General features: G+C 43.9%; 2 protein-coding genes across 4 annotated transcripts; both read right to left on the reverse strand.

Moving 5' to 3' along the window:
- Positions 1-22,028: 22,028 nt before the first annotated feature.
- LOC106561607 (C-Jun-amino-terminal kinase-interacting protein 1) lies at positions 22,029-41,631 on the reverse strand. Its single transcript, XM_014125726.3, has 10 exons — positions 41,239-41,631; positions 32,031-32,124; positions 30,312-31,352; positions 29,914-29,989; positions 26,604-26,770; positions 25,138-25,241; positions 24,856-24,966; positions 23,011-23,081; positions 22,687-22,785; positions 22,029-22,530 (listed from the first exon to the last, which is right to left on the reverse strand). The coding sequence occupies exons 1-10, from the start codon at positions 41,569-41,571 to the stop codon at positions 22,458-22,460; spliced, it is 2,169 nt and encodes a 722-aa protein (XP_013981201.1). The 5' UTR covers positions 41,572-41,631; the 3' UTR covers positions 22,029-22,457.
- Positions 41,632-45,858: 4,227 nt separating this feature from the next.
- cry2 (cryptochrome circadian regulator 2) lies at positions 45,859-83,099 on the reverse strand. Of its 3 annotated transcripts, XM_014125727.3 has the most exons (12): positions 82,787-83,099; positions 76,164-76,272; positions 64,792-64,934; positions 62,817-62,864; positions 62,362-62,546; positions 57,917-58,146; positions 57,380-57,691; positions 55,997-56,148; positions 51,543-51,745; positions 50,321-50,404; positions 49,700-50,013; positions 45,859-48,153 (listed from the first exon to the last, which is right to left on the reverse strand). In XM_014125727.3, exons 1-11 carry the CDS (start codon positions 82,942-82,944, stop codon positions 49,706-49,708), a joined length of 1,932 nt encoding a protein of 643 aa, XP_013981202.3. In that variant the 5' UTR covers positions 82,945-83,099; the 3' UTR covers positions 45,859-48,153; positions 49,700-49,705. The 3 variants fall into 3 exon arrangements, with proteins under 3 accessions (XP_013981202.3, XP_013981203.3, XP_082813531.1); XM_014125728.3 differs by lacking the exon at positions 62,817-62,864; XM_082957405.1 differs by lacking the exons at positions 64,792-64,934; positions 82,787-83,099.
- Positions 83,100-144,179: the final 61,080 nt, after the last annotated feature.

The following is a 144,179-nucleotide window of genomic DNA, read 5'->3' on the forward strand; positions in this document are numbered from 1 at the left end:
ACATAGAAATAGAAAAACTAGAACTTAAACATAGAAATACAAATCATAGAATCGATATCATAAGGTGAATGCACCAATTTGTAAGTCACTCTGGATAAGAGCGTCTGCTAAATGACGTAAATGTAAATGTAAATGTAAATAGAAAAACACAAAACACCCCCTGTCACGCCCTAACCTACTTTACCATAGAAAATAACCTCTTACTATGGTCAGGACGTGACAGTTTGAATGCAGAATGAGTGAATCATCTCTGTTCCCGAGTTCTCCGACATGCTGAACCCTGACATAACCTATTGAGGAAATTACTTTGAGGACACATTTTCGGAAATGTAAATAGAATCAATAACGTAAAAACCAAACAAAAAACATTTTCTAAACACTGGGTAACACTTCTTTTGAAGGGGGGATACATCAGGCATCAATAACACCTGATGAAACCAGAGGGGTTGGGTTAAATGTAGAAGAGACATTTCGGTAGAATGCATTCAGTTGTGCAACTGACTATGTACCCCCTTTCCCCCTTCCCCTTCATAACACTTTCATAACACATTTACAGGTAACTACAAGTTTCTAGAACTCTATTGGAGGGATGCAACACAATTCTTCCACAAAAAATTCCATAATTTGGTGTTTTGTTGATGGTGGTGGAAAACACTTTCTCATGACCCGCTCCAGAATCTCCCATAAGTGCTCAATTTGGTTGAGATCTGGTGACTGAGACTCATACAAACACCCTTTAAACCCACTATTGTCACGACTTCCACCGAAGGTGGCTCCTCTCCCTGTTCGGGCAGCGCTCGGCTGTGGTCGTCGGCGGTTTACTAGCTGCCACCGATCCCTTTTCCTTTTCGTTTGGTTTTGTCTGTCTTGTGTTTCACCTGTGTCGAGTTTAGGTTCATTAGTGGGGTATTTAATCTCGCCCTACCAGTGTGGTTTCGTGCGGGATTGTTTGTGTACCTGTCGTTGGTTTGCGGTTTATTTTGTTTGTTTAGACAGGTGTATTTTTCTGGACTCATTTAGTGGGCTGTTGTATTTGGTCCTGTGCCTGTTCTTATAATGGACTCTTGAATAAACGCCTTCTCTACATTATTTACTCTCCTGCGCCTGACTTCACACCCACCTCTCCTAGGGAGCTTTGACAACTATACTCCCTTGAGACCCTTCTTTCAAAGTCACTGAGATATCTTCTTCTAGCTATGGAAGCCAAAATAATGGGAAACTGGGCATTTTTATACATGACCCTAAGCATGATGGGATGTTAATTACTGAATGAACTTAGGTACCACACCTGTGTGGAAGCACCTGGTTTCAACATACTTTGTATCCCTCATTTACTGAAGTGTTTCCTTCATTTTGGCAGTTAACTGTGGGTATTCATAAGGAGTTTTCAAAATAAAAGACCCCTCAAATAGATATGTATTTATGTCCATTATGCAACAAAAATGTGTATTTTTACTGCCACAGTACCCAAACCTCTGATATACTCACAGGTGGGAGAATCAGGGTTAGAGATTCGTGACTGTGTGTATTGAGAGTTGTTTTTCTTCGCTTGTGATCTGTCAATGCCTCAGGACGTCACTGGGTAAACATTCCTTGGAATTATTATATTATTGAATTATAATGATCTAAATGATCTAATTGAAATATGAACTTTTCTGTGGAGAAGGCGTGTATAAAATAGACAGAGTACCTTATCTAAAGAGAGTCATGCCTGGCATAATTATCAGGCTTAGTTTTACTCATTGATAAATTTCATAATTTTATCAATAAACCATATCTAATTTACAAATGGACTATTACGGGTCATCTTTTACACAAACAGACATAATTCAGAATAAGGATACTCCTTTACAGTGTTAAAATGTTGAATTTCAACTTTATTTGCCAAAACACTTTCTTACAGCAAGGGGAAGAATGTTGTTTACAATCAGACACGTGCACATATAGGGGTCAAGGGGTGCCTGAGAATCTGCCATTTTGCCATCGACCAGTAATCGGCTCTGGTATTTCTAACACACTGTCCCATCTTTTCATTGAGGCCCCCGGCCCATTATTGCCTTGCCAACTGATGGCCAAATTCACCAGATCAACCTTTTCCTGTTAGTTTGAATGAAGAATGACTGAATCATCTCAAACAGGCTTCTGGAATTTACCTATTTTATTTTCATGTATTCCAAGGAGCCTGCTCAATACAAGGAGAAATCCAGACCCAAGCCATACTGCCTTACCGCCCCCACTGTGACAATAAAGAACACTTTCTCAACTCAAGTGAAGAGTTCAAGGAGCTGAACACACGATAGATCGTCAAGTGGATAAAGGATGGAAAAAGGTGTTGGAAGTGCGGACAATCCCACAAAGCTGATGCTTGCACCCTCAGACGACCTTGCAAGACATGTAAAGAGCAGCACCTAACGATCCTTCATGACGCCATACTGGAAATCCAGAAAAGCCTGCTCATGGTGAGTGTCCCTACGACCAAGGTGTACCTGGACAGACCCAACCGATCAGTGAATGTAATGTTGAAAGTTGTGAAGGTCTTACTTCACAATGGAGACTGAGCCCTGGAGACATACGCAATGCTCAACGATGGCTCGGAGCGTAGCATCGTCCTGCCACACGCTGTTCAACAACTAAACCTCAGTTCTGAGCCGGAGACCCTCACCCTCAGGACTGTTCGACAAGATGATTTGCAACTGCAAGGTGCCTCAGTTACCTTTGACGTGTCCCCTCTTGCTTAAACAGTTCAAGAAGTGTCAGACACGTCAGGCATTCACTGCAGACTACCTAGGCTTTTCTGAACACTCCTCCCAGTAGCAGCTCTCCAAAAGCGATATGACCACCTCTGCAAGCTGCCTTTGCCACCTGTGGACCAAGCTCAACCTCTGCTGCTGATTGGTTCAGACATGCTTCACCTTCTGATACCCATACAGCTACACTGGCTGTCCACACCAAACTCTGCTGGTACTAGCAAGGCGCTACTAGCTTTGTGCACACAGCACCAGCTGAACAACAGTGCCTGCTCACCACTACTGTTTCGCCTTCCACCGAGCTCTTCAAAAACGTGGAGTGACTTTGGCAGATTGATACCCTTCCCTATGTGAGTGAGAAGCTGGCGACTCGCTCGAAACAAGACCAGCAAGCCATGACGCTTCTCTAGAAGTCATCTTCTAGGATAGAAGTTGATGTCGTTCAGCGCTACACTACACCCATGTTTCGTTGAGTCAACGATGCAACTCTCCGAGCTCCAAAGGAAGATGTACTGCCAAGCCTCCGTAGCACGGAGCGAAGACTCGCAAACGAGCCAAAATGCACAGAGGTGTACCGTCAGGAGATCAAGAAGCGCACACGGCAGGTTACGTGTCACTTTTGCCACCCGAGGTAACTGAACAATCTACTGAGTCCTGGTTTATACTCCACCATATTGTGCATCACAATGGAAAGGATAGGATTGTGTTTAACTGTTCGTTCAAGCATAAAGGACAGTCGCTCAATGACCTTCTCTTCCCTGGACCAACGTTGGGACCATCCCTGCTCAGTGTCCTCTTCAGATTCCGTCAACATGCCGTACTTGTAAGTGGTGACATCAAAGGCATGTTTAATCAGATCTGCCTCTTACCAGCTGACAAACTGATGCTACGCTTCGTCTGGTGGAACATGCATAGAACTGAAGAACCAAGGATCTATGAGTGGCAGGTCTTACCATTCGGAAAGATTTGTAGTCCCTGTTGTGCCATCTACGCTCTGCAGTGACACGTTCAGGACAATGTAGGAGTCAGCCTTGAGCTTGTGAAATCAGTCGAGGAGTCATTCTACGTGGACAACTGCCTTCGAAGCATCCCCTCTGCCGATGAAGCAAGAAACCTCATTAATGGACTGCGGCAGTTGCTCCATACCAGAGGTGTTTAGATACGCCAGTGGGCTAGCAATGTATCAGCTGTCATTGAGCACCTAACATCTGAGGCCAGATCGGAAAGCAGCGAACTGTGGCTTTCCCAAAGTAGCACAGATCTCCAGGAACCAACCCTGGGGCTACGTTGGAACTGCCTCAGAGACTCTTTGGTGTGCAAGCACCACACTGTGGAGCACTCCAAACCTACAATGAGGAATATCTACAGCATGCTCGCCCGTCAATATGACCCACTAGGCTACATCGAGCCTTTCACAACCCGGGGCAAGGTACTCGTCCAGGACCTGTGAAAAGAAGGGATAGGTTGGGTCAACATTCATCATCAGAGCCTGCTGGACAGATGGCTTGTCTGGGAACTAGAGATTCCTGACTTTGTCTAGATGGATTTCCCCAGAACTTACGCACCACCATATGCTGACAATCCAAAGTCAACCAGAGACCTTCACATATTCTGTGATGCATCAGAGAGAGAATATGGCTCTGTTGCCTACATGCGGACTGTGTATGACCAGAAGCAGGTACACATTTCCTTCGTTCTGACCAGGTCTCACATTGCGCCAAAGAAGCAGCTGTCGATGCCACGCTTGGAGCTGAGTGCTGCACTCATTGGGGCTCAGCTGGCCAGTGTCCTCCAAGCAGAACTCACCCTGCCCATCGGACAAGTCATCCTCTGGTCCGATTCCACCACAGTCCTTCATTGGCTCAAGACAGAATCATGTAGGTACAAGGTCTTCTTAGGAACTTGTGTTGCAGAGATTCAGAACCTTATGGATGTAGCCAACTGGAGGTATATGGATTTATGGATATTGCGAACATATTGCGAACAACCCGGCTGATGACATCACTCGGGCCAAGAGCTGGCCAACCACATGGATGGCACCAATGCCCCGAGTTCCTCCAACACTCAGAAGATCAGTGGCCTTCAATGCCTGTTGCTGACCCGGAGCCTGATGACAGCGAACTGAAGAAATCAGCCTTCTGCGGACATGTCTCTCAGTTCCAGTCCTCAGCTCCCAGGTATCAGCAAGTTTGATACATGGAAAGACCTCACGAAAGGAAGAACTAGATCCCTATACGGGGTGGCCGATCCACTCTCCAGTTCACCCAGCGAAGCAGCAGACTACATAGCTGCAGAGAACCTTCTCCTGAAGCAAGCTCAGATGGAATCGTTTCCTGAAGAGGTCAAGGCCGTCATGTCAAACCGGTCTATACCTTCTAACAGTCATCTGGGTCCCTCATCTCCTGAGTATGATAAGGATGCAGGACTCCTTAGAGTTGGCGGTAGACTGCAAAGAGCAGAGCACCTGGAGATAGATGCAACGCACCCCATCGTATCAGATCCACAAAGTCCACTGACCAAGCTAATTTTTCAAGATTGCAACGAGACTCTCCTCCATCGCAGCCCAGAGAAGGTTCTGGCAGAACTGCGTTGCAGATACTGGATTCTGCGAGGAAGAGTAGCCATCCGGAAGTTTCAGCACACCTGTTTGAAATGCCAAAGATGGCGTGCCAAACCTGAAGTTCCAAAGATGGCAGACCTACCTCAAATCTAATCAATTCAAATGTTATTGGTCACATACACATGGTTAGCAGATGTTAATGCGAGTGTAGCGAAATGCTTACGCTTCTAGTTCTGACTGTGCAGTAATATCTAACAAGTAATCTAACAATTTCACAACAACTACCTTATACACACAAGTGTAAAGGAATGAATAAGAATATGTACATATAAATATATGGATGAGCGATGGCCAAACGGCATAGGCAAGATGCAGTAGATGGTATAGAGTACAGTATATACATATGAGATGAGTAATGTAGGGTATGTAAACATTATATAAAGCGGCATTGTTTAAAGTAACTAGTGATACATTTATTACATCCAATTTTTTATTTTTAAAGTGGCTAGAGATTTGAGTCAGTATGTTGGCCCTTTTTTCAGAATTTCCGCCTGACTGACGTGCCCAAAGTAAACTGCCTGTTAATCAGGCCCAGAAGCCAGGACATGCATATAATATATAGAAAACACTTTGAAGTTTGTAGAAATTTTAAAATAATGTATGAGACTATAACACAATTGATTTGGTAGCCAAAAATCAAAAGAAAAAACAACTGGAATTCTTTTTGTTTTAGATCCCATGCTCTTTCGATGGAAAGCTATGGGTCCTATGCAATTCCTATGGCTTCCACTAGATGTCAACAGTCTTTGTTCAAGGTTACAGGCTTGTTTCTGCCAAAACGAGGAAGAATTTTGAGTTTTGGTACCCGGGAGTCACAGTTGGAAATCAGTCTTTGGGCGTGCGACGAAGAGGACGCGCACTTGCTAATTTTATTTTTCTATTGAACATACTTATTTGAACTATTCTTGCCAACATTTACACCAATTCCTTTCAGCCAATTTGTATCTTTAATATATGGAAAGCAAATAAGTTCCTTACCTTCTCCCTTTTGCACTTGCCTCCTACATTTTTGTGGTAATGTTTCAATCAGTTTGTTGTAAATTTGGAATGAGCAGATATTCCCATATATTTTCCATAGCTGCATATGTGACATAATTCCTCCATTTCTATTCATAATGTCATTAATAAATATAATACAAATTCCATAAAGAATGTTTTTTTATTATTCACTATATTTGAATTTAACCGTAACATTTGTTGTAAAATTTGTTCTATCGTTTCTGGAGGATAAAACTGAAATTGTAACCAGCTATGTATTGCTTGTTAAAGAAAGGACGATACTTTTAAAATGTAATTTTCAATTAGTTGGTAAGTTCATTTATATTTTTTGAGATGTGAATACCAAGTATGTCTACTTCACCATCCACACATTTTATTGGTATACTACAAGGTAGTGTAAACACTGTGTTTTTTAACGATCCAATACATAATATGGTACACTTGTCATAGTCTTCCCCGTGGCTCAGTTGGTAGAGCATGGTGTTTGCAACGCCAGCATGGTGTGTGCAACGCCAGGGTTGTGAGTTTGATTCCCATGGGGGGCCAGTACAAAAAAAAAAAATGCATGAAATGTATGCATTCACTACTGTAAGTCGCTCTGGATAAGAGCGTAAATGTAATAATTAGGTTTTAGTCCAGAGAGGCTAGAAAAGTGATCAAGATCTTTAATGAGACTGTGCAGGGATCCAGATAGTGGACTTAAGAAAAAACTTGAGTCATCGGCATACATTGACACTTTTGTTTTTATCCCCTGGATTTCTAATCCCTTGATGTTCTTGTTGGATCTCATTTTAATAGCTAGCATTTCGATGGCCATAATATATAGATATGGAGACAATGGACAGCCCTGTCTTAAGTCCTCCTGAAAGCGCAATACTTTCTGAGAAGTAACCATTATTTACTATCTTACATCTGGGGTTGCTGTACATAAATTTAACCAATTGTATAAGCGATTCACCGAAATTAAAATAATCCAGTCATTTTTATATAAATTCTAGTCGTACTTTATCAAACTCCTTTTTAAAATCTGCTATGAAGACCTGGCATGGTATCTTTGATGTTTCATATAGTTTCATTGTTTCAAGTAATTGTCGTATATTATCTCCAGTATATCGTCCATGTAAAAAACCTGTCTGATCAGGATGAACAATATCTGGTAAAACCTTTTTTATTCTGTGTGCCCTGCATTTCACTAGGATGTTCGCATCACAACATTGAAGTGTAAGAGGCCTCCAGTTTTTTAAACGGGCTGGATCTTTAATCAAAACTGTGAATCTTTTGGGGCGGTAAGCAAATTGAAGTGTATCTAGGGTGACAGGTAAGGTAGAGGTGATATGATACTTGTCTAGTCTCTCAAAGAATTTCATGATGATAGAAGTGAATGCTACGCTGCGATAGTCATTTAATTCAGTTACCTTTGCTTTCTTGGGTACAGGAACTTACCACATGGGTCCTGTTTTAGTAGTAATGAAATCAGACCTTCTTGTTGAGTCCATGAAGTCTACAATTTTTATAGGAGTAATTAAAATATGCTAATAATGGATATTTGAGTACATCAACATTTTTTAAATAAATACCTCTACTGGTATACCATCAAGCCCTGGTGTTTTTCCAGACTGAAAAGATTTTATTGCCTCAAAAAGTTCCTCTTCTGTAAGTTGGCATTCACACAGGTCTTTCTGCAAATGTAGCCATTTTACATTATTATTAATATTACTAGGAAAGAAATCCTTACAGTTAACATCATTCAGTGGAGATGGCGGAGACTGAAAAGAAAACATACGCTTAAAATATTTTGTTTCCTCTTTCAAATATAATTTGGTGAATCTTGGATGACTCCATCCGTTGTAACGAGTTTCTGTAAATAATTTTTGGTGGCATTTCTATGTTGAAGATTCAAGAAAATGTTTGTTGCATTTTTCACAATTTTCCATCCAATTCGCTTTATTTTTATAATACATGACACTTGATCGTTTTTGAATAACTACCTCCATTTTTTTTCCCCTCTAACATATTTTGTGCCTCAATAATACAGTTTCCATTAGCATCTACCTGCACTGTTACTTCCTCTATTTCCTTTATTAGTCTCTTTGGACCTAAACTGCTTGTTTTAATGATGAGTATTGTATTGAATGGCCTCTAAAATTAAATTTAAAAGTGTCCCATACAATAAAGGGATCTGCTGTACCTATGTTGTGTAGAAAAAAGTCAATTTTGAATTATTTTGTCTTAGTTAAGAACAAATTGTCATCCAATAGGCTTTGATTAAATGTCTAATATCCCCGTCCACGTGGAAATTCTGTAAGAGTTTCATGGAGGCCAATTAGACGGTTGTCCGATCGCATTCGGTCTCCTATTAATACTTGTTTTACTTTTGATGCCAGCAAGAATGAGACTAGGAAGTAATCAAGACGGCTAGCTTTATTATGCCTCCTCCATGTATATCTCACTAGGGCAGGATTTTTCAACCTCCATATATCCACTAGTTCTAATGTATCCATGATCTTCGTGATCTCCTCAGGTGCTTGAGGGTGATAGTTTGTAGTGTGATTTCTTTAAGATCCATTGAGGTAGTTAAAACCTTATTTTAATCTCCCACCATAACAAGAGATTCATTCGTTGCTTGTGAGCTCAATATATAATTATATATATTTTCGAAGAAGTGTGGATCATCATTATTTGGCCAATATAGATTAATTAGCCAGATCTGTTTTTGGTCCAATAGCATATTTAAAAGAATTCATCTTCCCTGAGGATCTGTTTGCACAATCGGATAAAAATGTATATTAATTAGTATAGTCACCGCTTTAGAGTTACTTTGCCCATTATAGAAGTATATTTCTCCTTCCAAGTCCTTTTTCACCCAACCTCATCTATATTTGTAGAATGAGTTTCCTGTACACAATAGACATTATATTCTTTCTCTGTTAGCCAGGTAAAAATGTATCTTCTTTTGTTATGATCTGCTAAGCCATTACAGTTGTAACTGGCTATACTTAATTCCCCACTTACCATAATGATACCCAAGTTTCAATTATACTTACCACAACCAATGTTTGTAAACATACCATTAATAAGCACCACCATTTCTTAAACAAGCCATACATAGCTGGTTACAAATATCTATGAGGGTGATTTTTAAGAGAACTAACCAAATAACATGGAAAACAGTCCCAAAAAATGAATAGTAACAATAATAGATAGTATTAATAGAAATAATAACAGCACAATCTTATAAACTCATGCTCATATTTAGAAAGTCCTAGCAACTTCATTGGATTCAATTGTTAGAAAATAAAAATGAAGAGAAAACTACCTATATATACTGCTCAAAAAAATAAAGGGAACACTTAAACACATCCTAGATCTGAATGAAAGAAATAATCTTACTAAATACTTTTTTCTTTACATAGTTGAATGTGCTGACAACAAAATCACACAAAAATAATCAAAGGAAATCCAATTTATCAACCCATGGAGGTCTGGATTTGGAGTCACACTCAAAATTAAAGTGGAAAAACCACACTACAGGCTGATCCAACTTTGATGTAATGTCGTTAAAACAAGTCAAAATGAGGCTCAGTAGTGTGTGTGGCCTCCACGTGCCTGTATGACCTCCCTACAACGCCTGGGCATGCTCCTGATGAGGTGGCGGATGGTCTCCTGAGGGATCTCCTCCCAGACCTGGACTAAAGCATCCGCCAACTCCTGGACAGTCTGTGGTGCAACGTGGCGTTGCTGGATGGAGCGAGACATGATGTCCCAGATGTGCTCAATTGGATTCAGGTCTGGGGAACGGGCGGGCCAGTCCATAGCATCAATGCCTTCCTCTTGCAGGAACTGCTGACACACTCCAGCCATATGAGGTCTAGCATTGTCTTGCATTAGGAGGAACCCAGGGCCAACCGCACCAGCATATGGTCTCACAAGGGGTCTGAGGATCTCATCTCGGTACCTAATGGCAGTCAGGCTACCTCTGGCGAGCACATGGAGGGCTGTGCGGCCCCCCAAAGAAATGCCACCCCACACCATGACTGACCCACCGCCAAACCGGTCATGCTGGAGGATGTTACAGGCAGCAGAACGTTCTCCACGGCGTCTCCAGACTCTGTCACGTCTGTCACGTGCTCAGTGTGAACCTGCTTTCATCTGTGAAGAGCACAGGGTACCAGTGGCGAATTTGCCAATCTTGGTGTTCTCTGGCAAATGCCAAACGTCCTGCACGGTGTTGGGCTGTAAGCACAACCCCCACCTGTGGACGTCGTGCCCTCATACCACCTTCATGGAGTCTGTTTCTGACCGTTTGAGCAGACACATGCACATTTGCGGCCTGCTGGAGGTCATTTTGCAGGGCTCTGGCAGTGCTCCTCCTGCTCCTCCTTGCACAAAGGCGGAGGTAGCGGTCCTGCTGCTGGGTTGTTGCCCTCCTACGGCCTCCTCCACGTCTCCTGATGTACTGGCCTGTCTCCTGGTAGCGCCTCCATGCTCTGGACACTACGCTGACAGACACAGCAAACCTTCTTGCCACTGCTCGCATTGATGTGCCATCCTGGATGAACTGCACTACCTGAGCCACTTGTGTGGGTTGTAGACTCCGTCTAATGCTACCTCTAGAGTGAAAGCACCGCCAGCATTCAAAAGTGACCAAAACATCAGCCAGGAAGCATAGGAACTGAGAAGTGGTCTGTGGTCCCCACCTGCAGAACCACTCCTTTATTGGGGGTGTCTTGCTAATTGCCTATAATTTCCACCTGTTGTCTATTCCATTTGCACAACAGCATGTGAAATGTATTGTCAATCAGTGTTGCTTCCTAAGTGGACAGTTTGATTTCACAGAAGTGTGATTGACTTGGAGTTACATTGTGTTGTTTAAGTGTTCCCTTTATTTTTTTGAGCAGTGTATATCGCAAGACCAGTTCTTTATGTCCATTACATGCAAGACATATTTCATGCAGTCCTCATTATATCCTGTTTTATTCCCACAAAAAGGGAAGAAGGAAAAAGAAACAGAGATTCTAATGTCCGCTAGTGACTGCCAGTAAAAATGTGGCTTAGGCATCACACTACCCATAAAGAAATACCCAAGTTGAACTTACAATCAACTCTGACAGCCATGGCACGACAGCCAAGAATACATGTAGTACTGACAATCCTGAGCAAGTAAACCTGTAAATCCAATCGTCTCTACACCCACACACTTTTTTATTCCATGGTTGTTGCTCTATCACCTCGGCGGTTTTACACCTGGGCCTATATCATTAGGATCAAGAATATAATAAGTAGTGTAAATAGCTTATATAGAAATGTATAATATACCTCTCACTTAGAGAAGTGCTTCCATAAGCTAGTTATTGTGTTGGTTCTACCGTTAACTTTAATCAGGAGAGAATTGTTTGTCAAGCTAATTATATTATAACTTATCTTTAATCACAGAGCAGAATCCTAGTCAGTTTAAGTGATCTATGAATATGTTAATTAAAGTTTGAGCATGTTTGCTAACTGTTCTGAAGTCTTTATAAAGACTTACATAAGAGCATGTGACATTAAAGTGCTGAGCAAAAAGTATTTTTGGTGAGCTGAATAATTTAGCTCCATTCTCGTAAAAGAGCTGCTAATTTGGCTCCCACATGGCTCTTTGTTCAAAATGCTTAAAAACTGACAGAGAATCACGAAAAAAATAAAAATTTCTGATGTAAAGTCTAAAAAAGTAGCCAACTGTTATTTCATGAATGTTTGAATGTCGTGAAATGTTTTTTACGCACCGCAAAAATGAGTGTGGCCCAGAATGAAGCACTCTCCCCAATATTTATTGTTTCTGTGGTGAGAATTCAACATCTTCAGAGAATGATTCTGAAGTGAACTGCAGAGAATCGTTGCTTGCGCCTCAAAAAGCAGTAGTAGAAGCCTGCAAATCAGGGAGCCAAATGAACAGCTCTTTCATCCATTCAATTCAGTTCCTGACGTTCACCAAAATATATATTCAAAAAGAGCTGTTCATTTGCAAACAACCCATCACTAGTACCGGGCTCTTGGGTAAATGATTAAGGTGCTGGTTTGACAAACCTGCAAGGGTACAAGTATTCACCTATAACTAATGGTACAATAGACCTTATAGGGTACAGCTACAGCAGGGGTTCCCAAACTTTTTTGGCCCACGACCCCATTTTGATAAACAAAAATGTGCGACCCCACCATGTAAAAAAAGCGATGTAATCAACGGCCAATATTAACTGGGGCTATGATATGACAGTCTATTACAAATCAGTCTGACAGTACTTTTGACTGTAATTCAGTCTGAAGGAAGTTTGGTTTGAAGTGACTGAAATGCATCAGAAAGGTATTGGGCAGTTCAGAAGATCATCAGGCAATGATTTTGTATGATTTTCAGTGTAGAAAATAACATTCTCCCTCCAGCTGGATTTAGTGCCTTGTCTTGTCCATTCTGTTCTAAGGAGGCTTGTGGGCATTCTAGAGGCGAACAGAAAACACATATGTGTTCCTGAGAGTCTCATCTTTCAGTGATGGGGTGATAATATTTACACTTAAACCGTTCAAAAGATAAGACCACATTTGTAGGAAGAAAACAGAAACAGCTCGATTTATTACAAACACATCTAGGGCCTACCGTTTACTGACGTAACCCAGGTTCTATGAACCAAGACCCCTAGTTTGGGAAATGCTGCACAACAGTGACAAGGGTTTGTACCCCTTTAAGTACAATTCAGAACCTTTTTTTCTGCAAGTACATGTTAAACCCTGGCGTAGTGACTGTGTGCATTGAGAGTTGTTTGTATTCTGTCAATGCCTCAGGATGCCATTGTGTAAACATTCCTTGGAATTATAATTAAGTGAATTATCTTATTGAATAAATAACTTTTCTGTGATGATATCTGGGAGAAGGCATGTCTGAAGTAAACAGAGTACTTGACCTAAAGCAAGTCCTGCCTGGCATGATTATCATGCTTGCAAGCAGTCAGTTTTACTTGTGCAACTGTTATGCCTTCATAACAGATTTACAGGTAACTACCAAAATCAATGAAACAACAGCATTAAGCATCTTAATAGGGCGTTGGGCCACCATGAGCTGCCAAAACTGCTTCAATACGCCTTGGTGTAGATTCTACAAGTTTCTAGAACTCTATTGGAGGGATGCAACACAATTCTTCCACAAAAAAATCTTTCCCCTCTTTCAAAGTCACTGAGATCTCTTCTTCTATCTATGGTAGTCAAAATAATGACCAACTGGGCATTTTTATACATGACCCTAAGCATGATGGGATGTTAATTACTGAATGAACTTAGGAACCACACCTGTGTGGAAGCACCTGGTTTCAATATACTTTGTATACCTCATTTACTGAAGTGTTTCCTTCATTTTGGCAGTTAACTGCAGGTATTCATAAAGATTTAAATAGTAAATAAAATACCCCTCAAATAGATTTGTATTTATGTCCATTATACAACATAAATGTGTATTTTTACTGCCACAGTACCGAACCCTCTGATATACTCACAGGTGGGAGAATCAGGGTTAGGGATTAGTGACTGTGTGTATTGAGAATTGTTTTTCTTCTCTTGTGATCTGTCAAATCCTCAGGATGCCACTTGGGAAAACGTTCCTTGTGTTAGCAGTTAATGTTACTCTTCAATAACACAGACCCCAAAGCTTGATGTTACTCTTCCATAACACAGAACCAAAAGCAAATCAGGGGGAGGAAAATAGGTTTATTCAAAGAGGATAAATCATAGATGTTATGCTGAGAGGTAGATGTTCATTCTCCCCTGTCCTCAGTGATTCTCTCCTCAGAACAAAGGGACAGGATGTAGTTTTATAACCCAACCCCAGCCTGTGGTTGACCAATTAGAATTCCTTGCAATAAAACTGTGACAATGGCCAAATAACAAATATCCTATTTCAGGCTCAATGCCTAGACAAATTCCTCCCATGTCTGTGAACCATTGATCAATAATTCCCTCTTGACCTTAGTACTCTATTGACTTTTAGTCCTCTTGACCTCTTGCCCTCTGTGTTGTGTATTTATCTTAAAATATTCTTACACTTGGAATTATTATATTACTGAATTATAATGATCTAAATGATCTAATTGAAATATGAACTTTTCTGTGGAGAAGGCGTGTATAAAATAGACAGAGTACCTTATCTAGAGAGAGTCATGTCTGGCATAATTATCAGGCTTGCAAGCAGTCAGTTTTACTCATTGTGTATTTGATACATTTCACAATTTGAAAAATAAACCGTAACTAAGTTGCAAAAATGGACTATTAAGGGCCCTCTTTCACACAAACAGACAAAATTCAGAATAAAGATACTCCTTTACAGTGTTAAAATGTTGAATTTCAAACTCATATGGCAAAATACTTTCTTACAGAGAGGGGAAGAATGTTGTTTAAAAGCAGACACGTGCACATATAGGGATCTAAGGGTGGCTGAGCACCTACCATTTTGCCATCGACCAGAAATCAGCCCCGGCACTTCTAACACACTGTCCCATTTTTTCTTTGAGGCCCCCGTCCCATTATTGCCTGGCCAACTGATTGCCACTTTTCCTGTTAGTTTGAATGTAGAACGAGTGAATCATGTCGAACAGGCTTCTTGAATTTGACTATTTTATTGCCATGTCTAATTAATCCAAGGTGTGATTTAGGTCACCTGCTAAAATAATACTTCCTGTCTGGATTTGATCTAATACAGCTTAAATTCTATGTAAAATCACCAGATTTTACAAAACATTACGAACACATTCCGAATATTGAGTTGCACACCCTGGATGTCCTTTGGGTGGTGGACCATTCTTGTTACACACGGGAAACTGTTGAGCTTAAAAAATCCAGCAGCATTGCAGTTCTTGACACAAACAGGTTCACCTGGCACCTACTACTAACAAGTGACATCAATAAGGGATCATAGCTTTCACCTGATTTCACGTGGTCAGTCTATGTCATGGAAAGAGCAGTATAATGTTTTGTATACTCATGGACAACATTCCACAGGCCACAATCAACATCCTGATCAACTCTACGCAAAGCAGATATGTCGCGCTGCATGAGACAAATGGTGGTCACACCAGATACTGACTGGTTTTCTGATCCACGCCCCTACCTTTTTTTTAAGGTATCTGTGACAAACAGATGCATATATGTATTCCCAGTCATGTGAAATCCATAGATAAGGGCCTAATACATGTATTTAAATTTACTGATTTCCTTATATGATTTGTACCTCAGTCAAATCTTTGAAATTGTTGCATGTTGTGTTCATATTTTTGTTTAGTGTACATTGGAGAAAGACTACCACTTAAGTACTGTTGTCAGTTTGTAATACTTTGTGATATAAAGTATAGTCGCTGGAGAGCTCTACTTGGGGAGAGTAGGTCCACCAAGATACCAAAGGGAGATGAGTGGAGGCATCACACATACTTCAAAGAAGTGTCTGATGCCCTCCCAACCACCCTGTCCCAATCTCTCGGATAGAACCCATTTCCACTCTCACCAATAACCACCATTGAATCTTAGCTATAATTGCAAACAAGGAATAATAATGACTCAACTTGTCCCTCTCAGGGCCGTTTCTGAGAGGGACAAAAAACTACTTAAGTAGTACTTGAAAGTATTTTTACTTAAGTACTTTACGCCACTGCTAGTAAACTGTATTGAGAAGTATAAAGAGATGTATAGAAGTCACCAAATGTATTATTGATAAGCAAGGTAGTGGAGCCATCTGCCATCTTTATAGACTCAATAGATCTTTCACTCCGTTCATTTCTAAGTTGGTGTGCAAGTAGATGGCTCGGTTGGTTGCCAGACTCATAATATTTTTGTTTGGTAAAAAAACAAGTGCTCTGTGTGGTCTAAATTGAGTTTGGCCTTAGTACAAGTTAGGGAGTTCCAGTTTACCTGAGTTGGCTGTTGTTTGTGTAAAAGTTCTTTACCTTAGCTTCAAATTTTTCCCTCTTTTCTAATCTAAGTTCCTTGATCAGAGATGATCGGGAGATAATACATACCCTTATGGTTGCTTTAGCAGGATCCCAGATGGTTGCAGCTGAGACAGGAGAGAATTGTTTGTCAAGCTAGTAATGTCATAACGTATCTTTAATCACAGAGCAGAATCATTCATTGTTAAGGAGAGATGCGTTCATTGTTGACCGGCGTTCTGACGACAGTTGTAAATTATGGTATGAAATAACCCAAAACGTGTTTCTCACTATTGGACAGTGGTGTAAAAAGTACTTGATTGTCATACATCAAATTCCTTATTTTAAGCAACAAAGACAGCACGGTTTTCTTTTTTTTTCCATTTATGGACAAACAGGGCAACACTCCAACACTCAAGACATAATTTACAAATGCAGTTTTTGTGTTTATTGAGTCCGCCAGATCAGAGGCAGTAGGGATGACAACGCGTTATATTGATAGGTGCATAGATGGACAAAAGGTGTGACGAGAGAAAGGCAGGTTGAGGTTGCCAGGATCAGAGTAGTACAGAAGGTGTTATATGCTGAGCCAGTGAAGAGAGTAGTGGAGGAAGATGGGTACAGGTCGAGGGATCCTGAGAGGATCTCTGTGAGTAGGCCGAGGCCAATAGAGAGTGATATGAATATTATGTGCTTCAGTAAGGTGGGTTTATTAGCGGTTATACCCATGGTTGTCAAATGTACTGCAGAAATGGAACGTACAGTGCCTTCAGAAAAGGAACGTCCGGGTTGGCGCACCCCTCGGGTTCGTGCCGTGGGGAAGATCTTCGTGGGCTATCGTCGGCCTTGTCTCAGGGTAGTATGTTGGTGGTTGGAGACATCCCTCTAGTGGCGTGGGGGCTGTGCTTTGGCAAAGTGGGTGGGGTTATATCCTGCCTGTTTGGCCCTGTCCGGGGGTATCGTCAGACAGGGCCACAGTGTCTCCCCACCGCTCCTGTATTTATGCTGCAATAGTTTCTGTGTTGGGGGGCTAGGGTCAGTCTGTTATATCTGGGGAATTTCTCCTGTCTTATCTGGTGTCCTGTGTGAATTTAAGTATGCTCCCTCTAATTCTTTCTCTCCCTCTCTCCTTCTCTCTCTCCTTTCCCTTGGAGGACCTGGGACCATGCCTCAGGACTATCTGGCCTGATGACTCCTTGCTGTCCCCTGTTCACGCTGCTGCTCCAGTTTCAACTGTTCTGCCTGCGGCTATGGAACCCTGACCTGTTCACTGGATGTGCTACCTTGTCCCGGACCTGCTGTTTTGGACTCTCTCTCTACCACACCTGCGGTCTCTAACTCTGAATGATCGGCTATGAAAAGCCAACTGACATTTACTCCTGAGGTGCTGATCTGCTGCACCCTGTACAGACACTGTGATTATTACTATCTGACCCTGCTGGTCATCTATGAACGTTTGAACATCTTGGCCATGTTCTGTTATAATCTCCACCCGGCACAGCCAGAAGAGGACTGGCCACCCATCAGAGCCTGGTTCCTCTCTAGGTTTCTTCCTAGGGAGTTTTTCCTAGCCACCATGCTTCTACATCTGCATTGCTTGAGGTTTGGGGTTTTAGGCTGGGTTTCTGTACAGCACTTTGTGACATCGGCTGATGTAAAAAGTGCTTTATAAATACATTTGATTGATTGATTGATGCCGGATGTATTCACACCTTGACTTTTTCCACATGTTATTGTGTTACAGCCTGAATTTTAAATTGATTAAATTGAGATTTGTGTCACTGGTCTACACACAATACCCAATAATGTCAAAGTGGAATAATGTTTTTTGCTTTTTTAAAAAACAAATTAATCAAAACTGAAAAGCTAAAATGTCTTGAGTCAATAAATATTAAACACCTTTGTTATGGCAAGCCTAAATAAGTTGAAAAATGTCTTAACAAGTCAGACAATACATTGCATGGACTGTGTGTAATAACAGTGTTTAGGATTATTATTTTTGGATGACTACGTCACCTCTGTACCCCACATATACAATTATTTGTAAGGTCCCTCAGTCGAGCAGTGAATTTCAAACACAGCTTTAACCACAAAGACTAGCGAGGTTTTCCAATGCCTTGCAAAGAAGGGCACCTATTTGTAAATGGGGGAAAAAAGAAAAAGAAAACGACATTGAATAACCCTTTGAGCATGGTGAAGTTATCAATTACACTTTGAATGGTGTATCAATACACCCAGTCACTACAAAAGATACAGCTGTCCTTCCTAACTCAGTTGCCAGAGACAAATAAAACCGCTCAGAGATTTCACCATGAGGCCAATGGTGACTTTACTACAGTTACAATGGCTGTGATAGGAGAAAACTGAAGATGGATCAACAAGACAGTTGTAGTTACTCCGCAATACTACCCTAATTAGAGTTAAAAGAAGGAAACCTGTACAGAATACAAATATTCCAAAACATGCATCTTGTTTGCAAAGCAACTTTTTGTCCTTTTATATTAAAGTGTTATTTCTGGAGAAAATACAATACAACACATTACTGAGTACCACTTTCCATTTTTCAAGGATAGTGGTGGCTGCATCATGTCATGGGTATGCTTGTAATCATTAAGGACTGGGGAATTTTTCAGGATAAAAAAATAAAAGAAATGGAGCTCAGCCCTGGCCTGGTTCAGTCTGCTTTCCACCAGACACTGGGAGATGAATTCACCTTTCAGCAGGCCAATAACCTAAAACACAAAGCTATATCTACACTGGAGTTGCTTACCAAGAAGACAGTGAAAGTTCCTAAATGTCTGAGTTATAGTTTTTACTTAAATCTGCTTGAAAATCTATGGCAATACATGAAAATGGTTGTCTAGCAATGATCAACAACCAATTTGGCAGAGCTTAAATAATGTAAAAAATAATAATGGGCAAATGTTGCACAATCCAGGTGTGGAAAGCTCTTAAGAGACTTACCCAGAAAGACTGACCGCTGTAATCACTGCCAAAGGTGATTCTTACATGTATTGACTCACTCATGTTGTATTTGATTTCCTTTGTGATTGGTTGACAGCTTCAGCAGTGTGAAGAATGGCAACCATGTCCTGTTCAGAGAGTTTAGCTACATCAAGGCCAGAGCTCCATATACTCTGGAGGCGCTTCAGACATATTGGAAAGAACTTAGGTAGGCTTAATGCGTCTGTGTGATGTGGTAACACTGTATGGTGACCATATGAAATATGTGAATATAATTTAGTTAAAAAGTTATGGAATTCTACTGTATTATAACAAGGACCTCTGGTGTGTGCCGTTGAGTTATATAGAGTAGATACAATGAATATCCCTGGTGTTTGCCAGTGTTATAGGTTATGTGCTCATTGTGTCCTCCTCCCAGAGTGCTAAGAACCTTGGCGTGACCCTGGACAACACCCTGTCGTTCTCCACTAACATCAAGGCGGTGACCCGATCCTGTAGGTTCATGCTCTACAACATTCGCAGAGTACGACCCTGCCTCACACAGGAAGCGGCGCAGGTCCTAATCCAGGCACTTGTCATCTCCCGTCTGGATTACTGCAACTCGCTGTTGGCTGGGCTCCCTGCCTGTGTCATTAAACCCCTACAACTCATCCAGAACGCCGCAGCCCGTCTGGTGTTCAACCTTCCCAAGTTCTCTCACGTCACCCCGCTCTCTCCACTGGCTTCCAGTTGAAGCTCGCATCCGCTACAAGACCATGGTGCTTGCCTACGGAGCTGTGAGGGGTACGGCACCTCCGTACCTTCAGGCTCTGATCAGGCCCTACACCCAAACAAGGGCACTGCGTTCATCCACCTCTGGCCTGCTCGCCTCCCTACCTCTGAGGAAGCACAGTTCCCGCTCAGCCCAGTCAAAACTGTTCGCTGCTCTGGCACCCCAATGGTGGAACAAGCTCCCTCACAACGCCAGGACAGCGGAGTCAATCACCACCTTCCGGAGACACCTGAAACCCCACCTCTTCAAGGAATACCTAGGATAGGATAAAGTAATCCTTCTAACCCCCCCCCCTTAAAAGATTTAGATGCACTATTGTAAAGTGGTTGTTCCACTGGATATCATAAGGTGAATGCACCAATTTGTAAGTCGCTCTGGATAAGAGCGTCTGCTAAATGACTTAAATGTAAATGCTTGCTACAGACTTCCTGGCCATGTTGGAGTACAGCTCTCTTCTGCAGCTCCTCGGTCCAGCCCGTTTAGTGGAGTTGGTACAACATGCAGCGAGGTCTGTGATTTGGCATTATTCATTGATACTGTACAGTATTACAATACACAAAAGTTTGAGCTATATTCCTGCATTCCTACCTATTTTTCCATGGGGCGTAGAGAACATTTAGCAGTTTTAAATCAAGTTTGCTGTAAATATACACTTTTTGCCCTGGGGCGGAGAGAAGATTTTGCAATTTCATGCAATTCTACTCATTTTTCCATGGGGCGGAGAGAAATGTTTGCAGTTTTTAATATGATATCCGAGTGACAGTGACTAAGAAAATCAATGGGGCACCCCGGTCGGTAATTCGACCATGATTACTACAAGTTTAGATAGCTGGTCGCTAGATTATTATTTACCAATCCAAAAAAATGTTAGCTTTTGGGCTAATTGATTGACTTGCCACTGACTGAAATAACAAGAGGAAAACTGCTGATGAACAACCACATGTAAAAACGGCACCTTGTGTATTCTACTATTCTACCTCTCAACAGTAAGTTGAGACCCCAACTGAGTTTCAGAGAAGTTCAAAGAGGATGTAAACACCTTCAGATTTAATGACAAGAATTGACCTCCTGTGTCTTTCTCTACATTGTTATGTTTGACATTGATATCATGCAATACACACTGGGTTTGATCAAACCTACTGTTGGACATTTCATTTACAAACAGCATATTTCTATTGTACAGGTAATACATCTGTCCCACAGTGCCAGGAGAACCATCTCAAATAAAAAGGAAATACATACTGTAAACAGTAATCACAATAATTAGAAAATAGGCACTACTTGTGGTTTTGATTTTAGAACACGTACCTTCTGGATGACTTTTAAAGTGGACCACAGTGATGCCAAGATCACACCTATTGAAATATTTTCCTTATACAGTAATAACACCTTACAATTTTGGCCAAACATATTGTTTCCAAGTTACAGTAGGAGTAAGTATTAATACGTAGGGCTTTTTTGTCTGTAGATTGTCATTTTCGAGGGTCACCAGGATAGAATTCCAAACATAGAATGTGATAGAGCGTGATTGAATTAGGTAGGAAACAATGTTATTAGGCTACCATCCTTAACTTATACCTGCTTACCCACCAATAAACATTGATTCTTCAATAAGAGACTACTATTTTATATTTCTTAATTGAAATTACATTCCTTTCAATACAGTAAAAAAATAAGAGTTAATTCACCTTTTTGGTATTGGCAGATAGATGACAAGCCCTAGTCAGAGTTCATTTTCACATAATTAATTGGTGAGAATGCACTGACGGACTGCATTTCATTTAAAGCCTGTTATGATGTGATGGACCATTAATCCATAAATAAACTTTCCAACATACATACTAACTGAATCTGAAATCAAAACAGTGTGACACTAAAAACAGTCCAGGGACACGTAGACAGATTGAAATCACTGCCACTGTCTTCCTCCGTACAGAGACGAGGTTTCCAAGTGACTTGATAGTGATCTCATATCATTTGGAATAGCTCATAAAGCCACATAAACATATTCTATCTTGATATTGAGTGTGATCTGTAACTACTTGTTGTTTCTCTGTACTGTACTGTACTGTAGTACCCGTCCTCACATTTGGCTGCACACTTTACAGTTAACAGTACTGTACTTTTGGCCAATAACCTTTGTGAGGAAGATACATGTAGGCTCTTTTGGATGGGACTGGTAATGCTTTAGTTTGGGTATTTCTGTAGACATGTTTGTGCTGTAGAAACATGGCAGTGAGTAGAAAGCTGCACCAAGTAGATTGTGTTGCAGATCAGTATTACTAAATGGTTATTTACTGGCATATTGTAAAGATTTATTTTAGGAGGCGGCCAAAGCGTTACCATTCAATGCAGTTTAAAATCCACCATGCAAGTTGTTTCATCATGACACAATATTGGAGAAATATACTATTGAGAGAACGCTATTCAATGAAGATGTCCTCTGTTGGGCAGGAGTAGCCCACAGTTTCCTTGTAGTACAGTTGGAAGGCTTTCCTATATGTACAGGAACAACAAAAGAGGAGTTAGGTACAAATAGTCAGTAGTAATTTGTTAATAGAAAAATGTGTTATATAAACAGTGTGATGTACATGTTCATTAGCATATGTGGATAGTAAGAAGGGGAGGCAGAGAGAAAGGATGAGAGATTACCCAACAGACTCAGCTAGTGGCATCATGGAGTCATTTGACATGAAGACATGACAAGCAAACCGCTGATGATCAGGATGTTTAGTGATGAATCCAAAATACCTGGATGGGAGAGAGCAATGGGAGAGACATGATGCAATATGCTCCAGATACAGTGTCTAGAGTTGAGAAGCAACTCTCAAATGCTAGTCTTTGTATCCTTGAGTTACAGCTTTTTAAACACCCATATTTCTTTATGCAATGATTCTGCTTTTATACAGTATTCGTAAAAGCTTTAAGTTGAATTACTTTCTTAGTTTAGTATGTCATGATAGTTAATTTACTCACTTGTTATGTTTTGGGTGACAGCCACAAAAGGAGATGTTCTTAAGCTGAAAAAAGTGAAAGCACTTATCCCCCTGTGAAAATATACATAGAGATTAGAGACAGTCACGGTGACTTCCTGCACTAGCGAGTGATGTCAGAGACAGTACAGTTCTAGAATTAGAACAAGTACTCATAGAATGTAGCCTACCCATTCTATTTTTATGGGTACAGTGGCTATGGGCCTGAGTGAATGCATCATATTAGCATGGAAGACCATCTGTTTCTGCTCATGTTTGGCATGGCAATTCAATCATCAGAAACAGACTGACACGCAGGCCACACCAGTAAAAACATAACCTAATATTAGGCTGAGACTCTATGGTCTGTGTCTGAGAGCTTGTTCATACAGTAAGCCAGTCCAAAAGGGCACACTGCCGGTGCACCACAAGTGAGGAGGATTAAAAAGTCTTAAAACTGAGTGGTCATTATGCAAGAGTGTGGTTATGTCACTGGCTACCACAGTATCCCAAACATCCTCACGAGGGCAGTGTCCACCCTGCTAATGGACTGCTGCTTCCACTAAAGATTGGCAGTGTCCACCCTGCTAACAGACTGCTGCTTCCACTAAAGACTGTCAGTGTCCACCCTGCTAACAGACTGTTAGTGTCCACCCTGCTAACATACTGCTGCTTCCACTAAAGATTGGCAGTGTCCACCCTGCTAACATACTGCTGCTTCCACTAAAGATTGGCAGTGTCCACCCTGCTAATATACTGCTGCTTCCACTATAGATTGGCAGTGTCCACCCTGCTAACAGACTGCTGCTTCCACTAAAGATTGGCAGTGTCCACCCTGCTAACAGACTGCTGCTTCCACTAAAGACTGGCAGTGTCCACCCTGCTAACAGACTGGCAGTGTCCACCCTGCTAACATACTGCTGCTTGCACTAAAGGCTGGCAGTGTCCACCCTGCTAACAGACTGGAAGTCTCCACCCTGCTAACAGACTGGAAGTCTCCACCATGCAAACAGACTGACAGTGTCCACCCTGCTAACAGACTGCTGCTTCCACTAAAGACTGTTTTGAAAAGGTCTAGTCACACCGAAGCTTGCACAGCTACAGAAACAATCCAGAATTGTATTTTGCAATATGACTAATGTATGTATGACTCGTGGGATTGATTAACTATGGTCTGACTACAAAATTCCATAACACAACATGTAGGGGTGGCAGCTAAGCCTAGTGGTTAGAGCATTGGGCCAGTAACCGAAAGGTTGCAAGATCAAATCCCCGAGCTGACAAGGTAAAAATCTGTCGTTCTGCCCCTGAACAAGGCAGTTAATCCACTGTTCCTAGGCCGGGGGGGGGCACATTTAGGGGGGGGAAACAATTTTGGACCCCCTTGTGGCCCCCCTAAATGTGGAGTATGAAATAATTTTTACATAACTAATTTTTGCTATCGTTCTTTTTTACATCCGTTATTAGACAGTGGCAACGATGATGATTATGAACATGGTCTTTTGCCTGCTAATGCCTGCAATGCAGTGAAGAAAACGATATGACAACAATAACGTCTAATGTAACTGGCCACTCTAACAGTACAACTAGCCCCAGCTTGGCACCACCCGTTGAAATGGCCTAGAACCGCCACTGCGTCAATGTAAATAAGAATTTGTTCTTAACTCACTTGCCTAGTTAAATAAAGGTTAAAAAAAAAATGTAAATAAGAAATTGTATCTATCTAATCCAAATGAAACATGGGTCTTGAACACTGATGCATAAACTAATAACAGTGAAGCATTGTGAACACATATTGGTGTTAGCAGTCTTGGAATAAGGGCATTATAGGGTATAAGAGAAGACATACTCTTTCCGAGGTCCTGCATTCATCTTGCACAATGATCTTCACCCCCTTCAGGTTGATCTCCAGAACACATGTAGAGGGAGGCTGCATGGTCATCCGCCGGTTAGTAGCAATCTGTTGACGGAAACAGGAACAACACAGTCAGATTCAAATACAGTGTTTACTTGGCTGTAAGTACACTTAGCTTCCAGATCACATTCCTTCTGTATTATTCCAAATAAGGATTGTGAAAGGAGGGTCTAGATTAGAAACTCCAGCCCACCACTAGGGGGGCTAATACTCTACCTTTTGCATAGCAGCACAAAGCACATCGTTGCCTTTGTGGTACGGTACGTTAACAGAGCCTAGGAACTTTACACGGAATCTGTCAACCCAGTCATCTTTGTCATCTAATTGATATAAGAGGAGAGAACGGTTTGATTTACAGTTAGGAGCATTACATAGTGGTTTTAATAGCAGTGAAAAGCTGAATTATTTGGGTAAGACAAGGGCAAAGACAAAGTTCAATAACATTCAATGCTGGTCCACACAGACTTCATTTCATCAGCACAGTATACAGTAGAGGTTCATTCAAAGCCAAGTAATGCTATTTAAAGGTCCTATCCTGTTCGTGCTCTCTGGCCAAAACGCCAACTCCTGGCGAACATGTTTGGCATGACAGTGAGTGGCAAGGATTTGGCAAGAGAGCATGAACAGACTGGTACTCAGGCTAATTCATTTCAGGCATTTCTTAGAATGCCCTTATTGATCCTATAACCAAACATTGATGCCGAAAGTGTATCGATGGCATTACCTTTGCTATGTTCAAAGCCCGTATAATGGATTAAATAAACAATAATAAACAGTGTAATGGATTAAATAAACAATAATAAACAATGTAATGGATTAAATAAACAATAAACAGTGTAATGGATTAAATAAACAATAAACTATGTAATGGATTAAATAAACAATAATAAACTATGTAATGGATTAAATAAACAATAAACAGTGTAATGGATTAAATAAACAATAATAAACTATGTAATGGATTAAATAAACAATAATAAACTATGTAATGGATTAAATAAACAAACAGTGTAATGGATTAAATAAACAATAATAAACAGTGTAATGGATTAAATAAACAATAATAAACAGTATAATGGATTAAATAAACAATAATAAACAGTATAATGGATTAAATAAACAATAATAAACAGTGTAGTGGATTAAATAAACAATAATAAACAGTATAATGGATTAAATAAGCAATAATAAACAGTGTAATGGATTAAATAAACAATAATAAACAATGTCATGGATTAAATAAACAATAAACAGTGTAATGGATTAAATAAACAATAAACAGTGTAATGGATTAAATAAACAATAATAAACTATGTAATGGATTAAATAAACAATAATAAACTATGTAATGGATTAAATAAACAATAATAAACAGTGTAATGGATTAAATAAACAATAATAAACAGTGTAATGGATTAAATAAACAATAATAAACAGTATAATGGATTAAATAAACAATAATAAACAGTGTAATGGATTAAATAAACAATAATAAACAGTGTAATGGATTAAATAAACAATAATAAACAATGTAATGATTAAATAAACAATAATAAACAATGTAATGATTAAATAAACAATAATAAACAATGTAATGGATTAAATAAACAATAATAAAGTATGTAATGATTAAATAAACAGTAATAAACAATGTAATGGATTAAATAAACCATATTTGATACCTTTGTTGCGTTCCTGTGTGACCTTGGCAGCGTAGTAGGCAGGGAAGATGCCGCTGGCCCCAGTCCTCATGTTGTAGGCCTTACACCACAGGTCATCAGCCTGAGCCTCCATCAGCAGGGGGTCATCCACCTCGAGCTCCAGCTCATCGTCATGGCGAGGGACGAACCTGTCAATCACACAGACAGCATGGTTAATCAATTAATCAATCAAATGTATTTAGAAAGTCGTTTTTACCAGTTGTCACAAAGTGCTTTACAGTAACCCAGCCTAGACCCAAAGATCAAGCAGGAGCACAGTGGGAAGGAAAACCACTCCACAGTGGATGCAAATGAAACACCGCGAGTATGGAATTATGAGGTGGTGATTACATGAGGACACTAACTAAATGTGAGACCATTATGATGTTGTGTTTGATGTTTATCCATGTAATGAATCTTTAATGCGTTTGTCAGCGCCTGAAGGAGGACCCTGTGTCAGATTGCTTTATGTATTCATATACATGTAGAACCCATGTACAGAGCATTCGGAAAGTATTCAGACCCTTCCTTTTTTTCCACATTTTGTTACGTTACAACCTTATTTTAAAATGGATTAAAGAAAACATGTTCCTCATCAATCTACACACAATACCCCATAATGCCAAAGCAAAAACAGGTTTCTAAAAATAAAATTAAAAATACTTTATTTGCGTAAGTATTCAGACCCTTTGCCTTGAGACTCGATATTGAGCTCAGGTGCATCCTGTTTCCATTGATCATCCTGTTCTACAACTTGGAGTCCACATGTGGTAAATGAAAATGATTGGACATGATTTGGAAAGGCACACACCTGTCTATATAAGGTCCCACAGTTGACAGTGCATGTCAGAGCAAAAACCAAGCCATGAGGTCGAAGGAATTGTCCGTAGAGCTCTGTGACTGGATTGTGTCAAGGCACAAATTTCTGCAGCATTGAAGGTCCCCAAGAACACAGTGGCCTCCATCGTTCTTAAATGGAAGAAGTTTGGAACCCCCAAGACTTTTCCTAGAGCTGGCCGCCCGGCCAAACTGAGCAATCGGGGGAGAAGGGCCTTGGTCATGGAAGTGACCAAGAACCCGATGGTTCCTTTGTGGAGATGGGAGAACCTTCCAGAAGGACAACCATCTCTGGAGCACTCCACCAATCAGGCCTTTATGGTAGAGTGGCCAGATGGAAGTCACTCCTCAGTAAAAGGCAATTGACAGCTCGCTGGGAGTTTGCCAAAAGGCACCTAAAGGTCTCTCAGACCATGAGAAAGAAGATTCTCTGGACTGATGAAACCAAGATTGAACTTATTGGCCTGAATACCAAGCATCACATCGAGAAGAAACCTGGCACCATCCCTACGGTGAAGCACGGTGGTGGCAGCATCATGCTGTGGGGATGTTTTTCAGTGGCAGGGACTGGGAGACTAGTCAGGATCGAGGGAGAGATGAATGGCGCAAAGTACAGAGAGATCCTTGATGAAAACCTGCTCTAGAGCGCTCAGAACCTCAGACTGGGGTGAAGGTTCACCTTCCAACAGGACAACGACCCTAAGCACACAGCCAAGACAACGCAGGAGTGGCTTCGGGACAAGTCTCTGATTGTCCTTGAGTGGCCCAGCCAGAGCCCGGACTTGAACCTGATCAAACATCTTTGGAGAGACCTGAAAATAGCTTGAGAGGATCTGCAGAGAAGAATGGGAGAAACTCCCCAAATACAGTTGTGCCAAGCTTGTAGCACAATACTCAAGGCTGTAATCACTGCCAAAGGTGCTGCAACAAAGTACTGAGTAAAGGGTCTGAATACTTACACTACCGTTCAAAAGTTTGGGGTCACTTAGAAATGTCCTTGTTCTTGAAAGAAAAGCAAAACAATTTGTCCATTAAAATAAAATCAAACTGAAATACAGTGTAGACATTGTTAATGTTGTAAATTACTATTGTAGCTGGAAATGGCTGATATTTTTATGGAATATCTACACACGCATACAGAGGCCATAATCAGCAACCATCCCTCCTGTGTTCCAATGGCACGTTGTGTTAGCTAATCAAAGTTTATCATTTGAAAAGGCTAATTGATCATTATAAAACCCTTTTGCAATTATGTTAGCACAGCTGAAAACTGTTGTCCTGATTAAAGAAGCAATAAAACTGGCCTTCTTTAGACTAGTTGAGTATCTGGAGCATCAGCATTTGTGGGTTTGATTACAGACTCAAAATGGCCAGACACAAAGAACTTTCTTCTGAAACTCATCAGTCTATTCTTGTTCTGAGAAATGAAGGCTATTCCATGCGAGAAATTGCCAAGAAACTGAATATCTCGTACAACGCTGTGTACTACTCCCTTCACAGAACAGAGCAAACTGGCTCTAACCAGAATAGAAAGAGAAGTGGGAGGCCCTGGTTCACAACTGAGCAAGAGGACAAGTACATTAGAGTGTCTAGTTTGAGAAACAGACGCCTCACAAGTCCTCAACTGGCAGCTTCATTAAATAGTACCTGCAAAACACCAGTCTCAACGTCAACAGTGAAGAGGCGACTCCGGGATGTTGGCCTTCTAGGCAGAGTAGCAAAGAAAAAGCCATATCTCAGACTGGCCAATAAAAATAAAAGATTAAGAGGGGCAAAAGAACACAGACACTGGACAGTGGAAGATTGTAAAAAAGTGTTATGGACAGACGAATCTAAGTTTGAGGCGTTTGGATCACAAAGAACATTCGTGAGACGCATGTTGGAGGAGTGCTTGACGCCATCTGTCAGCATGGTGGTGGAGGCAATGTGATGGTCTAGGGGTGCTTTGGTGGTGGTAAAGTGGGAGATTTGTACAGGTTAAAAGGGATCTTGAAGAAGGAAGGCTATCACTCCATTTTGCAACGCCATGCCATACCCTGTGGACAGAGCTTAATTGGAGACAATTTCCTCCTACAACAGGACAATGACTCAAAGCACAGCTTCAGGGAAGAAGCAGTCAGCTGGTATTCTGTCTGTAATGGAGTGACCAGCACAGTCACCGGATCTCAACCCTATTGAGCTGTTGTGGGAGCAGCTTGACCGTATGGTACGTAAGAAGTGCCCATCAAGCCAATCCAACTTGTGGGAGGTGCTTCCGATTACCACAACAAATTGACAACTAGAATGCCAAAGGTCTGGAAGGATGTAATTACTGCACATGGAGGATTCTTTGATGAAAGCAAAGTTTGAACAAAATGTGGAAAAAGTCAAGGGGTCTTAATACTTTCCCGAATGCACTGTATAATGGCTTATTCATGAAGGTTATTATACAGAGTAACCCCAAACAATGTCTCACCTGAACACAGCTCTGTGGCTCTGCTCCTGCTCTACCCCATCTAACACACAGGAGAACAGGCCAAAGGACTCTGCACCTGGAGGACACAAGGCAGGAGAGGAGCTTTAGGGCACTCTCACATATAATAGTGTCCAAAAATCCTGATACAGGAGAGACTTTGGTCTTTGAATCATGTTTAATCTGGTCATTCTTTAACCTTTGTAGTTCCTGTGTAGTAAGTGGTAATCTCCTTCACAAATATGGTTTCAATGACATTGCAATACAACTGAGAAACAGCATATCCTTGAGCCAGGTCTAGCTCGAAAAAACATAATTCATCCCAAGAGACTTCCTGGTTCAATAAAGGTTTAAAAATAAAATGTTAAAAAAGGATGGCAGCAGCCAGTCACAGAACTCACCAGAGGTGTGTAAACGTCCTTCCACAAACACATTGAGGAACTTGCGTGTTCGAGGTCGCCCACCAACCCCTGCCTCAGAGGATGAAGAAGCCCTGGACAGGCGTGATGACTTTCTCCTTTCTCTTTTCAGCTCGCTGCGATCCACCTCATAGTCCTCCTCCTCGTTGGCTGACTCATACACTGTCTCTGTGTCGCTATCCTCACTGTAGCTATGGTAGCACTGCTTCAAGCTCACCAGTTCTAGCTGGGCGTGCTCGTCCACCACTAGGGTGTACTTGACAGAGTCATAAGACAGGCCATCAGCCTCGGAGCTCTGAGTGTGTGCGGTCCGCAGAGCCCCCGACCCCCCCTTACATCTAGACTTAGAGCCCCTGTCCCACATCCCCCTGTCCCGGTCCCCTCCCTCACTGACGGATGGCCTAAGGCACGAGGAGGAGGAGCGTGGAGGAGGTGCAGAGGGGTGCAGGTAGACCTCGTCCTCCTCGCTGATGGAGGGGTTTGTTCGGTCAGGGAGGGTGGTGTTTTGGTATGCTGGGGGTCCCTCTGCATCGGAGCTGATGGACATGCGATTGCCCTCACTACTCTGAGACAGGAAGGGAAGGTCACGGTCAGTGTCACGGTCAGTGTCAGGGTTCTTCTGGTGTACCGGGGTCAGGTAGATCTCCTCGGTGGCCTCTGGCTGGCGCTCCTCTTCCTGGCAGCACCCCCGAACCTGACCTCGCCCCGGTCCTCCTCCTCGCCTCCTGCTACCATTCCTATTCCTGTCTCCCTCTACAGCCGTGTCTCTCATGCTGCCTGCTTTGGGTTTTGCTGCTGTAACCTGGTTGTGTGGAGCAGCCGAGGGCTTCTTATTCCGCTGTTTGGCGTCTCGCTGTCGGCCCCGTGTTTCTGTAACTCCGTGTGAGATGAACGTGGAGTAGTCCTTGCTGTGTGCCTTGACTGCCTGCTCTGTCCCTCTGTTTGGTGGTGGTTTGGCCACAGAGCCGTCAGCGTTGTGCTGCTGGACAGCCTCGTCATTCACCTGCTCATTAGTGGGATCCCCTATGACACAAACGAGGCACACAACAACAACACAAACAAAAGATTATTCATTAGTCACCAAACTTTACAGTGAAGGATTATTAAGGGCTACAATAATAATAAGATCCATAATAATAATAAGCCACCGTGCTTCTACATCTGCATTGCTTGCTGTTTGGGGTTTTAGGCTGGGTTTCTGTACAGCACTTTGAGATGTCAGTTGATGTAAGAAGGGCTGTATAAATACATTTGATTTGATTCTGCATACTGTATAGAGTTTCATAATGAGAGCCATTGGTGGGTTTCGGAACCAACATGTTCTGTCATACAGAAATATGAGAATATTGAGAAGCCGCTGGGCTTACATGTTCTATTTCTTGCGCATTTTAAGGATTATGACTGGGATGAGTGTTCAAGTCGTAGTCTAGGCCCAGTCATTTTATAAAGGAATGAGCGGATTAGAGTGTGATGAAATACTGTCGCATTGGCTACAATATGTGCAATTACTCTGTGCTCATTGACATGAAATAAAACATGTCTAGACAAATGTCATCAAAAAGTATTAATTTCCTTAATACTTTCACTTCTGCAACATCAAAGGTTGTTGCTTTGTTTAAAGTTTATGTTGGTATTATTCTAAAAACAGGTACTGTCTACCGGTACGTTTATGGTTTAAACCAGTGGATATCCCATTCTCACCTGTTATGTGGGGGGAGGAGGAGTTTGAGTTTGATACATTCTCCTTCCACGTGTCCTTCTTTCCAAACGAATTGTTGTTAATAGTGTCCTTGTCCTACAATGATATTACAGACAGAGAGAGAGAGAAGGGGGGAGAGGGAGAGAGAAGGGGGGAGAGAGAGAGAGAAGGGGGGAGAGAGAGAGAGAGAGAGAGAGAGAAGGGGGGAGCGAGCGAGAGAGAGAACGGGGGGAGCGAGAGAGAGAGAGAGAGAGGGAGGGAAAGAGAGAGAGAGAGAGAGAAGGGGGGAGCGAGAGAGAGAGAGAAGGGGGGAGTGAGAGAGAGAGAGAGAGAAGGGGGAGAGAGAGAGAGAGAGAGAGAGAGAGAGAGAAGGGGGGAGTGAGAGAGAGAGAGAAGGGGGAGAGAGAGAGAGAGAGAGAGAGAAAGAAGGGGGGAGCGAGAGAGATACATTTTAATTTGATAAATATTACATCAAATCAAACTTTATTTGCCACATGCGCCGAATATAACAAGTGCAGACTTTACCGTGAAATTCTTACTTACAAGCCCTTAACCAACAGAACAGGGAATACAGGAGGGGACTAAGTACACACCCCTGAGGGGCCCCAGTGTTAAGGATCAGCGTGGTAGACGTGTTGTTGCCTACTGTTACCACCTGGGGGCGGCCCGTCAGGAAGTCCAGGATCCAGTTGCAGAGGGAGGTGTTTAGTCCCAGAGTCCTTAGTTTAGTGATGAGCTTCGTGGGCACTATGGTGTTGAACGCTGAGCTGTAGTCGATGAACAGCATTCTCACAAATGAGAAAGGGTGGTGTGGAGTGCGATTGAGATTGCGTCATCTGTGGATCAGATGGGGCGGTATGCGAATTGGAGTGGGTCTAGGGTGTCCGGGAGGATGCTGTTGATGTGAGTCATGACCAGCCTTTGAAAGCACTTCATGGCTACCGACGCGAGTGCCACGGGGCGGTAATCATTTAGGCAGGTTACCTTCGCTTCGTTGGGCACAGGGACTATGGTGGTCTGCTTGAAACATGTAGGTATTAGACTCGGTCAGGGAGAGGTTGAAAATGTCAGTGAAGGCACTGGACAGATGGTCCGCGCATGCTTTGAGTACACGTCCTGGTAATCCGTCTGGCCCAGCAGCTTCGTGAAAGTTGACCTGTTTAAAGGTTTTGTTCACATCGGCTACCGAGAGCATTATCACACAGTCATCCAGAACAGCTGGCGCTCTCGTTCATGCTTCAGTGTTGCTTGCCTCGAAGTGAGCATAAAAGGCATTTATCTTGTCTGGTAGGCTTGCGTCACTGGGCAGCTCGTCTGGGTTTCCCTTTGTAGTCCGTAATAGTTTTCAAGCCCTGCCACATCCGACGAGCGTCAGAGCCGGTGTAGTAGGATTCAATCTTAATCCTGTATTGATGCTTTGCTTGTTTGATGGTTCGACTGAGGGCATAGCGGGATTTCTTATAAGCATCCGGATTAGTCTCCCGCTCCTTCAAAGCATCAGCTCGATGCGGATGTTGCCTGTAATCCATGGCTTCTGGTTGGGATATGTATGTACAGTCACTGTGGGGACGACGTCATCGATGCACTTATTGATGAAGCCGATGACTGAGGTGGTGTTTTCCTCAATGCCATTGGATGAATCCCGGGACATATTCCAGTCTGTGCTAGCCTGTTAGGGCTAGGGGGCAGTATTGACACGGCTGGATAAAAAACGTACCCGATTTAATCTGGTTACTACTCCTGCCCAGTAACTAGAATATGCATATAATTATTGGCTTTGGATAGAGAACACCCGAAAGTTTCTAAAACTGTTTGAATGGTGTCTGTGAGTATAACAGAACTCATATGGCAGGCCAAAACCTGAGAAGATTCCATGCAGGAAGTGGCCTGTCTGACAATTTCTTGCCCTTCTTGATTATCTCTATCCATTACAGAGGATCTCTGCTGTTACGTGACACTTCCTACGGCTCCCATGGGCTCTCAGAAGGCGGCAAAAAGCTGAATCGTGGCTTTGAAGGCTCTGGCTGAAAAAAGGTAGCGCGTTTGGGTAGTGGCTGGTTACAGTACTGTGAGACTCAGGCGCGTGCCCGCGTCGACCCCATGCCTTGTTTTCTTTCGTCTGTTTACCTAAACGCAGATTCCCGGTCGGAATATTATCGCTTTTTTACGAGAAAAATGGCATAAATATTGATTTTAAACAGCGGTTGACATGCTTCGAAGTACGGTAATGGAATATTTAGAATTTTTTTGTCACGAAATGCGTCGTGTGCGTGACCCTTATTTACACTTCGGATAGTGTCTTGAACACAAACAAAACGCCGCTATTTGGATATAACAATGGATTATTTTGGACCAAACCAACATTTGTTATTGAAGTAGCAGTCCTGGGAGTGCATTCTGACGAAGACCACCAAAGGTAATCAAACTTTTGTAATAGTAAATCGGAGTTTGGTCAGGGCTAAACTTGGTGGGTGTCTAAATAGCTAGCCGTGATGGCTGGGCTATGTACTCAGAATATTGCAAAATGTGCTTTCACCGAAAAGCTATTTTAAAATCGGACACCTCGATTGCACAAAGGAGTTCTGTATCTATAATTCTTTAAATAATTGTTATGTTTTTTGTGAACGTTTATCGTGAGTAATTTAGTAAATTCACCGGAGGTTTGCGGGGGGTATGCTAGTTCTGAACGTCACATGCTAATGTAAAAAGCTGGTTTTTGATATAAATATGAACTTGATTGAACAAAACATGCATGTATTGTATAACATAATGTCCTAGGTGTGTCATCTGATGAAGATCATCAAAGGTTAGTGCTGCATTTAGCTGTCTTCTGGGTTTTTGTGACATTATATGCTAGCTTGAAAAATGGGTGTCTGATTATTTCTGGCTGGGTACTCTGCTGACATAATCTAATGTTTTCCTTTCGTTGTAAAGCCTTTTTGAAATCGGACAGTGTGGTTAGATTAACGAGAGTCTTGTCTTTAAAATGGTGTAAAATAGTCATATGTTTGAGAAATTGAAGTAATAGCATTTCTAAGGTATTTGAAAATCGCGCCACGGGATTACACTGGCTGTTGCGTAGGTGGGACGATTTCGTCCCGCCGGCCATAGAGAAGGCTAGCGAAATAGTTCTGTAGCGTAGCATCTGCGTCATCTGACCACTTCCATAGTGAGCGAGTCACTGGTACTTCCCGCTTAAGATTTTGCTTGTAAGCAGGAATCAGGAGGATAGAATTGTGGTCAGATTTTCCGAATGGAGGGCAGGGGAGAGCTTTGTATGCATCTCTGTGTGTGGAGTAAAGGTGGTCTAGGATTTTTCCCCCCTGGTTGCACATTTGGTAAAAATGTGGTAAAATGCGGTAAAACTGATTTAAGTTTGCCTGCATTAAAGTCCCCGGCCACTTTGCTTATGGCCTTATAGAGTTGGTTGAGAGCGGTCTTAGCGGCGGTGGGAAATACAGTGGGGGGAAAAAGTATTTGATCCCCTGCTGATTTTGTACATTTGCCCACTTACAAAGAAATTATCAGTCTATAATTTTAATGGTAGGTTTATATGAACAGTGAGAGACAGAATAACAACAAAAAAATCCAGAAAAACGCATGTCAAAAATGTTATAAATTGATTTGCATTTTAATGAGGGAAATAAGTATTTGACCCCTTTGCAAAACATGACGTAGTACTTGGTGGCAAAACCCTTGTTGGCAATCACAGAGGTCAGACGTTTCTTGTAGTTGGCCACCAGGTTTGCACACATCTCAGGAAGGATTTTGTCCCACTCCTCTTTGCAGATGTTCTCCACGTCATTAAGGTTTCGAGGCTGACGTTTGGCAACTCGAACCTTCAGCAACCTCCACAGATTTTCTATGGGATTAAGGTCTGGAGACTGGCTAGGCCACTCCAGGACCTTAATGTGCTTCTTCTTGAGCCACTCCTTTGTTGCCTTGGCCGTGTGTTTTGGGTCATTGTCATGCTGGAATACCCATCCACGACCCATTTTCAATGCCCTGGCTGAGGGAAGGAGGTTCTCACCCAAGATTTGACAGTACATGGCCCCGTCAAATGATGCGTTGAAGTTGTCCTGTCCCCTTAGCAGAAAAACACCCCCAAAGCATAATGTTTCCACCTCCATGTTTGACGGTGGAGATGGTGTTCTTGGGGTCATAGGCAGCATTCCTCCTCCTCCAAACACGGCGAGTTGAGTTGATGCCAAAGAGCTCCATTTTGGTCTCATCTGACCACAACACTTTCACCAGTTATCCTCTGAATCATTCAGATGTTCATTGGCAAACTTCTGACGGGCATGTATAAGTTTTCTTGAGCAGGGGGACCTTGCGGGTGCTGCAGGATTTCAGTCCTTCACGGCGTAGTGTCTTACCAATTGTTTTCTTGGTGACTATGGTCCCAGCTGCCTTGAGATCATTGACAAGATCCTCCCGTGTAGTTCTGGGCTGTTCCTCACCGTTCTCATGATCATTGCAACTCCACGAGGTGAGATCTTGCATGGAGCCCCAGGCCAAGGGATATTGACAGTTCTTTTGTGTTTCTTCCATTTGCGAATAATCGCACCAAATGTTGTCACCTTCTCACCAAGCTGCTTGGCGATGGTCTTGTAGCCCATTCCAGCCTTGTGTAGGTCTACAATCTTGTCCCTGACATCCTTGGAGAGCTCCTTGGTCTTGGCCATGGTGGAGAGTTTGGAATCTGATTGATTGATTGCTTCTGTGGACAGGTGTCTTTTATACAGGTAACAAGCTGCGGTTAGGAGCACTCCCTTTAAGAGTGTGCTCCTAATCTCAGCTCATTACCTGTGTAAAAGACACCTGGGAGACAGAAATCTTTCTGATTGAGAGGGGGTCAAATACTTATTTCCCTCATTAAAATGCAAATCAATTTATAACATCTTTGACATGCATTTTTCTCAATATTTTTTTGTTATTCTGTCTCTCACTGTTCAAATAAACCTACCATAAAAATTATAGACTGATAATTTCTTTGTCAGTGGGCAAACATACAAAATCATCAGGGGATCAAATACTTTTCCCCCCCACTGTAGACGGCTACGAATAATACAGATGAGAACTCTCTTGGTAGATAGTGTGGTCTGCAGCTTATCATAAGGTACTCTACCTCAGGCGATCAATACCTTGAGACTTCTTTAATATTAGACATCACACACCAGCTGCTATTGACAAATTGCACGTTAGCAAGGGGAATGTGCGCGCACACACACACACACACACACACACACACACACACACACACACACACACACACACACACACACACACACACACACACACACACACACACACACACAAAGGAGCAGCTGTTAGAAAGCCTGAGTGTTGTTTTGTTTTGTATTATTACCAGAGAGCCAGCCCCCCGTCCCCCCCCCCTGTCCCACCCAGCCCCAGCCAGCCCAGTCCCACCCAGCCCCAGCCAGCCCAGTCCCACCCAGCCCCAGCCAGCCCAGTCCCACCCAGTCCCAGCCAGCCCAGTCCTACCCAGCCCAGTCCCACCCAGCCCCAGCCCCCCCAGTCCCACCCAGCCCCAGCCCCCAGTCCCACCCAGCCCCAGCCAGCCCAGTCCCACCCAGCCCCAGCCAGCCCCTCCCAGCCCCAGCCAGCCCAGTCCCACCCAGCCCCACCCAGCCCCAGCCAGCCCAGTCCCACCCAGCCCCAGCCAGCCCAGCCCCAGCCAGCCCAGTCCCACCCAGCCCAGTCCCACCCAGCCCAGACCACAGCTATTTTAGCCAAGCAGTACTACAATCAATGACTGTCTCCAGTTTCCAATCACATATACCCAGCCCTAGCCTCAGTTCCAGGCTACCTGCAGCCGAATGAAGAACCAGATCCACCTAAATCTAAACCCATCTAAATTTATGGCTCTGCGCAAGACTAACCAAGCCCTAATGACATCACACACGCCACCACAATCAGATCCGTCTGCCAGGAAGAGGAATCAGGAATGAGCCAGTGAAGAGGAGGAAGTCAAGGCTCCTACACTAACACAGCTCACTGTCTGTCATAGAGACCATTCATAGTGATGGTGCTGACTCACTGTGGTAATACAGCTGCTGCTGCCGGGCACTGGCATGGTTACCATGGTTACCCTGCCCCAGAACCGGAGGAAAGAGAGAGTGTGTATGTGTTTCTTTGGTGTGTGTGTGCTGATAGAACAGTTTGATGTTGAAATGTTCATCGTGAAGAAATGGTCCTATTTATGAAATGAAGGAGAGTCATTTTGGAGTTTATGAAATCCACCGGGTATCAAACTCAATACTTACTGTGTTAGCCCTCTGGTAGCTAACAAGTCTTCAGGTCTAAGGTAAGGTTACTCATCGTTTGAGCCTAGCTTTACAAATCACCTCCGGAAGACTTCACCCTCCTTCCTCCTGTCCACAGCAACCCCAGCAGCTGATAACCATATCTACTGTGTAATCTGAGTCATGGCACCGACATAACCAGGTTAGCCCACGCTTCAGCCTAGACATATTTCCTCAGAGATACAGGTCTTTGGACATCTTGAACACATCACCTGGCACAGTTAAGAGTGGAATCTCTATAGTTTCAAGTTTTATTAGTCGTATGTACAGGATCTGCGTGGTATACAATGTCCAACAAAATGCTTATTTGCAGGTTCCTTCTCGACAATGCGAAATCAATAAGAAATAATACGAACATAAAGTAAATGTCTCAGTAGAATAGAATACATATTTTAGCATCAGCATAAAACAGAAAGGCACAATTTATAGTCCAATATTTACACATGTTTTAGGGAAGGGGGGATTGGGGGTGGGGTGGGCAAGTGTTTAAATTGTGCAGTATTTAGCATAATAAGAGTCTGGTAGCAGCAGTCTATACAGTCTTTGTAGGTGCCATGTCGAATATCCATGATCAGATAAGTGGCTTTGGCTTATGGAAAGCACATCTGAAATAAACAACTATGATGGCTGAAATGATAATTGAACTGTCTTGAGCTCCATTGGCTGGACACCCACGCACCCACGCACCCACCCACCCACCCACCCACCCACCCACCCACCCACCCACCCCCACACTCCTCAACCCATCCATCACAACAGCCCGATGTAACCAGGTGGGACACGTAGTGACGGCAACAGCCATGGTGACATATGGCTGGGAGTCTCTCTCTCTAGTCTAAACAAACGCTAAATCCTCCAATGTACTTGAACACATTATAAACCTGACTGGGTCTGGCATATAGACACTTAATCTGGAGGGGGATCTGAAAATATGCAGTGCCAACATTCAGATAACAGATCTGGGATCAGGCTAAGTGCTGCCTTGCTAAGTTTGCTGTAGCAAGACTGGACAGAAACAGATCTGGGACCAGAGCAGGCTGAATCAAGCTTTCACTGTCTATTCCACAGTTCTTGAGATTAACTCCTTATGAACGAAGTGTCTCTGTCTGTACCAGGCTACCACTCTGACAGAGTAGGAGTGAGACATAAAACATGGTAAGCCTAATCCTCTCCAACCCCAACACAGGGTGAGATCACGACTCACCAGCAGCAGCAGGGCTCAGGAGCAGAGTTCAGGCCGTGCCACACACAGAGACGTGACCAAGACCGACAGGGACAGAATTAGGGATTACACTGCCTGAGAAACAGCATCCACACAGGCATCCCTCTATCTTCCTCATAGACCATGTTGCCATGGGCTCAAATACTATTTGAAATCTTTCAAATATGTTTATCATTTGCTTTAGCTTGCCCAGAGTGCCAGAGGAGCGGCGTTTGATGTTTTGGGAATATGCTATTGGTCCATTAAACCAGGCAAGCGTAAACAAGCACAGCTGAAGTATTTTAAGGATTTCAAGTGCTATTTGAACCCAGTTCTGCCACACACACACACAGTGGGCCTCTCTCCATCCTCCCCAGACGTGGAAGTGATGTTAGGCTATCTGATGGGAAGGAACCCTGACAGTGAATACTGGAGCTGTAGCAGGTTATTATCCTACATCTGGTCATACTACCTTATCCTGCTGTTTCCTGCTCTTCTGTGAATTTCAACACATACTCAGAAAGACATTGTGCTCATCATGGATGTTCTTGTGAAATATATTTTCTGGACTTTTTCTTTTTACCATCTTAACAACTGGTGATAACTGATCATAACTGGTTTCAACTGGTTATAACTGATTATTTAGATGGTCATAACTGATTATAGCTGGAAAGGGTGAGTTCATATCATTCTTAGGCTACATACTGGACACACATGACAAGAATTGTACTAATAGCCTAGGTTAAAGATGAAACAGTCAAACTTCAATGTGCACTCTGAGTCAACAAACCCTGTTTAGTCAGGATAAATACTAGCTAGCCTACAGGATAGCACTCTGGCAAGAGGTGTATTCTGAGGATCAAAGATCTTCAACAGATCAACAAGATGCAAGGGATGAAAGCTGATCCTCATTCCTTTACCCATTCTACATAGGACTGCCATTGTAAACGGCCCTATCCTTGGACCTACACTGATGGACTCTGACCTGTCCTTTTCCATCGTTATCACTGGTGAGCACACCCTTACTTCCCTGTCTGTTGCCATTCAGCTGACAGGGAAGCTGACAGACTCACAGAAGGACAGTTCTATTTTCAGACAGCAAAGACCAAGGACAGGAGCGAATGCTACATTCACAGTGGTAAACCCTGGCTCCTCAAATGGAGGGAGAAAAAGCACATTCAGTATCACATGATTGAAGGTTCCCTCTACTGTAATAAGGCCTTGATTGAGAACCACAAGAGATCAAGCATTATGATATCCAAATACACGGTAGGAAAGCATGAGAACTGATCGTCCTTTTCATTTAAGGACATTAAGTTATACTGCAGACATTTACATGACAGGTCTGTATATCGGTGCCTTGGGAACTGCCTTCGATACAGATCCCATTCTACCTGATCTCCCATGAATGATTTAAACCAAACAGATGATATGGAATCACAGAGGAGAAAATTAGCAGAATCTCTACTGTATATTGGTGCTCGGTAAGCTACCAGCTTCTACAACTCCCCAATACAGATCCTATCCTGTCAAATCTCATCGTCCAAACAGACATAATATGATCTGCCCTCTACTGCCTAGATACACATCTTAACCTATTCTGTATCTAATCCAACATTATTTGAACCAAATGGATGATCTGATGATCCGTGTCCTCACAGGGTAGAAATAAACCGCCCCCACCTGAATCCTGGGAGGCTGAGGCTGCACCTGTGGAAACAGTGCAAGGGTGGTTGGTCTCTTGGGCCTGTACGTATCCATAGTGACCCGATGTTCCGCAGATTTGGATTCTATCACATTAGGCTGTTTCTGTCTGACAGGCGTTAGAACAATGGCCCTTCTCTCTTCCTGGTTGAGCCTGTGGTCGTCTTGGGAACCATGGATCAGGCCCCAGTGCTCCTGTTCCTCTTGGATATCCTCCTCAGCATCGATCAGCTCCAAGGGGATCATCTCCGCCTGCAATTCCCTGCACCCCCGCCCGTCTGCCTTCCCCGCCTCGCTACTGGCTGGCCACATCACATGGTCCTGGGAAGATCCAGACAGCAGCAGCGTTGCAGCAGAGAGAGAGAGAATGATTCAGTGAGGAGGAGAGCAGAGGGAGGGGGGGAGAGAGCAGAGACAGAGCCAGCCAATCAGCGCTCGGCAATGACATCAGCAGAGTCTGTGGCTCTTTCTCTCTCATACTCACTGTAATGTTATTCTAATCCAATCATACTGTAGCAGGATAAACCTCCCTGAAAACAAACACAGGCAGGGCCGGGCTATTGTTTTGTTCTGTGAGGAATACAACACCAGTGTGTAACACCCTTACTGTCTTTACACTGATGTCAAATCTAATAATAATGTTAATACTGAATCATTTCATTAACCACACAATATTATGATGTACACAAACCTAATGGAGGCCACATCAATGGCATCCTAAAACTCCTACAACCTTTCCCTAAGCGAATGCCTGGTCTGAAGTCTCCATTTGACTGATATTAAAATGACAATTCTCCCTAGCAGCTAGTGTAGTCGAATCTCTGCATGGCTAAAGGCTGAAGGCCAGGCTGTAATGACGTGTCACATGTTAGATCCACTTAGCTCTGGACTACATGTGTATCAGGACTATCCCCGCCTGCATTCATTCATCTGATAGGTGACTTTGGCCTACTCCGGACTTTGCTCTGTCTTTATCGCTGCAGCTACTCTCATTCTCAGTCACAAAATAAAATCACACCATGGGAGCAACATTTATCTCAACGCTCTATGACGAATATTCATATTATGAAAAGTAGACCGCAGCAGAGTCAAGTCAAACAGAGTGCATTGTGGTAGAATGGAGGTCAGGGGGGAGTTAGTTGAGGGAAGCAGGAGCAGAGGAGCTTGAGGCTGCGTGTACCAGAACTGGGTTCAAATATTATTTGAAATAATTGCAAACACTTGATCTGTGTTTGATTGAGCTGGCATAATGGACCAATATAACCCAGCCCAATTGACAACTTGAAATAGTATTTGAACCCAGGTCTGGTGTGTGTACATGTAGTTTATCTTGTGAGTTAAGGTTGTGGTAGTTGAGGCTTGCTCCAGCCTCGTCAGTGATCTCTGTGGCCTGGGAGAGATCCTCGTCTTCTAACTCCTCCAGCCTTGACACACACACACATCGTGTGACACATCAATGAGAGGGGACAACACACAACACGTCACTCACATCAATCAAAGGGTAAACACAGGCGTGTCTGTCTGCAGATTAGTCATACTTTCATTTTAGAATGGCAGTCAGAGTAAGGTACTGCCAGATTATACCTCTACATGCCAGGTGGACTACCAGAACTACCAGCTGGACTACCATCTGTGACAATATCAAAATGCTCTAATAAACCCTAGAACACATTAAAATTGTTGTAAAGAGAGAGAGAGACAGACAGAAAGAGAGAGACAGAAAGAGAGAGAGAGACAGAAAGAGAGAGAGAGAGAGAGGATAGTATGACCTTCATGTATATTAGCATAGTGCATTACTGCCAAGCAGTCTGGACTTATGGCAAAGGTGCTGGTTTGCTAATCCGGTAAACACAAGACAGCTGCATGTCCCGCTTAGGCGGTTCTTCAATTACTACACCAGTCAGAGTTTCACTCCACACCTCTGCTTACCAGGGGTAAATGTTTTATGTTTTTATACTTAACTATGAAAGTCAATGACAACGCTGGGCCAATTGTGCGCCGCCCTATGGACTCCTAATCACATCCAGATGTGATGCAGCTTGGATTATAACCAGGTAATACACTGAGATGCAGTGTCTGAGATGCAGCCCCCAAATAAGGCATCCTGGGTTGTGTTGTTACCCTTTTCGAAAATAACCCTCTGATGATACTATGCACAGTATCTTTACCCCCAGGTAAAGGTCTATAACTGCCTGAGACATTAATTAGGCACCAAACGGAAAACACAGACTGAAACTAGGATGGAACCACATGAAGAAGTCCAAAAATAAAACACTTGTTTTTGTTTTCCCATCGCAAAAATGTTGTTACGTTTTGCCCTAATGAATACAACCCTGGTTTAACTCTAGAAGTCTAGCCCTACTGTACCATTTCTCCCACTGGTCTTCCATGCACTTCTCTCTATCCTCCTCCTCCTACCACTGTTCTCCATCCTCGTTGTACTCCATGGCCAGACAGGCAGAGTAACATTAGCAGGGCAGGGCAGGGCAGGCAGAGGGACAAGGAAGTGATCGATTAAAACAGGCAATTAAAGCACTTCCTCATGTTTACAGAGCATCATTCACAATCCTCCCACTCTTCACTCGCCATCCACTCTGCCCACAGGTCAGCTACAGCATCAGAACACTGAGAGGACACACATTTTATTAGTTGTATTGTTTGTATCATTTTTGTGGTATTGTTTGCATATCATTGTATTTAAAATGTGTGTGACTTTTCTTGTCTGTCAGTGTATCAGTATTTTGTTAGTTGTCATGTTCTCTATTTTGTGTGGACCCCAGGAAGAACAGGCATCCTAATAAACAAACACTGAGGGATCCAGTCATAAAATAGACCAGATTATTTTCCACACAGCATAGATCTCGTCTTCACCACTGGCTCCACCGAGGCACTTGTCTGGTCTCTGTATTTATGTGTTCCCCCTCTGGTCCAGTATAATGACTGGGGGATGATGGGATGGGAGGATGGGAGAGGTGCAGCCCTGCCTGATGGAGAGTAGAGACTGGCGAGGGGGAAGAGACTCACCCTCTTAGCCCCAGCCCATCAACCCTGGCTGGGTAGGGTCTCCTCCTGTAAGGCGCTGCCTCCTGTATGATGGAGGGCTTGGATCAATGCAGCTCTACTCAGGTTGCCTGCCTCCTCCTCCACAGGACAGCCAGCCATACACAGGCCGGGGCAGGCTAAAGGAAGGGAAGTGGTGGCCGGGGCAGGCTAAAGGAAGGGAAGTGGTGACCGGGGCAGGCTAAAGGAAGGGAAGTGGTGACCGGGGCAGGCTAAAGGAAGGGAAGTGGTGACCGGGGCAGGCTAAAGGAAGGGAAGTGGTGACTGCCAGGATCAATGGAGCTGCTGCTGAAAGAGTCTTCTTCTCATCATCTTGATCTGAAGAGGGAGGACATGGAAGGTCCCTGGCCCTTCTTAGAACATCATGGCTTCCACTGTGTTGTGTAGTATGGTTCATGCCCTGTTCACGCTCTGAACAAACTGTGATGTGTGTAATGGTGCAGCAGAGAGAAGTTTCAGCTTACATACATCTAGTCTATCATGTTTCAAATAATGTGATTTGCTGTCCCTATGGACACGTCATGACATGTACACACACTACAACACTGGCTAGCCACTAACATATGTGGGGCTTGTAAAATACAGCTCCTATAAAGTGAATAGACTTACCCACTAGGAAAGTGGGACATTTACTGTTGGGCTATGTAAATTAAACTGGGCCTGTGTTCATCCATCCTAACAATACCCTCTTTAGTTTATCAAGTTACACATCAGGATAATTATACTGTACATGGAAGCCCAAATTTCTGTTTCACTGGGACAAGTCTTTACCAGATATCAAAATGGTGCTTAAAAGACAGCCTTTAGCTTGATTGTCCCTCATTCATTTCTCCTCTACTGTTCACTGTAAGAGGATGTTACACAACCATTTGTTTCTATCAGAGTGGATATCAGGACACACACACACAGAGAGAGACAGAGAGAGACACACACACAGAGAGCGAGAGAGCGAGAGAGAGAGGACTCTGGCCATTAGTGGTGATCTCTGAGGATATCACATCAGTGTTACTGCTGGTCAACAAAGCACTGTTAAACCTCATCCTCCTCCTCACAGACTACAACTGGCCTGCACAGTAAGACATAATTAACCTCTATAGCTATAACTGATCGGAGCCTAGCCCTTAAATAAACAAACCTTTGGCCTTAAAAGTGTTCATTGATTGTTGATTAATCAATATGTCATTACAAATCAGTAAGTCAACCCTATTTTCACAAGACAATTAAGGTTGGAGTGAATTTTTATTTGTTGCATCAATTAATAGATATGATCAGCCGACAAAATTGTTCTAGCTCAGTCCTAGACCTTAGATTCAATACGATCAAGTCTACCAAATCCCTAACCTCCAGTATATTCCTGTCAACCTACTGCATGTGGCCCTCCAGTGGCTAAATTACATAACCTCAAGAAAAAGGGTAAATACACAATGCAATGATATTTACTACAAACTACATCTTCTACAGTTATTCTCATCATTACAATAGTGAATTCCAGAATGTGATAGTAAAGTCCATAAAACAATTACAACCAAGAATACTGAATGGGTCACAATTCTATCAGCACTTTAATGAAAATATATTCCTTTGTACAATTCAAAACAAATAAATACAACTATTCAACAAAAGCTCATCATGGCAACTTAAATTATAGTGAATGTACACTTTTGCTTGGGATGTACAATATTTGGTGACTGTTTTAATGGAAAATATAAATGGAGTTTGTCTCAGTATTTCCTACTCAACTCGTTCCCCTTCTGTGTAGTTCCACAACACTGGGGAGAGTTCCCCAAAATGTGTGTAGCACCAAGATCATTGTTCCTCAATTGCCTACCAATGTACTTAAGATGATCTTAATGCTACCAGAGCCCCCCCCCCACACACACACACACACACACACACACACACACACACACACGGCTGATATACACAGAATATAGTGTGAACTAATAAATCCTTTACACATATGGTATTTAATTGAAACAAGTCATTATTGTATTAGTAGACAGCATTATCATTAACTGTAGTGTTGTAGTGTTGAAGCCTGATAGATTTATCCATCAAAAACATATTGAGCCAAAAGGATTTTCTGTAGGTTGATGTGCTACAGAAAGGAGAAATGCCTATCAGCAGTTTTGTCCATACATTTTTTACATAAGCAACTCATATGTGAGAAGTTTAAATAATCAACTCATAAGTGACAAGTTTAAATGAGGTGAATGGACAGTAACGAATGCATATGCATTTTTCATCCGTTTAATTCATCTGTGTAGAAGCAGCCCCACTCCCCACGGTGGGTAGAAGCAGCCCCACTCCCCACGGTGGGTAGAAGCAGCCCCACTCCCCACGGTGGGTAGAAGCAGCCCCACTCCCCACGGTGGGTAGAAGCAGCCCCACTCCCCACGGTGGGTAGAAGCAGCCCCACTCCCCACGGTGGGTAGAAGCAGCCCCACTCCCCACGGTGGGTAGAAGCAGCCCCACTCCCCACGGTGGGTAGAAGCAGCCCCACTCCCCACGGTGGGTAGAAGCAGCCCCACTCCCCACGGTGGGTAGAAGCAGCCCCACTCCCCACGGTGGGTAGAAGCAGCCCCACTCCCCACGGTGGGTAGAAGCAGCCCCACTCCCCACGGTGGGTAGAAGCAGCCCCACTCCCCATGGTGGGTAGAAGCAGCCCCACTCCCCACGGTGGGTAGAAGCAGCCCCACTCCCCACGGTGGGTAGAAGCAGCCCCACTCCCCACGGTGGGTAGAAGCAGCCCCACTCCCCACGGTGGGTAGAAGCAGCCCCACTCCCCATGGTGGGTAGAAGCAGCCCCACTCCCCACGGTGGGTAGAAGCAGCCCCACTCCCCATGGTGGGTAGAAGCAGGTGGGTGTTGTTCTTTTTCCAGTAAGGGTTTGATAGATTATGATTCTCCATAGTTTTAATGAAGGGCACCAACAATTGATGCTTATTTCACTGATTGATAATATATATTCTCTGCCACAGGCAAAATATTAGTTTACAGACCAATCACGTCATTGTGATAGAAGTCAAAATAACATACAGCAAAATAGTGAACAGATATATGGACAGTGGAACCTCAGACACAAATAAGTTGAGAATGGAGGTTGTTCGGAACACTGAAATATCCACATCTTTGAAATGCACATACAAATCGTATCAAATCTTTATAGACCATATGACCTGCGTATTTACATGCATGCGTTTTGTTATTATGCATTCAGTTTTTGGGGATTTAAAACATTTTCCCCAGTTTGAGATTGCCCGGCGAGTTCTTAACTCTAAGGTTAGTATCTTTGAGGGTCTATTGCAGTCTTAAAGAGGTTATTCACACACTAATAAAATGTTGTGGTAAATGATTTGAATTTTTTAAATGCTAGATTAGGAAAGCTGAAAGGTGTAAGCACTAACCTTCTATATTTTACATTTACATTTACATCATTTAGCAGACGCTCTTATCCAGAGCGACTTACAGTAGTGAATGCATACATTTCATACATTTTTTTTTTTTCTGTGCTGGCCCCCCGTGGGAATCGAACCCACAACCCTGGTGTTGCAAACACCATGCTCTACCAACTGAGCTACAGGGAAGGCTATATAATACACTCATTGTAACCTTGCTGTATACATACACATTATTACCCAGTATGATGCTGTTTTTTTAACACTGATCTGGAGTTGCTGTTATTCTTAGATTTTATAAAGTGGTTATGGTTCGTAAAAAGCTCTGTGTGTGTGTGTAAGTGACCAGTCTTGCCAGAAGGATAGGGGTGAGCGCAGGACATCAGAAGTCTTCTGCCATGTCCTTCTGTCATACACCATCCCACATGGCAAGATCCTAAAGACACAGACAACAAACCAAAGCTTCAGTTAAAGTCACACTTCAGTCTCCTTTCACCTCATTAAATCACCAGTAGACAGGATGCAGCTCGTCTCAATAGGTGGTCGGGGTGTGACGTTTTTTGATATAGATGCAGAAAGTAAACAGCATAACGGGTACATTTCCACAACAACTAAGAGTGTTGAAGCACGAAGCGAACCCATGCACATACTGTGTGTGAGCAAAGTGTTGCGTCTCAATATCCTATTCATTGATGATGTTGCAAGCCAAGAAATTGTGGGATACAGCATTCAATTGCGAGATACAGCTTTTAACTGCCAATAGACATGGTGCATGGTTCTGACTGTTTGCCTGATGGCCGACCTACCTATACCGTGCCCCTCCCCTCTCTGTCCCTCACTAGCACGCTATGAAAGATGCGAATGTTTGTGTTCTCAGAAGGCAAATAATAGTCTCCTTCCTTCCAAAAAATATTATATATATTAGGAGTCGATTGCTTGCGGAATCAAATCTTGACACTCAAAAGGGAGTCAACACTGGGAGACTCCACCACTACGTCATCGTCTTTAACAGTAAAAAAATTAATATTAAAAGGGTCAGTTTAAAACTGATATTTTTTCCATTTGTCACATCCCTAATAAGTGGTCCAGGTATCCTCATGACACGGCACAAGTGAGGGGTGGACCTTTCCTCTTTTGTTCACTATTGCTCCTCTAGTGTTATATCCTGCCTGTTTGGCCCTGTCTGGGGGTATCGTCGGATGGGGCCACAGTGTCTCCCGACCCCTCCTGTCTCAGCCTACATTATTTAATGTGTCGGGGGGCTAGGGTCAGTCTGATCTCTCTCGCTCTCTGAGCCCTAAGACCATGGCTCAGGACTACCTGGCCTGATGACTCCTTGCTGTCCCCAGTGCACCTGGCCGTGCTGCTGCTCCAGTTTCAACTGTTCTGCCTGCGGCTATGGAACCCTGACCTGTTCACCGGACGTGCTACCTGTCCCAGACCTGCTGTTTTCAACTCTCTAGAGACAGCAGGAGCGGTAGAGATACTCTGAATGATCGGTTATGAAAAGCCAACTGACATTTACTCCTGAGGTGCTGACTTGTTGCACCCTCGACAACCACTGTGATTATTATTATTTGACCCTGCTGGTCATTTATGAACATTTGAACATCTTGGCCATGTTCTGTTACAATCTCCACCCGGCACAGCCAGGAGAGGACTGGCCACCCCTCATAGCCTGGTTCCTCTCTAGGTTTCTTCCTAGGTTCTGGCCTTTCTAGGGAGTTTTTCCTAGTCACCGTGCTTCTACACCTGCATTGCTTGCTTACCGTATTTATACATTTTGTTTTCCAAAAGGAAAAGTTCCAAAATAGCTGGAGTGTGTCTAACTTTTTACAAACAGCCCAAAAAAAGAGCATTGAATTATTATTTTACTTTTTTTTGATGACTTCTGAAAAGATTCAAGTAAAAATGAATCTCATAATTAAAAAAATAATAATTAAAAGAACAACCCAGTGTCTTCAGATGGTTTAGCTAATTACCGTGTGTCACTGCAGATCCACTGGCTGATGCTCTGACTGTTCCTCCCATTGCTCCTGTTGCTGCTCCTGTTGCTGCTCCTGGTCCTGTTGCTGCTCCTGGTCCTGTTGCTGCTCCTGGTCCTGTTGCTGCTCCTGGTCCTGTTGCTGCTCCTGGTCCTGTTGCTGCTCCTGGTCCTGGTCCTGTTGCTGGTCTCCTTTGGCAGTGCTGGTGTGCTGGTGTTTTGTGTGGGTGCACGTCTGGGTGTTTTGTGGTTCGGAAGGCCTGCCTCTCTTCAGAGTGTTGGACTGGGCAGACGAAGTGTGTGGGGGTGACTCTGTATTCAGTAGAGTTTAGATTAGTAACGTCTAATCCTGTACATTTAATCATTCACTTTCTGTTATAGATATTTCCTTGTCTAGCTGATGCATTGAAACTTTAAGAAAAGAAAAGCCAATGTCACTGTGTTGGAAGCTTCAAGTGATTCAATTCCAAAATCATTTGCTTGTTTTTTATTGAGCCAAATAAGCAGCAACTAAAATGTGAAAAATGCTGCTTTCTTGACCAGGACTTCCCTGGTTAATTAAAGGATGAATAAACATTTTAAAAAGACTACAAAATAAGAACTACACCTCCAAACATACCACAGGTGCTGCTACTGGCCTGAGAGTCGTCTGTCGGGGGAGGCTCCGCCTCTTCCTGAATGGTGGGCACAGATGCCAGGAGACCTGACAGACAGACACACACACAGACCGATGTTACGTCAATGTTACCATGGCAACACTGACTGGAAATAGCCTACATAACGACTGACGCAACATGAAAACACAAGGGCAAGTCATCCAATGTAAACTGGAAAACAACATTTTGTTTTACCACTAGGAGGCTCTCTAGAGCCATAGAATAAACCAGGAGCTGTGCTGCATGAAACAGGATGCTTTTCGGTGCTGTTAGAACTCAGACAGACCCACTCATAAGACAGCAGTCAACAACATCAGTCATCTACTGCAGTACAATACCTTCATGTGGGGTAGACGACCCTGTTCCTGGAGTGACGCAGGGATTGCAGGATTTTGTCCCAGCAAGACACCACACTGACCTACTAAGCTAATTGATCAGTTCAATGATTGCCTCAATTCAACACACCTTGTCTTCCAGGTCAGTTAAAACATGAAGTACCTACCTACATACCTACATACAGCTATCCATTCCCTGCCACGGGACAAATGGATGTACGGTACTTCCAATGTAACCATAATGCTTCTATTACATGATCAGTGAGATGACAGAATGACAGAAAACAGCAGCTCATGAAAACAGGTCATCATGACAGACATGCATCTCATGACAGGAGGAGTTTGTTGTTGGCAGTAGGGACCATTCAGACTGTCCATCAGAGCCAAACATAACAGCTCTTAGAGAAATGACACAAGGAGTATGGTGGAGCTGGGGGCATTAAACGACGACCCATAAGAGGCAAATTGCTGCAGTTATCTCAGCAGGAACTGTGAGAGAACCAGGATGTGGTTTCAGACGAGAGAGCCCCTTTCAGACTATATGAAAAGAAACCAAACCATGATCGTTACTCGTGTTCAATAGGGCAAACCACAGCGAAACGGTTCGCAACGGAGAACACAAATCTGTGGCGTTATTGGACAAAATCTCTCCCCACTGAACACGACCACTGTAACCAACCATCAGGTGTCTCAGCCACATGGGGTCTTTAATGAGGACGGGTGAGGTGGACTTTTTCCTATCGCTGCTGTCTTCAGATCTTGATCCGAGGTTTTTATTGTAAATAACTATGTTCTTAACTTGTTCACCTGTATAAATCAAGGTTAAATAATCTAAAAGTTAAAGACTCACTGAGGCCTCTGTAGTGGGAGAGTTGCTGGTAGACCTGCTTCATTCTCTCTATGTTGAGCCTGCTGCCCTCTGCGTGGTTGATCATGGGCTTGGGGTAGTCTACTCCCACGATGCAGTTGGCTGCCTTCTGGACCGACTCTGGGGCTCTCCACGGCTCATAGATGTATCGGTTGGGATAGTCCTTCAACTTAGGAATGTAGCGCCTAGAACATAGACAATCACAGATATGTTAGAGACATTAATTGTTATTATTTATGCCATTGAATTACATATAGAACTGATTCATATGATCTCTATGCAGTTTATTCTATTGTATTCCATTGGTTGTTTATTCTATTGATTTATGTATTTTGTACTTGAAAACGAGCACCACAAACTGGTCTTTTGAGCCAGGTAGGTGCAATTGGCCTGGGACATGAACATTAGATACAGGATGCAGTTCATACAGCATGCCATGCCCCAGACGAGGCACACACGCTGGCAAGAAGAGGACTGGGAAGTCCAGCAGACTGGGGCCATGGAGAGGTCTTACCTCAGGTTGCTGTTCCCCAACAGGAAGGAGCGGGTCAGACGACAGTTGGTAGCATACCAGAACTACTTCAGGGAGACAATGGCACTACGCAGGTTCTGAAGACCTGCAGCAACAGTCCTGAGTCCGGTTCCTGCCCAGCAGCTGAAACCAACCCAGCCTCCACGGCTCCGGCAGTCGAGCAGTTGCCAGAGCTGCACCCAGTCTTGCTGTCCAACGCGCTCCAGCCAGCCAACCCGACACTAGTGGTGCAGCCAGACCAGCGACTGCCACAGAGGCTCAAGCCGTTTCAGCATCTGACCAAGCTCCATTCCACACACCACCCGGTGACACCACGAGCAGCACCAGAGCCAGACGAGCCGTTGCCAGTGCTGCAGCCTGATCAGCAGCTGCCAGCGCTCCGACATGCTTCACCTCTGCCTGCAACCGGTGCCCGAGCTGGCACCCCAACAGAAACCCCAGCCAGAGTGTCTCCTGGACCAGCCATCACCAGAACCAACTCCGGTTCAGGTCTCTACTGTTAACACAAAATGACCAGTTTAACAACATTTACTTCACCGTATTTCCACAGTACATAGTTGCCATCACACTCAGGCCAGGTCCATTTCCAGTGAGACTACTGTGCAGGCGTACTAATAACAGAGTGATAGCACCGTAATAACAGAAATGTAAGGATACTTAAAAGATGAACTTCATAATCTCCCACTTTTCTTTAAAGACAAATAAAACATCAACAAAATAATTAAATGTCCCAATTTATTATGTAAGTTCTCCATTACAAAATGGGTTATGTGACAAAGTCGCGCCTCAGTGGCGTAGCGGTCTAAGGCACTACATCTCAGTGCTAGAGGCGTCACCGCAGACCCTGGTTTGATCCCGGGCTGTATCACAACCGGGCATGATCTGGAGTCCCACAGGGCGACGCACAAGTGGCCCAGTGTCGTCCGGGTTAGGCCGTCATTGTAAATAGAAATTTGTTCTTAACTGATTTGCCTAGTTAAATAAAGGTTAAAAATGTTTTGGTAGGTTTGTGTCTGTTAATGTGTCCTTTGTCATTTTCAGTAGGAGGCCGATTCCCATCTTGTTGATAACTTACTTTCCACCGTCTTGAGTGATGGACCCTGACAATGGTGCCTCACAAATGTCACCACACCATCTTGGCCAATGACTACTCCTGGTCCTTTCCACTGTTGACAGTCAACTCGTTTGTAGTACACTTTGTTTACAGTCTCCTACATCTCATTGGTGGGTTGAAGCCGTTTCCGCAGAGTCCTGCGAATTCTCTCTGAACACTGTGCTTCAGTGAACGCTTTTCTCACTGCATGTCGTGCTGAAAGGTGCTGTCCCACCCCCACGCACTCACACTGGTCCCTTCTAGTGCTGGTGACTTGTCAACCAGTACAGAGGGAAGATTAGGGTTCTGCCCGAACACTAGTTGGTATGGGCTGTAGTCATGAACATTGTGTATTGAGTTTTTTGACATCAAAGCCCAATCTAGGGCTGTTTTCTAGTTACATCCATTGTCTTGCTTCACTTTCAGCATGATCTCTGTGAGTGTTTGATTATGTCTCTCCAGAAGTCCATTGCTCCATGGACTGTATGAAGCAGTTGTCTTTACTTCCATGTCGAAGTTCTCTTATTTCATTATTATTTAATTATTTTCTATCGTCACTGTACAATTTCTGGGACGGGCCATTCATACTTAACCAGGAATGAATGAAGTGCCTGACGATGTCACTGGGTTTCTTTGTATTCACAATGCTTCCAGCGCTGAAGCGTGTGAAGTGGTGGATTATGTGAAGGAACCACACACTTAGTTCTAGCTCATACAGATCTACAGCCACTGTTTCATTGTATTTGGAAGCTAGTGGCAAACCAACAGCTGGTCTGGGCTCAGGTTTACTGTATTTCTGGCATGTCTCACAACTGTTAACCATCTGCTGTAGAATGGAAATACTCATCATCATTATTCCCAGAACTGCTGAGTCATTTCTGAAGTCTGTCAACTGTAGCATGTCCAAACTGTTTGTGAACAATACTTAGAGTTTTTCCTCTTGTGTTCATGTTCGCTGTGTTCAGAATCTCCATGTGCTCTGTGCCAGTCAGAATCACATTTTTACATGGACTGTGTGATGTCTTTGTCTAAAATGTTTACACAATAGTGGCCTGAGGTAGTAAGTTCAAGGGTCACTGGTTGTTTAAACATCACTGCCTTGTCATTTTTTATGTCTAGTACAGCCCCTGCCTTCTTGAAGGAAGCTTTGCTTAATAGTAAGGAGATATCTGTAGGGACCACCTCTGTTTCAATGTGACACTTAGTCTGACCAATGTTTGCTGGTATCTTAACTCTCTTGGTAGAATGGACGGTTCTCCCATCTCCAAATTTGAAATCTATGTTGCTTGGTGTGTCAATCATATTTTGTACTTATTTTATATTTAATTCACTGACATAACTATCAAGACATTTTGGACAACACACTGTGCGTGTACATGCAGTATCAATCACAGCAGATCCTAAGGATTCAACTATAAAGATCTCAGTATCAGAAGCAGATTGACTCTCTCTCTGTGTTTACATGTTCCTCTGTTAGTTTAACTTGTTCATTTTTATGAGGACAGTCTTTAACCCAAAGGTAAGTGCTTTGACAAACACCACATTCTGATCTCCTTCCATGCCTGTCCAGCGGATTTGTGCCGGGCAAATGCTTTGATCAAAGTTCCCATTCCGTTTTCCTTGTTCAAATCCTCCACGTATATTTTCAGTGCTGAATCTCTCGATCTTCCCTCGAGCGATAATACCACCGCTAGTGCTTGCTTTTTCTTATATAATATATACTTAAAACATTAACTTAACACCTACTACATCTGCTGCCCTTGCAGATATGCTTGACCAGGGCCCATTGCCAGACCCAGCCCTGAATCCAATGTCCGGCACTGTCCAGGTCCCACCGGCTGACCAGGTTCCAGTCCTGGGTCCACAGGCAGACCCCAAGCACAGCCAGACCCACAACCAGCACTGTTTCTGATGCTCAATCCTGCCGTCAGCCATAAGTGCTCATATCAATGTGTTCTGATATATGCCTGTGTCTATATTGTGCCTGTATGAGCCTCTATGGATCAATAGAGTTTATTTAATAATTCAGCCAAAGCACAAACAACGTGGTAATCACGGACCAATCACTGTCCTCTGTCCAAAGCCCACAGGTTAGTGTGTGTACCTGATGTAGTGTGTGTGAGACGTAGTGTGTGTGTGTGAGACGTAGTGTGTGTGTGTGTGTGAGTGAGACAGTGTGTGTGTGAGACATAGTGTGTGTGAGACACGTAGTGTGTGTGAGACACGTAGTGTGTGTACCTGACGTAGTGTGTGTGTGTGTGTGTGAGACGTAGTGTGTGTGTGTGTGTGAGACGTAGTGTGTGTGTGTGTGAGAGACGTAGGTGTGTGTGTGTGTGTGAGACGTAGTGTGAGACACGTAGTGTGTGTGTGTGTGACACGTAGTGTGTGTTTGTGTGTGTGAGACGTAGTCTGTGAGACACGTAGTGTGTGTGTGTGTGTGAGACACGTAGGTGTGTGTGTGTGTGTGTGAGACACGTAGTGTGTGTGTGTGTGTGTGTGTGTGTGAGACACGTAGTGTGTGTGTGAGACAAGTAGTGTGTGAGACACGTAGTGTGTGTGTGTGTGACACGTAGTGTGTGTGTGTGTGTGTGAGACAAGTAGGGGTGTGTGTGTGTGTGTGTGAGACAAGTAGTGTGTGAGACACGTAGTGTGTGTGTGTGTGAGACAAGTAGTGTGTGAGACACGTAGTGTGTGTGTGTGTGTGAGAGACGTAGTGTGTGTACCTGATGTAGTGTGTGTGTCTGACGTAGTGTATGTGTGTGTGTGTGTGTGTGTGTGTGTGTGTGTGTGACACGTAATGTATGTGTGTACCTGATGTAGTCTCCGCTGGGGTCTGTCCTCCTGCCGAAGCCCACAGGGCAGTAACAGTGGAAGAACTGCTGGAAGAAGGCACTGCAGGAGAGCCACATCCAGCTGCCTGCGTTCACACTCCAGTCTGCATCCAGGAGCAGCTCCTCAAACACCTGACAGGTAGAAACAACCAGCACAGAATACAGTTAGATACCAGTGAAGCGGCACCACTGTCTCACGTACGTCTTGATGCTTTGTATATACGCAGTAAATGCCCACGTTTTCCTTCTCAATGTAAACCCCCAATGCCTTTGTGTGTGTATTTCTGTTATTGGCCTGCTTTATGGAAGTTCTAAGGTAAAGTAAACACTGTGTTGACATTCTGTATTCAGTAAAAGCTCTAACACCTGGATAAAGGACTAGAGAAAAGACCCAGCATTACATGATAAGACACTGACAGGCTGTGGCTTATCCACAGCCTGGCAGGTAGCCTAGTGGTTAGAGCGTTGGACTAGTAACCGAAAGGTTGCAAGCTCGAATCCCCAAGCTGACAAGGTAAAAAAATGTAGTTCTGCCCATTTTTATACATTTTAGTCATTTAGCAGACGCTCTTATCCAGAGCGACTTACAGTAGTGAATGCATACATTTCATACATTTTTTTTTCTTTCTGTGCTGGCCCCCCGTGGGAATCGAACCCACAACCCTGGCGTTGCAAACACCATACTCTACCAACTGAGCTACAGGGAAGGCCCCTGAACAAGGCAGTTAACCCACTGTTCCTAGGCCGTCATTGAAAATAAGAATTTGTACTAAACTCACTTGCCTAGTTAAATAAAGGTTAAAAAAAATAAAAAAATAAATGATAATAGATCTAGCGATGCTGACCAGATCTACCTACACCAGGGCTCTCCAACCCTGTTCCTGGAGAGCTACCATCCTGTAGGTTTTCACTCCAATCCTATATCTAGCACACCTGATTCTAATAATTAGATGGTTGATTAGTTACAACTGGGGTTGTAGTGAAAACATACAGGAAAGTAGCTCTCCAGGAACAGGGTTGGACACCCCTGCCCAGAGATCCACCGACGCAGCCCACATCTACCTACGCTGATGACAAGCTCTATAGGTTACTTCTACATGTCCTCCTAATATACTAAAGCTTCTCCACAACCCTTGTTGTGGTATGGTGGTGCACGTTGGGTGACACTGGATCTTTCTCAATTACCTTCTTTGATTCCTTGCATGCCCTCTCAAAGCCCATTGCAGGAGAAGGTCAGAGGGGAGACCTTTGATCTTCTCCTCCAATGCATTTGAGAAGGAGGAAAGGGACTGAGGACATGAAGAAAGATTAATCGAGAAAAAGTTAACGTAAACGACTGGAGAGGGAAGGGAATCTAACCTACCCTCATGCCACTCTCCCAGCTGATCCACAGGTCTCCCCGGGTCAGGAAGCAGGCCACAGCGTGTCTGGCCAGGTGGTGGATCCAGCCCTCCTGCCTCAGCTGGGTCATGATAGCATCTATCCAGGGGAAGCCTGTGCTCCCCTCGGCCCACTTGGCCAGGGCCTCAGGGTTATGGTCCCAGGGGATCTGAACACAGATGGGGTTGCCCTCCATCCGGTCGAAGTTAGGGTTGTTGGTTCCCGCTGCATAGAAGAATTCTCTCCACAGGAGCTGGCCGAATAAAGAGAGCGGGGGACTGCAATGCTTCCGCAACTGAGTGGGGGGATGGATAGAGAAATACCAATCAAAAATCACTTTTTACATCAGCAGTTGTGCTTTACAGTAACCCAGCCTATACCACAGAGAGCATGCAGAAACAAAATGTTCTTTTACATCAATATTACATGATCAAACAGCTTCTTTATCCCATTCCAAACACCAACATGTATTCCTGTAAAATAAAAAAATTAAAAAGATCTCTATTGTGTTGATCAGTACCTTCATGTAGAGTTCCCTCAGGTTGTAGTAGAAGACTCGACATGATAAGCATCCAAAGCGTAGATAGGGGCTGAGGCCCGTGGGACTGGCGATCAGCGAACACATGTTGATCCTGGCTCGCTCAAAGCTAGCTACCCAGGCTTTTCTGTCTAAGTGTTTGTTGAGTCTCTCTAGTGCTTCAGACTCCCCTCCCTTCCACACCGCAGGGTCCAGGCCTTGAGTCTTGAATCCTGGAGAACGGAACAGAGAGCACAGAACAGTCAGATACCATGTGCACTGTGACTACATTTAGCCTCACACACAGTGAAAAAATATATACATACTACCGGTCAAAGGTTTTAGAACACCTACTCATTCAAGGGTTTTCCTTTATTTTGACTATTTTCTACATTGTAGAATAATAGCGAAGACATCAACACTATGAAATAACACATAAGGAATCATGTAGTAATCAGAAAAATGCTTAAACAATTAAAATAGATTTTATATTTGAGATTCTTCAAGGTAGCCACCCTTTGCCTTGATGACAACTTTGCACACTCTTGGCATTCTCTCAACCAGCTTCACCTGGAATGCTTTTCCAACAGTCTTGGAGTTCCCACATATGCTGAGCACTTGTTGGCTGCTTTTCTTTCACTCTGCGATCTGACTCATCCCAAACCATCTCAATTTGGTCGAGGTCAGGGGATTGTGGAGGCCAGGTCATTTGATGCAGCACTCCATCGCTCTCCTTCTTGGTCAAATAGCCCTTAAACAGCCTGAAGGTGTGTTTTTGGTCATTGTCCTCTTGAATGGGATGGAGTATCGCTGCAGAATGCTGTGGTAGCTATGCTGGTTAAGTGTGCCTTGAATTCTAAATAAAAATCACAGATAGTGTCACCAGCAAAGCACCCCCACACCATAACACCACCTCCATGCTTTACGGTGGGAAAATATACATGCAGAGATCATTCGTTCACCCACACTCAGTCTCACAAAGATAAGGCGGTTGGAACCAGAAATCTCACATTTGGTCTCCAGACCAAAAGGACACATTTCCACCGGTCTAATGTCCATTGCTCTTGCTTCTTGGCCTATGCAAGTCTCTTCTTCTTATTGGTGTCCTTTAGTAGTTGCTTCCTTGCAGCAATTCGACCATGAAGGCCTGATTCACGCAATGTACTCTGAACAGTTGATGTTGAGATGTGTCTGTTACTTGAACTCTGAAGCATTTATTTGGGCTGCAATTTCTGAAGCTGGTAACTAATGAACATATGCTCTGCAGCAGAGGTAACTCTGGGTCTTCCATTCCTGTGGCAGTACTCTTCAGAGCCAGTTTCATCATGATGCTTGATGCTTTTTGCGACTGCACTTGAAGAAACTTTCAGAGTTCTTGAAATGTTCCGTATTGACTGACCTTCATGTCTTAAAGTAATGGACTGTCGTTTCTCTTTGCTTATTTGAGCTGTTCTTTCCATAATATGGATGTGGTCTTTTACCAAATAGGGCCATCTTCTGAGAACAGTCTATGATGTGGGTGACTGGAGTCTTTGACAATGTTTTATGCTTTCCTCTGACACCTGCTAGGATATAGATCCTGGATGGCAGGAAGCTTGGCCCTAGTGATGTACTGGGCCGTACGCACTACCCTCTGTTGCGCCTTACGTGTAGATGCCAAGCAGTTACCAGACCAGGCGATGATGCAACCGGTCAGGATGCTCTCAATGGTGCAGCTGTAGAACTTTGAGGATCTGGGGACCCATGCAAAAAAAAAAAAGTCTCCGGAGGGGGAAAAGGTGTTGTCGTGCCCTCTTCATGACTGTCTTGGTGTGTTTGGACCATGAGTGTTCATTGGTGATGCGGACACCAAGGAACTTGAAACTCTCGACCGGCTCCACTACAGCCCCATTGATGTTAATGGGGGGCTGTTCGGCCTGCCTTTTCCGGTAGTCCACGATCAGCTCCTTTATCTTAATCACATTGAGGGAGAGGTTGTTCTCCTGGTACCACACTGCCAGGTCTCTGACCTCCTCCCTATAGGCTGACTCACCGTTGTCGGTGATCAGGCCTACCACTGTTTTGTTGTCAGCAAACTTAATGATGGTGTTGGAGTCGTGTTTGGCCATGCAGTCGTGGGTGAACAGGGAGTACAGGAGGGGACTAAGCACACACCCCTGAGGGGCCCCAGTGTTGAGGATCAGCATAGCAGATGTGTTGCTGCATACCCTCACCACCTGGTGGCAGCCCGTCAGTAAGTCCAGGATCCAGTTGCAAAGGGAGGTGTTTAGTCCCAGGATCCTTAGCTTAGTGGGCACTATGGTGTTGAATGCTGAGCTGTAGTCAATGAACAGCATTCTCACATAGGTGTTCCTTTTGTCCAGGTGGGAAAGGACAGTGTGGAGTACGATTGAGACATCTGTGGATCTGTTGGGCGGTATGCAAATTGGAGTGGGTCTAGGGTATCTGGGAGGATGCTGTAGATGTGAGCCATGACCAGCCTTTCAAAGCACTTCATGGCTACCGACGTGAACGCTAAGGGGTGGTAATCATTTAGGCAGGTTACCTTCGCTTCCTTTGACACAGGGACTATGGTGGTCTGCTTGAAACATGTAGGTATTACAGACTCGGTCAGGGAGAGGTTGAAAATGTCAGTTTAGACACTTGACAGATGGTCCGCGCATGCTTTGAGTACATGTCCTGGTAATCCGTCCCCGCGGCTTTGTGAATGTTGACCTGTTTAAAAGGCCTTGCTCACATTGGCTACCGAGAACGTAATCACACAGTCATCCAGAACAGCTCGTGCTCTCATGCATGCTTCAATGTTGCTTGCCTTGAAGCGAGCATAAAAAAGGTATTCAGCTCATCTGGTAGGCTCGCGTCACTGGGCAGCTCACTGCAGGGTTTCCCTTTGTAGTCCGTAATAGTTTTCAAGCCCTGCCACATCTGACGAGCGCCAGAGCCGGTGTAGTAGGATTCAATCCTAAATTGACGCTTTGCTTGTTTGATGGTTTGTCCTTGAAAACGGCAGCTCTAGCCTTTAGCTCGATGCGGATTCTGCTTGGGATATGTACGTACGTTCACTGGGAAGTCGTTGTCGATGCACGTATTTATGAAGCCGATGACTGAGGTGGTGTATTCCTCAATTTAAATTGAACTACTCAAGTCAGTTAAGAACAAATTCTTATTTACAATGACGGCCTACCAAAAGGCCTCCTGTGGGGACATATTCCAGTCTTTGCTAGCAAAAAAGTCCTGTAGCGTAGCATTCGAGTCATCTGACCACTTCCGTATTAAGCGAGTCACTGGAACCTCCTGCTTTAGTTTTTGCTTGTAAGCAGGAATCAGGAGGATAGAATTATGGTCAGATTTGCCAAATGGAGGGCGGGGGAGAGCTTTGTGCGCATCTCTGTGTGTGACATTTTGCATGCATCTCATCTCATGTTTGGTAAAATGGATTTAAGTTTGCCTGCATTAAAGTCCCTGGCCACTAGCAGCAACGCTTCTGGATAAGCATTTTCTTGTTTGCTTATGGCCTTATACAGCTGGTTGAGTGCAATTTTAGTGCCAGCATCGGTTAGTGGTGGTAAATAGACGGATACGAATAATATAGATGAGAACTCTCTTGGTAGATAGTGTGATCTACAGCTTATCATACGGTACTCTACCTCAGACGAGCAATACCCCGAAACTTCTTCAATATTAGACATCACGCACCAGCTGCTATTGACAAATAGACACACACCCCTGCCCCTCGTCTTATCAGACGTAGCTTCTCTGTCCTGCCGGTGCACGGAAAATCCCGCCAGCTCTATATTATCCGTGTTGTCGGTCAACGATGACTCAGTGAAACATAAGATATTTTCCAAGGATGGTACTTTGGCCAATAGAACAGATGGCAGTGGGAGTTTACTCATTTGCCTATGAATTCTCAGAAGGCAGCCCGACCTCTGCCCCATTTTTCTCCATCTTTTCCTAACGCAAATGACGGGGGATTTGGGCCCGTTCCCAAGAAAGCACTATATCCTTCGCGCCGGACTCGTTAAAGAAAAATTATTCCAGTTCGAGGTGAGTAATCGCTATTCTGATGTCCAGAAGTTATTTTTGGTCATAAGAGACAGTAGCGTCAACATTATGTACAAAATAAGTTAAACAACGCAAAAAAACTAACGAAATAGCACACATGATTCCATTTGTGTTATTTCATAGTTTTGATGTCTTCACTATTATTCTACAATTTAGAAAATAGTAAAAATAAAGAAAAACCCTTGAATTAGTAGGTGTTCTAAAACTTTTGACCGGTAGTATATATGGTACACCCAAGTCAAAATGACAATCCATAATTGAATGTCATTCTCTTACATGGTCTGGATGGAGTCTATGCTGGGTTACTGTAAATGCAGTGATTGCTCATATCAAAGGAGTATTAAAATACATCTAATTGATTGACTGACTGATTAATTGATTACCGAGCTCTTCCAGAGAGGGGACACTGTAGTGTTCGTCGTGGTTGTCAGCGATCTTCGTCCGACAACTGCTCATCTGTTCTTGTGTGATGGTGGGCAGGGGTTTCATAGGCAGCTCTAGCCTGTTCACTAAGGCCTGGAACCTCTTGAAGGTCAGCGGAGGACTGCCGTTGTTCATCTCAACGATCCTGATAACAGTAGAAACATGAAGGATAGTGAGATTAAAACATATTGAGATACGGGACCGTATTCATAAAGCGTCTCAGAGTAGGAATGCTGATCTAGGATTAGGTCCTCACCCTGCCCGTTATCTTATTTATTACGATGTAAAAGGCAAAACTGACCGTAGATCAGCATTTCTAATCAGACGTTTTGTGAATACCAGGCCCGAGGTAACTTTGTTGAAATGTCCATAATAATACTGTTGTGGTGAAGTGATGCTGTTGAGGAAAACGCACGGGTGATTCTTGACCGCGAGCGGAGGGCAGTTGTTCATCTCAATGATCCTGAAGATGATGGTGTAAATGTAGAGGTAGAAATTATGAAAATGTCATTTCAGGATTAAAACAGAGCATTACTTGTTGAAATGCCAATTGATACTGATGTGGTGATCTTTGCACGTCAGCAAACTGGTTGTGTAAATTAACTGGCTGGTACATCATTTCTCATCACAATTCAAAACAGTTGTACTTTTCAGTACTATCTAAAAACCTACAGTATAAATAATTGATAGTCAACATAATAATGGTACTGGATTGGATCATAGTTATCAAGTTATAAAGTTGTTATTCATCTTTTCCATTACCTCATATACCCCTGATATACATAAAGTACTTAAACATATTTAAAAACAATAATCTGGCAACATATTGACTCATAACAGAGCAAAGCATTGTTGGTGAGATTGGCTCAAACACATTAAGGAAAGAAATTCCACAAATACATATTTAACAAGGCACACCTGTTAATTGAAATGCATTCCAGGTGACTACCTCATGAAGCTGGTTGAGAGAATGCAAAGAGTGTGCAAAGCTGTCATCAAGGCAAAGGGTGGCTACTTTCAAGAATCCCAAATATATTTTGTTTTGTTTTACACTTTTTTGGTTACTACATGATTCTATATGTGTTATTTCATAGTTGAGGTCTTCACTATTATTCTACAATGTAGAAAACAGTAAAAATAAAGAAAAACCCTTGAATGAGTAGGTGTGTCCAAACTTTTGACTGGTACTGTAGTTATCCCCTAACCACTGATTAAGTTACAGCGTGAATCTTATAAAATAGGTCCCATCTTACGCAACGCTCATCTATATTGGCGCCATTTGGGCCCTTTTAGGTATTCCTATTGGATCAACTCATATTGTGGGCAGGGCCGAGCAGGCGTCAGGAGCCCCCATGTGTCTCCAGCAGCAATATGGTTGCAATGGCTTAGCACCGCCACCCCACCTGTCCGCCACGCACATGTCTGCCACAGTGACTGCCTCCCTGCTCAGCCATTTCCTCCTCCCACTGCCTGGAGCCTGCACATGTTGTGTGGTGTGACAGTCAGTTACATTAACCCACCACTAGGAAGCATCACTGAGCTATGGGATTCTATGGGACTGTGTGTTTGTGGGAAGTAGAACATCAAAACTCTTTCAGTTCATTCTACTTCAGTGCTTTTCCCCTTTGAACTCTGTTTGCAGCATGTGTCTGTATAGCATGAAATCACAATTATGTTACCCACTGCATTGTTCTCTAGTTTGATTTCCGGTGGTATAATGACATCTCTTAGCCTACTGGATAGGCAAAATAGACTGTCAAAATCTTATGGACTTCTCTCTGGTCAAATAATCTGTTAATTCAGCATTTTACAGTATTGCTGGGGTAAGTTTATTTCCCACACTGTTCTGGTTGTGACGACACCAGACTGTCAGCTGGCTGTCCCCATGGCATAACACGTAGCATCATCTCAGATGTGCTACAGCACCACAGTAGTAAGGTTTCCCCTGGGACACCGTTTGCTCTGGTTTATCCAATAAGGTGTTGAAAGGGAAAGGGGGATACCTAGTCAGTTGTACAATTGAATGCCTTCAACTGAAATGTGTCTCCGCATTGAACCCAACCCCTCTGAATCAGAGGTGCGGAGGGCTGCCTTAATCGATGTCCACATCTTCGGTGCCCGGGGAAAAGTAGGTTAACTGCCTTGCTCAGGGACAGAACGACATATTTTTAATAGCACTGGGAACAGAGTGAGCTCAACATTCAAATGACTCAACATTCACTAGTCTGAGCCCAGATCTGTTTGTGACGTCTTGCCAACTCCTATGGTCATTGTCCTGCGGCTATACAGAACAAAACGATTTGGGACTAGGTTAGATAAGCGGTATAATGGGGAAATAAACATTTCACTTATTGGACCCTTCCTACTGAGTGTGACAGTCAGTGACTAACCTGTCCAAGTTGTAGAGTGTGTGAGAATTCCTCACTATGGTCTCCACTCCAAACTCCTGGGCCATTTTAATGATGGCGCCATCTCTCTCCTTCCCATAGGGCTCAGAGTCATACTCAAAGGTCAACCGGGTGACGTTCCACTCCTACAGACAGGAGCAGAGAGAGATGGGGAGAGGGAGGATGAAAGATAATACATGTTATCTTAAGTCACAATGAAAAGCTAACTGGGGTTGAGATCATCGCTGATGTTATTGGGACAACACCTTATCTCCCAGACATGGGCCTAAAGATCAGTGAACAGTACACATTATCATCTAGTCTACATGGCAGGTGGCTAGAGTCTAGGCTACACAAAGGGGAAAGGTAAAAACAACAGGATTCTTCATCAGTGCTTGAAGAAACCAGTGGTCAGCGTAGGTCACAGAACCCTCTAAAACATCCTACTTGTTGAAGCAGCGGCTGAATAAATGCAGCAATGCATGCTGCTTCAGTGCACCGTTCCTATAGTGATCTGCAGAACAATTTGATAACTATAACCACATTCACTAGGCCTACAGACAGCAGAGGGCACTGTATCTGCAATGCAGTTATTGGAGTGTATAGACATCTGACCTCTATAGCGTTTCCTCCATCTACAGTAGGCCTTGCTGCTGAACCCATGATAATGAGAGCTTAGAGTGAAACGTACCCCCTCTCCTCAGACCTGATGGACTCTTACATAAACAGCCCTTTCTCCAACCTGCTGGTCAGTGAGTCACCCACTACACGTACTCTAGCACTGTAAACTGGACATCTGAAAAACTAAAGTGTGGCAAAGTGGTAATTCAGAAGGAAATATCTTCCGAATTACCGTATTATGACAAGCAGCCTTGACGACAGAGGCAATGCGGTGATGTGTATGGCTCTCCTCTTTGTCAACCTTCATAGAGGTGAATTGATACCTGCAAAATAAGTCCAATTTCTCAGAAGTGAGAACAGGTGAGTGGATGTACAGAGTGCTTGGTCCTGGCAGCAGATCATTTGTTCTTTACAGTTTGTTCAGTGTTCCTTGATTTACTTACCAACTGTACCATTGGCTCTATTTCCTAAAACGTTCCCTCAAGACTAAATGGTGATTCATCAGCTTGTCTCATGTATGACCAAACTTCATTGTGTCATGACGTTGGCCTCTTTTGGTACAGGGAGGACAGTTGACCCCTCCCTTTTGCACCCAATCCACCCTGTGTGTAAAGGGTCGTAAAAACTCTAAAATTCCAGGAGAGTCTCTGGCCACATGGCCCATAGAGAGACACAGGAAATTCTTCCAACTCATAGAATTGGAGAGCCAAGCGACATTTTGTGTTCTGGAGAAGGTATGGAAGATTGGTGAAGAATCCAGCTACGAACTGATCCGCTTGGTACAATTTTGTGATACTCAGAAGAGACAATATAGCAATATTACCATAAAACTGTTTATATAATAGACACAGTTTAAGACTTGCATCATATGGGTGTATGGAATGTATTAATAAGGATAAAGCTTTTGTAAGACATTGAGATGCTATGTACTGATGTAATGTGATAGATTTGGTTACAGAAATACAATTCTAACTCAGTCATAGGCACGCCCCCGGGACCCATACAGGACCAGGCGTCATTTGACAAGCTGTTCTATGGGCACTATAAAACACCCCCTGATTTACATTTCTTCAGACCAGGCCTACACTCTATGGCCATAGGTTTGACCATCCAAGTACTCTACTGAAAGTGAACGATACCACGTGGTTAACTTTTAGACTATCGAGACCGACAGAATAAGAACAAGTCTTTGATATTAATTATTAGTCTGCAGCTAAGTAAATTATATCATCGAACGCGAAGACCAACGAAACAACCATTCGATGACGACATTAATGAATGTCGCTCTGAAAGATCCATTCTAACCGAGAGAGAGAGAGAACGCGGACAAAACTCCCCAACAGAACAGAACTTTCGAACAAGGATCACGACGACACGAGCGTAAATATATATTGATTGCAATTGTTCCCGAATGAGTGAGCCTTCAATTGTCAATTGTTAATATTAATGAACTCTGTGTAACTGCCACAGCTGACCTTTTATGATCCATTGTTCAACAGGCCGACCTGCCTGTTTAGCCCACAAGGGCACATTCCTCTACCAATCCTCTGTGACGATAGTTGCTGTTTGTATGTTTTTCTGTTAATTACTTAGTGTAGTAAATAAATGATTTTAAGACAATTGATGTATGGATGATTTTAGTAAAGACTGGGTTCGTGCAGATACAACAATTTACGACGTTTGGAATGAGACTGGACTAGAGGTAAAATACACCATTGAAATTAGAAGATAATCGGCCTATACTATAATAGAATATAATATTATAGTACAGGAAAGTTATATTAGGAAAATTATAGCTTTGTAATCTGAATATTCTCCTTGGTGCCCCGATCTCCTAGTTAATTACAATTAAACGATTAATCAGTTTAATCGCGTGATAATAATTACAGGGAGCTAATTGATAAACATATCTTCCGTTTAATGGTACCCCCAAAGACACGACATTTGGAGCCCCTGTGCGAGGAATCTAAGATAGAATTGGACTTTGCTGTGAAATTCTATATATCAATTGTGCAAACAGAATTGTACAAACAGCTGCTATGTAAACAAAGTGATTGTGCATTTTCCATTGAGAGAAGCTATTTAGAGTAGCTCCGGTCTTGTGTCGATAGCAGTGAGGGATAAATTCCAGATTTAGTCCGTTAGGCCAAACGGTACTATTTCTGTCGGTAAATATTAACTTCTAGAGTAAGGTTAGAAATTAGAAGTTAACTGTCTGGTAACCGAGCCGAATAATTTGCCTACCGCACTAAGACAGTGTGGGCAGACCGTATGCGTATTTGTAGTTAAGTACCGTGTCGCTCCGGTCAACATAAACGCCAGCAGAATATGCTGAATGGGGTTAAGGTGAGACGTCACTAGAAAACCCACCCTTTCCATAAGTGAAAGGATCCTATTTTGGTGCTTGGAAGGATACTCCTGAACCAAGTAGCAATAGCTTAGCATTACGGGTAAGCTAACAGAGAGGGAACATTTTACCCTCCCCCGTAACACGTTTAAAATTCATCCGCTAGCGCGACGGAAGTCCGACCTTTGTACTTCCGTTTAATTTCAGCATTCTGCACCCTGGTGGTGAAGAATTGCCAGTACATCTCTAGGGGAAATTCAAACGTGGAGCACGGTAACATATCCAGACAATCACAATTGACTGGATATGACGTCTCATTCAATTTAACTAACAAGTGAAATTGCCAGATTTACCTTTTCAAGTGGATCTTTCAAATAATATCCAAAATTGATTGGGCGTCTACAATGAGACATGATTAACTTTTTCCAAACTTAACTTAGATGAAGCAATGCTCTCAGGTTAATTGAAAGTTAATTCCCAGATAGCCTATACAGGTTTGATATATCATAAATAGATTAATCAGTAAAATCTGCTTTAGCAAGGCACAGTCAGTAAAACCCCTTACTGACGGGAGTGAATCCCATGTGGCTCAGCCCCAGGGAGGAGCGTACCCTAGTGGTGAAGGGTCCCAACATTTGAACTACGGTTTACACCTATGATATCCAATCAATGGAGATTGTATGGATTATCGTCTCATTCAATTTAATAAGTTAAATTGTCGAACATACCTTTCTAGGTTCTTCCAATTAAATGAGACAACTTAAACTTTGCATATTAACCGGGATGAAGCAACCTCTCAGGTAATTTAAGTTTAATACCCAGATAGCCTACCCAGGTAGGACTAATCATTGGCATTGATTAATTCAACTTGCTTTTGCAAATTCATTCACGTCCAACTTCCACAGTACTGTACAGTACTGATGGTTCATTAACGTCTATAAATAGATTAAAATCGTCTTTGCAGCTCCCTCACATTCCAACATTTTGGAAAATTAGGAAAAACATTTTTTCCTTTCAAATGTTCTAATAATGTGCAGGCTATCAGAGGGGGTGGTCCCCACTCGCCCGCTAATTAGTGAACCTCCACCCGTAAATGGATTGATCTCTGACCTCAGCAGCGATAAACCTAATTATGCCATTAGTGGAAAAGCAGACAAAAATGTTTTCCAAAATCAACCATCGGGCGCAGGCCTCGTAAAGGTTCTCTCCAGTCTAGCTCTGATGTCTTGCCATCCGAGATTGCCATCTGTACAATACTGCAGTGCACAGCGGAAGCACGAGCAGGTAACGGTAGACATAAAAGGGACAGGTGGAGAGAACCGGGAAACCAATGATAAATGCAGAAAAGGGAAAAATTCTGCTAGCTATGGAACTGCGTTCGAAAACTGAACAATTAAATGTAATTGCAAAAACGTATGACGATGAACAAGCACAAGCTCTTCAACAAAATCGTTTTCTACAGGAACAACTCGATTTAGCCAAAACTAAATACGATGATGTCCATGCCAAACTAGATAAATCTGAAGAGTTATCTACAAACAGGAGCGCTCAACTTGACAACATGCATGCTGTTTTGTTGAATGTTACTCAAAATAACACGGTGCTCCTCAAAGCGCTGCAGACCAAAGACGATCAGTTAATGAACACAATGACAAAGTTGGATGATAAATCAGCAGAACTTATTGAAGTCGCTGACCAAATGAATGATGAGAGAACTCAGGTGATGAGGTTGGAAATATTGATTTCTAAGCAAGCAGAGGAAATCTCATCACTGAATCTCTCGCTCCGTACTCGAGACCACAATCTGCAAACCACGACAGATAATTTTGAGACCGAAAGGAGCAGGTGTGACACTCACGTGTCCAAAATCAGTACTCTAAGCGCTCAAGTGGACTCTGCAATGCAGCAGAATTCCACCCTTAGGTACCATCTGGAGGAAATCCAGAATGGTCACGCTCTACAGCGCGACTTCCCATCCAAGCAACCGGAGCCTTGTACTCACAGGAGTGAAGACAATAGGTTTCAGACCTTGCCTCCCTCATGTGTCCCTCAGTCTTCTCCTCTTGGCCATTCGGCACTGAGTAATATGGCGCCTCTTGGCCAACAACAACAAGGCTTGGCTTCTTCTCTTGGCCTTTCGGCCCCAATCTCTCCACAGGATGAAGCCAACCCTCTCCGCCCGCTTGGCGCGGAATACCTTGACAAACTCGTCAAGAATTTCCCCACCTTTGACCCCGTTCCAGGTCAGCCAAACGATACTGAGACGTTCCTAGCTGACAGAGGACGCGTTGGGTGGCTACCCGAACGCTACGGGTTCTGACAGGGTTTACCTGTTGAAGCGAACGTCGAATAGACACGTGACGAGGTTCATTCGTCTACAACAGCAACACGTGCTAAATGACTATGCTAAACTTGCCACAGCTTTGAAATTAGAATTCAGTGGTTCTGCGACTCGCAAACACGATAGCTCACTGGCTAACACCGTCAAACAAGCTCGGAACGAACACCCACAAGCTTTCTATCATAGGCTTCGTTCAGCTTACTTTGGCCTACTCACAGAAACAGGAATGGAAGAGCTGTTACCATTCAAACAAATGTTTCTGTCGAACATGTATCCCGCCTTCATTACCTACTTGGGCCCTGCAGCCCACGTTGGCTTGCCTATCTTACAACTCAGAGAGCTTGCAAGCACAGCTTTTGAGGCATCAAAAGTTCACAACGCTAAGAGCCCTGACCACTCAGTTTTGAAGTTTAACCAGGAGCACTCACTCCAGTTAGAGGGTGCATTATCAGGTATTGGAGCGTCGAGAGATGACGCACAACAACAGTTTCTACCACGAAACCATGATTCCAATAACCTCCGCGGTCGAAATAACTGTAAAGTAAGTAGCCATCAACATGACTACCGCTACAATCGACCCGTTCGCTACGTTCCTGCACCCAACCCACAAAAAGTGTCAGAGCACAAGGGTAACAAAGGGTTGAAGGACGACCAAAACGTAGACCAATGTTCTCCAGAAGTCCCACTACGGGAAGAACTTAAGCGAGAACAATTTGAGAAAAGGGTAAAAGATAAGTCACAAGGACTAGACGGGGAATTACCGGACACCAGGTCCGCAGGAATTAACACCCATAGCATGGACGTTAAAGTTCAAATTTCTCCCGCTCTCATTCAAGACCCTATCCAGGGCCCGCTTGATCAAAAAACAAGCCCCCGGGCTCTGTCTATAGACTCTGATACAAAAGTTGCGAAGAAAAAGGTCAAACGTCTCAGTTCGCAGGTAATGAAGAGGTCGCCACACGCGGACGCGGTGGTGACTGACATGCCTCGACAGCCACTGAGCGTTTTGAAGCACAAACACCAGGAGATTTGGTCAAAAGGTTACAGCTACTCTCATAAAAACGCGGCCGCTGACAACTCGTACATAGGGTCCGACCTTTTCATTTGCGCATCGAACACCAACACCACCCGCTGGTGGGGGGGTCCCGAGGCACAAAGGGGGGGAATAGTAGCCCAGACCCATGATGACCCTCATCGAGGCCGGTGGGGGGGTCAAGACTACGGACAACACCGTACGAGGCCGCCAGAGCATAAATCAAATCTAGTTGTAAACTCTCCTATGAGAACAGTGAGGAGCAGACAATCCCCGTCTAGGGGCCTATCTTAGAAGACATCTAAGATAGTACTGAGGTGTACCACACTGGTCGTAAAGGAAGTCCAGTGGACTTGTCCACCTCCAAAACAAATGGCAACAATAATCATTCTTTGCCATGTGTAGGTTCAACTACAATACAACAAGTAAAATGCTCCAATCATGTGTTCCGGTAGATAATATTTCAGAATAAATCGGTAGGATAACTGGTCCCCTTGAGTACCAGTACAAATACTAGCAACAGTCAGACCAGCTACAATCAGTAAGAAGGTTAGAGATTTAACCAATCAAATTACCATTGACAACAGCGACATAGGAGTCACTCAGAGTGCAACACGTGGAGGGGAATCTCCAGTGCACTCTTCCAATGGTTAACACACATGTCACTAATAAATAGGACCCTCCATTCAGGAGTAAAATTATTAGAAGTCATGAACCATGATCACACCACGTATGACTGGTCCAATACTTAAAGAGTACTTCCGTCGTGAGGTTAGCTCCTCCGTGGATAACATAGCTATGAAATAAGACTTCATACCTATCGCCACTACAATAGTGGAAGACAGTGACTTGTAGAAAAACTACTACAGACTCTCTTGACACCAATTCTGACTGACCTCCAGGCATTGACCTGAAAATTACCTGACTACGTCAGACTCATTCTGAACAAGTTGTAATCTGCCCGGATACTTGGTTTTCTTCCCTTGACATGCGCGCTTGTGTAAGCATAAGCGCACATGCACAACGGAACATCCAATTAGGATTTATGCTAGGACCACTTAAGGGCCCAAGCAATATACCAGCCTTAGTAAAGTTGAACATTTACTTCTAGGCCTTTGACTCTACAGCACTCACCAGTTTTCTTCCCAGAAGTCCGTAGGTCATACCTGTAGACTGCCCAAAACTGGTGCATTACAGCTGTAGACTTATCATATAGTTATCAACTTAGGATAGCACCTAAGCAACACACCAAGTAGGAAAACCCTAGATATGGCATTAGAGACAATGCCATGATAATCATTTTGCCAGAACATTGGACGTATATAGAATACAGTCCAATTAGATGATTTTTTTGTGTGAGAACTATATTTTGTATATTTTTGTTTTGTTTATGCTTTCATTCCTTTTGTGTTTCTTCCATTTGCGAATAATCGCACCAACTGTTGTCACCTTCTCACCCAGCTGCTTGGCGATGGTCTTGTAGCCCCTTCCAGCCTTGTGTAGGTCTACAATCTTGTCCCTGACATCCTTGGAGAGCTCTTTGGTCTTGGCCATGGTGGAGAGTTTGGAATCTGATTGATTGATTGCTTCTGTGGACAGGTGTCTTTTATACAGGTAACAAGCTGCGGTTAGGAGCACTCCCTTTAAGAGTGTGCTCCTAATCTCAGCTCGTTACCTGTATAAAAGACACCTGGGAGCCAGAAATCTTTCTGATTGAGAGGGGGTCAAATACTTATTTCCCTCATTAAAATGCTAATCAATTTATAACATTTTTGACATGTGTTTTTCTGGATTTTTTTTATGTTATTCTGTCTCTCACTGTTCAAATAAACCTACCATTAAAATTATAGACTGATAATTTCTTTGTCAGTGGGCAAACGTACAAAATCAGCAGGGGATGAAATATACTGCTCAAAAAAATAAAGGGAACACTTAAACAACACATCCTAGATCTGTATGAAAGAAATAATCTTACTAAATACTTTTTTCTTTACATAGTTGAATGTGCTGACAACAAAATCACACAAAAATAATCAATGGAAATCCAATTTATCAACCCATGGAGGTCTGGATTTGGAGTCACACTCAAAATTAAAGTGGAAAACCACACTACAGGCTGATCCAACTTTGATGTAATGTCCTTAAAACAAGTCAAAATGAGGCTCAGTAGTGTGTGTGGCCTCCACGTGCCTGTATGACCTCCCTACAACACCCGGGCATGCTCCTGGTGAGGTGGCGGATGGTCGCCTGAGGGATCTCCTCCCAGACCTGGACTAAGGCATCCGCCAAATCCTGGACAGTCTGTGGTGCAACGTGGCGTTGGTTGATGGAGCGAGACAAGATGTCCCAGATGTGCTCAATTGGATTCAGGTCTGGGGAACGGGCGGGCCAGTCCATAGCATCAATGCCTTCCTCTTGCAGGAACTGCTGACACACTCCAGCCACATGAGGTCTAGCATTGTCTTGCATTAGGAGGAACCCAGGGCCAACCGCACCAGCATATGGTCTCACAAGGGGTCTGAGGATCTCATCTCGGTACCTAATGGCAGTCAGGCTACCTCTGGTGAGCACATGGAGGGCTGTGCGGCCCCCCAAAGAAATGCCACCCCACACCATGACTGACCCACCGCCAAACCGGTCATGCTGGAGGATGTTGCAGGCAGCAGAACGTTCTCCACGGCGTCTCCAGACTCTGTCACGTCTGTCACGTGCTCAGTGTGAACCTGCTTTCATCTGTGAAGAGCACAGGGCGCCAGTGGCGAATTTGCCAATCTTGGTGTTCTCTGGCAAATGCCAAACGTCCTGCACGGTGTTTGGCTGTAAGCACAACCCCCACCTGTGGACGTCGGGCCCTCATACCACCCTCATGGAGTCTGTTTCTGACCGCTTGAGCAGACACATGCACATTTGTGGCCTGCTGGAGGTCATTTTGCAGGGCTCTGGCAGTGCTCCTCCTGCTCCTCCTTGCACAAAGGCAGAGGTAGCGGTCCTGCTGCTGGGTTGTTGCCTTCCTACGACCTCCTCCACATCTCCTGATGTACTGGCCTGTCTCCTGGTAGCGCCTCCATGCTCTGGACACTACGCTGATAGACACAGCAAACCTTCTTGCCACAGCTTGCATTGATGTGCCATCCTGGATGAGCTGCACTACCTGAGCCACTTGTGTGGGTTGTAGACTCTGTCTCATGCTACCACTAGAGTGAAAGCACCGCCAGCATTCAAAAGTGACCAAAACATCAGCCAGGAAGCATAGGAACTGAGAAGTGGTCTGTGGTCCCCACCTGCAGAACCACTCCTTTATTGGGGGTGTCTTGCTAATTGCCTATAATTTCCACCTGTTGTCTATTCCATTTGCACAACAGCATGTGAAATTTATTGTCAATCAGTGTTGCTTCCTAAGTGGACAGTTTGATTTCACAGAAGTGTGATTGACTTGGAGTTACATTGTGTTGTTTAAGTGTTGCCTTTATTTTTTTGAGCAGTGTACTTCCCCCTCACTGTAGTATTTTACTGGGTGACTTTCACTGGAGTCATTTTCTATTAAGGTAACTTCCACTGCCTAATCCTTAAGCCTAAAATTGCATTTTAACAAATTCAGGACATAAAAAATGTACTATTGTTTTACTACCTTGTCAGGATAAACACACATGACATAAATCAGCTCAGACAGATCCAGCCCATGAGCTCCATCAGCAGCAGATTTTGAATTTAGAATGGAAAATGTTTAGTGCATCGAATCTAATCAAACCAAATAGTTTCAAACTAAAATGTATCGCTACTGTATCGTACCACAGTATCCCATGTATCTAGATACATATCGAATTGTCTTTTTTTTGTGTACCTTTATTTATTTAACTAGGCAAGTCAGTTAAGAACAAATTCTTATTTTCATTGACGGCCTAGGAACAGTGGGTTAACTGCCTTGTTCAGGGGCAGAACGACAGATTTGTACCTTGTCAGCTCGGGATTTGAACTTGCAACCTTTCGGTTACTCGTCCAACGCTCTAACCACTAGGCTACCTGCCGCCCCTGCTGTCTTGGAAGGGAAAGATGCACATCCATAGTAAGTAAGCAGGTTTATGTTCTCTGTAAGAATGCATATTCTCAGAACCCATTTTTATTTCTTTGGGAAGAAAATTGAGGTGGGTGGGTGGTAGGCTGTGTAGTATTATGGCTATAATAGTCTTCTGAGAAACTAAAGCTATTAATGGACCCAAATAGGCCTATAAATGCCCAAATTCATGCGCCATCACTATTAAAAACAAAACAGGGATTGAGTTTTACAATTTGGGTTATGCAACGTCTAGTAGGGCCAGGACGATACCAAGTATCCTGATACTTGCTAGCATTAAAAAATACATCTGCAGCATAACTATACAATAATGAGGGTAATATTATGTTATTCATGGTCATATCCATTGTGAGTGGAGCTCAAAGTTGACCCTTCCAAAACAACTCAGACCTTTTGTCAGAGAAACATTAGCTCCGGTCGCACTAGTCAGAGACACATTAGCTAGGGTCGCACTAGTCAGAGACACATTAGCTAGGGTCGCAGTAGTACAGCTGTCGTCAGAGACACATTAGCTAGGGTCGCATTAGTAAAGGAGACAATTCTCACATTGCAGTATTACTCAAATGCATGGTTCTGTAGAATACTATTATGATAATCCGAATGAAGCCACACCACGGAAGATGTTCACGGTGTTGACCCATGATTCAAGGTGTAGTATACCATCACAATTCAATACACCTACTGATTCCAGTCATTACGGAGTAGTAGCCTACATCACATCCAGGTAGGAAAATACTTGCGTATTGACAAAGCTGGCAATGTGAGAATGAGATAGCTCAATTGTCTTGTGCTAAAGTACAGTAACTGCATACGTTTTGGCCAATATGTTTTTTGATGTAACTGCTCGCAACTGTAGGCTTATGAGCTTTTGCTGTACCCAATTCAATGAACATGCTCATTACATAAAGTAGTATAACCCAAAATCAAAACTGTAGGGCTAACCGTGACTTGACTACAGTACCTTAAAGAGACTGGGAAACACGTTAGCAGGTTGGCCTCGCACCACAAACAGCCTGGAATCCAGCTTCCTCAAACTGCTGTCCAGGTCCTCCAAAGACTCCAGCAGAAACCTGTGAAAAAAATCTCAATCAATCAACAAATGTGAACATTTATTTAACAAGGAAATTTGTCATTGTCACAGAGCTCTTAAGAAAACCAAAATCGAAACATAGATAGGGCCGGGACTATACCAGTATTGCGATACTCGTTAGTATCGTGGCAAGGAAACAAAACACAAATTGGATTTCACTTCTTAAGGAAAACAACCCTAATGTTGGAAAGAAATATCATTATGTTGTCATCCAGAGTCACATGTATTTATTTCCCACAAACACAATATTTTAAAAGGAACAAGGAGTTGGTTCTGCTTCGTGTTTTCATTTTTTCCATGATTTTTTGTTGTTGTTGCGATACTGGTATCGTCCTGGCCCTAAACTTACACGCTTTTTTAGACTAACACAATATGTGTTGCCAGCACGATCTTTCCTTAACATCAGATTTGACCTTGGATGTGGTGACTTTGTGGACAGCGGTTGACAGCGGCAACCATATAGAAGGAAGAAACCTTACGAGGAACTCGCTGAGCCCATATAGAAGGATCCATCATCATCATCTGGTAGTCAGCCACAGCAGGATACATAGATGGGAGAATAGGAGAGCCAAAACAGCTTGGCCCAACAACATACAGTTCAACTTCAGTGTTTCCGCAGTGCCTTCGGAAAGTATTCAGACCCCTTTACTTATTCCACATTTTGTTACATTATAGCCATATTCTAAATTGATTAAATAAAAACATTTCCTCTGCAATCTACACACAATACTCCATACTGACAAAGCAAAAATAGGATTTTAGAAATTTTAGCAAATGTATTCAAGACAGAAATTCAAGACACCTTATTTAGATAAGTATTCAGACCCTTTGCTATGACACTCGAATCTAAGCTCTGGTGCATCGTGTTTCCACTGATCATCCTTGAGATGTTTCTACAACTTGATCCCTGGAGTCCACCTGTGGTAAATTCTATTGATTGGACATGATTTGGAAAGGCACACACACCGGTCTATACGAGGTCCCCCATGTCTGAGCAAAAACCAAGCCATAAGGATGCAGGAGTTGTCCGTACAACTCTGAGACAGGATTGTGTCGAGGCACAGATGTGGGGAAGAGTACCAAACAATTTCCCCAAGAACACTGTGGCCTCCATCATTCTTAAATGGAAGAAGTTTGGAACCACGAATACTTTTTCTAGAGCTGGCCGCTCAGCCAAACAAGGGAGAATCTTAGACACCTCCCTTGGTCAGGGAGGTATCCAAGAACCCAAATGGCCATTCTGGAGGAGCTCCAGAGTTCCTCTGTGGAGATGGGAGAACCTTCCAGACGGTCCACCATCTCTGCAGCACTCCACATATCAGGACTTTATGGTAGTGGCCAGACAGAAGCCACTCCTCAGTAAAAAAGGAACATGACAGCCCGCATGGAGTTTGCCTAAAGGCACCTAAAAGACTCCCAGACCATGAGAAACAAGATTCTCTGGTCTGATGAAACCAAGATTGAACTCTTTGACCTGAATGCCAAGCGCCACGTCAGAAGGAAACCTGGCACCATCCCGCTGGTGAAGCAAGTATCATGCTGTGGGGATGTTTTTCAGCGGCAGGGACTGGGAGAATAGTCAGGATCGAGGGAAAGATGAACGGAGCAAAGTAGAAAGATCCTTGATGAAAACCTGCTCCAGAGTGATCAGGACCTCAGACTGGGGTGAAGGTTCACCTTGCAACAGCACAACGACCCTAAGCACACAGCCATGACAACGCATGAGTGGTTTCGGGACAAGTCTCAATGTCCAGCCAGAGCCTGGACTTGAACATGATCGAACATCTCTGGAGAGACCTGAAAATAGCTGTGCAGCAATGCTCCCCATCCAACCTGACAGAGCTTGAGAGGATCTGCAGAGAAGAATGAGAGAAACTACCCAAATACAGGTGTGCCAAGCTTGTAGTGTCATACCCAAGAAGACTCGATGCTGTAATTGTTGCCAAACAAAGTACTGATTAAAAGGGTCTAAATAGTTATGTAAATGTAATATTTAAGTTGTTTATTTTTAAGAAATTAGCAACAATTTCAAATAAACGTTTTTTTTTTGCTTTGTCATTATGGGATATTGTGTGAAGATTGTTTTTATTCCTCATCAATCAGTTCTAGAATAAGGCTGTAACGTAACAAAATGTGGAAAAAGTAAAGGGGTCTGAATACTTTCCAAAGGCACTGTATATACAGTAGGTTGACACACCTACTAATTCCCCCAAAAATTTTTTTACTGTTTTCTACATTGTAGAATAGTGAGGACATCAAAAGTATGAAATAACACATATGGAATCATGTAGTAACCAAAAAAAGTATTTTATATTTGAGATTCTTCAAAAGTAGCCACCCTTTGCCTTGACAGCATTGTACAGTCGTGGCCAAAGGTTTTGAGAATGACACAAATATTAATTTTCACAAAGTTTGCTGCTTCAGTGTCTTTAGATATTTTTGTCAGATGTTACTATGGAACACTGAAGTATAATTACAAGCATTTCATAAGTGTCAAAGGCTTTTATTGACAATTACATGAAGTTGATGCAAAGAGTCAATATTTGCAGTGTTGACCATTCTTTTTCAAGACCTCTGCAATCCACCCTCGCATGCTGTCAATTAACTTCTGGGCCACATCCTGACTGATGGCAGCCCATTCTTGCATAATCAATGCTTGGAGTTTGTCAGAATTTGTGGGGTTTTGTTTGTCCACACGCCTCTTGAGGATTGACCACAAGTTCTCAATGGGATTAAGGTCTGGGGAGTTTCCTGGCCATGGACCCAAAATATCGATGTTTTGTTCTCCGAGCCACTTAGTTATCAATTTTGCCTTATGGCAAGGTGCTCCATCATGCTGGAAAAAGCATTGTTCGTTACCAAACTGTTCCTGGATGGTTGGGAGAAGTTGCTCTCGGAGGATGTGTTGGTACCATTCTTTATTCATGGCTGTGTTCTTAGGCAAAATTGTGAGTGAGCCCACTCCCTTGGCTGAGAAGCAACCCCACACATGAATGGTCTCAGGATGCTTTACTGTTGGCATTACACAGGACTGATGGTAGCGCTCACCTTGTCTTCTCTGGACAAGCTATTTTCCGGATGCCCCAAACAATCGGAAAGGGGATTCATCAGAGAAAATTACTTTACCCCAGTCCTCAGCAGTCCAATCCCTGTACCTTTCACAGAATATCAGTCTGTCCCTGATGTTTTTCCTGGAGAGAAGTGGCTTCTTTACTGCCCTTCTTGACACCAGGCCATCCTCCAAAAGTCTTCCCCTCACTGTGCGTGCAGATGCACTCACGCCTGCCTGCTGCCATTCCTGAGCAAGCTCTGTACTGGTGGTGCCCCGATCCCGCAGCTGAATCACCTTCAGGAGACGGTCCTGGCGCTTGCTGGACTTTCTTGGGCGCACTGAAGCCTTCTTCATAACAATTGAACTGCTCTCCTTGAAGTTCTTGATTATCTGATAAATGGTTGATTTGGTGCAATCTTACTGGCAGCAATATCCTTGCCTGTGAAGCCCTTTTTGTGCAAAGCAATGATGACGGCATGTGTTTCCTTGCAGGTAACCATGGTTGACAGAGGAAGAACAATGAGCACCGAGTAGGCAAAGTGTTACCGTTTTGAACCATGTCTGAAAAGACAAAGTCAGTCTGCCTGGCAGACCGGTTGATCTGTGGCTAAATCGAGTTTTCCTACTGCACTGGCCAATCGGACAGCTCAAATCACGGTTCCTACAGCTTCCACAACCAAGGCCACAGCAAAGTTTGATACTTGCCTTCGTGAGATTTTATAACTTTTAAAACCATGACCAGAGAGACTGACAAAGTAAACAGCAAAGAGCTGCTGTTTTTATGATTGAGTTCTTGTCTACATTTTTATTCAGCAATGTCACTATTATGAAACATAAAATGTGCTTCTTCCTACTTGCGCTGCAGCTGCAAAAAATGAGTAGCCAAGTGTATCAACAGCCTTGCATTTTTATTGTTAATAGCAGCTCGTCACGTCTATTTTAATATTGAGGGACAGTTCTATCTCTGGTCATAGGAGCAACATGAATTTGTGCAGATGTGGTGCGACTCGAATTTCGCCATCAGTTGGAAGACTGTCCCCTCTCTGGTCAGTCTCAACAGAGGAAAGGAAGGAGAGAGCAGGGTCCGTGAGAGGCGGACCCTCTGCTGCTTTCTCCATTCCTCCGCTGAGACGAATGCAGTGATCAAAACAACCGGGAACTCTGAAACCGACTTCAGAGCGTTCAAGAGATCCGACTGGGAATTCCAAGTAAAAAACTCTGGCATCTTTCTAGAGCTCCGAGTTTCCGACCTGAAGTTCACTGATGTCACGATCTGACCTCTTTTTCCCCCTGAGTTCCCAGTTGTCGTGAAAGCACCATGCCCATCAGATGCAGGTACCATCAGTCCAGTAAAATAAAAAAGCTAATTATTTGCAAATTATTTCAATTTATGCTCAGCTGTGCCTCGCAAGTGCTATACCAAATGAGCTATTTTGTTATCAAAGCTCAAGTTTTTAAAATATAATATGGTCTGTGAAGAACAATATTGGCAGGCCAGGCATATAGTCAATATGCTGTGATAATGTAGGCCATAACAGTGTAGATTCCGTCCCTCTCTTCGCCCCAACCTGGGCTCGAACCAGGGACCCTTGCACACATCAACAACAGTCACCCACAAAGCATTGTTACCCATCACGCCACAAAAGCCGCGGCCCTTGCAACACAAGGCGAAACCCTACTTCAAGTCTCAGAGCGAGTGACGTCACTGATTGAAACGCTATTAGCGCGCACCACCGCTAACTAACTAGACATTTCACATCGGTTACACACAAACCTCATTTCTACAGAACTGTTCTTATTACGCTAATGTTACATTTAAGTAATATATATATATATATATATATATATATTTAATACATCGGAGCGGTAGTTTTACTCAGAAAAGGTTGGTGACCCCTGCTATAGATTATCTGTCCGGCAGAGAGAGCAAACTGTCAAACAGCTGGTTGTTGCTTGAAGCAGAAAGTAGATCAAAGTGTCGGTTAAATATTTGCTACGCGCAATTCATTCATACCTTGAAAATCGGACATTTTCTCTAGGCTATTTTGTCCTTGAAAAGTAATTGAAGTTATTGGAAGCCGATTTATAAGTTCTACTGCTCCAATATAATAATTCTGTAATTTCATTTGTGATCAGTTTTTATGAGAGATGTAGGCTCTTTCGTTTGTTTAACGCCATTGCAACTGAAGGATGTTGCGGTTATCATGAATGTTGTCTTCAACTTGGTTTTCCATACAAAGCTTTCCATTACAATGGGAACCCGGTTAATGGTTGCCTTCTCATTTTAAAAACAGGATACAATAACCCCTCAATAACTCTTCAACGTCTCAAATGGCGAGACTGACTACTAGCTACCACATGGACTTCATGTGTTTGTGTTGGTAGCTGTGTCTTTATCCAAAAGTGCGCAAAGGCTCCCACCAAGTCGTACATATTAATTGTATGATTGTTTTCCCTTTGTTTATCAATGTATTACCAACTGAAATAATGCGTTTCTCCTGTCTTGAATGAAGGTCATATTTTGCCATCTCCCAAAATAAATGCGATTTCTGACTAGAGACTAGGCTCTAAAACTTTCGCGCTGTGAAACCCTCCCTATGTTCTCCATCCAGTCAAAGACAGTACGAAGACAGGCTAAAACCGCTTCTCCAGCAGAAATCCCCGATCACACTTGTAGACGATGTTGGCTAAATAAACTCACGCGTAGGAACACGTCGTCGGGTCTAACGATCATCAAAAGCACAAGCATTTCACTGGCATTAACATCTGCCAACCATGTGTATGTGACCAATAACATTTGATTTGAAATCAAAAAGGACACCTTCAATATAAAGTTGTTTTTGAAGAAAAAACATGAAAATGTGTCAGTTTGTCACTTCCACGAGGTTGGAGGAATAACATGTTAAACTACTTAAGTCATTGGCTGGACTCTAGTTCGGGCCTTTAGATTGTTCTTATGCGCGCTGCAACTCATCTGCTTGACTAGGTTGCGGTGCGTGGCAGTGTTGGATTTTTTTCTTCTTCAATTTGTGCGTTTTGCAGTACAAGTAGTAAACTACTGAAGAAGTTGCTAATTTGTATCGTGATTATTTTTGTGATGCGGAGCAAGACTATGCCCGATGTCTTGCCAGCATTTTCAGTACTTGATGCAGATGTACTTCGCTTTTCCACTAGCTAAAAACTAGCTAGTTAGAGTCAGTGTGTTTACTTCCACACATTCTTATTTACAATGACCGCCTACCCCGGCTAAATCTGGACAACTGTGCACCGCCCAATGGGACTCCCAATCACGGCCGGATGTGAGACAGTCTGGAATCGAACCAGGGACTGTAGTGACGCCTCTTGCACTGAGATGCAGTGCCTTAGACCGCTGTACTTTATACAGCTATTATTTCATAAAGTTATACTTAGTCGTTTTAGTAATATGTGCATTGACACTAACCTCCATCTGTTGATGCCGACGTTGGCGGAACCAGCAAACCACGGATCCAATATATAAACACATCGCACAGTGTCCGCGCCATTTAGAGCTTCCTGTAAAGCCGGATTATCGTGTAACCGCAATCCCTTACGAAACCAATGCACTGAATTCACAACCATGATTCCAAGCTAGTCCATAATAATACCAAAAATAACAAATTGAATTAAGATAAATCCTAAAATGTCTTCATTTTACGATGTAACAGACACACATTGAGTCTTCCAAGTTGGAGTCCTGTCAACAACAGGAAGAAATGTGGAGCGGACGGATCCAAAGCACTACTACGTAACCACTTTCGTCTTCTCTCTTCCCCCATTGGTCAGAGAGTGACCGTTTAGCTCAGCGTCAATTGGTTGCTTCGCACGTGTTATATCAGAACGCCACGTTTTCTGAAAGTGGAACCGTTCTTATTAAAGCTCAATGCGCGGAACACAGATAGAAGGATCGTTAGTTAAAAATGTTCAATAATAATTGTTTTTTGTTGATGTTTTTTGTTGTTGTTGGTGTCATTACTTTAGTTTATTTCACTTGCTTTGGCAATGTTAACACATGTTTCCCATGGCAATAAAGCCCATTTGAATTGAATATAAGATAGAGGAAGAGGTGAAGCGACAGAGTATACTGGGCCCAAAATCTGTCTGCTCCAGCAGGTGGCGGTTTTTTTTCCGCTCACAAAGCGATGAGTTTTTGTATAGAGGTCAATGAGCGTGTCGAATTTGGTTAACAAAAACAATGATGGCTTATTAGTTCAATAGAATGCCTTGTTACGTTTGTACTGATATAAGTAGGACACGTGACATCCCGGCAACTTTGAAAAAGCTACTTTATATTGGACTTGTGCCTGTTGTTCACACTCGAAAAGGCCTCTAATTGGCTAGAATGGTCCCACCAGATCTTGCCTCCGACTGCCTTACATTTTTTAAGACATTTATTTCCATCGTTAGAGCGGTCACTTGAGTATCTATCTGATCAATATAATAGATAATCTGTGGTTATAACAAGAAGGGTTAGTTATACAAAATATTTGAGTGGAAGCTATGCTGTAATGTAGTTAGTAGATTGATTGACTGTTTTCCCTAAAACTAATTTAGGATCAACGCCCCCTGTCTCATGTCTCATATGTAAGCCAACATCTAGCTGCTCTTGGACCAGTTATTATGAAAACTATTTACAGTACTCGTATTTCGTCAATTGATCACAATCCTGTGGTAACGTTGCAGATGAACAATAAGCAATGGAAGCAAATGAAGGTATCCACCGATGTACTCTTAAAGGTTACGATTCATGCGTCTGCTTAGTGATCTATGCATAGACCAAAAATGAACTGAACCAGAGAAGGGCGGCCTGAACCTAGTGGATAGTCTGAACCTGTCCTGCATGAACGCAGCACAAAAGTTTTCAATATGAAGTCAATACTACCTTCTAGTGGTGAGTTTTATTAATTACAGAACGTTTCAATACAGTAAGATTTAATCTCCGATATACTAGTGCATTCCTTTCTTATTTTTGACCTCACAAACTAATGGGAGTTTTCTTTTCAGCCTTGGGGAAAATATTATTTTTTCATATCAGTCTGTCCTCTTATATGGCACAAAGCATGCAATCATGTGGAGAATGGAACCCCACAAAATAACCACCCTCATCTATGACCAAATTGAGAAAATACAATTTTGAGTTATTATTCAGATCACATCAAGAGAGAGTATGATGGAGACATTTACAAATACAGTATTTTGATTTCAGGTGTGAGATGCTTTAACCACCAGGTGGTGTGTGTATCCAAGTTATGGAAGAGAACAGCTTGTTGATATGTTCTCTCAATTCAATTCAAGGGCTTTATTGGCATGGGAAACGTATGTTAACATTGCCAAAGCAAACTAAGTAGATAATAAACAAAAGTGAAATAAACAATACAAATGAACAGTAGACATTACACTGACAGAAGATCCAAAAGAATAAAGACATTTCAAATGTCATATTATGGGAAAATATTCTCTCTCTCTCTCTCTCTCTCTCTGTCTCTCTCTCTCTCTCGCTCTCTCTCTCTCGCTCTCTCTCTTGCTTTCTCTCTCTCCCTCTCTCCCTCTCTCCCTCTCTCTCTGTCTCTCTCACTCTCTCTCTCTCGCTCTCTCGCTCTCTCTCTCTCTCTCTCTCTCTCTCTCTCCCTCTCCCTCTCTCTCTCTGGCAGAGCTTCACACAGAAAGATCTAACAGATGTAGCAGCATTGAGGTGCTGGTCTAACTTCAAATCCTGTTTCTCTGCAGCATGCCAATGCAAGAGAAAGATATGGATTGAAAAATACTGGCTTATTTTAGCCCCATAAGAAACGTGTGCATTCATGATCTACTAATGTACGAACACACACATCTACCACAAATAGGAATCTGTAGAAAAGTTGTTTTTTACTGGTCTGGAGCTGAAATCGACCATTCATTTTCCCCCACTGTAAATTACATTTATATTCAGTAAAGTACTGTAGTCCTAACACATCCTTTAGGTGGTGCTATAACCATTTATTATGATGGGCCCCATAGGCCCCCTTATCGGTGCCTCTGTTGAGTATAGTCCCTGAGGAATACATTGTATTATGAACAATGAAACCAGAGCATGCTGGTTATCATCACTGTTTAAAAACAGCAGCTTGATGTGAAAAGGATGCCTCAAACTATCAATCAAATGTATTAGGTATTGAGTTGAGTTTAGGTTTGAATTTGAGTTTATCTTTGAAGTACACTGCATTTGTGTGTATTTTTATGAATTGCAGGATGACCTCAGGTCTCTGTGCATGCAAGAAGATTTCAGATGACCTTGTCTTGTATTTGAAACTTTACCAGTTTATTTTTTTCTTCTAACTATTTCAACTCTCTGAGATGATGACATCTCTTCAATAATTGTGTTAATCCTTCAATTTCGGTAATCCTTTTTTAATGCATTGGGGCCATATCAAGAGTGAACAGAAAGTACAGTATCTTTCAATGCATGTTAACACTATTAGTCCTCTAATCTCTCTCAAATTGGCCAAGTGGAGAATGAATTGTATACAGTAACAACCTCAGTCTCTGCTATGTAAATCTCTTTTTAATACCAAAAAATAATTTCTAAAAATCACATCTCGAACCGTAGGATGTTATAGAATTTTGACTGTGCCATTTTTCTACACTTCTAACTGGGAGACATTTAAGGGATATTGATCATAGTTCGTTGTTATATTCCTCCCACCTCTTCCTCCTACTTGAACTAATAATATATTCCACAGTGGAATACGATAAATAGCTTGTCTTATAAAGATAGGAGATCAGGCAGTCTTCTGATTTCTGTAACAGTTATTTTAATCAGAGCAGCTATACCCTCTGTGATTTAAACTTGATTTCACAGAAACTGGGGCTGATGACATTTGGAATTTTATCTGAGATTTGATAACATTATCTAATGGTAAATTTAACACCTCTGAACGACTCAATGAAAGGCACAGTTTATGGTACCCTTGGGGTTACCTTTGGGCTGCCTGGTATGACAAGATAATCATATTTGTTAGATAAAATGTGTCTAAGAATTCAGTAATATTCAGCAAATGGTGCATTTGGGTAGTCTTTTTTTAATGTAGAAAATCTGTATGGGTGGAATATTGCAAGCCAATGCATGCATTAAGCATGTTTTGATTGTTGCTTTTGTGAGACAATCTACTGTAGATTAAAGAGTAGGATCTCTGCAGGAAAATCACTGATGAAAATCACATATTATATATTATAAAGTGGCTGGTTGGAGCCCATAATACTGATTGGCTGTATACCACGGGTATGACAAAATATTTATCTTTACTCTTTTAATTTAGTTGGTAACCAGTTTATAATAGCAATAAGGCACTTCGGGGGTTTGTGGTATATGGCCAATATACCACGGCTAAGGGCTGTATCCAGGCACTCCGCATTGCATCGTGCATAAGAACAGACCTTAGCCGTGGTATATTGGCCATATACCACCCCCCAGTCCTTATTGCTTAATTAAATTATGCATAACATGATTTAATAACAAGATACAGTTTTGTGATTCATTAAAGAACACTATGATAGAAGATTGACCTTGAATTTCACACCTTAAAGAATCCTATGAATACTTCCAGAACTACTTGAAGGACACTTTAAGTTTTCAGAATCTTATGAATACTTCCGGAACTACCTAAAGGTTACTTTAAGTTGCCTCCAATTCACCTCCTCCCAGGACCACCTCCTTGTGGGAGAACAGATGTTAGTGTGTACATTAAGCTAGAATTAGGGTTATGGTTGAGGGTTAGGGTTGAACTGGAATATGGACATGAAGCTAGGGTTAGAGTTGAACTGGGATGTGGATATGAAGCTAGGGTTAGGGTTGTGGTTGAGACTAGGGTTGAACTGGGATATGGATATGAAGCTACGGTTAAGGGTTGTGGTTGAGGCTAAGGTTAGAGTTGAATCGGAATGTGGATATGAAGCTAAGGTTAGGGTTGTGGTTGAGGCTAAGATTAGGGTTGTCGTTGAGAATAAGGGTTAAATTGGGATGTGGATATGAAGCTAGGGTTAAGGGTTGTGGTTGAGACTAGGGTTGAACAGGGATGTGGATATGAAGCTAGGGTTAAGGGTTGTGGTTGAGGCTAGGGTTAGGGTTGAACCAGGATGTGGATATGAAGACTGATAGTAAAGATCAAGTCTTCTTACCATGTTTTTTCCCCAGTAGAGTAAAGAGGGACAGTTTAAGGTGATAAGGTCCTCTGTTAGTACCAACCAGTATACTTTTAAGCAGATATTAGTGGGCTAGAGTGAGGTGAGTAACCAAGACAACAGAGAACGTCATTATGTTAGGTGCCTTGGCAATATGATTACTTTTACCTTTCTGGCAGTAACAAATGACGACGTATTGGTCACAGAAAACACTCTACTGCTCCTTTTAACACTGTGGAAAACGGTCCAAAGTAAACCTTCCAAAGCAAGTCTTTGAATTGGTAACAGAATAGCACATTGAACCAAATCAAATCAAATTTTATTGGTCACATACACATATTTAGCAGATGCTATTGCGGGTGTAGCGAAATGCTTATGTTCCTAGATCCGACAGTGCAGTAATATCTCACAATTCACAACAATAAACACAAATCTAAAAGTCCAAAAATGGAATTAAGAAATATATAAATATTGGGACGAAACATTGCATTGGAAACAGACAAAGGGTTTGATGTAAGAGCATACATAATGTCCTGTTAGAAAAATGCCTGGATAGTCTGCTGTTGTACAAAGACCAGTCAGACCTAACCACTGCCATTTATTGTCTTTTTCTGCCAGTTGTTTCAATGCAGATAACAAAAATGAGTATGGTGATAGCTAGACATAATGTTGATAGTGTTGCCATTCTTCTATGCATCCATTTTTACAGCAGCATGTATTGAACGGAATAATACATGAATTAAACAGAATTATACAAGTAGGAAGATGTGTCAATGTTTACATGTGGGACAATGTGCAACAAACTATTCTAAAGCCTTGTGAGGAGCTGTCACGACTTCCGCCGAAGTCGGTCCCTCTCCTTGTTCGGGCAGCGTTCGGCAGTCGACGTCACCGGCTTTCTAGCCACCACCGATCCACTTTTCATTTTCCATTTGTTCTGTCTTTGTCTTATCACACCTGGCTTCACTCAACCAATTACTTGTTTATTATTTAACCCTCTGTTCCCCATGTTGTATTTGTGAGTGATTGTTTATTGTTACGTGGATATTTGTCAGGCGCTTCACTTTTGTTTTAGACCGTGTTTTTGGCACTAGTATGTGTTAGTTGCTGTCATTTGTTAACCGGTATTAAAGTGCACCTGTTTATTATACTCCGCTGTCCTGCACTTGACTTCGCCTCCCATATACACGCCTTACAGGAGCATTTCATTGACACTGAGGAGCATTTCACTGACACTGGATAATGGACCATTGCCTTTCAATGATGCTGTTTTTCCTCAATGTGTTAGACTCTTTTGTGTTATGGCTGATATGTAGAGGCAGAAAGATACCGTCTGTGTCCAATCATTCTTCTTGTTCCCAGATCCTCCAGGATGGAGAGAGGGATGGAGGGAGGGAGGGATGGAGAGAGGGCAGAGTGAGAGCAAGGTAGAGGGGGAAAGAGGGAGGGAGGGAGGGAGAAAGGTAGAGGGGGAAAGAGGGAGGGAGGAAGAGAGAGAGAGAGAGAGAGGGCAGAGTGAGAGCAAGGTAGAGGGGGAAAGAGGGAGGGAGGGAGGGAGGGAGGGAGGGAGGGAGAAAGGTAGAGGGGGAAAGAGGGAGGGAGGAAGAGAGAGAGAGAGAGAGAGGGCAGAGTGAGAGCAAGGTAGAGGGGGAAAGAGGGAGGGAGGGAGGGAGAGAGAGAAAGAGAGAGAGAGAGGGCAGAGAGAGCAAGGTAGAGGGGGAAAGAGGGAGAGAGAGAGAGAGAGAGAGAGAAAGAGAGAGGGCAGAGTGAGAGCAAGGTAGATGGGGAAAGAGGGAGGGAGGGAGGGAGCAAGGTAGAGGGGGAAAGAGGGAGGGAGAGAGAGAAAGAGAGAGAGAGAGAGAGAGGGCAGAGTGAGAGCAAGGTAGAGGGGGAAAGAGGGAGGGAGGGAAGGAGAGAGAGAGAGGAGAGAGAGAGAGAGAGAGAGAGAGCAGGCATCAGGTGTGAATCTGGAGCTCTGGAGCAGATGATACAAAGCCAGACTCTGGAGATTTGTCTGGCTGCTGTCTGTCTGTGTGTGTGTGTGTGCACATGCATGGGGTTTTGTGTGCTTGTGCATTGGTGTGTGTGTGTATACGCATGTGGACAGGCTATATCTGACTATGACACAGATAATGTTCTAGTGATTAATGTAGTATTACCCTGGTCCGATGGCTGAATGTAATTTTACTCTGGTCCCAGCGCTGAATGTAGTTTTACCCTGGTCCCAGGGCAGAATGTAGTTTTACTCTGGTCCCAGGGCTGAATGTAGTTTTACCCTGGTCCCAGGGCTGAATGTAGTTTTACCCTGGTCCCAGGGCTGAATGTAGTTTTACCCTGGTCCCAGGGCTGAATGTAGTTTTACTCTGGTCCCAGGGCTGAATGTAGTTTTACTCTGGTGCGAGGGCTGAATGTAATTTTACTCTGGTCCCAGCGCTGAATGTACTTTTACCCTGGTCCCAGGGCTGAATGTAGTTTTACTCTGATCCCAGCGCTGAATGTAGTTTTACCCTGGTCCCAGGGCTGAATGTAGTTTTACTCTGGTCCCAGGGCTGAATATAGTTTTACTCTGGTCCCAGGGCTGAATGTAGTTTTACCCTGGTCCCAGAGCTGAATGTAGTTTTACCCTGGTCCCAGGACTTGCTAAACTACCATCTGGTATTGGTCTCCTTCCTCTGGCTTTCTCTGTACCATCTTTATCTCTGTCGACTTGCTCTAAAAACTCAAGGCCTCTGGGTTTCCCCCTCTTCTCCTTGTTCCCTCACTGGCTGCAGGCTGCTAGCCATCCTTGTAGTCTCTTCCCATAGCTGCCGTGTCTCCATGAGTCTGGCAAGCAAGAGGACCCACCTTGTGAATAGAGGACAAGGATGCTGTGCATAGACATCTCTCACATACAGTTGCTGAGGTTGAGGGTTTGCATTTTGAAGAGGACAATTATTTTATGTCCAGAATAATGAAAACAAAGCTTAACACCCTGAGGCACAGGACAGTCAGATATTCATCCCCAACATCATGCAACCCGCCTCACCCAATGTGGTACGGATCTGCTATTTTTTAGACCTTCTAACTGGAACCTCCATCAGAAGCTAGCAGCTAATTAGCTACTTGCTATTTAGTCATTGTTAGCCACTGCTAGCGGTCTTTACCTTTAGCTCGGACTCCAGCCGCTTTATCCCGGATAGCCCGGATAACACCTGCCAGTCTGCACAGCGTGATATCAGCCCTGAGCATATCAGACTGCTTTTTCCCCACTACATCACCGGATTCCTGCCGCAAGCTCTGGACCATTACACCAGATCTTCGCAGCTAGCTAGTTGCTACCCAGTGGCTATTGTGGCTAACACCCTTGTCCAGAAGCATGCACCAGTTAGCCTCGAGCTAGGCCCATCTCCCGGCTAGCAAACGAAGTACACCAACTACAATACCTCTCTTGCCAATTGGCCTGGACCCTTTGTCGACACGGAGCCCCTCTGATTCATCACGACTGGTCTGCTGGTCTGCTGACGTAATGTGCTCTCAACCAGACTCTGCGTCGTGAATGTTGGTGATGATCCATCTGCTAGCCCCGGCCTGCTAGCATCCTGATCGCCGTGTCTCCCGCTCGCCTAGCGTAATAAACAGTTCTTCATTTTGTTTATCTGTCGGCCCCAGCCTCGAACTCAGGCCCTGTGTGTAGCTAACTGACCCTCTCTGCCCAGTCATCGCCATTTACCCATTGCTGTTGTCCTAGCTGTTTAACTGTTGTTGTCTCACCAGTTGTTGTCTTAGCTCTCCCAATCAACACCTGTGATTGCTTTATGCCTTTCTCTAATGTCAATATGTATTGTATACTGTTGTTTAGGGCAGCTCTCATTGTTTTATTTTACTGCGGAGCCCCTACTCCTACTCAACATGCCTCAGATAGCCCCCTTGTCTCACCCCCCACACATGCAGAGACTGCACATAGCTTAACTGGCGCCTCCAGAGATGCAACCTCTCTCATTGTCACTCAATGCCTAGGTTTACCCCCACTGTACTCACACCCTACCATACCCTACCATACACTATGCCCTGAATCTATCCTACCATGCCCAGAAATCTGCTCCTTTTATTCTCTGTTCCCAACGCACTAGATGACCAGTTCTTATAACCTTTAGCCGTACCCTCATCCTACTCCTCCTCTGTTCCTCTGGTGATGTAAAGGTTAACCCAGGCCATGTGTGTCCCCAGGCGCTCTCATTTGTTGACTTCTGCAACCGTAAAAACCTTGGCTTCATGCATGTTAACATCAGAAGCCTCCTCCCTAAGTTTGATTTATTCACTGCTTTAGCACACTCCGCCAACCCTGATGTCCTAGCCGTATCTGAATCCTGGCTTAGGAACGCCACCAAAAATTCTGAAATGTCCATCCCAATTACAACATTTTCCGTCAAGACAGAACTGCTAAAGGGGGCGGAATTGCAATCTACTGTAGAGATAGCCTGCAGAGTTCTGTCATACTATCCAGGTCTATGCCCAAACAGTCCGAGCTCCTACTTTTAAAGATCCATCTCTCCAGAAATAAGTCCCTCACTGTTGCCGCTTGTTATAGACCCCACTCAGCTCCCAGCTGTGCCCTGAACACCATATGTGAATTGATTGCTGCTAGGTGACCTAAATTGGGATATGCTTAACACCCTACAATCTAAGCTAGATGCCCTAAATCTCACACAAATTATCAAGGAACCTACCAGGTACAACCCCAAATCCGTAAACATGGGCACCCTCATAGATATCATCCTGACCAACTTGCTCTCTAAATCACCTCTGCTGTTTTCAACCAGGATCTCAGCGATCACTGCCTCATTGCCTGCGTCCGTACTGGGTCCGCGGTCAAACGACCACCCCTCATCACTGTCAAACGCTCCCTAAAACACTTCTGCAAGCAGGCCTTTCTAATCGACCTGGCCCGGGTATCCTGGAAGGATATTGACCTCATCCCGTCAGTAGAGGATGCCTGGTTGTTCTTTAAAAGTGCTTTCCTCACCATCTTAAATAAGCATGCCACTTTCAAAAAATGTAGAACTAAGAGCAGATATAGCCCTTGGTTCACTCCAGACTTTACTGCCCTTGACCAGTACAAAAACACCCTGTGGCGTACTGCACTAGCTTCAAATAGTCCCCGTGATATGCAACTTTTCAGGGAAGTCAGGAACAAATACACACAGTCAGTTAGGAAAGCAAAGGCTAGCTTTTTCAAACAGAAATTTGCACCCTGCAGCACTAATTCCCAAAAAGTTTTGGGACACTGTGAAGTCCATTTTGAATAAGAGTACTTCCTCCCAGCTGCCCACTGCACTGAGACAAGGAAACACTCACTGATAAATCCACGATAATCATGCGTTCCACCTGGCTACCCCAACCCCAACCCCGGCCAACAGCTCTATACCCCCCGCAGCAACTGGTCCACCCCCCCCCCCCCCCGCTTCTCCTTCCCCCTAATCCAGACAGCTGATGTTCTGAAAGAGCTGCAAAATCTGGATCCCTACAAATCAGCTGGGCTAGACAATCTGGACCCTCTCTTCCTAAAATTATCCGCCGCCATTGTTGCAACCCCTATTACTAGTCTGTTCAACCTCTTTCGTATCGTCTGAGATTCCTAAAGATTTCTAAAGTCTTTGAAAGCCAAGTGAACAAACAGATCACCGACCATTTCGAATCCCACCGTACCTTCTCCGCTATGCAATCTGGTTTCCGTGCTGGTCACGGTTGCACCTCAGCCATGCTTAAGGTCCTAAACGATATTATAACCACCATCGACAAAAGACAATACTGTGCAGCCGTCTTCATTGACCTGTCCAAGGCTTTCAACTCTGTCAATCACCGTATTCTTATTGGCAGACTCAACAGCCTTGGTTTCTCTAATGACTGCCTCTCCACTAACTACTTCTCAGATAGAGTTCAGTGTGTCAAATCGGAGGGCCTGTTGTCCGGACCTCTGGCAGTCTCTATGGGGTGCCACAGGGTTAAATTCTCGGGCCGACTCTTTTCTCTGTATGTATCAATGATGTCGCTCTAGCTGCGGGTGATTCTTTGATCCACCTCTACGCAGACGACACCATTCTGTTTACATCTGACCCTTCTTTGCACACTGTTTTAACAAACATCTAAACGAGCTTCAACGCCATACAACACTCCTTCCGTGGCCTCCAACTGCTCTTAAATGCTAGTCAAACGAAATGCATGCTTTTCAACTGAACGCTGCCCGAACTGACTTTGGTGATGTCATTTATAAAATAGCCTCCAACACTCTACTCAGCAAATTGGATGCAGTCTATCACAGTGCCATCCGTTTTGTCACCAAAGCCCCATACACCACCCACCACTGCGACCTGTATGCTCTCGTTGGCTGGTCCTCGCTACATATTCGTCACCAAACCCACTGGCTCCAGGTCATCTATAAGTCTTTGCTAGGTAAAGCTCCACCTTATCTCAGCTCACTGGTCACCATAGCAACACCAACATGTAGCACGCGCTCCAGCAGGTATATTTCACTGATCATCCCCAAAGCCAACACCTTCTTTGGCTACCTTTCCTTCCAGTTCTCTGCTGTGAATGACTGGAACGAATTGCAAAAATCACTGAAGTTGGAGACTTATGTCTCCCTCACGTCAGCTGTCAGAGCAGCTTACTGATTGCTGCAGCTGTACACAGCCCATCTGTAAATAGCCCATCCAACCAACTACCTACCTCATCCCCATATTTGTTTTTGTTTTTCTGCTCTTTTGCATATCAGTATTTCTACTTGCACATCATCATCTGCACATATAGCACTCCAGTGTAAATTGCTAAATTGTAATTACTTTGCCACTATTGGCCTATTTATTGCCTTACCTCCTTACTTCATTTGCACAGACTGTATACAGATTTTCTATTGTGTTATTGACTGTACGTTTGTTTATCCCATGTGTTTCTGTGTTGTTTTTGTCGCAATGGTTTGCTTTATCTTGGCCAGGTCGCAGTTGTAAATGAGAACTTGTTCTCAACTGGCCCACCTGGTTAAATAAAGGTGAAATAAAAAAAATTAAATAAAATACCGTCCGAGGTTTAAAACCAGCCAAATAACAATAGACTTTGAACGTGTTACAATACTTCCCACTTATACTGTATGTTTTAAGGGAAAGTAGCATTTGGGTAAGCATTATATTATGTGGTCATACTGAGGTATTAAAGCCTCTGCATAGCAGATCAACGATTAAGGCATCAGAACAAAAGACTGGCTGGGATTCTAGAATGCGCTATTGGAATTCACAATTTGCAGAATTAGAATGAGTAAATCTTGCTCGGAGCAGGCAGTGTGCTATGAAGTAGTCAGGGAGTATGCATGTTGAATATGAACTTTGGCTAATATCCAAGCCGTGCAAATCATTCTGCCTTATACTTACACGCTGCTTCTTGTTTTTTTTCCCCCCATGTGTAATTTCATTATGCAATATTTTTTATTATGTTCACAACCCTAAGTGGAAGTTGCTTTGCAGCGTGCACAATTCCCATAGTTGCCCATTCAATAGCTAGAGTGTTTGACTTCTTTCCTTTGAAGTTGAACTGTGTGAAGAGGAGGAAACCTTGAATTACAGATGAGTCTGTCCAGACACATGTATATTGTAGAATAAGTCTAATGTCATGGAACTACACAGTTACCACTTATAGGTGATTTGCCAGTCAGCCTACCTGTCTGATTGCCTGGTGGTCTATCTATCTGCCTATACATTACCCACCTGTCTATACAGTCTGCTCAGCTGTCAGTTAGTCCGTCAGCCTGCCTTACATGTTGACCAAACCGGCTCCGTGTGTGTGTCCGCAAGTTGTTGTTGATTTTGTCTAGCCGCAAGAAGGTTAAAATACCAAAACCAACTGTGAACCAACTATATCCTGCCTGTTTGGCCCTGTCCGGGGGTATCATCGGATGGGGCCACAGTGTCTTCTGATCCCTCCTGTCTCAGCCTCCAGTATTTATGCTGCAGTAGTTTATGTGTCGGGGGGCTAGGGTCAGTCTGTTACATCTGGAGTATTTCTCTTGTCTTATCCGGTGTCCTGTGTGAATTTAAATATGCTCTCTCTAATTCTCTCTTTCTCTCTTTCTCTCTTTCTGTCTTTCTCTCGGAGGACCATGCCTCAGGACTACCTGGTATGATGACTCCTTGCTGTCCCCAGTCCACCTGGCCGTGCTGCTCCAGTTTCAACTGTTCTGCCTGCGGCTATGGAACCCTGACCTGTTCACCGGACGTGCTTGTTGCACCCTCGACAACTACTATGATTATTATTATTTGACCATGCTGGTCATTTATGAACATTTTAACATTTTAACATCTTGACCATGTTCTGTTATAATATCCACCCTGCACAGCCATAAGAGGACTGGCCACCCCTCATAGCCTGGTTCCTCTCTAGGTTTCTTCCTAGGTTTTTGGCCTTTCTAGGGAGTTTTTCCTAGGGAGTTTTTCCTAGCCACCGTGCTTCTTTCACATGCTTTGCTTGCTGTTTGGGGTTTTAGGCTGGGTTTCTGTACAGCACTTTGAGATATAAGCTGATGTACGAAAGGCTATATAAATACATTTGATTTGATTTGATATATTAATTTGGGGACAGGTCGAAACACACATGAAACATATATGGACATTTAGCTAGCTTGCTGTTGCTAGCTAATTTGTCCTGGAAGATAAACATTGGGTTGTTATTTTACCTGAAATGCAAATGGTCCTTTCTTTTGCTGGATCTTTTATGACTTACACAAAAACGTGTGTTCTCTACTACAACAATTAATCCACAGATAAAAGGGGAAACTAGTGATTTTTTATTTAGTTTTTAGGCTTCTACTTCCAGCTTATAGATACTACACTGCTCAAAAAAATAAAGGGAACACTAAAATAACACATCCTAGATCTGAATGAATGAAATAATCTTATTAAATACTTTTATCTTTACATAGTTGAATGTGCTGACAACAAAATCACACAAAAATAATCAATGGAAATCCAATTTATCAACCCATGGAGGTCTGGATTTGGAGTCACAGTCAAAATTAAAGTGGAAAACCACACTACAGGCTGATCCAACTTTGATGTAATGTGCTTAAAAAAAGTCAAAATGAGGCTCAGTAGTGTGTGTGGCCTCCACGTGCCTGTATGACCTCCCTACAACGCCTGGGCATGCTCCTGATGAGGTGGCGGATGGTCTCCTGAGGGATCTCCTCCCAGACCTGGACTAAAGCATCCGCCAACTCCTGGACAGTCTGTGGTGCAACGTGGCGTTGGTGGATGGAGCGAGACATGATGTCCCAGATGTGCTCAATTGGATTCAGGTCTGGGGAACGGGCGGGCCAGTCCATAGCATCAATGCCTTCCTCTTGCAGGAACTGCTGACACACTCCAGACACATGAGGTCTAGCAATGTCTTGCATTAGGAGGAACCCAGGGCCATCTGCACCAGCATATGGTCTCACAAGGGGTCTGAGGATCTCATCTCGGTACCTAATGGCAGTCAGGCTACCTCTGGCGAGCACATGGAGGGCTGTGCGGCCCCCCAAAGAAATGCCACCCCACACCATGACTGACCCACCGCCAAACCGGTCATGCTGGAGGATGTTGCAGGCAGCAGAACGTTCTCCACGGCGTCTCCAGACTGTCACGTCTGTCACATGTGCTCAGTGTGAACCTGCTTTCATCTGTGAAGAGCACAGCGCGCCAGTGGCGAATTTGCCAATCTTGGTGTTCTCTGGCAAATGCCAAACGTCCTGCACGGTGTTGGGCTGTAAGCACAACCCCCACCTGTGGACGTCGGGCCCTCATACCACCCTCATGGAGTCTGTTTCTGACCGTTTGAGCAGACACATGCACATTTGTGGCCTGCCGGAGGTCATTTTGCAGGGCTGTGGCAGTGCTCCTCCTTGCACAAAGGCAGAGGTAGCGGTCCTGCTGCTGGGTTGTTGCCCTCCTACGGCCTCCTCCACTTCTCCTGATGTACTGGCCTGTCTCCTGGTAGCGCCTCCATGCTCTGGACACTACGCTGACAGACACAGCAAACCTTCTTGCCACAGCTCGCATTGATGTGCCATCCTGGATGAGCTGCACTACTTGAGCCACTTGTGTGGGTTGTAGACTCCGTCTCATGCTACCACTAGAGTGAAAGCACCGCCAGCATTCAAAAGTGACCAAAACATCAGCCAGGAAGCATAGGAACTGAGAAGTGGTCTGTGGTTACCACCTGCAGAACCACTCCTTTATTGGGGGTGTCTTGCTAATTGCCTATAATTTCCACCTGTTGTCTATTCCATTTGCACAACAGCATGTGAAATTTATTGTCAATCAGTGTCGCTTCCTAAGTGGACAGTTTGATTTCACAGAAGTGTGATTGACTTGGAGTTACATTGTGTTGTTTAAGTGTTCCCTTTATTTTTTTGAGCAGTATATATACATCTTACGGACACAGTGTATTTTACAATAGTTATATTTTGTTTGTTTTTAATCCCATCCTTCAACTACCTTCAACCCCTCCCATCTATCTCTGAAAACCATTCAGTTTTGATTCCTATTTGCCATATATTTTTAATTGTGCTGTTTCACAAAAGTTCTGAACCTATATACATTTTACGGACACAGTATATTTTACATTGGTTAACTTGTTGTTTTTAGTCCCACCCTTCAGCTACCCTCAACCCCTCCCATCTATCTCTGAACACCATCCAGTTTTGATTCCTATTTGCCATATATTTTTAATTGTGCTGTTTCACAAAAGTTCTGAACCTATATACATTTTACGGACAGTGTATACTTTTTTGTTTATCACAATTTTCTTTAACCAATTTTGGTCTTTAATGCAGGGCTGACAGACAAGTTCCTTACTTTTCCCCCTTTCACTTGCCTCTTAGTTGGTTGTAATTTTGGGTAGAGCAGACATTTCCATATATTTTTGTTAGCTGCATGTCTGACATAACTCCACCAGTCCTATTTATGATATAATTTACAAAGATTATACCTTTTAGAAACTTTTTTTTAGAAGCATTTTGGCATAATCGTAATAAAGGGAAAAAGGCCATTCTTGAACATGGGTTGAGACATTTTTACTAATCTGCTAGATCAGTAGTTCCCAAACTTGTTATAGACCCGTACACCTTCAAACATTCAACCTCCAGCTACGTACCCCCTCTAGCACCAGGGTCAGCGCACTCTGAAATTTTGTTTTTTGTCATCGTTGTCAGGCTGCCACACACACATTATACGATACATTTATTAAACATACGAATGAGTGTGAGTTTTTGTCACAACCCGGATCGTGGTAAGTGACAAAGAGCTCTTATAGAACCAGGGCACAAATAATAATATAATAATAATCAATAATTTTGCTCTTTATTTAGCCATCTTACATATAAAACCTTAGTTGTTCATAAAACATTGTGAATAATTCACCACAGGTTAATGAGAAGGGTGTGCTTGAAGGGATGCACATAACTCTGCAATGTTGAGTTGTATTGGAGAGAGTCTCAGTCTTTAATCATTTTCCACACACAGTCTGTGCCTGTGTTTAGTTTTCATACTAGTGAAGACCAAGAATCCATTCTCACATAGGTACATGGTTGCAAAGGGCATCAGTGTCTTAACAACGTGATTGCCAAGGCAAGAAACTCTGAGTGCAGCCCTATCTAGAAATCTGGCAGTGGCTTCTGATTAAATACAATTTTCACAGAACCGCTTGTTGCAATTTCAATGAGGCTCTCTTGTTCAGATATCGGTAAGTGGACTGGAGGCAGGGCATGAAAGGGATAACGAATCCAGTTGTTTGTGTCGTCCGTTTCAGGAAAGTACCTGCGTAATTGCGCACCCAGCTCACTCAGGTGCTACGCTATATCACATTTGACATTGTCTGTAAGCTTGAGTTCCTTTGCACACAAAAAAACATACAAAGATGGAAAGACCTGTGTGTTCTTGTTAATGCAGACAGAAAAGAGCTCCAACTTCTTAATCATAGCCTCAATTTTGTCCCGCACATTGAATATAGTTTCAGAGAGTCCCTGTAATCCTAGATTCAGATCATTCAGGCGAGAAAAAACATCACCCAGATTGGCCAGTCGTGTGAGAAACTCGTCATCATGCAAGCGGTCAGACAAGTGAAAATTATGGTAAGTAAAGAAACTTTAAGCTCGTCTCTCAATTAAAAAAATATGTCAATACTTTGCCCCTTGATAACCAGCGTATTTCTGTATGTTGTAAAAGTGTTACATGGTCGCTGCCCATATCATTGCATAATGCAGAAAATACACGAGAGTTCAGGGGCCTTGCTTGAAAAAAGTTAACCATTTTCACTGTAGTGTCCAAAACGTCCTTCAAGGTGTCAGGCATTCCCTTGGCAGCAAGAGCCTCTTGGTGGATGCTGCAGTGTACCCAAATGGCGTCGGGAGCAACTGCTTGCATGCGTGTTACCACTCCACTATGTCTCCCTGTCATGGCTTTTGCGCCATCAGTACAGATACCAACACATCTTGACCACCAAAGTCCATTTGATGTTACAAAGCTGTCCAGTACTTTCAAAATATCCTCTCATGTTGTCCTGGTTTCCATTGGTTTGCAGAAGAGGATGTCTTCCTTAATTGACCCCCCATAAACGTAACGGACATATAGCAGGAGTTGTGCCAGGCCTGCCACGTCTGTTGACTCATCCATGCAACTTTTCAGGGAAGTTAGGAACCAGGCAGTTAGGAAAGCTAAGGCTAGCTTTTTCAAGCAGAAATTTTCATCCTGCAGCACAAACTCAAAAAAGTTCTGGGACACTGTAAAGTCCACGGAGAATAAGAGCACCTCCTCCCAGCTGCCCACAGCACTGAGGTTAGGAAACACTGTCACCACCGATAAATCCACTATTATTGAGAATTTCAATAAGCATTTTTCTACGGCTGGCCATGCTTTCCACCTGGCTACCCCTACCCTGGTCAACTGCCCTGCACTCCCCACAGCAACTCGCCCAAGCCTCCCTGATTTCTCCTTCACCCAAATCCAGATAGCTGATGTTCTGAAAGAGCTGCAAAATCTGGACCCCTACAAATCAGCCGGGCTAGACAATCTTGACCCTCTCTTTCTAAAATTATCTGCCGAAATTGTTGCAACCCCTGCAGACTCAACAGCCTTGGTTTCTCAAATGATTGCCTCGCCTGGTTCACCAACAACTTCTCTGATAGAGTTCAGTGTCTCAAATCGGAGGGCTTGTTGTCCGGACCTCTGGCAGGTGCCACAGGGTTCAATTCTCGGGCTGGCTCTCTTCTCTGTATACATCAATGATGTCGCTTTTGCTGCTGGTGATTCTCTGATCCACCTCCACGCAGACAACACCATTCTGTATACTTCTGGCCCTTCATTGAGCACTGTGTTAACTAACCTCCAGACGAGCTTCAATGCCATACAACTCTCCTTCTGTGGCCTCCAACTGCTCTTAAATGCAAGTAAAACTAAATGCATGCTCTTCAACCGATCACTGCCCGCACCTCCCCGCCTGTCCAGCCCCACTACTCAGGACGGCTCTGACTTAGAATATGTGGACAACTACAAATACCTAGGTGTCTGGTTAGACTGTAAACTCTCCTTCCAGACTCACATTAAGCATCTCCAATCCAAAATTAAATCTAGAGTCGGCTTCCTATTTCGCAACAAAGCATCTTTCACTCATGCTGTCAAACATACCCTCGTAAAACTGATCATCCTACCGATCCTCGACTTCGACGATGTCATTTACAAAATAGCCTCCAACACTTTACTCAACAAATTGGATGCAGTCTATCACAGTGCCATCCGTTTTGTCACGAAAGCCCCATATACTACCCACCACTGTGATGTGTTCGCTCTCATTGGCTGGCCCTCGCTTCACTCTCGTCATCAAACCTACTGGCTCCAGGTCATCTACAAGTCTCTGCTAGGTAAAGCCCCACCTTATCTCAGTTCACTGGTCACCATAGCAGCACCCACTCGTAGCACACGCTCCAGCAGGTATATCTCACTGGTCACCCCCAAAGCCAATTCATCCTTTGGCCGCCTTTCCTTCCAGTTCTCTGCTGCCAATGATTGGAACGAACTACAAAAATCACTGAAGCTGGAGACTCATATCTCCCTCACTAGCTTTAAGCACCAACTGTCAGAGCAGCTCACAGATCACTGCACCTGTACATAGTCAATCTGTAAACAGCCCATCCAACTACCTCATCCCCATACTGTATTTATTTATTTATCTTGCTCCTTTGCACTCCAGTATCTCTACTTGCTGTCACATGTATCTTCGTCTTCTGACGATAATGCAAAATCGTCATCGGAAAAGGTAGACCAATACGCAGCAGGTGTGCAGTTGTTCATTTTGAACATTTAATTAAATCAACACGAATACAAAAACAACAAACAAGAAAACGAACGATAAACTGACAGTCTGCAAAGCATAGGCTCAACACAGAACAATCACCCACAAATCACACACACAAACACACCCTAATATATGGGACTCTCAATCAAAGGCAGATAGACAACACCTGCCTTCAACTGAGAGTCCCAACCCCAATTAACCAAACATAGAAACACACACACCAGACTAACCATAGAAGACAAACACATAGACCATCAACCAAAAACCCGGAAATACTAAATCAAACACCCTTTACACAAACACACCACCCCAAACCACATAAAACAAATACCCTCTGCCACGTCCTGACCAAACTACAAAACAATTAACCTTATACTGGCCAGGACGTGACACTTGCACATTTATCTTCTGCACATCTACCATTCCAGTTTTTAATTGCTTTATTGTAATTACTTCGCCACTATGGCCTATTTATTGCCTTAACTCCCTTATCTTACCTCATTTGCACTCACTGTATATAGATTTTTTGTTTTCTTTTTCCCTGCTGTATTATTGACTGTATGTTTTGTTTATTCCATGTGTAACTCTGTGTTGTTGTATATGTCGAAATGCTATGCTTTATCTTGGCCAGGTTGCAGTTGCAAATGAGAACTTGTTCTCAACTAGACTACCTGGCTAAATAAAGGTGAAATACAAGAAAAAATAAACAAATCCAGCTGTAACGCATAGAATTCACTGAGTTGTATGCGAAGCAGTAATTGTTTCAAAACAGTGTTGTTTGATGGAGACATTGTCTGTATATTTTTTGGGGGCCATTTCCCCCAGCATTGTCCCAGCCATATCCGCGGCAGCAGGAAGAATTAAATCCTCCACAATAGTATGGGCTTGCCTGTCCTAGCCCCTCGGTAGCTCACCATATAAGACACTTCTAGCCCCTTCTTATTAATGGTATCTGTTGCTTTTATACATGTATTACTACTCGAAAATCGTCGTTATTCTCGCTCAAAAAACTCCCTTGGCTTATTTTTCAAATTGTCATGTTTCGTTTCTAAATGTCTGCGCAAGAGTGAAGGTTTCCCGTGAGAGAGTAACGGTTAATGTGATTGGATGCTAATTATTTGACTAGGCTACCTGTATTTGACATTGTGTTGTTATTTCGCTGAACACTAGATGGTTGAATTTTATTTTTGGCAGTGAAATGACTATTGGAATATTCTTTGCTCATATAATTTAAAAAACAAGTCGCTAGGTGTAGGCAAGGCCATAAGAAAATATGTAAACTGAGATATGACTAAAGATGATTTGTCCACAAGTATCTGACCTATTTTTGCTAACTTTCCATTAAAATGTGTTGTAGTGAGATAATTTATTTCTTTCAGGATATAAATACTGAGTATGTCCACATCACCGTCAGACCATTTTATTGGTTAACTACACGGTAATGTAAAAAAAATATATTTTAGAGATTCGATGCATAATATGGTGCACTCTTCATAATTTGGTTGTAATCCAGAGGGTAGAAAAATTATCTACATCCTCTATTAGTCTGTGGAGAGATCCAAATTGTGGATTTAAAAGAAAACATGAATCATCAGTTTACAATGACACCTTAGTTTTTAAGTCCTGTATTTCTAATCCCATGATATTATTGTTGGATCTGATTTGAATAGCTAACATTTCGATGGCAATAATAAATAGATATGCCGATGGTGGACAACCTTATTTTACTCCTCTTGACAGTTTAATATTTTCTGAGAAGCAGCCATTATTAACTATTTTACACCTAGGGTTACTATATATAACTTTAACCCATTTTATAAAAGATTCTCCAAAAATGAAATATTTCAGGCATTTAAATATAAATTCCAGTTGTACTTTATCAAAAGCCTTTTCAAAGTCAGCTATAAATACCAGTCCTGGTTTCCCAAATGTTTCATAGTGTTCCATTATTTCCAGTAATTGTCTTATATTATCTCTAATGTATTGTCCATGTATAAAACCTGTCTGATTTGGATGAACAATATTCGACAATATCTTTTCAATCTTTTACAGTTATGAAAACTTAGGACACTAAAGAGGCCCTTCTACTGACTCTGAAAAACACCAAAAGAAGGATGCCCGGGTCCCTGCTCATCTGTGTGAACGTGCCTTAGGCATGCTGCAAGAAAGCATGAGGACTGCAGATGTGGCCAGGGCAATGAAATTGCAATGTCCGTACTGTAAGACGCCCAAGACAGTGCTACAGGGAGACAGGATGGATAGCTGATCGTCCTCGCAGTAGCAGACCATGTGTAACAACACCTGCACAGGATTGGTACATCCGAATATCACACCTGCAGGACAGGTACAGGATGGCAACAACAACTGCCTGAGTTACACCAGGAACGCACAATCCCTCCATCAGTGCTCAGACTGTCTGTAATAGGCTGAGAGAGGCTGGACTTAGGGCTTTATAGGCCTGTTGTAAGGCAGGTCCTCACCAGACATCACCTGCAACAACGTCGCCTATGGGAACAAACCCACCGTCACTGGACCAGACAGGACTGGCAAAAAGTGCTCTTCACTGACGAGTTTTGTCTCACCAGGGGTGATGGTCGGATTCACGTTTATCGTCGAAGGAATGAGCGACACACCGAGGCCTGTACTCTTGAGTGGGATCAATTTGGAGGTGGAGGGTCCGTCATGGTCTGGGGCGGTGTGTCACAGCATCATCGGACCGAGCTTGTTGTCATTGCAAGCAATCGCAACGCTATGCATTACAGGGAAGACATCCTCCTCCCTCATATGGTACCCTTCCTGCAGGCTCATCCTGACATGACCCTGCAGCATGACAATGCCACCAGCCATACTGCTCATTCTGTGCGTGATTTCCTGCAAGACAGGAATGTCAGTGTTCTGCCATGGCCATCGAAGAGCCCGGATCTCAATCCCATTGAGTACGTCTGGGACCTGAAGGATCGGAGGGTGAGGGCTAGGGCCATTCCCCCCAGAAATGTCCGGGAACTTGCAGGTGACTTGGTGGAAGAGTGGGGTAACATATCACAGCAAGAACTGGCAAATCTGGTGCAGTCCAGTAGTTAATGCAGCTGGTGGACACACCAGATACTGACTGTTACTTTTGATTTTGACCTCCCCCCCTTTGTTGAGAGACACATTATTCAATTTCTGTTAGTCACATGTCTGTGGAACTTGTTCAGTTTATGTCTCAGTTGTTGAATCTTATGTTCATACACATATTTACACATGTTAAGTTTGCTGAAAATAAATGCAGTTGACCGTGAGAGGACGTTTTTTTTCTGAGTTTATATTGTGGATAAAGAGTTACCTGTCTAACAGAACACAGAGGGTGTTCTTTAATGGATGCCTCTCCAACATAATCCAGGTAGATTCAGGAATCCCCCAGGGCAGCTGTCTAGACCCCTTACCTTTTTCAATCTTTACTAACGCCATCTTTACTGGCTTTGAGTAAAGCCAGTGTGTCTATGTATGCAGACGACTCAAGACTATACACGTCAGCTACTACTATTACTGAAGTGACTGCAACACTTAACGAAAAGCTGCAGTTAGTTTCAGAATGGGTGGCAAGGAATAAGTTAGTCCTAAATATTTCAAAAGGCATTGTATTTGGGACAAATCATTCACTAAACCCTAAATCTCAACTAAATCTTGTAATAAAGAATGTGTAAATTGAGCAAGTTGAGGTGACTAAACTGCTTGGAGTAACCCATGGATTGTAGACTGTCATGGTCAAAACATGTTGATACAACAGTTGCTAAAATGGGGAGAAGTCTGTCTAAAATAATTATAAGTTGTGTGGTCAGGTGCCACAAAGAGGGATTCAGGAAAATTGCAATTGGCACAGAATAGGGCAGCACGGCTGGCCCTTGGATGTACATGTAGAGCTAGCATTAATGATATGCATGTCAATCTCTCCTGGCTCAAAGTGGAGGAGAGATTGACATCATCACTACTTGTATTTATGAGAGCTATTGACATGTTGAAAGCATCGAGCTGTCCGTTTAAAATGCTAGCACACAGCTCAGACACCCATACATACCCAACAAGGCATACCACCAGAGGTCTCTTCACAGTCCCCAAGTCCAGAACAGACTATGGGAGGCGCACAGTACTACATAGAGCCATGACTACATGGAACTCGATTCCACATCAGGTAACTGATGCAAGCAGTATAATCAGATTTTAAAAACAGATAAAAATACACTTTATGGAACAGCAGGGACGGTGAAGCAACACAAACATAGGCACAGGCACATGCATACACACACACACACACACACACACACACACACACACACACACACACACACACACACACACACACACACACACACACACACACACACACACACACACACACACACACACACACACTATACACACACTATACACACACGTACACATGGATTTTGTGTTGTAGACATGTGGTAGTGGAGTAGGAGCCTGAGCGCACACACTTAGTGTGTTGTGAAATCTATTATGCATGTATTGTAATGTTTTTAAAATGTTATAACTTCCTTAATTTTGCCGGACCCAGGAAGAGTAGCTGATGCCTTGGCAGCAGCTAATGGGGATCCATAATAAATACAAATGGGAGTGGTTATAACATGCTAAGAACGGTCCTCTTGAGTACATCAATAAAGGTTTGGTATACCTCAACTGGTATGCCATCCAGCCCTGGAGTTTCCCCAGACTTAAAGGATTTAATTGCATGAAGAAGTCCCTCCTCTGTAATTTGGCCTTCACATGAGTCTTTCTGTACAGCTGCTAATTTTACATTATTAATTAAAATGAAATCCTCACAATTAACTTTGGTTAGTGGAGATGGAGGAGACTGAAATGAAAACATATGCTTAAAGTACTTTACTTCCTCTTTCAAAATATTGCTCGGTGAATCATGGGTGACCTGGTAGTATTTCTATGTTGAAGATAAAAAAATAATTTGGTAAATGTTTTCCCCTTATACCATCCAGTTTGCTATATTTTTTATAATATATTACACTTCTTTCTTGAATAAGTTCCTAAAAAAAAATGTCCCCCCTCTGACTTATTCTGTGCCTCTATGGTACAGTTTTTATTGCTATCTATCTGTACTGTTAGTCCTTCTATATCCTTTGTTAATATGAACTATTTTGACCTAAATTGCTTTTGTTTTAAAGATCAATATTGCATTGCATGGCCTCTAAAGACATATTTAAAAGTGTTCCATACAATAAGGGGATCTGCTGTACCTATATCATGTCTGAAAAAGTCAGTTATAAATTCTTCTGTCCTTGTTAAAAACAAGTTATCATCCAATAGGCTTAGATAAAATTTCCAATATCCTCGCCCACATGGAAATTCTGTAAGAGTAATGTATATGCCATTTCGTTTTTAGTTAGTTTTCTTTGATTAATCTATCCCTGTTCATTCTTCTTCTTCTTTGCCGCCTTCACAATGATGTCTAGCTTCTTCGATTTTTTTATTAGTTTGAGTAGAGAAATGTATCACTTGCACTATAAATGCAACAAAGTCCCCCTTCTTCACTGTTAGTGTCGGAATCCTTCTCGTGAACGGCATTCACTGCAGACTTTGGGACATCCACCACCATCTCATCTCTACTTACTCCTTCAGCTATTTTCACTTCCTCCACATAGAACACCTGTTGGATGGCCCTGATCCTAGCTACTGCAACCTCCTTCATCCTTACAGGGCACTCTGGGAATTTATGAATGTGATTCCCATCACAATTACAATAACATTCTTCATCTGACTCTTCAACTGCTACATATTTATTCCTTTGACAAACGTTTTCCACGTGTTCAAACTTTTTAAAATTGTAACACTGCAGCGGTTTCTGTACATATGGTCTCACTTCATATTTCACATACCCAAGTTTCACATATCCAAGAGTCGGGATAACCACTTCACCAAACGACAGTAAAACCTATCGGTTTTGCTCCTTCTTTCCATCTATCATTCGGGTCAAGCGGCGTGCATCTACCACTCCTGGCATGTTATCTCTAAACCACACAGTTTCTATATTCAACAAGACACCGGAGATGACAACTTTAACAAGTGCCCTACTTTCCATATCATACTTCGATATCTTGTAGAGCCACAGAGCTTTCTCCTTTTGCGCTTTTTACACACAAAATCTAAATCATACCGCTCCTTTTTCACCATCTTCGAGATCGCAAACGGGTCACCCAAAAAAACATCATTGCTCATGAATCGCATTTCAACCATAAACTGCTGTTCTTTTCCATCTTTAGCCTTTTTTTACTCCACTCTTCTTCACCATCATCCACTCATTCTCACCAAGTGTACTTGCGCCAACAGAATCACACAACGCTTCGTCTTCCTCCATTGCTCCAGTCAGGTGCCCCATCGTCTTCTTCTTCTGAGGATATTATATGGCGGTTGGCAACCAACTGTAAGGTGCATTACCACCACCAACTGGACTGGAGTGTGGACCTCGTTCATCTTTTTATTTTGTATGTGTATTTATTATGCATCCCCAATAGTTCCTGCCAAGGCAGCAGCTACCCTTCCTGGGATTTATTATGGATCCCCATTAGCTCCTGCCAAGGCAGCAGCTACTCTTCCAGGGGTTTATTATGGATCCCCATTAGTTCCTGCCAAGGCAGAAGCTACTCTTTCTGGGGTTTATTATGGATCACCATTAGTTCCTGCCAAGGCAGCAGCTACTCTTCCTGGGGTTTATTATGGATCCCCATTAGTTCCTGCCAAGGCAGAAGCTACTCTTCCTGGGGTTTATTATGGATCACCATTAGTTCCTGCCAAGGCAGAAGCTACTCTTCCTGGGGTTTATTATGGATCACCATTAGTTCCTGCCAAGGCAGAAGCTACTCTTCCTGGGATCCAGCAGAAATTAAGGCAGTAATATACATTATAATACATTTTTAAACATGAACAGACATTTTACAACAGATTTCACAATACATTAAGTGTGTGACCTCCGATCAATACTCTGCTACAACACACAATCCAGATGTAGGTGTGTGTATAGTGTGCATGTTATGTGTATTTATTTGTATGTGTGTGTTTGTACGTGTGTGTAACTTCACAGCCCTCGCTGTTTCATAAGGTGTATTTTTATCTGTTTTTTAAATCTGATTCTACAGTTACCTGATGTTAAATAGAGTTCCATGTAGCCATGGCTCTATGTAGTACTGTGCGCCTCTCATAGTCTGTTCAGGACTTGGGGACTGTGAAGAGACCTCTGGTGGCATGTCTTGTGGGGTATGCATGGGTGTCCGAGCTGTGTGCTAGTAGTTTAAACTGACAGCAAGGTGCATTCAACATGTCAATACTTACAAAAACAAGTAGTGATGAAGTCAATCTCTCCTCCACTTTGAGCCATGAGAGACTGACATGCATATTATTAATGTTAGCTCTACATGTACATTTAAGGGCCAGCCGAGGTGCCTTGTTCTGGGACAGCCCATCTTTCAATCACCCACGTGGGATAGTATGCTCCTAAAAAACAATGAGTAGATGGGAGAAGCGGGATTTCAAAACAAGTTCTATTTCAGTGCCTGGCTACGCAGATGCTCGTTGACATGCGCGAGCAGTTTGGATGACAAACTGGAACGCAGGTGGTTTGGTCAGCATGTTATAGCAGGTGGACTTGGACAGGTCCACCACCAGAAGATGCTGTTGACTATGGACAGAGGAGGTGGCAGATGCCCAGTGCCAATAAACAGACTTGATGAGGATCTGTTCTGCTTAAATGAGAGTAATATCAATGGGAATTTATTACCACCGATGTTACAATGAGCTGAGGCAGTTACAGATGAATGTATATAGACAAGGGGTATCCAACAGGTAGATCGCAAAGTATTAGTAGCTTGCAGTCCACATAAGATGCTCGCGCGAGCATACTAGCCCACATAGGAGCATACTAACCCATGTGGGTGATTGAAAGATGTCCTAGCTGTGTCTGAATCCTGGCTTAGGAAGGCGACCAAAAACACTGAAATTTTCATGGCTAACTATAACATTTTCCGACAAGATAGAACTGCCAAAGGGGGCGGAGTTGCAATCTACTGCAGAGATAGCCTGCAGAGTTCTCTCTTGCTATCCAGATCTGTGCCCAAACAATATTTAAAAAATCCACCTTTCCAGAAACAAGTTTCTCACCGTTGTGGATTGCTATAGACCATCTTCTGCCCCCAGCTGTACCCTGGACAGCATATGTGAATTGATTGTCCCCATCTATCTTTAGAGCTCGTGCTGTTAGGTGACCTAAACTGGGACATGCTTAACACCCCAGCTATCCTACAATCTAAGCTTGATGCCCTCAGTCTCATACAAATTATCAATGAACCTACCAGATACAACCCCAAATCCGTAAACATGGGCACCCTCATAGATATCATCTTAACTAACCTGCCCTCCAAATACACCTCTGCTGTCTTCAACCAGGATTTCAGCGATCACTGCCTCATTGCTTGCATCCATAATGGGTCTGTGGTCAAACAACCACCCCTCATCACTGTCAAACGCTCCCTAAAACAATCAGGCCTTTCTAATCGACCTGGTCCGGGTATCCTGGAAGGATATTGACCTCATCCCATCAGCAGAAGATGCCTGGTTATTCTTTAAAAGTGCTTTCCTCACCATCATAAATAAGCATGCCCCATCAAAAAAAAACTGAACCAAGAACAGATATAGCCCTTGGTTCACTCCAGACATGACTGCCCTTGACCAGCACAAAAACATCCTGTGGCATACGGCATTAGCATCAAATAGCCCCCCGCGATATGCAACTTTTCAGGGAAGTTAGGAACAAATATACACAGGCAGTTAGGAAAGCAAAGGCTAGCTTTTTCAAACAGAAATTTGCATCCTGCAGCACAAACTCCAAAAAGTTCTGAGACACTGTAAAGTCCATTGAGAATAAGAGCACCTCCTCCCAGCTGCCCACTGCACTGAGACTAGGAAACACTGTCACCATCGATAAATCCACAATAATTGAGAATTTCAATAAGAATTTTTTCTATGGCTGGCCATGCTTTCCACCTGGCCATCCCTACCCTGGTCAACAGCCCTGCACCCCGCACAGTAACTTGCCCAAGCCTCCCCCGTTTCTCCTTCACCCATATCCAGATAGCTGATGTTCTGAAAGAGCTGCAAAACCTGGACCCCTACAAATCAGTCGGGCTAGACAATCTGGACCCTCTCTTTCTAAAATTATCAGCCAAAATTGTTGCAACCCCTATTACTAGCCTCTCTTTTGTATCGTCTGAGATCCCCAAAGATTGGAAAGCTGCTGCGGTCACCCTAGACCCAAACTGCTACAGACCTATATCTATCCAACCCGGCCTTTCTAAAGTCTTCAAAAGCTAAGTTAACAAACAGATCACCGACCATTTTGAATCTTACCGTACCTTCTCCGCTATGCAATCTGGTTTCCGAGCTGGTCATGGGTGCACCTCAGCCACGCTCAAGGTCCTAAACGATATCATAACCGTCATCGATAAGAGACAATCCTGTGCAGCTGTATTCATAGACCTGGCCAAGTCTTTCGACACCACATCCTTATCGGCAGACTCAACAGCCTTGGATTCTCAAATGACTGCCTCGCCTAGTTCACCAACTACTTCTCAGACAGAGTTCAGTGTGTCAAATCGGAGGGCCTGTTGTCCGGACCTCTGGCAGTCTCTATGGCGGTGCCACATGTTTCAATTCTTGGGCCAACTCTTTTCTCTGTATACATCAGTGATGTCGCTCTTCCTGCTGGTGATTCTCTGATCCAACTCTACGCAGACGACACCATTCTGTACACCTCTGGCCCTTCTTTGGACACTGTGTTAACTAACCTCCAGACGAGCTTCAATGCCTCCAACTGCTATAAAATGCAAGTAAAACTAAATGCATGCTCTTCAACCGATCGCTGCCCGCACCTGCCCGTCCATCCAGCATCACTACTCTGGACAGTTCTGACTTAGAATATGTGGACAACTACAAATATCTAGGTGTCTGGTTAGACTGTAAACTCTCCTTCCAGACTCACATTAAGCATCTCCAATCCAAAATTAAATCTAGAATCGGCTTACTATTTCACAACAAAGCCTCCTTCACTCATGCTGCCAAACATACCCTCGTAAAACTGACTATCCTGCCGATCCTTGACTTCGGCGATGACATTTACAAAATATCCTCCAACACCCTACTCAGCAAATTGGATGCAGTCTATCACAGGGCCATCCGTTTTGTCACCAAAGCCCCATATACTACCCACCACTGCGACCTGTATGCTCTCGTTGGCTGGCCCTCGCTACATATTCGTCGTCAAACCCACTGGCTCCAGGTCATCTATAAGTATTTGCTAGGTAAAGCCCCGCCTTATCTCAGCTCACTGGTCACCATAGCAGCGCCCACCCGTAGCACGCGCTCCAGCAGGTATATTTCACTGGTCACCCCCAAAGCCAACACCTGCTTTGGCCGCCTTTCCTTCCAGTTCTCTGCTGCCAATGACTGGAACGAATTGCAAAAATCACTGAAGCTGGAGACCCATATCTCCCTCACTAACTTTAAGCACTAGCTGTCAGAGCAGCTCACAGATCACTGCACCTGTACATAGCCCATCTGTATATAGCCCATCCAGCTACCTCATCCCCATACTGTTATTTATTTTTTACTCCTTTGCACCCCAGTATCTCTACTTGCACATTCATCTTCTGCACATCTATCAGTCCAGTGTTTAAGTGCTAAATTGTAATTATTTCGCCACTATGGCCTATTTATTGCCTACCTCCCTTATCTTACCTCATTTGCATACACTGTATATAGACTTTTTCTCTATTGTGTTCTTGACAGTATGTTTGTTTACTCCATGTGTAACTCTGTGTTGTTGTTTGTGTCGCACTGCTTTGCTTTATCTTGGCCAGGTCGCAGTTGTAAATGAGAACTTGTTCTCAACTAGCCTACCTGGTTAAATAAAGGTGAAATAAAAACAAAATTAAAAGATTAATGAGGTCCACACTCCAGTCCAGTTGGTGGCAGTAATGCACCTTAAAGCTGGTTGCCAACCGCCATATAATATCCACAGAAGAAGAAGAAGAAAAAGAAGAGCTCGCCAAGCAATTCTGAAAGTACATTAAAAAAATTCATGTGTTCCATTGCAAACTGTCAGAAACATATTGCTCCCGGCTACTATCCAATCAAAGCCACATTGACATTATCCCACCCCTGGTTAGCCACTATTTGGCTTAAACAGCCAAACGTATCACAATATCTCCTCTCCCTGTTCGGGCGGCGCTCGGCGGTCGTCGTCGCCGGCCTACACTCTTCGATGGACGAGCGTGTCGCGCAACACACCGCTATATTACAGCGTCTGGGATCAGCAATGGACCAGGTGGTGGCTAGAATGGAGAGTTGGGAGAGAAGCGCTCTTCCTACACCACCATCAGCTGCTCTCCAACCTGCGCCACCACCATCACCGACAGCTTCCAGCACCAGCGGGATCAAACTCTCTCTCCCGAGGGAATACGACGGGTCGGCTGCCGGGTGTAAGGGGTTCCTGCTCCAGTTGGAACTTTACCTGGCGACTGTTCACCCGACTCCCTCGGGAGAGGAGAGCGTTAGCGTCCTCGTCTCCTGTCTTACTGGGAAAGCCCTGGAATGGGCCAACGCAGTCTGGGAGGGTCCGGATTCGGCTCGGGACCACTACCCAGAGTTCACTCGTCGCTTCCGGGCTGTGTTTGATCATCCAGGGCAGAGCGGCCGGTGAGCGGCTGTTCTATATGAGACAGGAGACGAGGAGTGCGCAGGACTTCGCGCTGGAGTTCCGGACCCTGGCCGCTGGCTCGGGGTGGAATGAGAGGGCCTTGATGGACCATTATAGGTGTAGCCTGAGAGAGGACGTCCTCAGGGAGCTGGCATGTAGGGACACCACTCTGACTCTGGACCAACTTATTGACATGTCCATAAGATTGGACAACTTGTTGGCTGCTCGTGGACTTCCCGATCAGGCCCTCTCCATTCCACCTCCCAGCACTCCTGCTCCAACGCCCATGGAGATAGGGGGTGCTGCTGCTAGGAGGACAGGAGGGTGAGTCTTCTCCTGCACCAACTGTGGTCGGAGAGGGCACACTGCTGACCGGTGCTGGAGGAGCTCGTCCGGAAGTCGAGATGGCAGGCAGAGCACTACTCAGGCACCTCAGGTGAGTCAGCACCAGGCTCACCCAGAGCCCCCTGTCGGCCATATGCATGTATTGGTTTCTTTCCCTGAGTTTTCCCCTCATTCCCAGCATAAGGCGCTAGTCGATTCAGGCGCAGCTGGGAGTTTTATGGACCGTGGGGTCGTGACTAAGTTAGGGATTCCTTTGGTTCAGTTGGACCAACCCTTCCCCGTGCACGCCTTAGATAGTCGACCACTTGGGTCAGGGCTGGTCAGGGAGTCCACAGTTCCACTGGTCATGGTAATGCGGGGGGGTCATAAGGAGCGGATTAGCCTCTTCCTCATTGATTCCCCTGCGTTTCCGGTGGTGCTGGGGATTCCCTGGTTATCTGATCACAATCCTAATATTTCATGGAGAGAGGGGGCTCTTAAGGGGTGGTCTGAGGAGTGCTCGGGTAGATGTGTGGGTGTTTCCATCGGTGCGACTACGGTGGAAAGTCCAGACCAAGTCTCTACAGTGCGCATTCACTCAGAATATGCCGATTTGGCTATCGCCTTCAGTAAAACGAAGGCGACTCAATTACCACCTCATCGACGAGGAGATTGTGCGATAGACCTCCAGGTAAACGCTGCACTTCCCAAGAGTCACGTGTATCCCCTGTCACAGGAGGAAACAGTGGCTATGGAGACATATGTCACTGAATCGCTGAGGCAGGGATAATTTCGGCCCTCCATGTCACCCGTCTCCTCAAGCTTCTTTTTTGTGAAGAAGAAGGATGGAGGTTTGCGTCCGTGCATTGACTTTAGAGGTCTAAATTCTATCACAGTCGGTTTCAGTTACCCGCTACCTCTCATTGCCACGGCGGTGGAGTCATTTCACGGGGCTCGCTTCTTCACAAAACTGGATCTCAGGAGCGCGTATAATTTGGTGTGTATCCGAGAGGGAGACGAGTGGAAAACCGCGTTTAGTACCACATCTGGCCATTATGAGTACCTCGTCATGCCGTATGGGTTGAAGAATGCTCCAGCCGTTTTCCAATCCTTTGTAGATGAGATTCTACGGGACCTGCATGGGCAGGGTGTGGTGGTGTACATCGATGACATTCTGATCTACTCCACAACATGCTCCGCGCATGTGTCTTTAGTTCGTAAAGTGCTTGGGCGACTGTTGGAGCATGACCTGTACGTAAAGGCAGGGAAATGTGTGTTCTCCAAACAAGCCGTCTCTTTTCTGGGGTATCGCATTTCCACCTCTGGGGTGGTGATGGAGTGTGATCGCATTTCGGCCGTGCGTAATTGGCCGACTCCGACCATGGTGAAGGAGGTGCAGCGGTTTTTAGGGTTTGCCAATTATTACTATTACCGGAGGTTTATCCGGGGCTTTGGGCAGGTGGCGGCTCCCATTACCTCACTGTTGAAGGGGGGGCCGGTGCGTTTGCGGTGGTAGGTGGAGGTGGACAGAGCTTTCGGTCATTTGAAGACTCTGTTTACCGATGCGCCGGTGCTGGCGCATCCGAACCCCTTTTTACCATTCATAGTGGAGGTGGACGCGTCCGAGGCTGGGGTTGGAGCTGTGCTGTCACAGCGCTCGTGCGCGCCCCCGAAACTTCGCCCCTGTGCTTTTTTTTCAAGGAAGCTCAGTCCAGCGGAGAGTAACTATGATGTGGGGGACAGGGAGTTGCTGGCTGTAGTCAGGGCCCTGAAGGTGTGGAGACATTGGCTTGAGGGGGTGCAACACCCTTTTCTCATCTTGACTGACCACCTTAATCTGGAGTACATCCGGGCGGCGAGGAGACTGAATCCTCGTCAAGCTAGGTGGGCAATGTTTTTCACCAGATTCCACTTTACCATCTCGTATATCCCAGGTTCCCGTAACGCTAAGGCCGACACACTGTCTCGTCTCTACGACACCGAGGAACGGTCAGTCGATCCCACTCCCATACTTCCGGCTTCTTGTCTGGTGGCACCGGTGGTCTGAGAGGTGGATGTGGACATCAAGCGGGCATCACGGTCAGAACCCACTCCACCACAGTGTTCTGCGGGTCGGAAGTATGTTCCGCTTAGTGTTCGTGATCGATTGATTAGGTGGGCGCACACGTTACCCTCCTCGGGTCATCTGGGGATTGAGCAGACGGTGCGGGGTCTTAGAGGGAAGTACTGGTGGCCCACATTGGCAAAGGACGTGAGGTTCTATGTCTCCTCCTGTTCGGTGTGCGCTCAGTGTAAGGCTCCTAGACACCTGCCTAGAGGGAAATTACAGCCCCTCTCCGTTCCACAGCGGCCTTGGTCCCACCTGTCGGTGGATTTTCTCACCGATCACCCTCCGTCTCAGGGGAACACTACGATCCTGGTTGTTGTGGATCGGTTCTCTAAGTCCTGTCGTCTCCTTCCTTTGCCCGGTCTTCCTACGCCCCTACAGACCGTGGAGGCCCTGTTTACTCACGTCTTCTGGCACTACGGGGTGCCTGAGGACATAGTATCTGATCGGGGTCCCCAGTTTACATCCCAGGTATGGAGGGCGTTTATGGAGCATCTGGGGGTTTCGGTTAGTTTGACCTCGGGTTTTCACCCTGAAAGTAATGGGCAGGTTGAGAGAATTAATCAGGATGTTGGCAGGTTTCTACAGTCCTATTGCCAGGACCGGCAAGGTTCGTGCCATGGGTCGAGATGGCTCAGAATTCTCTCCGATTCTCTTCTACTAACCTGTCGCCATTTCAGTGCGTGTTGGATTACCAGCCGGTCCTGGTACCCTGGCATCAGAGCCAGACTGAGGCTCCTGCGGTGGAGGACTGGGTGCAGCGCTCTAAGGAGACCTGGAGAGCCATCCAGGAATACCTTAAACGGGCTGGTGAACGGCAGAAGGAGAGCGCTGACCGCCACCGCAGTGAGGCCCCTGTGTTCACGCCGGGAGACCGGGTCTGGCTCTCAACTCGGAACCTGCTCCTCCGCCTGCCCTGCCGGAAGTTGGGTCTGTGGTTTGTGGGGCCATTTAAAGTCCTGAGGAGAATAAACGAGGTGTGCTATAGGTTACAGCTTCCCTCTTACTACCGTATTAACCCCTCGTTTCATGTGTCTCTCCTCAGGCCGGTGGTAGCTGGTCCACTTCAGGACGTCGAGGTGCGGGAGGTCCCTCCGCATCGGGGGGCCCCAGCGTACACAGTCCGTTCCATCTTGGACTCCAGGTCGTCCTCGAGGCCAGCGTTGGTGCGCTGCAGGAACCGCGCGACGCGGGGGGGAGAGGGGGGGCTACTGTCACGAAGTCTACCGAAGGTGGCTCCTCTCCCTGTTCGGGCGGTGCTCGGCGGTCGTCATTGCCGGCCTACTAGCTGCCACCGATCCTCTTTTCCTTTTCGTTTGGTTTTGTCTGGTTTTGTATTACACCTGTTCTGAGTTAGGTAATTAGTGGGGTATTTAGTCTTGCTGTCTGGGTTTAGGTTTTTGTGCGGAATTGTTCGTTTGTTGCTTTTCGTGGTGTTTATGTGGGGTGTTTTAGTTTTCTACAGTATTTTTGTAGAGGACGTGATTTCTGTTATTGGACTGCGCTTCAACCGCTGGTTGGTAGGTGGACATTGTTATTTTTTGTCTGGAACGGTTTTTCCTTGTTTATTTTTCACATTTGGATTTTGTGTGGAAATTAGGAAAATAAACACCCTACTCCGTATATGTGGTCTCCTGCGCCTGACTTCACCCCCATCACTCTAGTGAGCCGTGACAATATCTGCCAATTCATTGTACACTAAGGACCCAGGGAAGAGTTGCATGGTAGAGGAGAAGAGAAGAATGTGCCTATTAAAAAAAACTGAGTAGCTTGCGACATGTTTAATGTTTTTAAAGTAGCTCTCATGCTAGAAAAGGCTGGAGACCCCTGGATGTATCAGTTATAAATTAGTTTGTTGAAACAGTGACTTGAATGGGCCTAGCACAAAGCTCCATTGCAAAGTAACCTAATCTATGCAGCAGTTAGCTCAGAGTGCCATTATGCCATTCCTTTGGTAATTTTCAAGTGCACTAGTCTCAGTTCGCTTTGTAAGCAATACACACTCATGTCTAGACCTTCCAATTATTGTAGGAAATGGATTACAGTTTTTAACATTCTACCGGGCATTCTACATTCCACAGGGCAGCTAGTTTCTTCTAAGCTGGCATGTTACTGCACTGGCAACACACCTCCCCACTGCGAGCGGAAAAGGCTGATTTTTCAGCCTTCTCTAAGGGGATTAGAATGATGGAGTATGGCCCAGCAGTATGCTTGATAGAAGACGGTTGGTAGTCCTGTTGAATTGACAACTGTCTGACAACTGAGGGAGTTTTGTCTGACAACTGTTGACTCCCAAATATGGATTCCATACCTGATATATTTTATTTAACTAGGCAAGTCAGTTAATAACACATTCTTATTTACAATGACAGGCTAGGAACAGTGGGTTAACTGCCTTGTTGAGGGGTAGATTGACATATTTTTACCTTGTCAGCTCTGGGATTCAATCTAGCAACCTTTCAGTTACAGGCCCAACTCTCTAACCACTAGGCTACCTGCAGCCCTGGTGGAAACATTCTCCTGAAATCCCCTGATCATTTCCAACACAGTTAAAAGATGCATCAACCTGAAGTTGAAGAATCACCTTTGAGCAATTCTCTCTAATATTGAACTATTTAACAAACGTTTGTATTATTTTACCATGGAGAATAATTCAATTAAAATTGTGCATTTATCCTGATTGTGCGGAGACTTCAAACCATTACATCACGGAGAATAATGACATAAAGGAAAAGTTGGTTTGAAGTACACTGTAACAGATGCTCCCCATGATGATGTTTTACCACCCTCAGGTGGGCTGTCTGAAATTGTGGTGGTAAAAGCAATCATCTGTTTTATAAAGGGAATTGGGAATTGGCCCTCTGGTGAGGAAGATATTACAGGCCTCCCTCAACAGCCTATGCTTCTTTATAAGCCTTTTTAACACCAGGAAAAAAGGCATCAAGAGAGATGACTATGCCTGGCCTTTAAAATTTCATCTTGAGACCAAGCTTGCTGTCATGGTGCTTCAACAGGAAAGGGGAGAGAAGGAGAACATAACTTTGGGGGGGCAGGACCGAGTTTGGGAAAACCCTGTGCTAAATGACTGAAATATAAATGTAATGTAAGGACACAGGTTTTCTAGAGGGAAAGGTGGTGGTGTGGTGTACTCAGACATGCAGAGGTGCGAACAAGATGTTCAGCCGGAGTGTCTCAGCTTACCATCTATCTGTTTCAGAGAGCTGAGGCATTAATACAGATATATCCCTGCCTTAGATTGTCGGAGTAGCAAAGTGCACTTATAAAGGCATGGGTTCTCTCAAGGCCATGGCTAATTCACCACTTTAATGTCTAATATCAGTGCTGCTCGCTTAGGCTTTCTCACACAATCAGCAGAGTGATTGCATAGAGTATAATACTGTAAATGCCATTTAGCAGATGCTATTATCCAAAGCACCTTCCAGTCATGCATGCATACGTTATTTTTGTATGGGGTGTCCCAGGAATCGAACCCACTATCCTGGCTTTACAGGAGCCATGGGCTACCAACCAGAGCAAAGCCAGCCCAGCCCCCAAAACCCAGCCTCAGCCCCAGCCCAGCTCCAGAGAGCTGGGTTTAGGATTAGTTATAATTTGCAGAATGTAATAGCAGTCTGGGTGTACTCCTGTGACTTGATTAGCGAGCAGGCAGGCAGGCAGGCAGGCAGGCAAGGCTCAGGCTCTGTCTGCCCAGGCAGCTGGAGAGAGGATTGTTCTCCTGTAATTCATCACATCTATTACTGAGATGGTCATCCTTCCCTCTGTCCATAATTCCCTTCTTCCCTCTTTCCATCCTTCCATCATTCCCTCCTTCCCTCCTTAACAAGCTCTCACAGTCTCACTGCAGTATTAGACATTCATACACGTTATCCACGTCAAATTTCAAAGTTGGTCCAACTGTGAAATTTCAAAGTGTTTTTGTTACTCCTGCTGCTCTGTATCGTTCCAGTTCTCCAAACATGAAATTTCAAATTTAAGGGTTATGTTTAGGCACTCATTCCGAATGGTTAAGGTAAGGGTTAAGGTTTGGGATAGGGTTAAAAACATGAAGGTTTCTATTTGTATTTATTGTGGATCCATATGCTGCCTTGGCAGCAGCTATTGGTCCTGGGGTCCAGCAAAATTCAGGTATTTATATGCAATTAAAACGTCCACAACACCTAGCAAAACCCAAGCCTACTTGATGGGAATAGCGCTCACTGTTGCCCACTAGTTGCCGTTTTTGAAGACATTTCCCAACATCATCAGGACATGGATAGACGTCCAATTTCGATGTCAATCTTGAACCACTTGGCTGCCCTTCTTCCCTCCCAGCCTCAGGCATCTCTGGAGTATCAATCAAGTCACAGGGGACGTCTAAAAATAATACCTGCATTTGTATCATTAAGAAATGACTCTGTTAACCTCTACACTCTTTTTTATTTTGTTATTTATTTGATTTATTTATAATTTATGTATTGACATTCTCTTTTTCGAGACCCTTTTCAAGCACCTTATCCATCTTCTGGTCCCTGAGGACGTCATGAAGCAAAACGGAACTTATCCACATCAATGCTAATTTGCACCTGTCTCACTCACTGAAATACATGAATCTTTTCATGCACCGTTGGAGGCCGATTCTAAATGACAGCTTCAGGTATGAAATTAGAAACCCACCCACACATATGTAAATTCCTTTGTCTAATGTAAGTATTATCATTACACAGATTTGTGTATATTTATAGAGGACTGAATCATATTAACGTCTATAATGTGAAACTGTATTTTCTCGAAACGGATGAGATAATGGCAGGGGTGAAGGGTCAAATCAACCCTCAATATCAGTATGGACACATTCTGTGAATGTCTGATAGAATAATAATATTTCAGTCATCTCTACTGTATCTTACATATTAGGGTCAGGAAGGTTACTAATATTCTCTATACATTCTCCTTCCCCTATAACATTTGCTGAGGATGCTGTTTCCTGTTCACCTGACTGCATGATGTTTGTTGTGCTTTACAGTGCCTATCCATCTGTGTCAAACTGACAGTTGCTGACGGTACAATAAAGACAGCCAATTGGTAGCCCTGCTTCCCTTATCAAAGTCAATCTACTGTACCATGTCAGCCTTAATTATGTTTTGGATGAAAAGATTATATAGGATATGAGAGAGACTGTCATTACAGATTAGATAATTGGATTCCTCCTCTCTCGCTATCTTCCCTCTCTCTCTCACACACACACAAACACACACTCTTTCTCACTCTGTCTTTCTCTCTCTCTCCCTCTCTCGCTTGCTCTCTTGCCACTCCTCCTCCTAACAAACACATCAAAACTGGATCAAAGCAATGAAGTTCCAAATAAAAGAGAGAACAATCTATAAAGCCATGGAGAGTATGTTATTGTGGCATCATAAAGTGTCAACTAATAAAAGTTATTGCCCAGAACACAGTGGTCAAATCTGTATCTTCAGGGGGGGGGTGTGTGTGTGTGTGTGTGTGTGTGTGTGTGTGTGTGTGGGGTGGTGTGTGTGTGTGTGTGTGTGTGTGTGTGTGTGTGTGTGTGTGTGTATGTGTGTGTGATTCAGGCAATTAGCACCCTGAGGAGTGAAGGTTCTGAAAGTGAGTGTGGGATATATTACACATATTAGCTAGTCGTTGCTTCAAGCAGGCTTTTCCCCACACCGTCATTTACTTGATTCCTCTCATACAGCAATGTTGTGACAGCCATTACCTGTGATAGATTTAGCAATCGAACTTCGTTCTCCATTATTGCCTGTATTCATATCAACAGACAGACAGACAGATAGATAGTGTCGAACATAGAAATAGAATCTATTGGATTCTATTACTATGGTGTTGAATCTAGAATGCATATAGATAGGTTCTACTTAGATGCAGCAGATTGATAGATACTTTTTTAATCGCCACGTAGAAATGCATTCATTTCATCTCTTCTGTCAAAACTATATGGCTAGGCACTACTCCACAGTACCTTAGCACTCTTCTCTTTAATGCATATACTCCCCTGCTCTATGATGCATATACTCCCCTGCTCTATGATGCATATACTCCCCTGCTCTATGATGCATACACTCCCCTGCTCTATGATGCATATACTCCCCTGCTCTATGATGCATACACTCCCCTGCTCTATGATGCATACACTCCCCTGCTCTATGATGCATACACTCCCCTGCTCTATGATGCATACACTCCCCTGCTCTATGATGCATACACTCCCCTGCTCTATGATGCATACACTCCCCTGCTCTATGATGCATACACTCCCCTGCTCTATGATGCATACACTCCCCTGCTCTATGATGCATATACTCCCCTGCTCTATGATGCATACACTCCCCTGCTCTATAATGCATATACTCCCCTGCTCTATGATGCATACACTCCCCTGCTCTATGATGCATATACTCCCCTGCTCTATGATGCATACACTCCCCTGCTCTATGATGCATATACTCCCCTGCTCTATGATGCATACACTCCCCTGCTCTATGATGCATACACTCCCCTGCTCTATGATGCATACACTCCCCTGCTCTATGATGCATACACTCCCCTGCTCTATGATGCATACACTCCCCTGCTCTATGATGCATACACTCCCCTGCTCTATTGCCTATCACAAGGACCAACCGATGTCATCAAGATGAACCGCCGACCAATGCTCAAACTCCCCTCATGTCATGTCCCATTTGGCTCTGAACATATGCAAACACCTCCTTGAATTAGCCAACCACACTGTCCCTGCATACATTAATTGATCTCTTGGCTTTGGTTGATGGCGTTTCAATTGCAGGAAATGGGGGAAGGATAACCACAGTCAGACCTAGGGTAATTCAAAGTCAAGAGCCCCTTGGAAAGGAGATGAACTGCCATGGAATATTATTGCACTGACTACCAAAATGGTGGACGAGTCGTTATAAATGACCTATTACCCAAACCTTGACGAAATGACACACGTTGATAGGATCCCTCAAAAACAAAAATAATCAGATATATTATTATTCTCCTCGCCAATCCCCTGGTTTACCTTCGGAACGCTCATCTGTGGCGTTTACGTTTAAGTCCATTAGTCTATTGGACACTATTCAAGGAAGTCATGATGCTCAGCTGTTTAGTTGTTGAGCAGTTCCAATTATGAAGATCCAATAGCACAGTTTTCCCCCTTTAATACTGTAGCTGTAACCTGCCTTCAGCATGCAAATTGTCAATACGCCCACACACCCACAGTAAAATCCGGCATCTCTCCCACATTGTAAGTTTGAGAGTTCAGCATAATATTGTCTTGGCTCTGTGTATTTGGCTCCTTAACTCTGCAGTCAGTCTGCTGTAAAATAAAACCCTCAGCATCAGGTATTGTTTGTCCCAAATGACACCCTATTCCCTATGTAGTGCACTTCTTTTCACCAGGTGCTATAGGGCTCTGGTCAAAAGTAGTGCACTGTATAGGGAATAGGGTGCCATTCCCTATTTCTAAAACAAGTACTAGTGTATGGGGGTGTGTGGTGTAGAAAGGGTCTGTGATCAGCCCTGTCATGTTGATTTTGCAGCATTCAGCACTATGAGACAGTGATATGAATAATGTATCTATTTATAAGTGTCTCAACCTCTATAGATTTCACACTGTTCCTTAACCATGGTGATCAATAAGGTTTCTTGGGAAATAAGTAGCTATTGATCAGAGCAGGGATGAGAAGTGTCCCCTGGAATGGACTGGAGGGGGTGAGATGAGAAATATCCCCCGGAATGGACTGGAGGGGGTGAGATGAGAAGTGTCCCCCGGAATGGACTGGAGGGGGTGAGATGAGAAGTGTCCCCCGGAATGGACTGGAGGGGGTGGGATGAGAAGTGTCCCCCGGAATGGACTGGAGGGGGTGAGATGAGAAGTGTCCCCCGGAATGGACTGGAGGGGGTGAGATGAGAAGTGGACTGGAGTGGATAAGGGTATGGGGACCTTCCTGGGCTCTGCACAGCAGGAGCAGCCCCCATCCATACCCTCCTCCACACACCATTCCATCTCTTCATTCCTCCATCTCATTATCTACCTCCACCCCTCCCTTTATCCCCCACCTCCATCCATCCACCTCCCTCCTCTCCCTCCATCCATCCATTTCCCAGCCACCTAGCCACAGAGGCACTGATGGATCTCACGGCCAAACCAACTTATTTCCCCAAGATGCCCAATCCGATTTGAGAGAATAAAAGCTCTGGAAGATTTATGTGGCTGGGCGAGAGAAGGCTACACAGCAGATACCTCTAGGCCTGTTAGTTCACAGAGAGTAACACTAATCTCATATCCATTTATTATGAATGCATTGAGGTGACTAAAGCGTGCTAAGGGATATTAAATGTAAAACCAGATTACAACCGAGCCTGAAATTGTTGTTTGAATGACAACCGCTCACACACAAAGGAAACACGAAAACAACCTATTTTTCTAATAATAGTTGTCTGTGCAATTTCCACAAATTACCATGTTGTTTATTTCAAATTGACCGAAACCGATTAGCTATCTATCTACAGTATAAGAGTCATATGACACTAGCCAGGTCTGTTAGCGCTATATAGCCTGGCAATGACCGTACACTGACCAAAAATAATTTGGTCCTGATGTGATGTCCCTAAATTCCTCCATACTCTTCTAATATTTGATGCATCACATCAATTATGCTGGTATTCCTTCCACGATTCAACAACAATGGGAGCTATAGCTGTACTAATAGGACTAATAGGACCCAGTCAGTGGAATCCTGTAACGCACTGTGAAATGCATTTCTCTATGCTATTAAAATGCAAACGCAGAAGCACTGCTGTGTAGAAAGAAAGAAAGAAAGAGGTTCATAACTTGGACCACAGAGTGCAGTGAGGCATGAAAACAAACCAGAGAAACCTGACCTGTTATTAGCACATAGTTAATGTAATCTCTGAAGAGTTATTAATTAAGAACTCGTCTCAGACCTGTAAACACCAACAGGATTAAGGCTGTTGTTTTCTAAGAGTAAATCACCAGGAGCTGGTCTTAGATCAGTGACTTAACTCCTAGTTTTGGAGGAGGACTTAATGACTGTATATAGATACATCCTGTCTAGTTGAGATCCGATCTTATAATAATAATAATAATAATAATAATAATAATAATAATAATAATAATAATAATAATCATTTGGATAATTAGGATGATAGATGACAGAGGGGATATACATTACATGCCTTTGTACAATTTAATTCTATGTACAGAGAACTTTTGTGTATACTTCCCATCAATTGTGTTCCTCCTTGCTCGACTCTGTTACTCCAGAGAATCTAGGAGAACAGAGTGCTTGTTGTTGGTCAGCTATTATCTCTATTGGCAAGAAAATGCATTTTCTGATTTCAACATCCTCCTTGGATATTTTAAAATAAGACTGTCTGAAGCGTTGTTATGTGCCGGGGAGAAGATGGGAAGCAAGAGAAGAGACCATCACTTTATTCTGAAGTACAACTGTGGGATAACATGATTTATACACCAGCAAAACCAGCGCTAAACCGGCAACAAACTCTCCAAAGCATCAGTGACCACGTTTACATTCACACCAATATCCCCGTTATTATTGACGCATATAAACATAATATCCAGTTATTATTCGGGATACTCAAGTAACTGTTTTTGAGTTGACGCATATAAATATCATATCCCGTTTACAATAACCCGAAAAAGCTTGTATCACGGTAATGAGAAACCTGGATAAGATGCCTTTGATATCTGATCTAAGACGGGATACTGTTTCATGTTAACGTCTTGTCCCGTTAATTGTTGTTTTTGCGGTCTGCTCAGTGTCTCATACCATGGATGCTGTGTGAAAAAGTAGGCTACCTGCGCAGTTCGCTCCACTATAATAATTTAATAATAACTAAAATTATTACTACTAAAATTAATTTACTACAATTTACTACTGGCTACTTTCACCCAAATGTAGCCAAGTTTTTGCTTTTAATTTCCGACATTTGGTAGGCCATTTGTTTGTTCAACTATAGTTTAATACATGCAGCTTTAATACATGCAGCTCATAACTTGTTGCCCCAGAAGACTAAATAAAGTAGTGCTCACCAGAATAATGTCTTACGTCAATAGAATGAGTGCATTAGTAAAGTTGTCTGTTTCGTTTAGCGACCAGGGAGAAAACAAAATAACTCCAAAACAGTGGAAAAATTGGTCTGGTGCAAAATGTCCAAATGTCATCAGTTTGACCGATTTTAAGGAAATGAAAAGCTGAGAAAACCATGAAACACGTTCCTGATAAGACTTTAGTTCCTCTTCGGTGCATACTTTATGTGGGGGAATACTGTCTGCTTGCGAAGCAGTGTCAAATATAACAATTACACGCGCATTCGCATTTTCTCGAGAGATGCTCAAAGAAATAAATAATATTTCCCCACTCCTGGTCCCAAGACAAAATTAACATTTGTTGTATAATTTCACTGCACGAAATTGATAATTCTGCAGGAGTTAACATAATATGATCTACATGTGACAGGTTATGGGCCTACAGTCAGTGTCCACATTTCAGTTACTATTCCATTTAACCCATATACTTAAATGAGTAATATTCTGTTTATTCATGGTTACAGGGATACTCATGAGTGGGATTTCAAAGGTGCATGTAAACAACTTATCCCGAATAAGACTGGATATACAGTACCAGTCAAAAGTTTGGACACACCTACTCATTCAAGGTTTTTTATTTATTTTTTACTATTATCTAAATTGCAGAATAATAGTGAGACGTCAAAACTATGAAATAACACATATGGAATAATTTAGTAACCAAAAAAGTATTTTATATTTGAGATTCTTCAAAGTAGTGTCACGTCCTGACCAATATAAGTTGTTATTTTCTATGGTAGAGTGGTCAGGGCATGACAGGGGTGTTTTTGTGTCTGTTCTATGTTCTCTATTTCTATGTTGGATTTCTAGTTTGTCTATATCTAGGTTGGGGTTTATTGGGTTAACCTTCAATTGGAGGCAGCTGTTCCTCGTTGCCTCTAATTGGAGGTCATATTTAGTAGGGGTGTTTTTTTCCTGTTTGTGGGTAGCTGTTTTCCGTTTAGTGTATGTTCCCTTGATGGAACTGTTGTCGGTTGTTTTGTTGTTTTTGTATTAGTGCTTAATTAAAGTAAGATGTGAGCACTTCACCTTGGTCCCCTTTGTACGACCCACGTTACAGAACTACCCACCATGACTGGATCAAGTGGCGTGCCCAGGCAGAGATGTACACCTGGTCATAAATAGAATGGATAGAGTGGAGAAACTGGACTTGGGGCCAAGTCATTGAGAGATATCGGAGCCTACCGGGGAAGAACGAGAGGCAGCCCCCCCAAAAAAATTTTTGGGGGGCACATGGGTAGTTTGGCTGGGCCAGGGGTGAGCCCTGAGCCAACTCCCCGTGCTTATTGTGGTGAGCATGTGCCTGCTTCTCGCACTCTCTCTCCGGTACGCCTCCATAATCCAGTACGTCCAGTGCCTGCTCCTCGCACTCTCCCTCCAGTGCGCCTCCATAGTCCAGTAAGTCCTGTGCCTGCTCCTCGCACTCTCCTTTCAGTGCGCAGCCATAACCCGGTACAGCCAGTGCCTGCTGTGAGCACTCGGCCATTAGTACGTCCTGTTCCTGCTCCCCGCACTAGCCCTAAGGTGTGTGTTATTAGTCTGGCGCCTCCAAAGCCAGCCCCACGCACCAGGCCTCCAGTGCGCCTGCCCAGCCCAGTACGTCCTGTTCCTGCTCCCCGCACTCGCCCTGAGGTGCGTGTTACTAGTCTGGTGCCTCCAAAGCCAGCCCCATGCATCAGGCCTCTAGTGCGCCTGCCCAGTCCAGTACGTCCTGTTCCTGCTCCCCGCACTCGCCCTGAGGTGCGTGTTACTAGTCTGGCGCCTCCAAAGCCAGCCCCACACACCAGGCCTCCAGTGCACCTGCCCAGCCCAGTACGTCCTGTTCCTGCTCCACTCACTCGCCCTCCAGTGCGCATCCATAACCCGGTACAGCCAGTGCCTGCTGTGAGCACTTGGCCATTAGTGCGTCTTCCCAGTCCGGTGAGACCGATTCCTGCTCCTCGCACTCTCCCTCCAGTGCGCATCCATAACCCGGTACAGCCAGTGCCTGCTGTGAGCACTCGGCCTTCAGCGGTGGGCTGCAACCCAGAGCCTTCGGTGGTGGTCTGCAACCCAGAGCCTTCGGCGGTGGTCTGCAACCCAGAGCCTTCGGCGGTGGTCTGCAGCCCAGAGCCTTTGGCGGTGGTCTGCAACCCAGAGCCTTCGGCGGTGGTCTGCAGCCCAGAGCCTTTGGCGGTGGTCTGCAACCCAGAGCCTTCGGCGGTGGTCTGCAACCCAGAGTCTTTGGTGGCGGTCCGAAGCCTCCGACGATGATCCATGGTCTGGTTCCTCCGGACAAACAGAAGCGGGGGAATCAGCGGGCGGTGGGGGTACTACGCCCGGAACCAGAGCCGCCGCCATAGACATTTTTCCACCCTCCCTTCCCTCCCTTTAGGTTTGTTTTTTTGTGTGTTTTTTTTGTTATATTGTGTGCATTCGGAGTCTGAACCTTTGGGGGGGGGGGGGGGGGGTGGTACTGTCATGTCCTGACCAATATAAGTTGTTATTTTCTATGGTAGAGTGGTCAGGGTGTGACAGGGGGTGTTTTTGTGTTTGTTCAATGTTCTCTATTTCTATGTTGGATTTCTAGTTTGTCTATATCTAGGTTGGGGTTTATTGGGTTGATCTTCAATTGGAGGCAGCTGTTCCTCGTTGCCTCTAATTGGAGGCCATATTTAGTAGGGGTGTTTTTTTCCTGTTTGTGGGTAGTTGTTTTCCAATTAGTGTATGTTCACCTGATGGAACTGTTGTCGGTTGTTTTTGTATTAGTGTTTCATTAAAGTAAAATATGAGCACTTCACACGCTGCGCCTTGGTCCCCTTTGTACGACCCACGTTACAAGTAGCCACCCTTTGCCTTGATGACAGCTTTGCACACTCTTTGCATTCTCTCAACCAGCTTCATGAGGTAGTCACCTGGAATGCATTTCAATTAACAGGTGTGCCTTCTTAAAAGTTAATTAGTGGAATTTCTTTCCTTCTTAATGAATTTGAGCCAATCAGTTGTGTTATGACAAAGTAGGGGTGGTATACAGAAGATAGCCCTATTTGGTAAAAGACCAAGTCCATATCATGGCAAGAACAGCTCAAATAAGCAAAGAGAAGCGACAGTCCATAATTTCTTTAAGACATGAAGGTCAGTCAATCTGGAAAATTTCAAGAACTTTGAAAGTTTCTACAAGTGCAGTTGCAAAAACTATCAAGCGCTATGATGAAACTGGTTCTCATGAGGACCGCCACAGGAAAGGAAGACCCAGAGCTACCTCTGCTGCAGAGGATAAGTTCATTAAAGTTAACTGCACCTCAAATTGCAGCCCAAATAAATGCTTTACAGACTTCAAGTAACAGACATGTCAACATCAACTGTTCAGAGGAGACTGCGTGAATCAGGCCTTCATGGTTAAATCGCTGCAAAGAAACCACTACAAAGGACACTAATAAGAGGAAGAGACTTATTTTGGCCAAGAAACACAAGCAATGGACATTAGACCAGTGTCCTTTTGTCTAATGAGTCCAAATTTGAGATTTTTGGTTCCAACCACTGTCTGTGAGAAAACAGAATAGGTGAATGGATGATATCTGCATGTGTGGTTCCCACTGTGAAGCATGGAGGAGGAGGTGTGAGGGTGTGTGGGTGCTTTGCTGGTGACATTGTCTGTGATTTATTTAGAATTCAAGACACACTTAACCAGCATGGTTACCACAGCATTCTGCACTGATATGCCTTTCCATCTGATTTTTCGCTTAGTGGGACTATCATTTGTTTTTCAACAGGACAATGACTACACAGAAGGAGAGTGATGGAGGGCTGCATCAGATGACCTGGCCTCCACAATCACCTGACCTCAACCCAATTGAGATGGTTTGGGATGAGTTTGACCGCAGAGTGAAGGAAAAGCAGCCAACAAGTGCTCAGCATATGTGGGAACTCTTTCAAGACTTTTGGAACAGCATTCCAGGTGAAGCTGGTTGAGAGAATGCCAAGAGTGTGCAAAGCTGTCATCAAGGCAAAGGATGGTGTCACGTCCTGACCATAGTAAGATGTTATTTTCTATGGAAGAGTAGGTCAGGGCGTGACAGGGGGTGTTTTTCAATGTTTTCTATTTCTATGTTCATGTTCTAGTTTTGTATTTCTATGTTGGTTTTGTTTGGGATGATCTCCAATTAGAGGCAGCTGGTCCTCGTTGTCTCTAATTGGAGATCATACTTAAGTAGGGTTTTTTTCCACCTGGGTTTGTGGGAGATTATTTTTGAGTAGTGTATGTTTCACCTCTGCGTCACGGTTTGTTGTTTTTGTCCTTCAGTTTATTTATGTATTGCTTAGTTTCACAGGGTAAATAAAATGTGGAATGACACATACGCTGCACTTAGGTCCGCTTCTCCTTTTGACAACCGTGACAGAATCTCCCACCACAAAAGGACCAAGCAGCGTGCCCAGGAGGAGCAGGGATCCTGGGCCAGGGAAAGGAGAGAGTGGAGGACGTCCTGGACATGGGAGGAGGTAATGGCAGGGGACAAGACCCTGCCATGGAAGCAGGTGGAGCCAGAGAGGGAGGAACGGCAATGTTACGAGGAACAGTCACGGCAACGACGGAAGCACGAGAGGCAGCCCCCCCAAAAAAATGTTTTGGGGGGGCACACGGGGAGATTGGCAGAGTCAGGGTGGAGACCTGAGCCAACTCTCCGTGCTTACCGTGGGGAGCGAGTGAAGAAGCAAGCACCGTGTTATGCGGTGATGTGCACTGTGTCGCCAGCTCGCATTCACAGCCCGGTGCGATCTGTGCCTGCGCCCCGCATTTGTCGAGCTAGGTTGAGCATTCAGCCAGGAAGGGTGGTGCCAGCTCAGCGCTCCTGGTCTCCAGTTCGCCTTCTCGGTCCAGGATATCCTGCGCCGGCTCTGCGCACTGTGTCGCCAGTGCGTATTCATAACCCAATGCGTCCTGTGCCCGCGCCCCGTGTTTGCCGAGCGAAAGTATGCATCCAGCCAGGATGGGTTGTGCCAGCTCTATGCCCGAGACCTCCAGTGCGCCTCCACAGTCCAGTATATCCTGTGCCTGCCCCACGTACCCGGCCTTCAGTGAGTCTATCCAACCTGGTAAGCCCTGTTCCTGCTCCCCGCACTCGCCCTGAGGTGCGTGTCACCAGTCTGGTGCCACCTGTGCCAGCCCCATGCATCAGGCCTCCAGTGTGCCTGCCCAGTCCGGGGTGTCCTGTTCCTGCTCCCCGCACTCGCCCTGAGGTGCGTGTTACTAGTCTGGCGCCACCTGTGCCAGCCCCACGCATCAGGCCTCCAGGGCGCATTCCCAGTCCAGAGCTTCCGACGACAGTTCCCAGTCCGGAACCTCCGGCGACGGCCTGCAGCCCGGAACCTCCGGCGACGGCCTTCAGCCCGGAACCTCCGGCGGCGGCCTGCAGCCCGGAACCTCCGGCGGCGGCCTGCAGCCCGGAACCTCCGGCGGCGGCCTGCAGCCCGGAACCTCCGGCGGCGGCCTGCAGCCCGGAACCCATAACCTCCGGCGGCGGCCTGCAGCCCAGAACCTCCGGCGGCGGCCTGCAGCACAGAGCCTTCGGCGGCGGCCTGCAATACAGAGCCTCCGGCGGCAATCCACAGTCCGGTGGCACAGAAGCAGAGGGATCAGCGGGCGGAGCGGGGGTTACGCCCCGAACCGGAGCCGCCTCCTCTGTTGGAGGATCCGCGGGATAAGAAGGTTATGTGTACTGCACCAGAGCCGCCATAGACAGTAGTTACCCACCCTACCCTCCCTTTAGTATTTTTTTTTTTTGGGGGGGGGGGGTTGTTTTTGTTTAGGTGCGGTCGGAGTCCGCACCTTTTGGAGGGGGGGGTACTGTCACGTCCTGACCATATTAAGATGTTATTTTCTATGGTAGAGTAGGTCAGGGCGTGACAGGGGGTGTTTTTCTATGTTTTCTATTTCTATGTTCATGTTCTAGTTTTGTATTTCTATGTTGGTTTTGTTTGGGTTGATCTCCAATTAGAGGCAGCTGGTCCTCGTTGTCTCTAATTGGAGATCATACTTAAGTAGGGTTTTTTTTCCACATGGGTTTGTGGGAGATTATTTTTGAGTAGTGTATGTTTCACTTCTGCGTCACGGTTTGTTGTTTTTGTCCTTCAGTTTATTTATGTATTGCTTAGTTTCACAGGATAAATAAAATGTGGAACGACACACACGCTGCACTTTGGTCCGCTTCTCCTTTTGACAACCGTGACAGGTGGCTACTTTGAAGAATCTAAAATCTAAAATATATATTAAAAAAAACAATTGTTTGGTTACTACATGATTCCATATGTGTTATTGCATAGTTTTGATGTGTTCACTATTAAAGAAAATTAAAGAAAAACCCTTGAATGAGTAGGTGTGTCCAAACTTTTGACTGGTACTGTATAATAAGATGGATATATGCTAGATTTATGCTACCATCCAGAATACTGTGAGCATGTAAATGTGGACACTGTGTTTTGCTCCAGAGGGAATAAAGCATTTTGAGTTTATTGAATTGAATTTACTTGTAATGAGTTTCGAGTACATTTAAGTTCCCTGAAAAATGACTTTATTCTTTTAGTTGATATTCGAGTATCTACGTCTCTATTGAAGAAAAAACAATCTACTCAAACAGACTGCTAAAATCAATGCTAGCTGGAATTACATATTGCAGTTTAGGACTTAAATTAAAGTTTTAAATTGCATTTTCTTAACAGTACTTCAGAGTACTTTCCAAATCTATATCAGTGTATAACTGTATTTGACACATTTCAATAATTTTCTCATAAATGTGCGTTTTCCACATAATTTCAGTCCATTTTAGTATCCCTGCTTGCAGACAGTAATCCAGAGATGATGAAGACAGACCACCAGCTGCCAGCTGTTGGATAATGAAGCTCTTTAATGCATTCTTTGGCGGATTGACTGCCACTATCGAGGGGACATATACAGCCACAGTTTATGACCATTGAGCTCATACCCTGCCAATTAAATTGGCTTTTCAGTTTTCAGTTCCAAACTGAGGGAGAATCAGGAAGAGAATACCTCCCACTGGTTGGTCGCATCTGATTGGTCGAGGTGGCCAAGTGCTGGATTAATTGCTATTGTCATAACGCCACGGCAACGCAAGGCTATTATCCTGATGGTGAGCGTTCATCATGTACCAGCCCCAGCTTGAGGCACCAGGCCCCAGCGTAGTGTACTGTAGCACGAGCTACTAGCAACACTAATCATTCCTCTTGTGTGCATCCTGTTTTACATAGCATCTCTGCCTCCCTGCTCCTTAATCAAACCCAGACCAGCTCCACAGGACTACAGACAGTACTGCACTTAGTCTTCACTGATGGCTGAATGAAACAGAGTAACATAAAGACCAACCGCAAGGATCAGAGAATGGCCAGAATATGAATATGCTGCTGCCCGCAGACCTGTGATCAAATACAATTTTTTTTCAATTCAAGTACTTATATAAGCTCAATCAATACGTGATTAAGCTTGCCTGGCGCAATGGAACTAATATAAAAGTGCAAACGTAAAAATAGTTGCAAAAGCGCAAACCTAATATCTGAACCCAGATCTGGCTGCCCAGCCTCCAGGACAGATTTACATAGAGCAGGTAATTGGGCTCAGTGGCAGGAATAATGAGCAGGAACTCTGCTTGGACCAGGCTGAAAGATGCCAATCATACTGCTTCAGAGTTACTGTATAAGTCCTCTAGTCTTCGGAACAGAAAGCTTAAGCTATATGCTTTGTTCCATACATACAGTATGATTCATATTCAACCTTTTGGGAACTTCTACTGGATCAGAGTCCAGAAATTGGGACGGTTGTTGCTCAATACACGATATTTCGGCTAAGGGCTGGATACAGCCCTTAGCCGGGGTATACTGGCTATATACCACAAACACCTGAGGTGTCTTATTGCTATTATAAACTGGTTACCAACGTAATTAGAGCAGTAAAAATACATATTTTGTCATACCCATGGTATACAGTCTGATATACCACGGCTGTCAGCCAATCAGCATTCAGGGCTCAAACCACCCAGTTTATAAACTATATCAACAACAGAACAGAATAGAAAAGTGGGTCCTCTATTACAGAGGACCAATTGATCTCTCTTTGAGAAGAAACCGGCTGTCCCCTTTATATATCCCCTTGTTCTGATTAGATTACTGGCCAACTTCTTTTGGAGCGGGCGTTAAGTACAGTCATGAATCTTGTTATTTTCCCCCAAATGGGGCTCCGTCAGGTCGCCTTAGATTAATGATCCTCTCTACTGTGTTAGCCTGTCTCTTCCAGGCCCGCGTTCCCATTCACCCTGGGCTAATGCAAGTTAATTTCCACTCTCCCAGCAGATGAATACTGGGGTCTGGGCCTCTCACTAGGGCTGGAACAAAAGAGAGTTGTAAGGCACCAACACTTCATTAGCTATTCCTCCCAGCTGTACTGGATACAAAGGCAAGGTTTGAGTCCCAAATGGCACCCTATTCCCTATTCCCTATGGGCCCTGGTCAAAAGTAGTGCACTATATCGGGAATTAGTGCCATTTGGGACATAACCAGGGTTTCTGCACAGATTGGATGGGGAATTGTTCCCTAATCAGTTTTATACATGATTTATTTGCACAGGTGTTTTTTTTTCCACCCATGGGTGGTTAACTGAGCTCATACCGCTCACACAGTCCTCATTAGATTTTAACTATAGAGTTAAAATTAGGACACTCTTCTACTTCAGGATTGGTGGGTCCCCCACGGGACGGTTGAGCTAACGTAGGCTAATGCGATTAGCATGAGGTTGAAAGTGACAAGAACATTTCCAAGGATATAGACATATCTGATATTGGCAGAAAGCTTTAATTATTGTTATTCTAACTGCACTGTCCAATTTACAGTAGGTATTACAGTGAAATAATACCATGCTATTGTTTGAGGAGAGTGCACAGTTATGAACTTGAAAAGTTATTAATAAACAAATTAAGCACATTTGGGCAGTCTTGATTCAAAATGTTGAACAGAAATGCAATGGTTCATTGGAGCAGTCTTAAACTTTGCACATACACTGCTGCCATCTAGTGACCAAAATCTAAATTGTGCCAGGGCTGGAATAATACATTATGGCCTTTCTCTTGCATTTCAAAGATACGGTTGGTTTGTTTCTTTGTATTTTCTTTTACCAGATCTAATGTGTTATATTCTCCTACACTCATTTCACATTTCCACAAACTGCAAAGTGTTTCCTTTCAAATGGTATCAAGAATATGCATAACCTTGCTTCAATGCCTGAGCTACAGGCAGTTAGATTTGGGTATGTCATTTTTGGTGTAAATTGAAAAAAAGGGGCGGATCCCTTAAGAAACTTTGTGAAAGCAGACTGGAGTGTATTGCTACCAGACTGAAGAGGAATGATCTGACTGCAAAATAACAAGCTGCTGCACATTGCTGTTTCAGTAATAACTACAGTGTTCATAATTGTCACACCCTGATCTGTTTCACCTGTCTTTGTGCTTGTCTCCACCCCCCTCCACATGTCGCCCATCTTCCTCATTATCCCCAGTGTATTTAGACCTGTGTTCTCTGTTTGTCTTTTGCCAGTTTGTTTTGTTTCGTCAAGCCTACCAGCATTTTTCCCATGCTCCTGTCTTTCTCTAGTTCCTGTTTTCAAGTTTTCCCGGTTTTGACCATTCTGCCTGCCCTGAGCCTGCCTACCGTTCTGTACATTATCACACCACCCTGGATTACTGACCTCTGCCTGCCCTGACCCTGAGCCTGCCTGCCGTTCTGTACATTATCACACCACCCTGGATTACTGACCTCTGCCTGCCCTGACCCTGAGCCTGCCTGCCGTTCTGTACATTTCGGACTCTGCTCTCGATTACTGACCTCTGCCTGCCCTGACCCTGAGCCTGCCTACCGTTCTGTACATTATCACACCACCCTGGATTACTGACCTCTGCCTGCCCTGACCCTGAGCCTGCCTGCCGTTCTGTACATTATCACACCACCCTGGATTACTGACCTCTGCCTGCCCTGACCCTGAGCCTGCCTACCGTTCTGTACATTATCACACCACCCTGGATTACTGACCTCTGCCTGCCCTGACCCTGAGCCTGCCTACCGTTCTGTACATTATCACACCACCCTGGATTACTGACCTCTGCCTGCCCTGACCCTGAGCCTGCCTGCCGTTCTGTACATTATCACACCACCCTGGATTACTGACCTCTGCCTGCCCTGACCCTGAGCCTGCCTGCCGTTCTGTACATTTCGGACTCTGCTCTGGATTACTGACCTCTGCCTGCCCTTGACCTGTCGTTTGCCTGCCCCCCTGTTTTTGTAATAAACTTTTGTTACTTGGAAACTGTCTGCATCTGGGACTTCTCCTGAGCCTTGACAATAATGGTTCTAAAAGTTAGACCGTAGTTTTACAAGCATGTTTCATAATCAAAGAACAAAACTCACAGTGGTGAAACATAATCACATTTCCATAGTCCTTTCGGAAAGTATTCAGACCCATGCTTCACAGTAGGGATGGTGCCAGGTTTCCTCCAGACGTGAAGCTTGGCATTCAGACCAAAGAGTTCAATCTTGGTTTCATCAGACCAGAGAATCTTGTTCTCATGGTCTGAGAGCCCTTTAGGTGCCTTTTGGCAAACTCCAAGCAGGCTATCATGTGCTGTTTACTGAGGAGTGGCTTCCGTCTGGTCACTTTACCATAATGGCTTGATTTTTTGGAGTGCTGCAGAGATGATTGTCCTTCTGGAAGGTTCTCCCATCTCCACAGAGGAACTCTGTGTGTGCCTTTTCAAATCATGTCCAATCAATTGAATTTACCAGAGGTGGACTCCAATCAAGTTGTAGAAACATCTCAAGGATGATCAATGGAAACAGGATGCACCTGAGCTCAATTTCAAGTCTCATACCAAAGGGTCTGAACACTTATGTAAATAAGGTATTTTTGTTTTTATATTTTAGAAATTTGTCTTCGCTTTGTCATTATGGGTATTGTGTGTAGATTGATGAATATTTGTATTTATTTAATCAATTTTAGAATAAGGCTGTAACATAACAAAATGTGGAAAAAGTAAAGGGGTCTGAATACTTTCTGAATGCATTCTATCTTCTAACTAAATGAACTCAGAATTTGTTCATTGTTTCCAACTTAACCAAGTAATGACTTATATTCCTCATACTCATACAAAAAAAGCATTAGGTAGGCTTACTTGCCTCAAGATATTTGTTGAACTTGCTCATCAATTGAGCTTTTTTTACTATAGTTTTCTCTTCAGCCTTCTTTATTTTGATACGATCTTCTTTAACAGTGTGGTTATGGAGCATCATTGTGATGGCCATATCTAGACATAACGATCTGCATTTAAAAGATTTCTCAAACTGTTTATTTACCAACTAAAAAAGTTTTCAAGGCCCTCCAGAACATATATAGTTAACTAAAGGAATGGACTTCTTAATGAAATGTATTGAAATTGTTTCATTTTAAACACCCAAGAGGAGAGGTAGCAACCCTGTGCTCTGATAAGAATGTTATGTTAAAGTCCAGGTCCTTATGGAGTTTCAGGCCTGTTTGTCAAACAGTTCCTCATCTTTCTGTCCTTCCTCAGCCCTCCCTCATTCCGCTTCCTCTAGATTAGATGCCAGGCTGTATCACAACCGGCCATGATTGGGAGTCCCATAGGGTGGCGCATAGTTGTCCCAGCGTCGTCCGGGTTAGGGTTTGGCCGCGGTAGGCCCTCATTGTAAATAAGAATTTGTTTTTAACTGACTTGCCTAGATAAATAAAGATTAAATAAAATAAAAAATTAAAATAATGTTTCTGCCATTGTGTCTTATGACCGAAAAGAGCATCTGGATATCAGGACAGCGATAACTCAACTCGTTCTGGACAAAGATTTTTCTTTAACGAGTCGGACGCAAAGGATTTACAACAGACACCTGACAAGGCCCTCATCCCCATCATTCGCAGGAGAAAGAAACGGAGATATCGGGGCCGTAGGTTGGGGTGCCTTGTAAGGATCCAACGGCGAGTGGGTAATCTGCCTCTACCGTCAGTCCTATTAGCCATCGTACAATCATTGTATAACAAAATGGACGAGCTACGATCATGAATATCCCATCAACGGGATATTAAAAACTGTAATATCTTATGTTTCACAGTCGTAGCTGAACAACGACGTGGATAAAATACAGCTGGCGGGGTCTACGCCGCATCGGCAAGATAGAACAGTTGCCTCCGTAAGAGGCAGTCTGTGTATATTTGTAAACAACAGCTGTTGCACGAAATCTAATATTAAGGAAATCTCAAGGTTTTGCTCGCCTGAGGTAGAGTATATCATGATAAGCTGTAGACCACACTATTCACCAAGAGAGTTTTCATCTATGTTTTTCGTAGTGGTCTATTTACAACCACAAACCGATGCTGGCACTAAGTCCGCACTTAATGAGCTGTATAAGCAAACAGGAAAAAGCTAATCCAGAGGCGGTGCTCCTAGTGGCCGGGCACTTTAATGCAGGGAAACTTAAATCCGTTTTACCTCATTTCTACCAGCATGTTAAATGTGCAACCAGAGGAAAAAACCTCTAGACCACCTTTACTCCACACACAGAGACGCGTACAAAGCTCTCCCTCACCCTCCATTTGGCAAATCTGACCATAATTATATCCTCCTGATTCCTGATTGGTCAATAAAGAAGTGGTCAGATGACGCAGATGTTAAGCTACAGGACTGTTTTGCAAGCACAGACTGGAATATGTTCTGGGATTCTTCCGATGGCATTGAGGAGTACACCACATCAGTCACTGTCTTCATCAATAAGTGCATCGATGACGTCGTCCCCACATTGATCACACGTACATACCCCAACCAGAAGCCATGGATTACAGGCAACATCAGCACTGAGCTAAAAGGTAGGGCTTCCGCTTTCAAGGAGCGGGACTCTAACCTGGAAGCTTATAAGAAATCCCGCTATGCCCTCAGACGATCCATCAAACAGGCAAAGCATCAATACAGGGCTAAGGTTGAATCGAACTACACCAGCTCCGACGCTCGTCGGATGTGGCAGGGCCTGCAAACTATTACAGACTACAAAGTGAAGCACAGCCGCGAGCTGCTCAGTGACATGAGCCTACAAGACGGGCTCAATTACTTCTGTGTTCGAGTTGAGGCAAGCAACACTGAAGCATGCATAAGAGCATCCGCTGTTCCGGATGACTGTGTGATCATGTTATCCGTAAACAGGTCAATATTCACAAGACTGCGGGGCCAGACGGATTCCCAGGACGTGTTCTCCGAGCATGTGCTATCCAACTGGCAAGTGTCTTCACTGACATTTTCAACCTGTCCCTGACTGAGTCTGTAATACCAACATGTTTCAAGCAGACCACCATAGTCCCTTGTGCCCAAGAACACTGAGGTTACCTGCCTAAATGACTACCGACCCGTAGCACTCACGTCTGTTGCCATGAAGTGCTTCGAAAGGCTGGTCATGGCTCACATCATCACCATTATCCCAGAAACCATAGACCCACTCCAATTTTTATTCCATCCTAACAGATCCACAGATGATGCAATCTATATTGCACCCCACACTGTCCTTTCCAACCTGGACAAAAGGAAAACATACGTGAGAATGCTATCCATTGACTACAGCTCAGTGTTCAACACCATATTGCCCTCAAAGCGCATCACTAAGCTAAGGACCCTGGGACAAAACACCTCCCTCTGCAACTGGATCCTGGACTTCTTGACGGGCCGACCCCAGGTGGTAAGGGTAGGTAACAACACATCTGCCATGCTGATCCTCACAACACTGGGGCCACTCAGGGGTGCGTGCTCAGTCCCCTCCTGACTGCATGGCCAGGCATGATTCCAACACCATCATTAAGTTTGCTGACGACACAACAGTGGTAGGCCTGATCACTGACAACGATGAGACAGCCTATAGGGAGGAGGTCAGAGACCTGGCCGTGTGATGCTAGGACAACAACCGAAGCGCCAAGTCTAGGTTCAAAAGGCTTCTTAACAGCTTCTACCCCCAAGCCATAAGACTCCTGAAAAGCTAATCATATGGCTACCCAGACTATTTTAATTGTGTCCCCCCCCCTCCCTCTTTTACACTGCTGCTACTCTCTGGTTATTATCTATATATAGTCAATTTAACTCTAACTACATGTACATATTACCTCAATTACCTCGACTAACCTGTGACCCTGCACATTGACTCTGTACCAGTACCCCCTGCATATAGCCTCCACATTGACTATGTACAGGTTCCTCCTGCATATAGCCTCCACATTGACTCTGTACCGGTACCTCCTGCATAAAGCCTCACTACTGTTAATTTAGTGCTGCTCTTTAGCTATTTTTTATTTTTTTTCCTTAACACTTATTTTTCTTAAAACTGCATTATTGGTTAAGTGTTGTATTCGGCGCATGTGACAAATCAAATGTGATTTGATTTGAACTCTACGGCAGCACCCAGGGGGCTTGAATTTTCGAGGTCTACCCTTAGACTTGGCACATATTAATGCCAAAATAACATGCAAAACAGGCAAGCTCCCCCAAAATTGGATAAAACATTTTTCACGTTTTTTATTTCATTTAATTTTTTTAAATGTGGGGTTCAAAACAGGTGGGGCTCTGCCCTGAATGACGAGTCGCCACTGAGGGTTGATACATTTTCTTAAGTGAAAATCAAGTGGAAATTTCAAACTTCAGAGGCCTTTTAAAATCTCAAATACACTGCAAGTTTTACATTTCCTGCATTGCAGGAAGGTTCTCTTGCAACAGGGTGATCAACTTAAAACCCTACATCTGTATGGCCATGCTCTGCTATGGGTTGATGGGTGCTAGTCCCAGTACAAAGAAGCATAGAGAGGCCGGGCCCATATTTACAAAGTGTCTCAGAATAAGGAGAGCTGCTCTAGGATGAGGTCATAATCATTATGATATAAAAGGCAAAACTGATCCTAAATCAGCACTCTGAGACGCTTTGTGAATAAGGGCCCAGATCTTCTAGACCATGATGGTCCTGGAGGGCCCAAATACTTCTGCTTTTCATCTTCTCCTAACAATAAGGGACTAAATCAGACCTGGGACACCAGGTGAGCGCAATTAACTACCAGGTAGAAACAAAAAACAGAAGTATTTTGGCCCACCAGGATCGGAATTGAACAGCCCTGTTGTAGGCTATTGAAAAAGAGCATCTGGCTTGTTGAAGCAGATAATTCAGAACCACGGACAGCTCCACTCACACAGAGCAGAAACACATCAAATCAGCCTGTTGCTCTGAAACGGTCTCCAGTTTCATGTTTTGATTTTCAAACAGGTGAAGAGCACAACATGAGAGATAGGACAGTTACAATATTCGATTATAGTAACTGTCACCACAACACATGTAGGTTGCTTGTATTTTTATTTTATTTATTTATTTCACCAGGTAGACCAGCTGAGAAAAGTTCTCATTTACAACTGTGACCTGGTCAAGAATGAGTAAAGCAGTGGGACACAAACAACAACACAGAGTTACACATGGGATAAACAAACGTACAGGCAATAACACAATAGAAAAATCTATGTACAGTGTGTGCAAATGTAGTAAGATTAGGGAGGTAAGGCAATAAATAGGCCATAGCAGCGAAATAATTACAATTTAGCATTAACACTGGAGTGATAGATGTGCAGATGATGATGTGCAAGTAGAGATACTGGGGTGCAAAAGAGCAAAATAAATAACAATATGGGGATGAGGTAGTTGGGTGGGCTATTTACAGATGGGCTGTGTACAGCTGCAGTGATCGGTAAGCTGCTCTGACAGCTGATGCTTAAAGTCGGTGAGGGAGATAGAAGTCTCCAGCTTCAGTGATTTTTGCAATTCGTTCCAGCCATTGGAAGCAGCGAACTGGAAGGAAAGGCGGCCAAAGCAGGTGTTGGCTTTGGGGATGACCAGTGAAATATACCTGCTGGAGTGTGCTATGGGTCGGTGTTGCTATGGTGATCAGTGAGCTGAGATAAGGCGGGGCTTTACCTAGCAAAGACTTTTAGATGACTTGGAGCCAGTGGGTTCGACGACAAAAATGTAGCGAGGGCCAGCCAAGGAGAGCATACAGGTCGCAGTAGTGGGTAATATATGGGGCTTTGGTGACAAAATGGATTGCGCTGTGATAGACTACATCCAATTTGCTGAGTAGAGTGTTGGAGGCTATTTTGTAAATGTCATCGCCGAAGTCAAGGATTGGTAGGATAGTCAGTTTTACGAAGGTATGTATGGCAGCATGCGTGAAGGAGGCTTTGTTGCGAAATAGGAAGCCAATTCTAGATTTAATTTTGGATTGGAGATGTTTAATGTGAGTCTGGAAGGAGAGTTTACAGTCTAACCAGACACCTAGGTATTTGTAGTTGTCCACATATTCTAACTCAGAACCGTCCAGAGTAGTGATGCTGGTCGGGTGGGCGGATGCTGGCAGCTATCAGTTGAAGAGCATGCATTTAGATTTACTTGCATTTAAGAGCAGTTGGAGGCCACGGAAGGAGTATTGTATGGGATTGAAACTCGTTTGGACGTTTGTTAACACAGTGTCCAAAGAAGGGCCAGATGTATACAGAATGGTGTCGTCTGCGTAGAGGTGGATCAGAGAATCACCAGCAGCAAGAGCAACATCATTGACATATACAGAGAAAAGAGTCTGCCCAAGAATTGAACCCTGTGGCACCCCCATAGAGACTGCCAGAGGTCCGGACAACAGGCCCTCCGATTTGACACACTGAACTCTGTCTGAGAAGTAGTTGGTGAACCAGGCGAGGCAGTCATTTGAGAATCCAAGGCCATTGAGTCTGCCGATAAGAATGAAGATGGCTGCACAGTACTGTCTTTTATCGATGGCGGTTATGATATCATTTAGGACCATGAGTGTGGCTGAGGTGCAGCTCAGAAACCAGATTGCATAGCGGAGAAGGTACGGTGGGATTCAAAATGGTCGGTGATCTGTTTGTTAACTTAGCTTTCGAAGACTTTAGAAAGGCAGGGCAGGATGGACTTAGGTCTGTAGCAGTTTGGGTCTAGAGTGTCTACCCCTTTGAAAAGGGCAGCTTTCCAATCTTTAGGGATCTCAGAGGATACGAAGAGAGGTTGAACAGGCTAATAATAGGGGTTGCAACAATTTTGGCAGATAATTTTAGAAAGAGAGGGTCCAGATTGTCTAGCCCAGCTGATTTGTAGTGGTCCAGGTTTTGCAGCTCTTTCAGAACATCACCTATCTGGATTTGGGAAAAGGAGAAGAGGGGCGGGGGCTTGGGCAAGCTGCTGCGGTGGGTGCAGAGCTGTTGGCCGGGGTAGGGGTAGCCAGGTGGAAAGCATGGCCAGCCATAGAAAAATGCTTGTTAAAATTCTCAATTATCATACACTGCTCAAAAAAATAAAGGGAACACTTAAACAACACAATGTAACTCCAAGTCAATCACACTTCTGTGAAATCAAACTGTCCACTTAGGAAGCAACACTGATTGACAATAAATTTCACATGCTGTTGTGCAAATGGAATAGACAACAGGTGGAAATTATAGGCAATTAGCAAGACACCCCCAATAAAGGAGTGGTTCTGCAGGTGGGGACCACAGACCACTTCTCAGTTCCTATGCTTCCTGGCTGATGTTTTGGTCGCTTTTGAATGCTGGCGGTGCTTTCACTCTAGTGGTAGCATGAGACAGAGTCGACAACCCACATAAGTGGCTCAGGTAGTGCAGCTCATCCAGGATGGCACATCAATGCGAGCTGTGGCAAGAAGGTTTGCTGTGTCTGTCAGCGTAGTGTCCAGAGCATGGAGGCGCTACCAGGAGACAGGCCAGTACATCAGGAGACGTGGAGGAGGCCGTAGGAGGGCAACAACCCAGCAGCAGGACCGCTACCTCCGCCTTTGTGCAAGGAGGAGCAGGAGGAGCACTGCCAGAGCCCTGCAAAATGACCTC

This window comes from Salmo salar, chromosome 10 (assembly GCF_965601325.2).
Source record: "Salmo salar chromosome 10, fSalSal1, whole genome shotgun sequence".
NCBI classification, from domain to species: domain Eukaryota; kingdom Metazoa; phylum Chordata; class Actinopteri; order Salmoniformes; family Salmonidae; genus Salmo; species Salmo salar.

Excerpts from the sequence above, each read along its gene's own strand:
- cry2 (XM_014125727.3), bottom strand. The coding sequence starts at position 82,944 with ATGGTTGTGAATTCAGTGCATTGGTTTCGTAAGGGATTGCGGTTACAC. Across the intron at positions 64,935-76,163 it reads TGTTTCCCAGTCTCTTTAAG|GAGTGGAACGTCACCCGGTT; the intron begins GTACTGTAGTCA and ends TCCTGTCTGTAG. Across the intron at positions 50,405-51,542 it reads CTCCCACTACAGAGGCCTCA|GTCTCCTGGCATCTGTGCCC; the intron begins GTGAGTCTTTAA and ends TCTGTCTGTCAG.
- LOC106561607 (XM_014125726.3), bottom strand. The coding sequence starts at position 41,571 with ATGTGGCCAGCCAGTAGCGAGGCGGGGAAGGCAGACGGGCGGGGGTGC. Across the intron at positions 26,771-29,913 it reads AGCCACAGAGCTGTGTTCAG|GTTCGTCCCTCGCCATGACG; the intron begins GTGAGACATTGT and ends TGTGATTGACAG. Across the intron at positions 22,786-23,010 it reads TGTCACCCAAAACATAACAA|GTATTTTGGATTCATCACTA; the intron begins GTGAGTAAATTA and ends TCTCCCATCCAG.